Consider the following 112948-nt stretch of genomic DNA (forward strand, 5'->3'; position numbering starts at 1 on the left):
GAATATTTCATATTTCAATATTTTTTGGAGATGGAAAGAATTTATTTGGAATAGTTTGGCTTCAAATCTTACCTGATGGCAACATGAAAATATTTTTTGTGATATGTCTGTTTGTTGAAATTTAGTGAGATATGTTTATAAGTAAAATTTGAATTACTACATAATAATTTGTTATATGTTGGTTCATGAAAAAGTCCTTGTTATTGTTTCATGATAAAATAATCAGATTGATTCTGTGTCTTTTCTAAAAACTAAATCTACTTACAGTTCATTTTGTTCTGTTAACTTTCCAAGTCATGATTCTTTGTCTCTGAACTTAGTCCAGACTTTTAGTTGTTCTGTAACTAGCTAAGTTTAGAAATCCAGTTCTCCCATTATTTACTGTTTTAGACTTGCTTCCAGGAAATCCAGTATCCTTGAGGGATGTGGGTAGACACCAGGGAATTTGATCTAGTATATTTATACCACAAAAGCTATCTTTCAAGGATATCTAGTTTGTTATCCAAAGAAGTCTTGCCTATGCTCTCTAACCTTGAAGGTGATTCAAACAATAAACATTTCTTTGGCACAGGAAAGCAAGATGGAATTGTTGCTAATTCTTCATTTCCAATTTCCAGTCAATCATATTGTCCCCCTCACTTCAGGTCTTTAACCAGTCATATTGATTTTGCCTTTCATCAAGCTGATCTCTTTTAATCAGTCATGCTTTTCTTGATCCAATAATGTTATTTATCCCATAATCAATTGAATTGTCTTCCCTATCTACCAATCTCTGTACTATTAAAATCTATATTAAGTCTGATGAGCCCTGCCTTGGGGTCTTTGGTAGTTGAGTGAGTCCATTGACCCATTTTTTTTTTGGGAATATTATTAGCCTAACCAATTTACAGTCTCTCAATTTAATTTCAAATTAACAGCTTGCAACGCATGAAGGGATTGAAGGAGGGAGAATAGTCTCTGAGATAGCTCTCCAGAGAATAACCCTAAGAGCTCACTGGCATAATTTGCCACCTGAGACTTTTTCCATAAAAGACTATAACCAGGGACCTGACCCTCCCAGTCTCAATTTCTTCTAAAGGTAGACACCTATTTTGGGGAAAACTTACAATTTTATTTCTCTATATTTGTCTTGGAGTTGATTTAATTATTTCCCTTTGGCTTGGTATTTGTTTATGCCCAGTATGTTAATTGGATAGAATTTTGTTTGTGGTAATAAAGTATATATTTATCATATAAGTATTTTGGGGTTTTGATGATGTCACACAAAAAATTTTTAAAATGTGAGTTTGGAGCACTTAAATTGTATTGTTACATCTCTCTTTTTGGAAAATTATAGAGAATTTTTATAACACTATTGAGAGTTTTTGTTTCTTCTTCTGAAAACTGCCTATTCTGACCATTTATCAGTTGAGGAATGGATATTATTTTTATTAATTTGACTCAGTTCTCTATATATTTGAGAAATGAGGTTTTTATCAGAAAAATGTTATAATTCCATACCCTTCTTCCCAGTTTTTTCTTTCCTTCTAATTTTGACTGCCTTAGATTTGTTCAGGCAAAAAATTTTCAATTTCATGTAATCTAAATTATCAATTTTACCTCACATAATCCACTTTATCTCTTGTTTGGTCCCTTTATACATAGATCTGTCAAGTAATTTATTCTATGCTCCCCTAAGTTGCTTATGGTAGCATCCTTTATATTTAAATTCCAATCATGGATCCATTTTGACCCTATCTTGGTACATGAAATATTGGTCTATGGCTAGTTTCTGCCAGACTGCCTTCAGTTTTCCCAGTATTGTGTGTTATATACCTCAATATATTGAAAATATCTAATTTTTTTCCCTGCTCAACTATTTTATTTTTTAGCCAGGATAAAGTTTTGATGAATACTGAATAGTTTGAAATCTGGTTCTTAACCAATTTCCTTCACATGTTTTTTCATTGAGTCCTTTGAGATTCTTGACTTTTTAAAAAAAAGTTCATTATTTATTTATTTTTTAAAAGTCTTTCTTCTTAAATCTTAAAATTTAAATTTTGAGTTCCAAATTCATTTCCTTCTTTTCATGTTCTCTCCATCCATTGAGAAGAAAAGCAATATGATATTATTTATACATGTGAAACCATGAAAACCATTTCCATATTAGTTATACTTTTTAAAAGCTAGAAAAATAAAGAAAATTACATTTTAATTTGCACTCAGGGTTATTCGATTCTCTTTCAAAAGGTATGCACAGTTTTATAACCCTTGGGCATAGTTCTAAATTGGACTAATTCACTACTCCATGATCAATTCATTTTCCCTTTATCTCTTCCAGTATTAGTCATTTCTGATAATTATGAGATGCCTCATAATTGTTTTAATTTGCCTTTCATTAATCAAGAATGGGCATCTGGGTGGTGCTTGTGTACTGGACCTATGATCCTGGGCAAATCACTTAACCATTTTTTTTTAGTTTTTTGCAAGACAAATGGGGTTAAGTGGCTTGCCCAAGGCTACACAGCTAGGTAATTATTAAGTGTCTGAGGCCGGATTTGAACCCAGGTACTCCTGACTCCAAGGCCAGAGCTTTATCCACTAAGACACCTAGCCGCCTCCACTTAACTTTTTTTGCTTCAGTTCCTTATCTGTAAAATGAACTGGAGAAGGAAATGGCAAACTACTACCATACTACCCAAAATAAGGTCATGAAGAGTCAAGAACAATGAAAATAATAGAATGACAACAACATTAAGTAGTTATAGTCTTGATTTCTTCTCTTAAAAACTCCTGTTTGCCAATTAGGGAATGGTTCTTATTTTTATAAACTCGATTAGATCTATACTCATTCTGTATTTGAGAAATGATATCTCTATCAGTTACTTGCTGCAGTAATTTTAGATATGACTTCATTGTCTATATTGTCTTTTAGCATAATACAGTTTCTTGGATTATCTGTTTTAATTAGGTTTGATTTTCCTTTGGCTTTTTTCTGAGATCATTATTGCTACCTCTGCCTTTTTCACTTTTACTGAAGTAGATTCTGCTTCAGTCCTTTTTTTTTAGGTTTTTGCAAGGCAAATGGGGTTAAGTGGCTTGCCCAAGGCCACACAGCTAGACAATTAACTAAGTGTCTGAGACCAGATTTGAACCCAAGTACTCCTGATTCCAGGGCTGGTGCTTTATCCCCTGTGCCACCTAGCCACCCCTGCTTCAGTCGTTTTGTTTTAACCCTGTGTGTGTCATTCTATTTCAAATGTGTCTCTTGCAAACAACATAATGTTGACTTTTGGTTTCTAATCCATTCTGCTATCTGCTTTCATTTCATGAGTAAACTCACTCCATTCATAATCACAGTTATAATTATTGTGTGTTTCCTTCCATCCCATTTTCTTCTATTTCTTCCTCTCTCTATTTTTATCTTATTCCTTAAAAGTCTATTTTGCTTCTAACCACTGTCTCCCTTAATAGCTCCTCCCTTTTATTTTTGCTTCCTCGACTTTCTCTTATTCTCTTCCCCTTCTATTTCCTCATTGAGTAAGTTAAATTTTTATATACAACTGAGTATTTATACACAGTCATCTGACAACATTTGTGGTTTCACATTTGTGGTTTTATTTATTTGTGTGTTGGTCATTGATAATTAAATGGAAATTTCTGGATATTTGCAGCATATCATAGAAAATTGCAGACATACATATGTAAAGAAAACTAAAAATAATTTAGAAAGGCATAAATGCAGAAATTATATTATTAATCTATTTTATCATTTGTCATAAATATACATACAAAATTTATTACAGTTAAATTTTGTTAAGTTTTAATGTGCTAAAAAAATATGGAACACATATTATTTATGGGAATTCCTCCTCGTCCTACCATTTAGACTTAATCATGTGATTTTTCTCCCACAGTGATCATTATATCTTGCCCTTTTTGAAGAAGGAAATACATGAAACAGTTACTGCAACTACATTGGTGTGAAGACTCTGCATATTGCTCAAGATACTAATCTCTCTCCAATGGAGAAATTACTTTTTTTTGGGGGGGGATGTGCTGCTTTACTTGTTTTGTATGTTAAATTGATATGATCAGAATTATTAAAATAAAGCTTTAGGATGATATCTAGAGTTATTCCATTTTTTCATATTCAGAGGGATCCTGTGAATGTCAAGCGGATAATTGGGTATTCTTTCTTCTTTGAATGAATTATGATGAGAGTTATGTTTAGGCATTGCTCATGACTTTCCCCTCATTCCCCCCCAATATTGTAAAGTTCTTACTTGTACTTCTCTTTTATGTGAGAAAATTTCCTTATTCTATTCTCCATTCCCTCTTCCCTTAGTGCATCCCTCTTTCTCAACTCTTCATTTTTTATTTTTTAGGTTTTTGCAAGGCAAATGGGGTTAAGTGGCTTGCCCAAGGCCACACAGCTAGGTCATTATTAAGTGTCTGAAACCGGATTTGAACCCAGGTACTCCTGACTCCAGGGCCGCTGTTTTATCCACTACGCCACTTAGCCGCCCCCTTCATTTTTTTTGAGATCATTCCAACATAATCAACTCCCACTCATGCTCTCTTATCCATGTAAATGCCTTTTAACTACCTTAATATAAAGTTATTAGGAGTTACATGTGTCATTTTCCCATGGAGGGATGTATTCATTCATTCTTTTATTTTTCAGGCTCGTGTTTGAATGTCAGGTTTTTCTATTCAGCTCTGGTCTTTTCATCAGGAATATATTAAATTCTTATATTTCATTAAAAATCTAATTTTCTCATTGAAGGATTACACTTAGTTGGATAGATCTTTACTTGGTATCACAGACTTCTTCTGGTTATCTCTTAAATTTTCTTAGACCAGAAAAATGTCTCAACCCAACTTTGTTTTGCTCAGTTTCTCCAAAATTTCCTTTGATTTAAAGTTGTTTGGAGGAATACTACTGGAAGAGTTTAGGTGGGTATCTAGTCCAATATACCATCTTGACTTGGGCCATCAAGAGTCATCCAGACTTATCTTTTCTGGTACTCTGGGGATTGATATAGAGGATAACAGGGATTGACATTAGAGGAAAATAAAGAGATATTAATGATCTATGTCCAGTATTGTTCTAAACAGTATTTGCAGTAACTTTTAAGTTGTTACAACAAAACCTGAACTTTTAAGGTCCTTTGCAATCAAGGCCTTTCCTATCTTTTAAACTTTCTTACACTTTTCTACCTTCCCCTTCCATATATATTCAGTGATTTAGGCCTTCATGTTGTTCCTTGAACAAGGCATTCCATCTCCTGACCCTGTACATTTTCACTGATTGTCTTCCTTACTTGGAACTCTCTCCTACCTAAACTCTACCTCTTAGCTTCCTTTAAATCCCAGATAAAATTCTACCCTCTGCCAGTAACCTTTCTAGGTCCTCTGGAATTATAGGTCATGGGGTGAGCTAAGGCAGAGCAAACCTCATCTTTGATCACCAAATCCCTCACAAACTGGTCATGGGTATATAGGCACAGGTACATGCTTATTGTATGTACATGTCCACTTTGAGAGGGATTTTACAATCAGAGATGAGGCATAGCTCTGCCTCCTCTGCCTCACATCACTGCATATCCACCATTAGACTATAAACTCCTCAAGAATGTGAACTTTTTTTTAAAGCTTTCTTAATATCCCCTATTTAGAACAGTGCCTGACTCATAGGCAGTTAATGTTTATTTCCTTGACTTGATTTGTTGTTGAGTTTGCACAAATCCATGATATAATCTAGCAATAGAGATTGGAATGGGTTGAAACTTGCACTATGAATTACACAAATACTCCCCCAAAGTCATAATGAACCTCAAAGTGGCAAAGTATATCTATATCAGAATCACAACTCTTTTTTTCTCCAAATCTTTTTCCTCTGAAAATAAGCTCAAGGTGCTACCTCTGTGATACCTTCTTTTCTTAACCAAGTGATCACTTCTTTTGATCTTTTATTTTATTTGACCTCTTTGATGCTCTTATCCATGTTTTAACCCTATAATTACTTTTGTTCATTTCTCTTTCCTCTCTTTAGAATGTAGGCTATTTGTGGGCCTGGAATATGTTGCTTTTCATTTGTGTCTTCCTAAGATAAACATATGTATGAAAAGATTAAAGACTTATGATTTTATTGTTGTGGGAACTCTGTTTTTCAAAGAGTTCAACTTTTTAAATCACTTAGTCATAGAAAATTGCCTGAGTCTGAGAAAGGGTTGAGTAAATGAATTGCTTATGGTCAAGAGTTAATTTTATCAGATATAATACAATTCTTCATAACTCTACTTCCAGAATTTGATGCCATGCTTCCTTTCATGTATCACTCAGTGAAGAATAAATGTTTGTCAAATTCATGAGCAGAGCCATAATGATTTTAAAATTCTCAGATCTCTTCTAAGGATAAACTATAGACCACTGAAATGTATTGATTTCTTTTAATGAAATTTCAAACATACTGTCCAGAGGAAAATCTCCTTTAGCATAATAATAGCATAAGGTAAATGCTACCATTATTTGGTAGTCTATATGTGGTCCTTCAAATCATAGACATATATAATATGTACATCCAAGTCTACAATAAATGGTGTATTCATATAACATCTGACTACAAATAAATGGATCAGCAGAAAGATAAATATATGCATAAAGATACTGACACCTATAGCTGCCCCCAAATCTATAGGGCCTTGGTTACCTGGCGAGATATCAATTTGCTTCTAGCAATCGGCCTTTTTATATCCAAGTTTTCATTTTCTTTTTTTTCAGGAAAACTTTCCTTTGATTTTCTATCATCAGTCTGTATTTGGGTACTCTCTGGCTGTCTCAATGATGAGCAAGTGGAAGACTCTTGTAGAAGGTCTAGGGTGCTCTTATTGGACCTGCTATGCTGCAAAAGACAGAGGATCCCTAGGGGAAAAAATGGTCAAATGAGAAAATTGAAGGGAAAAGCATATAGTAATAGCAACAGCATGGAAAAAGGAATTAGATTTTTTCCTGTTTCTATCCTGGTGGCAGGATGTTGTTTGATAAGCCACAGGGATGAGATAGTTGGAAGACAGCTTTAGAGATGGATAGGAACTCATATTTCATGTAGTCCATTTTATAGATTTTATTTTTCTACAGTATAATGAGTTCTAGAGAGATTAAGTTAAAAGTTGTAGAACATAGGCAGTAAGCCTAAATAAGAAGAATCTAGATTCTCTAATTCCATTGTTAAAATTCTTTATATTTTGACATCCCAGTGTCTAAGCAGACAAAGGTTATACAATGTTGACAGAGCTCATGATCTTAAATATCCTAAGCCCCTTTGGATGATAAATTCCAGAAAATTGGTAATGAAATGAAGAGGAGGAAGAGCCCTAAAGAGAGTGACACATTTTAAATTAGTGCAACATAACTAAAGTCAGGTACATTTTGAAATTGAAAATATCTCTCTTGCATTTAGGATGCTTACTGTAGGAGGAAAGAATACTAGAAAAAAGTATGAGAGGGTGTTTACTATACACTCATATTTCCTCCTTAGCACTGTCCTGATACTATCCTTGATACTACCTTTATCCCTTCACTTTTTCTCTAAATACCTTTATTCTTTTCTTCTTGAATAACATTCCTCACAGTGATGTCTTTCTTAGATATATGTGTCACAGGGGAGGGGAAGCTGTGAAGGGCAATAGGGGAAGAGAAAGAGATGGATATTCATAGGAGTTATTAACCAAGAATCGACATAATTCAAAATCCTAGACCTCAACCACAGCCCCTGGGGATGCTATACCTAGAGATGAATTTAGGTGAATTTCAGTAATTTAAGATGAAAGACTGTCTTATGTTCCCCAACTCCCCTCCCTTCAAAGGCTTTGGGAACACTCACCACAGACTAAATATAAGAAGATAATTACATATGCTGAATGAAAGATCCAGTTGACTTTGATATTACGGCTGCTCGTACGGAAAACTTCTTTCAGTCTTTTTTTGTACAATATGATTGCAGTGAACATAGAGCTACCTGCTGTCCAGACAGAAAGAGGAAAAAAAATCTCTCCTGGAGGACTTGAACACCACAATCAAGTCTTCTCTTTTCTTTTCTTTCTTTCTTTCTTTCTTTCTTTCTTTCTTTCTTTCTTTCTTTCTTTCTTTCTTTCTTGGCAAGGCAATGGGGTTAAGTGACTTGCCCAAGGTCACACAGATAATTATTAAGTTCCTGAGGCTGGATTTGAACTCAGGTCCTTCTGACTCCAGGGCTGGTGCCCTATTCACTGTGCCACCTATTTGCCCCCTCCCCCACAATCAAGTCTTAACTAAAGAAGAGACATTTCATTCAATGCCTAGAATGCTCTAGGATTCATCTGATAACTAATAATATGGTAGACGTCCCAGAAATTAGATCTATGCACTAATGATAAAGGTGTATAGTACGTAATTGATAAAATGATAATGATATAAATTTTATTAACAATATGGGGAAAGGGAAGCAGGTGGATACCTGTAAAGAAGCTGATAAGGGAAAAGATGAGGTAGCGGCCTTTGAATGGAGGAATCATATTAGTATAGTCCATCCCCAAGATAAAGGACAGGATGACAGAAAGAAAGATAATCATAGCCATCAGGTCCCAGAAAACTATTCTCTTCTTGTCTGTGGGGAAACAGAGATTTAATTGATATCATTAGAAATATTTCTTCCAGTTCTAGTCTTACCTGGGATTCATTTACTTTTTGGTGGAGATGGGAAAAGGGAAAGGGAAGAAACAAGAAATGGAACAGAAGAAATAAGAAGAGGTAAACAGAGTCATAGAACTTCACTGAATGGAAGCAAAATTAATTGGAAAACACTTTATTCTTTCCTCTTCCTAGAGCCCACTTCAAGTATAATACCCACCTTGTACAATATCACTAGACTTAAACCGATTTGACCTAATATCACTGACTCTGTCACAGTTCTCAATCTATCTCCTTCCATTTGTTCCATTCTATATCACTCTAGACCAGTGACTTCCACTGAATTCTGTCTTTTCCTGAAATAACATAAGTCAAGTTTCTTTTTTGTTGTTTATGCAAAAAAGTTATTTATTTTTTATTTGAAATTTTTTACCCTAGCTAAATATAAAAACAAGTTTCAATATTTACTTCCAAAATCTTGAGTTTCACATTCTCTCCTTTTCTCCCACCCCATTCCCCCAATTGAGAAAGAAAATTACTTGATGTAGGTTAAAAATGTATCCCATGAAACACATTAATAGTCATGCTGTAAAAGTAAACATAATACCTCCCCCACTAAGAAAGAGAAACTTCAAGAAAAATAAGGTGAGGAAAAAAAGTGTGCTTCAGTCTGTATTCAGACATCATCAACTTTATCATAAGTCCATCAGAGAAATTACTTCAATATTTTTTCCTCAGTTGTTCTTGCTAGCTGTATATCCCTTCATTCTATTCCCCTACACCATTTACTTTATTCTCTGTCTCTTTCCTTTCACCCTACCCCTCTTCAAAAGAATGTTGTATCTGACTATCCTCTCCCATGATCTTCCCTCTCTTCTTTCACCTACCCCTGCCCCCCACCCTTTTTCTCCTGATGTCTCCTTTCTCCCATCTCTTTCTTCTCTTATTTTCCTCTAGGGTAAGATAGATTTCTGTACCAAACTGAATATTACATAAGTCAAGTTTCATAAAAGTCCCAACATTTGATTGATTCTGAAAGAAGAAAAGTGCAGACTAAGGAAGCTATAGACCAGGTGGTAAGAAAATTGAGCTACCCAAGAAGGCAAAGTCCAAAGTTGGTTTCCCTGCCTCCTCCCTCCATAGATTATTTCTGACCTGTTGGGTTAATAATGATATAATTTGAATGGATTTCAGTTATCCAAGGGCTGCTGGAAATTAGTTGCTCTTCTGGTGCCACATTCAGTGTAACCCATTTCTTATGGACTAATCCCAATATCATCAACATTAGTGCTAAGCAGGAGATGGACATACTCATGGTCTTCATGGTAGTCAATTATAATGCAGTTTGTATATCACTGGACATGGAAAGAGTAAGGAGGAAGATGGAGTTTTTGTCCTCAGCAAGTTTCTACCTATCCCAAGTCAAGATTAACCTTGAAACCAGAAATGTATGTTCTTTCACCTAATGTCTTACACCTCAAACTGTCCCTCCCTCTGTGAACTAGCTGATTTTAACATCAGTAGCTGAAGATAAATGAGATTTCTGGGTGGCAGTGGTAGGATATGGGAAGGATGATCAAGCTAACGAGACTACTCTAATTCTTGACAATCCCATCATTGACCCTGTCTGGTGGAGATTTCCAACTGCCATGGAACCATCTTCTGATCTGACCCTTGACCCTTGAGCCTTGTGTAAGGGAAGGAATCTGGAGAGACAGAACAGAGAGAGAGAGGGAGATATAGAAACGGAGGGGTCATTTATTCAATTATGATTCATTATGTACAAAGGATGGTGCTAGGTTCTTGGAAAGACAAAAGATTAAGATAGTCCCTAATTGTGGAGAACAAAAACTATAATGGAACAATAATCTGTCCAACAAATGGTAGGTAATAACAATACAATAAAAATGAAGGCTAAAAATTTAGAGATATAAGAGGGATGTGAAGTTTTATGTGAGATATAAGAATGGAAAGATCTTTTATCATTAAGGAGCATACAAAGTGAAGAATGAAGGAAGGTTTTTTTTTATCATTATTCAGGATTGTGTTGGCCTCCAGGTTTTGGGCCAGCTTTGGGAAGATAGAGACTCAAGGAAGTCAGTGGAAGGGAAGGAAAAAAAGTGGATTCATAAGCTGGTGATTAAGGATATGAGATATCATATATATTACCAGCACATAGTCAGCACCAAGGCAAGCTGAAGTGTCCAGTTGTAGACACTGTGGTATTGGGCAAGTTTCTTAAATACTTTCTGCCTCAGTTTTTTCAAATATAAAATGGAATAATATCTTCTTTTATTTAAGGTTGTTGTGAGACTAAAATGAGATAGTTTTTGTAATGTATACACCTTAATAAATGCTTGTTTCCTTCCTTCCATGGCAATACTTTTTTTCCCATTAAATATTTTATTTATTTATTTTTCCAACTACATGCAATGGTCATTTTCAATAATAAATTTTGTCAAGGTTTTGAGTTTTATATTTTTCTCTCCCTTCCTCTGACAGAAAAAAATCATACTAAATACAGATAATATTAATCATGTTGTAAAAGAAGAATCAAATTCAAATGGGAAAACATTAGAGAGAAAAAAAGACATAATACCTAAGACAACTTTTAAAAATTGAAGATAATAAAGTTTGGTCTACATTTAGACCATCTCTGGATTTGGATGGCATTTTCTACCACAAATCCTTTAGAATTGTTTTTGATTATTATACTGCTGAAATGTTCAAGATCATCATAGTTGATCATCACCCTATGTTGCTGATAGTGTGGGTAATGTTTTTCTAGTTCTGCTCACTTCACTCTGCATCAATTCATGTAAGTCTTTCCAGGCTATTCTAAAGTCCTGTCCTTCATGATTTCTTATAGAGCAACAGTGTTCCATCACATTCATATTCCAAATTTTGTTCAATCATTCCCCAATTGATAGGCATCCCCTCAATTTCCAGTTCTTTGCCACTATGAAAACAGTTGCTCTAAATATTTTTGTACATGTGGGTTTTTTACCCATTTTTATGATTTCTTTGGTTTTCAGACCTAGTAGTGGTATTACTAGATCAAAGGGTATGCAGTTTATTGCCCTTTGCGCATAATAGCAAATTGCTCTTCAGAAAGGTTGGATCAGTTCAGAACTTCACTAACAATGCATTAATGTCCCAGTTTTCTCACATCCACTTCAACATTGATCATTTTCCTTTTTAGCCATATTGACCTATCTGATAAGTGTGAGGTGATAGCCCAGAGTTGTTTTAATTTGCATTTCTCTAATCAGTAAGGATTTAGAGCAATTTTTCATATGACTATGGATAGCTTTTATTTCCTCATCTGCAAATTGTCTTTCCAAATCATTTGATTGTGGAATGGCTTGTTTTTTTTTTTAAATTTTACTCAGTTCTCTATATATTTTAGAAATGAGTCCTTTGTCAGAAACACTATTTGTAAAAATTGTTTCCCAATTTACTACATTTCTGTTGATCTTGATTATAGTGGTTTTATTTGTGCAAAAGTCTTTTAATTTAATGCAATCAAAGTTATCCAGTTTGTTTTTAATGATGTTTTCCATCTCTCTTCCTTGGACATAAACTGCTTCCTTTTCCATTGATCTGACAGGTAAACTATTCTTTGTACTCCTAGTTTGCCTATAATATTGTCTTTTATGTCTAACTCCTGTACCCATTTTTTTTAGGTTTTTGCAAGGCAAATGGGGTTGAGTGGCTTGCCCAAGGCCACACAGATAGGTAATTATTAAGTGTCTGAGACCAGATTTGAACCCAGGTACTCCTGACTCCAGGGCTGGTGCTTTATCCACTGTGCCACCTAGCCACCCCCCATTCAATGCTTTTTCAGAGATCTATAATTTCTAGTTTAGCTAACACTCTATTCACCTCCTTAACTTCTTTCTTGTTTATTTTATGAGTAGATTTGTTTAATACTGAGAGAGGGAGTTTGAGATCCCTACTAGTATTATTTTGCTGTTTATGTCTTCCTGTAACTCATTTAGCTTCTCCTCTAGGGATTAGGATGTTATACTGCTTGGTGAATACATGTTTAGTATTGTTCAGTTGAAACATAATATATTCTGCTCCAGTCTTGTACCTTTACTCTATATGTTTCTCTTTGGTTCTTGTAAGAAGCATATTGCAGGATTCTGATTGGGAACTGGAGTTCATACTTGAGTTTACTGGCATGTTTAAGGACAACTTGTACAGAACAACGCCATACATCATATCTTGCGGTAGAACCTTGCATACAGCATATAGTGAGTGAACTGGTAGTGTGAATGCTTTATACAAGTCTCTTAGAGTTCTCAAGGTGGGAGAGGAAAGAGTATGACCCTGGATTGGAGAGAGGATGCTGCAGAACTACTCTTCCTATATTTTCCCAGTAACATTCATTTTTGAAAACTGATGGTTAAATTAACAGAAGAATGCTAATGACTGCCTTAATCAATGGGGAGATACTAACTTACCAACCAGTAAGTAATAATTTATAATGGGGTAAATACACCAGAATGTGTATTTTTTTTAACCCAATAACATTAGAAATGCATCCTTATAACCCTTTAGGTTTATCCCTAGAACGTTGAGGGGGCAATATAGTCAATGACCTTCAGGGAACACACCTCAATAGTGTACCAGTTGGGGTAATACTCTTGATGACCTACACTAGCATACTCAAATGTAGTAATCATTTTATTCTGGTCATAGTGACCTTGGAGGGGAAATTTCTCAAGATGTATCTCAAATACAGCTTTATGAGAAAATTCTGCTTACATTTGTCCATCATTCTTTTTCATAAGAATTTACAAACAAATTTCTACTCTAATGTAGTTAGTGCTGTCTTTGGCAAACATCCTTCTCCATTTGGTAAGTAAGTCAGATGTTTGTTGACTTGAGTATTATATGACTTAAGAGACACTTTTGGTCTCCTTGTTATGACAATCAATGTACATTCATTAAATTTCAGGATAAAATACTGTAGTCAGTATCAATGTAATTTCTGTGATCCTTTCTCCATTTTGGTTTATGCTGATTGCATCAAGTCCCAGAACATTTCAGAGTCCTTTGGAAGAGAGTTATAATCAATCAAATGAGTTTGGTTCATCTATCCAACCAGAAAAAATACTTAAATGGAAGAAGACTTTTACTGTCTGGATTTCAATATGCATTTGAATGGACACAGTGTATAACTGTCTGTTAGGGTTTATATGAGGGTAAGACAGAAAAGTTGAACACAAGGAGAAGCATGGGTGGAATTTTCTTTGGGAAATTGCAGAGTTCCATCCCTCAGGTCAATCTTCCTATGAAAACAGAAGACTATCTTTCAACACTAATATTCTTTAATTTTTTTCAATATGCTATGAGGCATGGAATATAATGACCTCTAAAGGATTAAAAACAAACCAGAGAGAAATTAAGATGCATATGGGGGGCATGAGTGGGCTAAAATATATATGAAAGTGCTGAAGAAAAGCAATAAATAACATTATTGAGGAACTATATGAATATCAGGAGAAACTAAGAGAGATATCAAGCATGTTGGGTGGATTTCCATTGGCAAGAAGGAAGATATGAATCAGCGTTGCACAGGTTAATTAGGAATGGATAAGTTGTAATCTTCATTGTTCATGGGAGCTTCTGAACTGATGAAATCATAAAATTTTTTTGTTGTTGGTATTCTTTTTTTTTTTGCAAGGCAAATGGGGTTAAATGGCTTGCCCAAGGCCACACAGGTAATTATTAAGTGTCTGAGGCCAAATTTGAACTCAGGTACTCCTGATTCCAGGGCTGGTGCTCTATCCATTGTGCAACCTAGCTGCCCCTGTTGTCGGTATTCTTGTTGTTCAATTATTTCCATTGTGCCTGACTCTTTGTGACCCCTTTTGGGATGATGTTGGCAAAGATGCTAGAGCTGTTTGTCATTTCCTTCTCTAGCTCATTTTTACATTTGAGTTATCTTTGTCATTTTGATGTATATGGGGTAGAACTTTAGAGTTGTTTGCATATCTCTAATTATTATTGATTTGGAACACTTTCCCCATATCGTTATTCATCCTTGTGTTTGTTTATTTGAGAACTACCTGCTCATTTCACTTGACAACTTATCTAATGGGGAAATGACTCTAATTCTTATATTTTTGTATTAATTTTATTATACCTTGGATATGATAATTGCATTAAAGAAATTAACTTTGATATTTTCCTAATTGATTGTGAAAGTTAATGAGGCAGATTGTATTAAATAGGCCACATAGGTTAAAATTTGGATAAGATATTAAGTTTTCTATGAATCTCTTCATATGGAGATTCTATGTACTCAAAGCTACTTATAAAGACTTGCCTGGGGGTTCTTAAATTTCACTCTTACAGTGACTTTGACTGCTTGTACCATATCTTGCACATTTATCTAAGTTGCTTCTTGTTTTTCCATGTTAATAGTAAGTTGACAATCATTTTATTAAATGCCTACTATGTGCCAAACATTATGCTTAGCACCTAAGAAGTAAAAGATCATATTTGCTCTTAAGGAGCTCATAGTATAATGGGGGGAAAACGTGAAAACATCTATGTCAAAACAGGATAAAAGATAAACTGGAGATAATCAACAGAAGAAAGACACTAGCATTTGGAAAGATTAGGAAAAACTTCTTGAAGAAGGTAGAGTTTTAACTGTGATTTATAGGAAGCTGTTTATTGATGAACTCACTCTATGAATGGTGACTATAAAGAAAAACTGAGAGTCAAAGTAATTGTTTGGAAGAAATTTAATGCAGAGAATAGGATCATATTAATGTAGCATAATTTCTTAGGTAATAGGGAAGTATTTCTTTATCCAGTAAAATTAAATATGTAGTAGTAAAAGTTTTATTTTAGTATTTTGTCAATTTTCATTAATTAGCTATTGCATTTTCAATGATGAGAAAACAGGCAGTGAATCAAGCATACCAAAGCTGCATTGGGAGGGGCCATAAATCAACATATTGTGGAGTGGGAGACTATATAAGAGGAAGATTTCCTTGAAGAATTTGTAAATTACCTTGTATGTCAAGGGAGACCTGGTACAATAGAAAGATGGAGAGGTCAACTTTATGAGGGTGTCTTTCATCAGGAGGACTAAGGAAGACAGTTCTCTGTAGATGTCCATGATACCTAGATTGGGAACCTGGCTAACAATTACCCAGGTATTAGAGTAGATGTAGCATGCTGTACTTCCTGCTAACCCACATGGACGGTTTGGTGAACCTATGCTACAGGCTGATATACAATAGGGGAGTTCTGGCTCAAATTAAAACATGTACAGATACTCTGTGACTTAGCCTTGACCACTTGGGTGAAAAAAGGACCTTTAAATTTGCCACTGAACCTGAACCAAGTGGGCTCCAATTGGGGAACTTGCACTCTCTCTGACATGGTGGTGATTGAAGGAAGAGCTGCTGAGGGCCTCTGAGTGGGAGATGGGGTCTTGGTCTTTGTGTTTCTTTTCCTAGACCATTATATCGCCATGAGTATATTTTTGTTTCTTCTGTCTCTCTTGTTGTTCATTCTTTTATTTTACTCTTAGGTGATTGAGAGAATGAATTATGAATTACTGTATATTAGACTACACATTTGCAAATTTCAAAACTTACTAGTTGGAACTCAAATTAGATGGAAGAATTACCTGGAATAAGAGGCCCAAGAATGGATTAACTAGCAGTTTAATCTTGTGGACTGACTGGCTTCAATCATTTTATTGATGTTCAGTTGTTTCTGACTCTTTGTGATCCCATCTAGGGTTTCTTAGCAGAAATACTAAAGTGGTTTGCCATTTCCTTCTCTGGCTTATTTTACAGATAAAGAAATTGAGGCAAACGGAGTCAAATGACTTATCCAGGATAACAAAGCTAGATTTGAATTCAGGAAGACTGTCCAGAATCAAGTATTACATTTTTCTAATTATTATTGACTTGGTTAATGTTCTTTAATATGACTGTTGATAGCATATGTTTCTTCATTTGAGAACTACCCATTCATATTATTCAACCACCTATTTATTGGAAATGGCTCTTAATTAATCTAGTTTGTTTCAATTTTAATATTAAACTTGGAGATTCCTGTCTATCATCTATACTGTATTTGGAAGTGAATAGGCAAGAAGAATATTTGTACTGACTATTTAAATCTGAGTCCACTCTCCCCCAAGAATGAAATGGTAGAGAGGAGACTTTTTCAATTTAGGGGAATGCTTGTACTTCTTTCTATATCTCTCAGTAAATGTTTCTTTGATAAACCTAATTGATATTAATTGTTTATGGAAAATATTGAGAAGATAGTAAAAATATACCAGGAAGCTAATAATAAGTGGTGAGATGCTGTTAGAGAAATCACTGGTTTATTGATATGAGGAGGAAAATACTGAATTGGGACTGGAAGCAGTAGTGACAGCCACTCAGGGATACACATAGAACAGTGAGTTGAGATGGAGCAATAACTGATCTCTGGAAATCCTACCAGTTCCTGGAAATGGAGGTGGAAGAGTAACCTAAGAGCCTTGCTATATAACTGTTACTCAGGGACATGTGGGATTAGAAATAGATATAAAAGCCTGTATCATTCAGTTTCTACTGGAAGACTCACAGTGAAAGAAACATTGCTTCTTGAAGCAACATATCACACTATGTATTAGTTCTAATTGCTAAGGAGTTTTCCCTTACATTGAACTCAACTCTATCTCTGTGGAACTTTCATCTGTTGCTCCACTTTTTGCCCATTTGGGTTAAGCAGAATAAGACAATGTCTTCTACAGAAGATAACCAGGTAGAAACTGGGACTCATTCCACAAGTCTTCTAAGTATCTGTAATTCCTTCAACTTTTGTCTGATTGTTTTAGGTAAATGTTTTGCTGTTTTAGCTTATTAATTTATCAATTTCATTTGATAATTTCCTCCCATTCCTTAGTATAATCCTTTGAGTCCTGCTAACAAAAGACAGGAAAGTGAAACAATACATTGGACATATATGAAATAATTTGGTTTCTTCTGCCTCTAATCTACTCTATCTCTGCAGAAAGGAAAGAGGCATGCTCCATTGTTAGCTTTCAGAAATTCTAATTCACCAGTTGTTGATTATGTTATACATTACTGTATATATTATGTAAATTGTTCTCTTGGTTCTACTTACTTCCAGTTCATTTGAGTTCATATAAATTTTCATGTGTGTCTCCTAATTCTTCATACTTATCATTTCTTACAATGTAATAACATTTTGTTTTGTTGTAGTTGTTGAGACCATACTATCTATGGGATTTTCTTGTCAAAGAGACTGGAGTGGTTTGCCATTTTCTTCTCCAGTGGTTAGAAGTTAAATGACTTGTTCAAGGTCACACAAATAATAAATGTCTGATATCAGTCAGGTCTTTCTGACTCTAGGCCCAGTGATATATCAACCAAGGCATGTAGATGCCTCCAATATTCCATTACATTTTGCAGTTGATGGATAAGCAATATTTCTATTTTTGGTAATACAAAGATTGTTTGTACACACATAAATACACAATCACAAAGATGTTCAGGTTCATTGTGAGATTAGAAGTAGCTATGAAAACCTGAATAGTTTCTCTTATGGGTCCTTGTTTTGGACAAACACTCTACAATACAGACTATCTCTGAATAAAATAATTTGAGAATTGAAAAGAAGAGACTAATATATATTTGACTACATAGTCTCTAAGATATATGTGTTTGTGTGTGTGTGTCTGTGCACATGTGTGTGTGTTTGTGTGTGTGTGTGTGTGTGTGTGTGAGAGAGAGAGAGAGAGAGAGAGAGAGAAGGAGAGAGAGAGAGAGAGAGAGAGAGAGAGAGAGAGAGAGAGAGAGAGAGAGAGAGAGAGAGAGAGAGAGAGAGAGAGAGAGAGAGAGAGAGAGAGAGAGTCTTTTAAAAAGGAAAATTCCAAGTGACATCTAGAATGGCTGGACAGATACTTCACCAATTATGCATTCATATATCTTCATTCTCTCCACCCATAACTGAAAATTTACATTTTTTGTCATTTTTATCAGTTTGTTGAGTTTGAGGAGAAATCTCAGGGTTTTTAAAAAATATTTTTATTTTTAGTGATTTGGAGTTACTTGTTGGTATGGTTCATATGGTTAACATATGATTGTTAATAGTTTGCATTTTTTTTAAGGTTTTTGCAAGGCAAATAGGGTTAAGAATAGTTTGCAATTCTTTTGAGAAGAATCTGCTTATTTCATAGTCTGTAATCTCTTGACTTGAAAAATGAGATTTTATATATTGTTTTATTCTCTCTCTCTCTCTCTCTCTCTCTCTCTCTCTCTCTCTCTCTCTCTCTGTCTGTCTCTGCCTGTCTCTCTTTTTGTCTCTCTCTCTTACTCTTTCTCTCTCTCTCTGACTTAGAAAGAAGCTTGGAAGGCAAAAGCATGAGTATGTGCTATGGAGGTGTAGGCATTGTGGTTGACAGCAATTACTAATCCCACTGAATTGACTTAATGTATAATCTATTTTGAAACAAGTATGTCAGTCAAAACAATTACACATATTGGTCATGTGTGAAAGGGTGTGTTTTTTGCTTCTTTTTTCCCTGAGGCTAATAGGATCAGAGAGTCTCTCTCTGTCTCCATTCCCTAATTGGAAATTCCAAAGGATAATCCAGAAGGACCTTAGGAAAGGACTATTTTTGTTTTTCCCAGAAGAACTTTCACAGCTCATTACAGTCTACTTTCCCCCCCTGATATTTTATTTCTCTATAGTTTTTTTTGGTCAAGGCAATGGGGTTAAGTGACTTGCCCATGGTCACACAGCTAGGCAATTATTAAGTGAATCAGATTTGAACTCAGGTCCTCCTGACTACAGGTTTGGGGCTCTGTGCCACCCAGCTGTCTCCTTTCTCTATGGTTTTTGCATTCCTCTTATAAACTTTAGCCTCAATCATCTGTTTGAGTGAGTTTCTGTTACATTAACTTCAGTGCTCAGTAAAGAAATGAAATCAGGAATTACTAGCAGAATTTAAAGAAAAAATTAATGAGGTAGTAGAAGGAACATTGTATTTGACTTAGAAGAAACCTATTCTTTGAGATTTGCTGACCATATATGACCTCTCAGAATCTTAGTTTTGTTCTGCTACATTATTTGCCATGAGTGACATAACTTATTTAAAGAGTTTTATAAATCTTAAATTTCTATGCCCATGTCAGACATTATTTTATTCTTTCTCCTGATTGAATTTCTATTTCTATTCTATATGATCATTTATTGTAATTATTTATTATATTTAAAAACCTATGAGAACCTCCTTCTGATAGAGTATATATAGTAAACAAACTTAAGTCAAGGGAACAAAGATAAGGAAAGAGTGACTATACAATGCCACTTATGCCTTAAAGGTGTGTTTTGCTGGGTGTGCATGTGAATGTATGTTTATATGCATGGTTGTATATATGTTTGTATGTAAACTTTTATAGCTTTTATAGCTTAGAACTGTACTGAGACTTTTGGAATACCTATATTACAAATACACACAAACACACATGTATGTATATATGTTTGTGTGTCTCTACATACACATGGAAGTGTGTGGACTTTTAGCTACTTAATTTAATTACAATTTGCTTTCTAGAATGGTAGTATTCATTCACAATTTCTTTAGCTAGAAAAATGTCTTTTTCCCACCATTCTAACAGGTACTATTCCCACCTTTTGTCAATTTTGACAATTTTCTGGGTATGAAGTAGAACCTCAATTTGTTTTGATTTAAACTTTTATTTTTATTACCTGAGATCTGGAAAATTAATTCATACGACTTTATTTATTTATTTATTTTGTAATTCATATGATTGTTAAAAGTGTGACATTTTCCTTTTGAGAACTGTTTGTTCATATCCTCTGATCACTTATTTATTATAGAAAGTCTTTTTGATTAGGTCAGATATGTATATACATACATATATATATGTATGTATACCAAACACTTTTTAGAGATATTAAATATAAAGATTTTTCTCAGTTGACTGCTCCATCATCAATTCAATGATTTTTGATTGTGGAAAAACTTTTCAACATAAGGTAATCAAAATTATCTATTTTATTTCTTGTAATTGCCCCTCTTCCTTGTTTGATTAAGAATTAATCTCATACTGTTAGTTGTGAAAAGTATGTAATCTACTTCTCTTTTAGTTTTTTACAGTATGATCTTTAATATAAGATTGTATATCCATTTTACATTTATTTGTGTAATATGGTATAAGATGTTTGTCTTAGTCTAATTGCTTCCAGATGGCCTTTTAGTTTTTCCAGCAGTTCTTGTCAGATAGGGAATTTATTCCTAGGTAATTTGTGTTTTCTGATTATTTATTTGGTAGGTTTTTTTAATAGGTTGAACTCTAAAATCATTTCTAGTTCTAGATAATGATGCATGACTCTCAATTCCCTCTATAATCATTACCATTTGTAACTGGTCAGCTTCCTCTTTTCCTCTGATTTTAGTCCTGTTTTTGCTATACATGAATTACCTTCTCATCATCTTGAACTTCTCAGTTCCTCCCTGCCTTCTATTCTGGACTGGCTTGATGCCAAGTCTTGAAATGCCCTGGTTCATTTTGAAGACAGGAATGGTCCTGTGGGGAAGGATGAAGAGACAAAAACTTAGTACATCACTTTGAAAGAAACAGATCAGGGATACATTTTCCAGTCTACACATAACAGCCTCAATTATCTGCTCTAATGGAGGAGGAAAATGCCATAGATAAATCAAGTCATTTCTATTTGACTTAGAATTCATTATATGATTCATGTTCTCCCCATTACACTTACCCTCCTAATATGTTTTGCGAAGGCAAATAGTATATTCTCTAAACCCATAGAAAATTGATTGGGAAGGGAGAGAGAGAGAGATTGGTGATGACAGAATTCTGGGCTGGCCAGCCTGAGAATGAAAAATTACTGCTTTGTTCTCTAAGGTAGTCTTGTTCTTTTCAAACAGGTCACTGTGGGGAATATACCCATTCCATTGATGCCTCAAAGGTCAAACATCTTTGAAACTCCTTTTTTATATAGTTGCCTTAATTAAGAGTTCATTTGCTCTTCTTCTTCCTCTCCCACCATGAGTATTCTTTAGGAATTCATTTATATTCTCCAAATATGCCTGAAATTATTTAAGAAGGAATTCATTTGGTTAAACAACTTATGAAAGACTAGCTATCTTTCTGGTCATTGACCTATGAATTCATTAATTTTTTTGCAACAAAATAGGTTTCTGATACCTAAGTCAGAAAGAACAAAGACAAAGAAAGAAAACTATAGACAATTTTATTAATGAATATTGATGTAAATTTTAAACTAAAATACTAATAAAGAGATTACAGAATTATATCATAAAAATCATACACTATGACTAGATGGGATCTATACCAGAAATTCTAGACTAGTTCAGTATTAGGAAAACAGAATTATTAATCATATCAATAACAAAACCAACAGAAATTATATGATTATTTCCATAGATGCAGAAAAAGCTTTTGACAAAATATAGCACTCATTCCTATTAAAAACAATAGAGATCTTAGGAATGGATGAAACTTTCTTTAAAATGATAAGTAATATCTATCTAAAACCATCAGCAAGCTTTATCTGTAATGGAGATGTTAAAAGCCTTCCCAATAAGATGAGGAATGAAACAAAGGATGCCCATTATTACCACAATTATTCACTACTGTGCTAGAAATGTTAACTTAAGCAATAAAAGGATAAAAAGAAATGGAAGGAATTAGAATAGGAAATGAAAAAACTATTACTCTTTGCAGATGATTTGATGGTATGCTTAGAGGACCATAGAAAATCAATTAAAATAATAGTTGAAACAAAAATTTTTAGCAAAGTTGCAGGATATAGAATAAACCCAAATAAATCAAGAGTATTTATATACATTATCAACAAAGCTCAGCAAGAAGAGATAGAAAGAAAAATTCCATTAATGCATCTCTAGACAATATAAAATAATGCTAAAACAAACCCAAGGACTTTATGAACACAATTATAAAACATTTTTTATACAAGTTAGATCTATAAAATGAGAAAAATAATAATTGCTCATGATAATATAATAAAAATGATGATTCTACTTCATATGTTTTTCAGGGACATACCAATGGAACTATGAAAAATTATTTTATAGAGTTAGAAAAAATAGTAAAATTCGTCTGGAAAAACAAAAGGTCAAGATAATCAAGGGAATTAATGAAAAAATGCAAAGGAAGGTAGTCTAGCCATACCAGATCAAAAACTGAATCAAAAGTATTTGGTAAGTAATTAAGGAATTCAGTGGGGGATCAGCAGAATAGATTAAGTAGAGAATACACAAAAATAAATGACAATAGTAATCTAATCTTTGATAAATGTAAAAATCTAAACTTTTGGGAAAAAATCTATTTGACAAAACAAATGCTCTAAATCAATATTGATTTGTAAAATGCAAATTAAAACAACTCACAAGTGCTACCTTATGCCCATCAGACTGTTTAACATGAAAGAAAAGCAAAATGACAAATTCTGGATGGGATGTGGAGGAATTGAAACACTAATGTACTGTCAAAGTCATGAACTCATCCAACAATTCTGGAGAACAAATTTTACAGCAAGTTTCTCTAATGAAAGTCTCATTTCTTAAACATATAGAGAACAGAATCAAATTTTATAAGAATTTGAGTTATTCCCCAATTGATAAATGGCCAAAGGATATGATCAGGCAGTTTTCAGAACAAAGCTTTCCAAAGTCAACAAAGTAGAAGAGCAGTTCCTTGAAATGCTGGGCTCATCTAAGTAATTTCCTCTTTCATTATGCTAGGTTCAATCCATAGACAGTTTGGTTCTCTTTGAGTACAAAGTACAATAACCATTTTAATAGATTCTGTATATCATATTGATGAAGCAGAGAACCTACAGAATATGGTGACTAATATGGCAAGAATGTCATCTTCATGTCATCATGTCATCATCATGTCATCATCATATCATCGTTAAGTCATCATCATGCTGTAATGAGTATAACCAGCAAAAGGTACTTCTTTTCAGTTGTCTGATACTATACCTATATCTTCTTTCTAATTGTGCATGTGCTCTTCCTAAGTTGAAAGGGCAGTTTGAGAAAACTCAAGTTCTCAGAGAGCCAGTAATTTGTGTTCTCAACTCTATGCACTCCTTTGTGAGTTGGTGGTAGTATGTGAGATCTATATGGTAGGCTATCTAACCCAACCTGTTGGCAGAACTAGAATATAAATAACATTAATAATAGTTTTCTAAGTCAATTTGTAACCCTTTAGGATCCTTCTGTATTATTTAGAGGTCCTTGCTTCTATTTGTTTGATATCAATTTTATAAAAGATTTTGAATATCAAAAAAATAGTTTGTATTTTATTGATATTGAGAATTTCTGTAGGCAAGGAGGTGACAGGATGATGGATGAGTTTTCATCTCCTTAGTTTAAAGGTGTGGTCTGTGTGGATTTATCCAGTTTTGTTTCAACCCTTGGCCCTTTGTGTTGTATTTAAAAAGACTTAATTTCATAAGCACAACATATACTGAGTCAATCAGACAAGTATGTTTCCATTTGAGTATTTTCTTTAAACACACCTTTAGAAACATAGAATTAAAAACATATAGGTTAAAACAACTACCGCATGAGTTGCAGGCTTATATCTTCTTTCAAATGCAGGTAGCCTTTACTGTAAGATAATAAACTTTGAATTGAAAGACAACTTAGAAATCTAGTTCAGTCTATTCATTTTATAGATACCAGACCTAGAAAGGTTAGGCAACTTGCCAAATATCACACAGATAGAAAACAGTTAATTTTGGATTCAAATTCAATTTTTCTGACACCAAAATTTTCATTCTTTCCATTGCATTCCCAATCTAAGATTTCACAGATACAGTTCAATTAGAACTCAAGCTTTCATTCTCTTAGAAGGAATGAATGAAAGTTTCAATCAGTTAATGAAAAAAGCATTTATTAAACACTTACCATCCCAGTTAAATGCTGAAAATTAGAGATACTACCTCTCATGAAGGATGTACATCTAATGGGGCAGACAATTGATAGGGGAGTGGCCAGAGTAGAGTGTTTTGATAGTGGAAATCATAGTTGTGACAAATGGAGTCAAAGGGTGTGGATGCACATGCCATTTTTAAAGCAATGACTTTGTTGATTTAATTTTGGTTGCAAAGCTGGAAGGGGTTGGGTTGGGGGAGAATCAGGGACAAGGGAATACCAAGAAGGGGGCTAAATATGAAGCATGCTTGAAATTGGAAAAATATGTTGGGAAAATATCACAGGGTTAGATTTTCAAGACTAAGAGGGAGAAGTATCTTAGCATGAAGCTGCAACAAGGTAGATGGCAAGGTCCAGGGATCTATAGAGTAAGTAGCAGGTAGAATGGATGGCTAGGAGAGGACTGGAATGAAATATGAAGCACAAGTGGGTGTTTTCCATTCACTCCCAATTATCCTCTATTTACTTTTTTACTTATGATCTTTTCCTGACCAATTTCCAGTCCAATGAGGAACCTATTCTCTGGGGATCTGATTCCTCTTATGGTTGTCTTTCCTTGGCCATTGCTCTGCTGATATATGAGAGAACCCTGCTTCCATTCATTACCCACTCTCCAGAGGAAGTAATCTACCTGATAATATACAGTAATCTACAGATGGTCTGTGGATTACTAACAAATTTTCACTTACTGTTCATCCATAGGGTAGACAAGTATAGGCTCATGCATGTAAAGGGAAACTCTTAAGCTATCATTCCTCTCTCCATTTTGAACCACTCCTCAAATGTCTATCTAGATGCATATTAAGCTATTTCTTCTTCATTTATTCTATCTACTTCCTCAAAGAATGGATCTTGTTTACAATACCCAACCTAGAAATTGGTTTTCATCGAGTTAACTAATGACTCATGAGCTAGGGCTGATGATACATCAGGATTCATTAAAGAATTCATAAAGAATTAAAGAAACTAGGCCTATCTTAGCTTGAAGAAGGAAAAACTCAAGGGCACATGATTTCTGTCTTCAAGTTGGAACAATATTGTAGAGCACCCTGAATATGAATAGGAGTTTGTAATTTAATTTAATGCTGAAAAAGATCAAAATTGATATTTTTATAATATAATTGATTTTATGCAGTTTTAATTTAATAATTGTGTCTGTGTCTCTAAAGGTATCTTGCTAAAGTTGAAATTGGGAATTTATCATTCTCTTTATATTAATTTAAAGGTATAATTAAAAGAAAAACTTTGAACTATCATCTTAGCTTTTGAAGTTGATCTAGTATATTTCCACAAGGTGTCCTTAAATAAACTTGTACAAGTAAGGGGGGGTTATTTCCCTAAAAATAACCCTTCTAGGTCTCAGCAGGTCTGTTAAGTTGGGTCCACTAACAAGGTCTGCAAGATATGGATGGGGTCCATGAAACAATGGGTCCCATTAAATGGGTCCCCTTGAGTGCCTGAGAGGAGTGGTTACTAGTCTCACTTGGGCACTGGTCTACTTTCTTTAAAATAACCAATAATGAGGAGCAGTTGGATGATACAGAGAATAGAGTACTGGCCCTGAGTTCAGTTCAGATTCAGACTCTTACTAGCTATGTGACCCTGGGCAGGTCACTTAATCTCAATTGCCCCCCCCCATGTTGTTTTCATCTCTGTGATAATATCTTCCCTGTAACTAATTTCATGGTCTTTCCCTACCTATCATGTTCTGAATCTCCACCCCCAAATTTATTGAGTCTAGTAGCTTACTTTGTGGTCTTTGATCATTGAGATAGGCCATTAAACCAATTTATTGCTTACTGTTAGCCTAACTAATAAACTGATAATTCTCAGACTATTATCTCTCAGTTTACCTTATTTATCAAAAATAACATTGGCAATAGTTATGGAAAGAAGATGACCAAGGTGGAGGATGAAGTATGTCTGGGATCCAATAAATATAATGGTCCTTTGTGGTACATTACCAGTAAGAACAGACCAGATTCTAGAATGGAAATTCCAGAGCTAAAAGGATTAAGTGTCCCTTAAGGGACCATTTGAACTGTTTGATGAAGTATAATGTGAATGAAAGATTATCTTGGTTCTACTTGGCCTTAGAGAATGGCCAGAAGGATCAATACATGTAAAAATGCAGAATTATAGATCTAAATTTGAAGTAAGGAAAAACTCATAAAGAAGTTTTAAGTATTTATTCTATAATAGAATGAAAACAGTAGACTGTGAAGGGAGAAAAGATGCATCATTCATGGAAACATTTTGTGTGACTAAAATGACAGCCTTGTTCTTTCCTCTGGGAGGGGCTTTCTGGTCAACTCTAAGAGAACTGCAGATAAGATGAGAATACTAACAGGTTAGCAAAGAGGGCCCTGACAAACTTTCCTTGTATGACAGAACAGTATATTTTATTCACTTAAATTCACAGAGAATGCTTCTAAGTGATTATATACACTAAGTGGGCTTGGTGTTCTAATAACATTCTTTTTCTTTCAGTTTGGCTGTTCACTTTATTTGACCTCTAGTCTTTGGACCACTGATTGGAGAAATACTCCACATGGTCTATAGGAACCCAACCTGAGGGTTTCCTCAAAGCAGTTTCTTATCATTGGAGGTCTCTTAGTGGAAGCTGGGTTGCCACTTATTATGGGTGGCTAATTGTACAGATTCCCAGTCCATTAAAGATAGCAATAGATAGCTTCTGAGAACCCCTAAAATTCTGATATTCTGTGATTCAGAGGATAACCAACTTTGGGAGAATTGCCTTGATAACTAGTTCTTCTTCCTCTCTCCAAAAAAAATGAATTTACCTATTCTGAGAGATACAGATTGATCAGAGGTGGCCAGATTCTCAGACTCTAGCTAGAACACCAACTCTTTCCATCTGTAGGAGGAGAGGTCACTTTTACCCCAAACTTAAAAACAGATCAAAAGGAAACAAAGCACCCATGAAGAAGTAGAGCTGATTTTCCATGTGTAGGTCTAAAACCTATTTGAGAAAGCTTATATGTACTACAATTTCCTCAGGCTGACCTTGGAAGTAGAAACATTAATGCTCAAAGCATGCCTGTGCAAATCACTGAACTGTCCCAATGGGTACAATTAAAAGTTTTTCTCCTCAACATTAGGCAGAGGATCATGGAACAATCATTTTTCTAATTCAGGATTTTTCTCCCTCAGGAGTCTGACCAGGTCCTCTTGTGGGATTTAAACCATAATTCTAAAGCTTAATATACTAAACCAAAGTTGGGACCTCTGTTAATTAGGCTAGGGGTTTCCATAAATATTCCCAAGTCAGTTTGCCCATTTCTGCAAATTCTTGGACACTCAACTTTTCCAGTCCATACATATAGTCTTGGGTCTTTGAGGGGTAAAGCTGAGCCTTCTCTTTATGTTGACTTGCTTTCTCCCATTAATACCCAACAAAACCTTTTTTAATTGGGTTCCAGGAAGTATGCCCTTAGTGTTGCCACTATGATCTAGCTCAGGGTCCCATTTAATAGGGGAAATTCCCCAGAGATGGGTAGGGGCTTGAGTGAAGAATTGTGCCCTCATCCCAATTTGTATCCAGGTGAGATCAAATCAAAATGAATGAAAAGATCAGCCTTTAAAATAGATGAACAATCCAAAAGTACACCCTGAGGAAATATGTGTGTGGGGTGGGAAGGGCAATCCAGTCACTTTGCCTTGACAGGATGGGAATTTGGGTACAGTAAATTGGAATTATTTGAGTGTAAGGAAAGCTCATCACAGAAAGTTCCCATTATAATAGGGGATTATGCTTCAAAGATTAGCCAGTATTGATGTCTATTTCCCAGATTACTTTCACCAAATTACTTTTTGCCTTAATTTTGCCATCTATTTTTTTCAGATATTCACAGCATGTCAGTGGTGGAAACTGTATGATATTTTTTGCTCATCTGGCAATGTGGTTCAGTTACCTTCATTTTGTATACATTACATACATCCATATTGGTTTAGATAGGGCTAATAGTAAATTACTAATTTTCTTATGTACCTTGAAGGAGGAATTCATGCTATGAATATCTACAAATTATTTTTACTGCAGTCATATTAATGGTGGGGAATAGCAACATGGAGAATTTGACTTGGGAATGCTAAAGTCATCTTTTAGTCTTTTAAGTTATATTTTGCTCATAATATTAAACGTAGTTTGTATTTCCAGAACTGACCTCTATCTGGGTAGTGGATATCCCATGGGACCCTAGCACTGGATAGGATAGCAGAAATTGTTTTGGGGGTAAATAATTTGCTACATGTAACCTAAAATCAATATAAGAATATAGAAATAGGAGAAAGGTATTCAGTAGGAATTTATCAAATGACAATCACTTTGCTATGCAGTTGAGATCTAAAGATATTAGAGAGTTCATGCTTTCAAGGGGCTCACCTTCTAATTGAGGGAGAGATCAACTGAAAAGAGGATGGAAGGAAAAGTTCGATGATCCTTAGAGCATAAATGAGAGGTAGGAAAGTCAGTAGGCTGCATTCATGGTTGCACAGTGTTCAGAACTTAGTTTAAAGTTTAAAAGTCCTGCGGTTTCATCAATGTACATAGGGCTTCCTGCATCAACATTGATTATAATATTTCTGCACCTTATTAGATGGTTTTGTGAGTTGGTGATGAGCACCCATTTTGATCTGGTGGTCAGCATTTTGGAAGTTAGAGGAATAGGCAAGTATGGGATACAAGAGTCAGGTTATTTTTGATGGATTGTAGAGCAGCAGTTCTCTAGAACTGACAACAAACAGAAAGCCATGAATCATAGGATCATTGATCCTCAAAAAGGAACTGAAAGAGACTTCAGATGCTAACTAGTCTATTTTGTAGCTAGCCCATGAAAGATAAACTTGACTCAGATCACAAAGGAAATGAGCATATAAAGAAGAATTTGAACCCAGAATTTCTGACAATAAAACCAGTGCTCTTTTTGCCAGCAATGGACACAAACCAGAAGAGCCCATAGGAGTTAGATGTTATGGGTTCAATTCTGTTTGCCACTTATTTTCTGAGTGACTCAAGTCAAGTAATAATCTATACCTCAATTTCCCAATCTGTAAAATAAGAAGGTTAGACTGTTTTCTAAGGTCCCTTCTGAAACAAAATCCATAACCATTTGACCTACATATTCTGACTCAAGTCAAATGTTTTTATATTAACATGGGGAGGGAAAGGAAAGTGGGATAGTAGCATTGTATGGGGAAGACTTTCTCTTACCTTTACAAATAAAAATTTGCTTAGTCTAGATTCTATAAATTTTAATCAATAGGTTTTTCTTTTTCTTACCTAGTGTGAATCATGGAATCTGAAAACAAAAACAATATCTAATCCCAGACTAGATGGCACTATGTCATCTCTGGCTTTGCTCATTTTCAAAGGAGGTTGTCTCATTGAAAAAAAAATGCTTGGGAAAATCATTGTTTTACAAAAACACAGCTGGCTCTTGGGAGATGAAAAACACCTTAGGGACCAACTGACTCAGTATTTATAGACCTAAAATACCCAAACAAAAAATGGAACTCATGAGCTCACTGTGGTGTGTCTCAGGAAGATGATACTGTGGTGAAGTAGGTGTTGAGGCATTATGGATAAGATAGGATTCCAAGAACAAATGCTTTTGCTTCTTGATGAAGAGGATGTGAGATTGTTGAGTGACTGAAAAAAAAGACAGTAGAGGAGAGATTTCTATTGCCACACCAGGGTAGAAGAAGGTGAGTTTTCTAGTTATGATGTTCAGATTTCTCAGTTCTTAGATTATATAAATCAATTTTGTATATCTTCTTACTCATAATTAATAATAATAATAAATAGTACAAAATAATAATAATGATAGGTTTGCATATTGTTTTAAAGTTACAAATGTTTTACATGCATTTTCTTTGTTTCTCACAACTTTTTTATTCCTGACAATTTTCTGCCTAGGACTTTCCATTGAATTTTGATCATAAGTTATCTATTTTGGGTAGTGATAGTGATGATAGTGATGATGGTGGTGATGCTGGTGGTAGTTAAGACCGATGACTTTATTTGTGTCAAAATTCTTGAGTGTCCAAGACACAACCTTTTCCAGGTTGCACAGTAAATGTGTCTCAGACTTTATTCCAATTCCTTTCTGACAGGACCTCTACTCAGTATCTTCACTAACCTATTTATAATGGTTGTCTGTAACAAAGAAGAGACAAGAAAGGGGTGGGGGTAGGGGTGGGAAGCCATTCAGCAAAGCTAATCAATCCATCAACTGTGTCTAATAGCATATGCAATAATACAGATTCATTCCTCCCCTGTCCCCTCAACCCTGCAAAAAAAGGGGGTAAGATACATTTTCTCATTTCTTCTTTTGGACTGAGCTTGTACATGATAAATACACAATATACAATTGAAGGGTTTTTATTTATATCAATAGGTATATATACAAAATACTAGGAACAAGGTGATGTGCTAGGGGCTGTGAATATAACCATCACCTCCTCCTTCTCTCTTTCCTCCCAAACTCCCCAAAATTCTGTCCTTCCCTCAGGAAGCTCATTTTAAAAAGGGAGAGTCATAATTATGCATAATATAAGATGCAATAAGGACATAAGAGAAATTCCAACACTGTTTTCTTGGGAAGAGGGCTAGACCTGGAGTCAAAAGGACTGAATTCAAGTCCTCTCTCTGACAATTACTGGTTCTATGAAATAGGCAAATCACTTAGCATCACTAAGCCTCAGTTGTCTTATATGTAAAATGAGCCTATTAATACCTGCACATCACTAGACTTCTGTGAGACTCAAATGAGATAATGCATGCAAAACACTTTGCAAACCTCAAATCATCAATTATCAATATTAGATTACTATCATTATTTCTGAATTAATTTATATTGTATCCTTCCCTCTATTACACAATAGAGTGAAACCTGAAGAAAATATGAATTTCTTGGCCCTCCAGGTAGAGAAGGACCTGTACTAAGATGATTGGACAGATATCAACAGGACTGATAGAACTTGTAAATGGATAAAGTTAACTTCTCTTTCTCCTCTATATGAGGTTGTCTATTTGGGTGTAGCTGATATTCTGGTCAAACTTTATCTGGCATCAAGGTAACTTTTATCAATCCAAGTTAGCACTCCCCTGAATTATTGCAATATTCTCTATAATGATAGACTAGGGTACCTACTTGCTCTGTCTACCCTACTGGAGGTCTTGGTCATTCTTTTTTTTTTTTTTTTTTTGTTTGCTTTTTAGATTTCTCAAGGTAATGGGGTTAAGTGGCTTGCCCAAGGCCACACGCCTAGGTAATTATTAAATGTCTGAGGCCGAATTTGAACTCAGGTACTCCTGACTCCAAGGTTGGTGCTCTAACCACCGTGCCACCTAGCTGCCCCTTGGTCATTCTTTCTTGAAGACAGTAATCCCATGGGTACCACCCCTTCCACCTCTCATGTTTTTGCTTACTTATAAGGAGCTGTAAGACCCAGATAGTAACACATTCTTAAGCCAGTTCCTTGGGATTGATAAAGGTTACTTTGGTACCCAGAGTTTAGAGCTCACTGTGTCAGTGGATTGAGAAAGGAAGGTCTTTAAAAGTTATCTTTGACTGCTAGACTTGATTAATATTTAAGCTCACTTGTTCTCACTTATCTTCTGGCAAAGGAATTTCTAGCCTAGTATAAGAGGAATAGAGGAAATTATGAAATGGAGATAAGAAGGTTTTTCTGTGCCCCTAAAATCACATTAAACAGGAAGTCCCCCCATTTCTTTTTAAAATTTAATTAAAGGTTTTAGTGAACAAAAAATCTATTTTCTCTATTCTTCACCTTCTTTCCCTTGCATTAAAAAAAACTAACAAAACCCATATGAAGTGAAGCAAAACAAATTCCTGCATTAGTAATGTCCAGAAAAACTCATTCTGCAATGTCTGTCAAGATGTGGGTGGCCTGCTTCATCTTTGAGCATCTGAAATCATGGTTGGTCTTTAGGTTGACAGAGTTCTTAATTCTTACAAGTCTAATAGTCATTACAATGTTGTTGTAGTGTATAAATTGTTCCTTTTTTCTAACTTTATTCAGCATTTAAGGTATTCCAGGTGTCTTTGAAAGTGTCCCCTTCCTCATTTTTTATAGTATAATAGTATCCTATTTCATTCATCTACCATAATTTGCTCAGTCATTCACTTCATAGTCACTAGTTACCTTTCTAGTTCTTTGTTAGCATAAAAGAGTTGCTATAAATAATTTTATATCTATAAGACTCTTTTCTCACTTTTTAATGTCTTTAAAGAATGAAATTTCAGAGTTGCTTTAATTTTTATTTCTGTAATTAATAATGTTTTAGGGAATTTTTACATGGCTATTGTTAACTGAAATTTTGTTCTAAACTGCTTGTTCATTTCCCTTTAATAATTATCCATTAGAAAATGACTTTTATTCCTATATATTTCAATTATTTCCTTATGGATCATGGCTAGAGAATTTTATGAGAGAAACTTACTTGCAAAGAATTTTTTCTCCTAATTACTTGTGTCTTTTCTAATTTTAATTTCATTGGTTTTATTTATGCAAAACCTTTAAAATTTTATTTAACTAAAACTGTCCATTTTATCTTCTTTGATTCTTTTGTTCAGTTATGAAATCTTTCCCTATTCATTGTTCTGAAAGATAATTTCTTATTCTAATTTGTTCATGTTAGCAAATATGTCCATCACGTATCTATTTAAAGCCTCTGTTGGTAAGCAAATTATTTCTCTTCTTTGATTCTAAGGCATTTTAATTTATAGTAAATAAAATCATTAAGCATGGGACAAGGATGTGGTGAAGGAGTGGCAGGATCAGGAGAGTTCAGGGATAAGAGTTTCCCAGTCATTTTTACCTTTCTTTGAGGAAAGGGAACCAAGAAGAAGGGGAAGAGTTGTATACCTCTCTAATGTGATTCTTTCTTCTCATTCCCACAGGTCCCGTCATAGGAAATGGGAAGAGGAAATCAATCTGAAGTGACCATATTTATTCTTTCAGGACTAACAGATGAACCGGAACTTCAGCTGCCCCTTTTTGTCATCTTCTTGGGCATCTATGTAGTCACTGTAGTGGGAAACCTAGGCATGATCATACTGATTAGACTTAGTTCTCATCTCCATACCCCTATGTATTATTTCCTTAGTAGTTTGTCTGCTTTAGATGTCTGTTATTCCTCTGTCATAACCCCCCAAATGCTAGTGGGATTCTTATTCAAAGATAAAACTATCTCCTATCCTAGGTGCATGACCCAACTCTTCTTCTTCTGCATTTTTGTTATTTCTGAGTGTTATATGCTGGCAGCAATGGCTTATGATCGCTATGTTGCCATCTGTAGTCCCCTGTTGTACAACATCATCATGTCTCCTCGAGTGTGCTCCTTGCTAGTGGTCTCTGTGTTTTCTGTGGGCTTCATTGATGCAATGATACACACAGGTTGTATATTGAGGTTGCCATTCTGTGGGTCAAATATAATCAGTCATTACTTCTGTGACATTGTTCCTCTCATCAAACTCTCCTGCTCCAGCACTGACCTAGATGAGCTCTTGATTTTCATTATTGGTGGATTCAACATGGTAGCAACCAGCTCTACAATCATAATTTCTTATGCTTTCATCCTCTCCAGTATCCTCCGCATCAATTCCAAAGAGGGCAGGTCAAAAGCCTTTAGTACTTGTAGTTCCCATCTCATGGCAGTCACTGTGTTTTATGGGTCTCTCATGTCCATGTATCTCAAACCTGCTTCCATTAGCAACTTGGCCCAGGAAAAGGTGTCCTCTGTGTTTTATACCACAGTGATTCCCATGTTGAACCCCCTGATCTACAGCCTGAGAAATAAGGATGTGAAGAATGCATTGAGGAAACTCACAGAAAGGAAAATATTCTCTTAAACTGGTATATATTTACTTCTATATTTCTTGCTAATAAAGTTTGCATGATAACTCAAATTTTATTTTTCATTTTCTTTTCTATTCAAGCTCAAGTATGCATTTTCCCCTTTTAGTCTCTAATACTTATTCAACTTGACCAGAAGAATGCCTACAATTATAGAGGATCAATTCTTTTTCTGTCTCTCTCCTGTTTCCGATTCCTTTGCTTCAAAGCTGACAAAATGATATCTATAAAGTGCAAGTCTGACTATGCATGACCATATTATCTCCCCCAATGAAATGCAAACTTTTAGAAAGCAAGGACTATCATTTTTTGTCTTTGTATTTCCAGTACCTAGAAGTGTTAGGCACATATAAGATGTTTATTGATTGAATGATAGATTATTTAAGAAGCTTTGATGACTCCATATTATCTTTAGGGAAAGATACAAACATTATTGAAGGTTAAAGTCCTTTAAAATCTGTTCCAACCCCTTTTTTTAGATTTAGCATAGAATGGAAATTCATAGAGATAACAGCACTAATTTTAGCATCATTGAGAATTATAGAAAGATAAAAATCATAGATATTTGATATAAAACTAGTTGCATCCAGTAGACTTCCATTGCCCCCCAATTTCTCCTAAAAATTGATGTTACTTTTTTAAACATAACTCAGTTGCCAGTTTACTTGATTTCTCTCTTAGTTTCCCTCTAGTTAAATATACATATATGTAAATTAACTGACATTTCATCATGCTTTACAGCCCCCTGATTTTCTCAATAAGGTAATAGTATGTCTAGAATCTTGAAACTTCATTTCTTCACACTTGCATTTCTCTAATTTTTTTAAACAAATATATATATGCATATATATATATGTATGTATGTATTTGCCTCTTTGTTACATCAAACTGTCCCCACAAGGGAGGTATGACTCTACTTTGTTGACAAATCTTAAGTCCTCAAATCTATATCATTGATCATTTTCTTTCCAAAAGCATCCCATATAAAATTATTTCCTCATAAATGTTTTTAGCAATGCATATTAAAATAAAGTTCTTTTTCTACTATTGTTAATTATCAAATTATATATAATAATGACTATAACAAAATTGAAATCCAACAGAGTTCCCACCCTCCCCCCATCAAGGCTGTCCTTGTTTTTATTGTTGTTGCTTTTATAGTTTTGTTTTAGTGGAAAGGGAAGGAAAGAATTAAGTTGTGACTTCCTTAATGCAGCTTCCTGTTAGTTTCTAGCCATATTGCTATGGCTTTCTTGTCTTAATGAAAGGACTAACTACAGGGGTTTGAGATCCTTCAAATTTGATTGACATTCTGGGATTGAGCTAGTCATCATACATTGTCCAGAATTGGAGGAAGAAGGAACAGTTTCCCTAAGCAACACTTTGGTGTATTTTTATTAAATATTCTATGTTAGGGCTAAATAAATCTCCTTTAAAAAAAACTGTTAAATGACCTATGAATGCCTCATTTCATCTCAACATTGGACCAAAATTGATTGGCTACAATACAATATCAACCTGAGTCAAGTCCATCCCCATTATGTCAGTACTTCCAACTTATTCAATTATCAAAATGAATTTCTTCTTTTACACGAAAACATTCTTGCCTTTTATGAAAAAGTCTTGGACAATGAGTGTGCTTTTGCCTTGTTTGACTTTCAAAATGACAGCTGTCTATTCCATAGATACCATTACTCACTCTTCTTCCTTAATTCAGATCTGTTTCTACCTAACACTATATAAGTACCTGCTAAGTCTTTCAACCACAGGCCATTTACTGTATATGGCCCACCTTTTTTCAAGAGTGGAGAGAAACCTCATTTGGAAATATCCTTGGAAATTATCTGCCCCACATATTTAAGATAATATGGAGAAAAGGAATGAAGAATTTAAGAGGAAGAGTTCAAGCATGAAATTATAAAGGCCTAGATTAAGGAAATAGTCTAAGACTTCCCTACCTCCCCACAAAATCCCTTTGTGTTTATTTTGAATATGTGCTTGGGTTGCATCCCCTATGGAATGTAATCTCTTTTCAGGGCAGGAACTTTTGAATTTATATCTTTGTCAGTTATCCATAATTTAGAAGAGTGCCTGACAGATAATAAAGTCTTAATTAAAGCTGATTGCTTGGTTGATTAATTTATTGATGAAAAAAGGAATTAAAATGAAATGTTAGATGTGGGATATTTTATGAAGAAGTGATAGTAGAGAACGGCTGGGAAAAAAGGAAAAAAAGGAAGTCAGTTTTGAGCCTCCCAAAGGGGGAACTTGGTTTGAAGTAGAGAAAAGTTTAGCTTTAATACATTTCAGTCATGGAAATGGGCCATTAAATTGGAAAGGAAAGGGAAGAAAAAACATGATTTTCTATTTATAATCTCTGCAGCACTGCATTACTTTACTACATCACAATTCCTCCTGGTTCCCCTATGTTCCTACCTACCAACACAGGCAGCTCTGTAAATTAGTTTGGAAGACCCAAGCTGGAAGCCTAAACTAAGTTAATTTTTAAAGTAAAAGTTGAATCATTGAGGGTCAGGAGGCTCTTGTTTAAGCCATTCAGTACAAGAATGATGGAAGGACAGGAGAAAACATCAGTAGTAGAGAAAGAAGAACTTGAAGAGTTGAAGATGCATCAGGGGATGCTTAAAAAGTTAATTTTTGTGGAAGCTATGGTATTTAGAAGTAAGCAGTTAAAAGTCTTCAGGTGGAAAAATCCAGATTGTTGGGAGAGAGAACTGATTTCTTTGGCCATGAGTTCCATTGGTGTCTACTCTGTTTTCACTTCTACCTAGATATGGAGAAAGGTGGGCCCCTCTACCCCAATCCTCCTCTTTTAATATGAACTTCTGTTACCACCTCTGGCTTGAGAAGGACAAGCTGAAGGAATATTACAATCACTGCTATATCCTGGGGACTTGGCATCAAGAATGCACTTCAATTGTATTTTTGTGAACTCTGATCTGATTAGGCAAAGTGCCTGTTGAGTTGAGTTTAGTCTATACAAGCCCTGAGATAGTTTGATGTGCTTGTCCCTTAATTATCTGCCTTAAAAAAAGAATTGCTATTCACATTAAGAACTAATACTTTAAGGGTGGTTAAAGCCTGTATTAGAGTAAACAGAAGAATTTCCCTAGATGAATAGGAATGAGGATCAATAGTCAAGTAATGAATGCAGAGAGTACAGATGCTACTGAATGAATCAATAACTTTGATGTCTACAATTTAGAGTTTTGAATTATCCTAAGTACATGAGTTTTCCTCTTTAATGTATTTCCCTGCTAATCCTGTGACCTCACTCTTCATCATATGTTTTGTTCATATATAGAGTTCATAGATGACTTGGGTTTGTATATGCATATGATATATTTTATTATTTATATTATATATTTTCATGATTTTAAAAATATAATAACCAGACACTTTCTTTTTTTGTTTTGAGAAGTAGTTTTCAAGCAGTCCAATGGTTCTTAAAGTTCTTGAATTTTTTTAAGATCATATATTTTTGATGTGAGATGAATTATATATTTTTTTCAGTCTTTGGACTTTATTTTAATATTTTTTGTTTGTTCATGGAATCATTAACTTCTGCTTGGTCCATTTTAATTTTCAAGGAATCTGGTGCTTAATGAACTATTTTTTTCTCCTTCCAATTCTTTCATCCAAAACTGTAAATTCCTTTCCAATCCTTTTTTTGTCTATTATTATAATTTTATTTATAATCTCCTTTAAAAATGCTTGGTTTATTTCTTCCAGAAATTATAATAACACTTTTTTATGTGTTGTTCATCTTTGTAGCCTTCTCCATTCCCATACCCCAGTTAAAATGATCCCTCCCTTGGCATGTTTCCCTAGACCACTTTATCTAATTTTCCCCTTGTCTCATTTTATGATCTTTTCATTACTTAGGTGAATATTATCCTTTAGAGTTTTTTGTATCTAAAGGCACTATTCTTAGGTGCAGTGCATTGCACATTCTAGTTGCTTAACATTGAATTAAAAATGTTCTAGGAAGCCTTATATGTAAAATAATGGTTCTTTAAACATCATATATATTATCTATTTTGATTTTCATAAACCCCCTAGAGATAATGGTATTATTATCATTATTTTACAGATAAGACTAAATCTAAGGTTGAGAAAGTTCAGAAACTTTCTCAAAGGCATGAATGTAATAAGGCAGGATTTGAACTCATATGTTCCTGATTTCAAGTTCAATGTTCTATTCACCCTATCACTTAGCTACCCTATAAGAGTTTTCCTATAATTCTTTTAAAGTAATTATATTAGCAGGGACTGGTAGGGATGGGACCTGTCATAACAAGATAACAATAAATATACTAATATTATCATAAGGAACCTTAAAACATATTCTTTTTTTTGGAAAGATTTTATTCACTTTGAATTTTACAATTTTCCCCCAATTTTGCTTCCCTCCCCCCACCCCCACAGAAGGCAGTCTGTTAGTCTTTAAATTGTTAAAACATATTCTTAACTTATTTCACTATTTGTCCAGGGCTCTCTTGCTGATATTGACTGAGAGCTTCTCAAAATTATCTTTATGCCACTTTTTGTCAGATATACTTTAAATGACTAAATCATTGGATAAGGATGTGAGTTATAGAAAAACCAAAAAAGCTCACCATTAGAGGAGAAAGGGCTCATAATAATAACTAACATTTTAAGGTTTGCCAAGAGATATACATTTTATCTCATTTGGTCCTCTCAGCTACCTTGTGAGGTAGGTCCTATTGATACCCCTATTTTACAAATGAGAAAACTGAGACTGAAAAGAAGTTGAGATTTTTTAAAGTTGCAATAATAAAAGGTACCAGAGACTCAACTTGAACTCAGATCTTCCTAAGTCCAGGACTATATCCTCTGTTCTACCCTGATACTTTTACAGTATGTCTAGAAATATAGAATATTAGTACTTGAAGAAACTTTAGAGAGTATATGGTCTACTATTCTTATTCTGAAGAGAAACTGAGGCTCACAAAGGAAGCAAGGCTAATAAATGACAGATTTATGGAAGACAGTTTATGAGTCATTTTATGGCATGCCTAAGCATATCTTTCCTTTAGGGCCATTGGAGGATACTTCAGGAGTTACTTATGTCCCCACAGGTAATACTTTCTGGTTCTAATGTTAATAATTTCTCTACAAAGGAATTATTAGCCCCAAATCCCAGAAAAAACCAATGGAAAGGTGACTTTATAAGTTTAATTCTGAATTATTTTAAGGACAATTAACTATAGGATTGTTCAAGGAAGGGAAGTTTCAATTGAGTTACCAGTAAATACTTAGTGGCTAGATTTTTTTATTGATATTTTATTTTATTTTATTCTTCCAATTATATACTATAAAATTTTTTCACTATTCATTCACTTACAGATTTATAAGTTACACATTTTTCTGCCACCCTCTCTTCCTACCCCCTGCCCCCAATAGAAAACAGACTGGTAAAAGTTACACATGTACATTTGTGTTTAACATTAGTCATTTTTTTGTATAAGGAATTAGAACTAAGGCAAAAGAAAGAAAAACATTGGATAGGAAGAAAAAAAATAAGAGTTGTTTGTGAAAGTGAACCTAGTATCCATTCAGATTCTCTGGCTTGTTTATTTTATTCCCTCTGGAGGTGGATAATGTTGTCCATCAAAGGTCTCCCAGGGTTGTCCTAGCTCTTTGAACTGCTAAGAGGAGCTGCATCCATCATGGTTAATAACCACCCCCCACAAATGTTGTTGTTAATGTGGACAATGTTCTCATGGTTCTGCTCCCTTTGCTCAGCATCAGTTCCTGTAATTCTTTCCATGCTTCTCTAAAGTCTGATCATTCATGGTTTCTTATAAAAAATGGTATTCCAGAACATTTATGTAACCTAATTTGTTCAAATGCTTCCCAATTGATGGGCATCTCCTCAATTTCCAGGTCTTTGCAACTACAAAAAGAGTTAGTATAAATGTTTTTGAACTTTTCCCATTTTTTAAAATGATTTCTTTTGGACATAAGCCTAATATTAGTATTGCTGGTCAAAGGATATGATCAGTTTTATTGCTTTTTGGGCATAGTTCCATATTGCTCTCCTGAATGGTTGGATTAGTTCACAAATCCATTGGTAGACAGACTTTTAAAAGGTTTTTTTCCCCCTTCTCATTCATTTGAAGGAAAGGGACAAGAGTACTATGGAGCTGTAAAGAAACTTGGCCAGGATTCAAGACATCTAAAGTTGAATCTTGGTCTGCCATTACCTTAGGGGAGTGACATTGGATAAATTCCTTTCCTCCTCCGTGTATCAATTTCTTCATCTTTTGAATTAAGGTATTGGAACACATGATTCTTCCCAACTCTAACAACCAATGAATCTCCTTTTTAGAACTGGGAGAGGAAATCTCATGTAAAATCTGATCAAATATTTTGCCCACAGGTGTAGAGATAAAGAGCACCAGGAGTCAGGAGAATTCAACTTCATGAGTTTAAATCTAGCCTTAGACACTTAACACTTTAGCTATGTGACCTTGAGCAAGTCACTTAACTCCATTACTTTGCAAAAAAAGTTATCTAGTGAAGGACCCTCATTTTATAGATGAAAAGTATAAGACTCATAGATCTCTGGTGTTGTGACTTTATGAAGATCACAGAAGTCATAATCATTAGAGCTGTACTTGAACTCATCCCTCATAACTCCTAGTTCAGGGGAGTTCACTAACTTTCCAAGACATATAAATTCAATTAATTTGGGTCTAGAATTACTATAAGAAACCTCATAGATTTAGTTTAACCTTTTGTCTAACTTATTTAGTGCAACCTTTCATTGTGCAGAGAAGGAAACTGATGGGGAGAGTGATTAAATAAAAGTGGGATTTGAACTCATATTCCAAGATCAAGTTCATGAATTTCTTCTCTAAGATGCCTTCCAATGCTAACATTCTATGATGCCTAAACTCATTTGGAACTCTGAGAGATCTAGGTCTCATACAAATTCTGTTACAGGTGGGGAAATTGAAGCACAGAAAGATTACTTGCCAATCCTACAGATAAGCAAGGAATATTGTGTCAATGAGTCCCCAGTCATAGTTTGGGGGCATTTAAACATGTAGGTAATTGGACTAGTTAGGATGTTCCAGACCAGTGGTTTTTCCCACCTCAGGGAAATGGGTGTCCCTAGACAATTTAGTGTTTTCGTTGCTCTGTAAATTATATCACCAAGAAAGTTAGTAAGAGAGCCAGAACTAGAATTCTGGTCTTCTGACTTCCTGTTCATCATTTTATCCATTAAAACATACCTTTGTGAGACTCTGACATGAGAGGTGGTGTGCATAGAGAATAGGGCTGGAATTCATGTTAGAAGTGACCTACTTGGGTTGCAAGGCTGCTTCTGATATTTACTTATTACCTAAACCTGGGTAAGTCCCATAACATCTCTGAAACTCAGTTTCCTTTTCTGTAAAATGAGGACAATAATCCCTATAACTTCTACCAGATTAGTTTGTGTTGAGGCTGAAACAAGGAATATAAAATGGTTTGCAAATTTTAAGGTACCAAATAAGTGTCAGCTATTATTTTCTTTGACCCTAAACTGAAAGTGGGATATCTTATGCTAGGAAATCAGTGCTAGGAAACAACCGCCAGTTTGTCTTCCAGAATGCATTGCTTCCAAGCCTCAACACCTGTTTCCTAACAGGCATTGATTGCAATCTATAGTGTTTGTGCCAAGCTTGATTCCTTTATGGGGCAAAGATGTTCATTTTGAGAGTATCTACTATGCAGCCCCAGTCAAATAGCTGGACCCCTCTGGGTTCTATGAACATGGGCTAGAAGATCAGACACCAATCTAGAACTTCCAGGAAGCCCCAAGGCAAAAAAAAGACCTTAACCACAATGAGAGATCTATGATTGTATGGTGAACTTCTGACAATATTTGTATCATCCAAAAAGAATTGAAGATCATACTATGTAAGGATTGATTGAAATAACTGGGAGATGGTAATGGAGATGATAGATGCTTTAAGTTTTTAATAATAATTGTTAATATATGCATATCACTTTAGGCATCTATAAACATTTGATATCTCCTTTGATACTCATAACAATCTTGTGGGATAGATACTGTTATGACATGGTTATAGATGAGGGAACTGAGGCTAAAATAAAAGATTAAGTGACTCACTCATTCAAGATCACTCAGTTAATGAGGATGGATGCAAACTTGTCTTTCTGACTGACCCCAGTTGCCAATATTTGATGTTCTTGTGGAAAAGGAACCAGATTTATCCTAATCATTCCCCAAATGGCAAGTTCTAGGAAAAAACAGTGGAAATTACAGAGAAGCTGAATTTGGGTCTTTTACACTTAGAATGGGAATCTCAAGAGGCAGAGGGCTCTCCGACACTGAAGGCATTCAAGACTATGTAGAATTTTTTGGAATTTCAGAGGGAATTTTTTTTAATCAGCTGTAATTTATATAAGAGGAGGTCCCTTGCAGCTATGAGGGTCTGTGATTCTGACCCTGAGATGTTGAAGATGGTGAATTTGATGAGGGAGGAACTGAGGGCAAATAAATCATAGAATTTCTTATGGGCTAAATGGTAACAATAATGATAATAGTTATTATCACAGTAGTAAAAATAGCTCATATTTATATTATGTAATATTTTATAACTTATAATTTCCTCTGTAAAAGTAAGGTAGGTAATAGATTATCAGCACCATTATACAGAAGGGAAAACTGAAGCGCAGAGAGGTAAAGCAGCTTGCTACAGTCACATTCTCAGTGAATGACAGAACCAGGAATCAAAGGCAGATCTTTCTACTAGTGTTCTTTTCAGTACAAATCTAGAATTTTGTGCTGATGAGGATTCAGGTCATTTTAATGGAATAAAGTGTCATCAGGACTCCTCAGAAAACTGGAGATTAGGATGAGCAACAAGTACTTTCCAGGTAAGCTTCCCTTCCAACCCAGGTTTAACCCCCACCCCGTATTTTTTTTATTCTTCCTTTATTTCATCTTTTTTGTCTGACTATAAAATATAGAATGGGGGATTTGGAATTAGGAAGATTTCTCTATTCTGTTTATGACCCTTAACAGCTGTGTGACATAGGCAAATCACTTAATCTCTGAGTCTATTTCTCCAACTGTAAAAATAGAGATTTGACCTACTTAGCAGACTTGTGAGGCTCATATAAAATAATAAAATCAGATTGCCATTTTTAAACTTTAAACACTAGTATAGATGCCTATTATTATTGTTATGACACACAACGACAGTGTAGTAATAATTTCTTTGATATTTATTCAACTGCTTCAGGTAATGCACCTAGCTGGTGTTTTGGAGGAACACTACCATCAGGAAAGGTAGGGTTTTTTGAATAGAAAAAATAAATTTATTTTGACTTGGGATATCTGGCATCCCAAAGGGTCAATCCAGGGCAATGGAGAAAATATGGTCAACATAAGGACAGAAATCTGAAATCAGGGTTGGAAAGGAAAATGGGAGGGGTGGACAGGAATGAGAAGGGTTTTTTTTTTTTTACCACATGCAAAACAACTGAAAATAAAGGAACAAAGAGAGTTAACTACATTAGACATCTGCAAAGTGAGCAGAAATATACTGTACTGATACAAGTTTAGGTATGTGATGTTCAGCATAATAAAATTTAAAATATGATTTTTAAAAGAATATGCTTTTGAATAGTTTGCCACAGTTTTTCTTCCATTTGATGCCATTTAAATATGCTTACTGTCTAGTAATGAGAGGTCCCCAGATACCTTTAGGGAATTAATAGTATGTAAATTAGCATTGCTGGGTAAACCTGGATGAGAAAAGGATAGGGAAAGGGGATCAGTTTCTGTCATAAGTGTGGTGATAGAGCATATGACTACCTAAATAATTCTATTCATAGAGTCCTAGGAACCTTCCTCCCCCCCACATCCTTCTAGTTTTCCCCCTATATGGTTTCTCGGTGATTCCTGAAATTTCTTGAGATGAGTTGCTGTGGGAGAGAGGGGCTGAGGGGAGGGGGATATGACTTTGGAATAACCTTTGAATCCCGCATACTTACATGTATAGTGAAAAAAAAATTTAGCACAGGCTCATATATTTAGGACTCTCTGATTTAGATCATCTGACCCACCCCTTCTCATTTTATAGATGAAGAATGAGGTCCAGAAAGGTTAAATGATTTGCTGGATATCACATTGTTAGTAAATAGTGAAACCCTGGTTCTTTGACATCAAGTCCATTTTCCATTGTACTGTGATGTCTTGCTTAAAATATATACTAGCTTACCTGGGCAGAGTTTCTCTGAGACTCAGTTCCTCCACTGTAACATGGGTACAATGGAACTTGATCTATAGACAGCAAAGATTAGCAATTAGAAAAGCTCACAGGTAGCCTTCATTTGGATGCTGTATACATAAGCCTTCCTACTTTTAGAGAAGATGGGAACCAAAAGGAGTCTGATATTTGTCTAACTCCCTCATTTAGAAGTGACTTGACTAATATCACAAAGTTAGATAGGACAGAAGCTCAAACTCAGGTCTTCTGGTTTCAAGTCCTTAGCTTTTTCTAATATATCTAGTTTTGAAAGGCAAATTCTCCAAGGCAGGATATAACAAATTAAATCATTCACAGTCCTTTGCACAGCAGTGTGGGCGAGTTTATTACAATTTTGAAAATGTTTAGAAGTGAATTAGGGAAGATAGGAGAGATGGTAAGTTACTAGAAGTTGGGTTGGAAGAAGGGGAGAGAGAAGTTGCCATTAAGGTAAAAAAAATAAGTGAAGGAAACATTGGAAAGGACTAAGATAGAGGAGAAAATGCATCAGAGAAACTTCATCCAATCAGCATTTTGCCAAGGTCTAGTCTTATATATGGGAATGAATGAAGTGTCTGATGGTGGAGCAAGATGGAGGTAAAAATTATTTCGAAACAAGAATTCTCTTTCCACTTTTCCTTGGAATTGATTAAAGGGACTAAGTCTTCTTCATCTTTGTGTACTATCCTAATGTATCTAATATGTGGAATTGAGTTTTATGGCCATAAAAAATAGTTCTCCCTCTCTTTCTTGTTCTCCTTCCCTCATATAAAGTATATTAAGATACTTGAAGCATCTAGAGCTAGAAGAGGCCTTACATTTCATCAGGGCCAACCCCTTCCTTTTATAGATAAGGAAACAAATGTAAAGAATGTTGTAATTTGCCCAACAATTCAAGGAAAACAGATTCAGAATTGACTTTTGAAGCCAGGGCTTGGCAAGTAAAAGCCAATGCTGGTTCCTCTGAGCCCTGGCTCCCTTAGCCTAGCTGGAAAGTCTTCATAGGCTTCATCAGCAATAAGAACACTATGACCTGACCTTAGGCATGTTTTTTCTTACTTGCCCATTCCCAGAAGCACTGGGAGTGGCAGGTGGGAAGGATGATGGCAGAGATAAAACTGGGGAATTCTTTCTTTGCTTGGAATGTCCTCCCCATTCTTTTCCAATTATGTAACATAGAGGAAGTGAGAGATGAGAAAAGAGAAGGGAAGAGAATTATAGAGGGGAGGAGAGAAGGTGAAATGCCTTAGAAATCAATGTTGTGAAAAGTTAATCAAATTCTGCCTTGTTATAGGAAGCAGAGTGTCAGGAAGGAGGTGAACTGCTAGTTCTGTTGTATGCTGCCCTACTTGGACCATCAATGGGCTATTGTGTTGAGTTTTAGGTGCCACCTTTTAGGAAAATTATTTGTATGCTGGAGTGATCCAGAGAAGGACAACTTGAATGGTGAGGCACTTAAACTCTTTCCTTTTGAAGCTTTGCTGAAATAATTAAGGATACATAGCAAGGGGATCATGATATAGGGGGTAGTGTGTTGATTTGGGGTCAGGAAAACTTATCTTTGTGATTTCAAATCTGGTCTCATACTCTGTGTGTATGATTTTGGGCAAGTCATTAACTGTTTGTCTCAGTCTCCTCATCTGTAAAATGAACTGAAGAAGGAAATGGCAACCCCACTCTAGTATCCTTGCCAAGAAAACCCCAAATGGAGTCATGAAAAGTTGAACATGACTGAAATGACTGAACAACAAGACAAGGAGATGACAATCTATAATGATGGTGGTGGTGAAGGTGTGTGTGTGTGTGTGTGTGTGTGTGTGTGTGTGTGTGTGTGTGTATCATAATAATGTCTTTAAATATTTGGTGGACTGTCACATGCAAGAAACTTGTTCTACTTGGCTCTGGAGAAGAAAGGAAGGAAGGAGAAAAGGAGCAATACTGGGTCAATAGAAGAATAAGAGAAAAATATAACAGGTCAAGAGGGCAGAATTTGGAGTAAGAAATGCAAGTTGTGAAGAAGCACTTCTTGGTTCCATTTGGGAAAAATTTCTTAGCAATTAGTTTTGTTCAAAAGTGGAAAGACTTTCTCTGGTATTCTGGTGTTCAGTTGATGACTTCATTTGGAATCTAGATAATCCCTTGTTGGAGATGTTGGGGGTTGGGGGTGGGATGGAGATATTCCTTCAGGTGTAGTTTAGATCAGACAAGTTTTCTGAGATTTTGGGAGTGATTTTGAGCCAAGAAAAGAGTCTGGAACTATAGAATCATTATAAATGGGCCAGAAAGAAAGAAAAGAAGGAAACGGAAATGCTAATTGAGATAATATCATATTTACTATCTACCAGAATAGAGAACTGGCCCTGGAGTCAGGAGGTTCTGAGTTCAAATCTAACCTCAGACACTTGACACTAGCTATGTGACCTTGGACAAGTCATTTAATCCTGATTGTTTCACATCCAGGGTCATCTCCAGCACTGGACCGAGATATCTCTGGAGGTACCCACCTCAGTCAAAGCCAGTTCTCCTGCATTTCATAGTATTATCTCCCTGATGTCATGGTCTCCTTTGACAACAAAGAACCATCAACAACAGCTTTCCTTCTACCAATCTGGGCCAGAACATTAATAATTTTCTTAGGTAGTAATTGGTGATGGTGGTGCTTTTTTTTCATAGAACCCATTTATGGAACCTAATGTCTGTTTCCATCAGGAAATCTTTCTGACTGAGCATAGGATGGCAGATGTAGACCTTGAAAACTTCAACTAATCTAGTCCCCTCATTTTTTAGGTAAGGAAACCTTGACCTAGAATCCATTACTCATTTAATATTTATTAAGCATATATAATTCCAGACATTGTGCTAGGCACAAGAAAGATTAATTGACTTGCAGAGGTTAACACAGGAAGTAAGGAGTAGGATTTAAATTATGGACTTTTTACTCCAGACCTAGTGTTCTTTCTATTGTACTAAAGTTGCCAAATGAGGAAAAATCCCTTGTCTAAATATCTCAATTACTTGACTAAATATCTTAAGATACCCACATCTAGTTAAATTAATTTCAGTTTATCATGTACAGAGAATATTATAGTCTTATGGGGATTATATTAGATTAGAAGTCAGAAAATTTGAATTTTAATCCTGATTCTGTCATTCAATAGGGGATAATATTTATACTAGCTACTTCACAGGAATATTAGGAAGACCTGAGGAACTAATTAGTTAAAGGAGATTTGTACCTAGATAGTTATAAAAATGTGAGCTTTTTATGATGTAGATATAGTTTTATTTTAAAGATAAATTGGCAGATACTTACTTACAATAACTTTGGGAAAAAAGTAGCCCTATGCTGGAAATGTTAGTGTAAAGAGAAAAGAAGGAAAGAGGAAAAGAGCAACAGGTCAGTGAAGGAGTAAGAGGTAAGTATAATAGAGCTATAGTTGAAAATAAAAGCAGCAGAGGTCATGGATCTGGGAATGATGTAAGATAAAAGAAATGGAGCATAGGAGAAGTATTACAGATTGGAGAAAGGCATATCTCCAATTTTTCAAAAATGGGAAAAGAAGATATGGGCAAATGCAATTGACTTCCATTCCTATTAATATTCTAGAATGAATTACTAAAAATTTGATTAAAGAGCATCTAGAAAATAAAATGATGATCTCAAAAAGTCAGGATCTTTTTATTAAGAAAAAGTCTTTCTAAGTAAATACTATAGTTTTTCTGAGAAATTAAACTGGTAGATGAGGAGAATGTTTAATATGAAGTTTGCAAAATTGTAGTAAACTATTTAAAATGCTATTATTTTGGAAAAGAAGGCAAACTATAAGCTAGATAGCAATAAAATTAGATATATTTACAATTGATGACTGATTAAACCCCAAAAAGTAATTATCAATGATTCACTGTTAGATTAGAAGTTGTTGTATAGTAGAGTTCTTAGGAAATCTAAGTTTGATCCTATGCTATTTAATATTTCTATTAATAATTTGCTTTAAGAAAAAAATGAAATGCAAAACAAATTTGCAAATGACTGACCCCAAACCAAGAAGAATAGTTAACTCATCTGCATGAAAGTGTCAAGATTCAAAGAGATTTTGACAGAATAAGACTTGACTGAATTTAATGAGAAGATTTTTAATAGGGATAAAGGTTAAATCTCATATTTTGGTTCAAAAATTGATTTTACAAGTACAGAATCTGAGAGGTATATATAATTACTAGTTTATCTAAAAATGATTTTAGGATTTGAATGTATCTAGAGCTTGATATAAATTACCTTTATGTATGATAGGCAAAAATCATAAGTGATATTGGGCTATGTTAAGGGAAAAAATTTCTAGGAATAAGGTGTAACTGGTGAATTTTCCCCTTTAAAATATATAGAATTATGGAATAATTGGTTGCAAAGTCACTTTTCCCATGAATACCAAGAAAACCTTTTTTAATCAGAACAAATTAACCATTGTAAAACATATGTCTAGTCTTTAAAAAATTACAAATTGGAATGTAAAAATATCAACTTAAGAAATGTAGCTTGCCTGCTTTTCTTCTAAATTCCTTCAAGATAGATTGGAAGGGGACATATCCCCATGCAGCCTGAGGGTCTTTAACATAACCAATAAGGGACTATTTTTTATGTAGGTTTAGGTGATTAGAAAGTTTAAGATGAGATTGCAAACTTAGCCTGGGTGAAGCTAACTCCATCCAAAGTGAGACAATAGACAAAAGTTAGAATGTAAACTTCTTGAGTACAAAGACAATTCTTTGTATCCTGAATACCAACCTGGCATATGGTATGTATTAAATAAAATTTTATTGAATTGATTTGGATTGGAAAAAATGAAAATATGAACTTGTTTGCAAAAGATCTTGAATTTTTTGTGGAATCAATATGAGTCAATAATGTGTTGTGACAGTGAAAATCAATTGATCAACTAATCAATAAACATTTATTAAGTGCCAACTGCACTGGCACTGTATTAAGGCAAAAGGCAGTTCTTGTTCTCAAGGGGTTCACAGTTTAATAATGGAAACAAGCAAACAAATTTGAACAAATAAGCCATATGTATTATAAATAGGAAATAATTTTGAGAGGGAAAGTACTAGAACTGAAAGACTTGGGAAGACTTCTTGTAAGAAATGGGATTTTAGTTGGAACTTAAAGGAAGCCAGGGAAGACAGTGGATATAGTTAAGGAGAGGGAGTATCCAGCATGATGGACAACCAGAGAAAATGCCCAGAGCCAGGGATGGAATATCTTATTTGTAGAACAGCTGGGAGACCAGCTTCATTGCCTACTGCCATCCTGAGTTGCATTAAAAGAGCCCAATAAATAGCACTCTGATCAACATTGCTATATTCTGCCCCATTCTGACCAAACCTAGAAGATCACATTTACTTCTGGTTGCCATATTTTAGCAAAGACATTGATAAGCTGGAGAGAATTCAGAGAAAGGGCTACCATGAATGAAAGTCAAGAGCCTTGCTCTCATGTCACCTAAGGACTCTTTTGGGGAGTGTTGGGAATATTTAGCCTAAAGAAGAGAATGCCAAGGGGAAAGGGAGGAGTAGATACAAAGTTCTCTCAAATATTTGAACAGTTGTCACCTAAAAGAATCATTAGACACTGCTCTATTTCATTCTAGAGGGCAGAATTAGGCAGAGGTAGAAACTGTGAGGAGGCAGATTTAAACTTGGAAACCAAAAACTGCTCCCAATCATTCAAGTTATGTGATTGGGCTGCCTTGGGAAGTAATGAGCTCTCATGTCCTAGAGGTCTTCAAGCAAAGGCTGGCTGACCACTTCTTATGTTGTCCAGGAGGCTTTTGTTCAATTAAGGGAGGGGCCCAAGTTGGCCTCAGAGACCTCCTCCAGCTCTACAGCTCAGTTTGAACTCTGGATGTGGATTTGGGTGATACCATTGGGAATTCAGGCTCTACTCTATTAGGGGTAATTATTAGGTTTTTAAATTTCTCTCTGCTTCAATTTCCATATGCAATAGGGAACATAAAAAATACAATTTATCTTAGGGATCCAGTTAAATCCAGTAAAATATTTTGAGGATTATAAGTCATTTTATAAATATGGTTTGTCATTGCTCTTTTTTCTCTAAGACTACCTGACCTGTAGTTCCTTTGTGGAACCAAATAGCTGGAAAAAAGGAATATAGGGTAGGGAAAAGTAGGCTTCCATGATTCATTCAGAGTTCTTCAGAAGGACTGGGTCTATGACTTAGAAAAGCACCAAACTTTGGGAGGCAGCTAGCTGACTGGGGTCAGGGTAATTCTCTGGATAAATAGATGTTTTGGGGTTTTGGTTAGCAGGGGATCACTGTTTAACATATAAGGGAGCAAACCAGCTTATCAGCCTTTTACTTAATCTAAAACACAGGATAAATTTGCGGGATAATTCCCCTTAATTTGGGAAAAGGGACAAACTGTGATTCAACTTGGTTTTGCCTTACTTTCTCACTGATTAAAATTACCTTTTAAAGAAAAAAAATGAAAACATAAGCAAATCTTGCCCTTAATATGTTTCCTTCATGTCTCTATCCATTGCAATTCTCTTTCTTTGAGATCAAGTTTGGCTATGTCTCCTACTTCAATCCTCACTGATTCCCCTCCGGCTGATCTCATGATCTTCAGATTTTTCTAGAGCAATTTATCTAGATATTTCCACTACTCATCACATTCAATGTTGTATCGTACCTATTTAGAATGTAACCTCTTAGAATATAACCTCACTAAGGTCAGGTGACCTGGACTGTAGCAATAGTCTTTTCATTTGTCTTCCTGCCTTAACTCTTTCCCTACTCAAATCAAAAGTGATTTTCCTAAAGTTGAGCTCTATGTCACTCTCCTACTTATTAAGTCTAGTTGCTTTTTGGGGATAGTCTTGGGTCAAATATTAATTGTTCTGTTTGGTAGTTACAACCCTTCATCACCTGGTTCCAATCTCCCTTTCCAATTTTATTTGCACATTTTCCTCTTTATGGATCCTATGGTTTAGCCTGACTGGCCTTCTTAGTGATCCTTATACCCTATATTCCTTTTTTTTTCTGTCTCCAACTTCCAGAAATTCTGCATGTGTATTGTGTGTGTGTGTGTGTGTGTGTGTGTGTGTGTGTGTGTGTGTGTGCATATGTGTATATTTGGTTCTCCCATTTCTTTAATATACCTCCTCTTCTTTGGCTCTTAGAATTCTGAATTTCCTTTACAACTAAACTCATTACCTGAAGCTTTCCTGACATCTTCCCATCTCCAGTTTCTGCTACTTCTCTCCCTTTCCCACTTTTTTTGTGTGTGTGTATGCATAGATAAAGCTATAGACATATATTTTACCTATAGATATGCCATGTTATTTTCCCTGGTTAGATTACAAGCTTCTACTTCTAAATTTTGTTTATTTTTTTATTACATTTTAAGTTCGATTTGACTTCCTCTCTCCCTCCCCACACTAGTGAAGGTCACCATTGACACAGATATGTGTATACACACACAGACACATGCACACACACACACTTCCTTGCACATGTATGTAAAATCACACACAATTTCTCACTTCTTTCTCTGTAGGTAGATAGCATTTTCCTTCATAGGTCCTCTGTAGTAGATTTGCATTTTTGTAATATTCAAAATAACTTAATCATTCACAGTTTGCCTTCAAACAATATTGCTTTTACAATGTTCTTTCTCTTTATTTCACTTTTCATTATTTCATATAAGTTTTTCCATGATTTTCTAAAATCAAACAACTCCCTTTCTTTTTAAATGTTTAAATTTTAATTTGTGGAATAAAAACTATTTCTATAACAGTAAAATAATAAGATGATTGCAATGAAACTGTAAATAATATACATATATATATATTTACACATTCATATGTAAAATTCTATGCATACGTCTATATATTTTTTCTCTGGATGCAGATAGTGTTTTTATATGTCCTTTACAGTTTATTTGGTTATTTATAATAGTCAAAAGGACTTTTTTGTTCAAAATTGTTCTTAAAACAGTATTACTGTTACTATATAAAATTTTTTCTTCATTTGCCCATTTGTCTTTTCATTATTTCTTGCAAGACTTTCCATATTTTTCTAAAATCAAGTATCTCATTATTTCTCACAGCACAGTACTATTCTATCACAATCATACTCACTTGTTTGGCCATTACTCAATTGATTAGTAACTATGCAATTTCCATTTTTTTGCCACCAACAAGGAGAGTTACTATATTTATTTTGGAATATATAGATTCTTTTTCTTTTTTTCCTGATCACCTTGAGAAACAGATCTAAGAGTGGTACTATTGGATCAAAAAGCATACATGGGTTTATAACTCTCTGGGTTTAATTCCAAATTGCTCTACAGAAGCTCATTCCCCAGCTGTATATGTCTCAATTTTTCCACATATCTTTCAACATGTCATTTTCCCATTCTATAATTTTAGTCAATCTGATTGATGTGAGTTAATAACTCAAAGTTGTTTTAATTTACATTTGTCTAATCAATAATGATTTAGAACATTTGTTTTTCAAGACTATATTTAGTTTGATTTCTTCATTAAATATCTGCCTGTTCAACCTTTTATCAACTGCGGAATGATTTGTGTTCTTATGAATTTGAGTTCTCTATATATTTTAGATATGAGATCTTTATTTGAGAAATTCTCCATAAATCTATTTCTCCCCAATCCATTCTTCTACCTTCCTTTTAATCTTGGTTATATTGGTTTTATGTATATAAAACCTTTTTAATTTAATGAATTAAAAATTATTCATTTTGTGTCACACAATGTTCTCTGTTTATTCACAAATTCTTCTGTCTATGAATCTGATAGGTAATATGTTCCACATTCTAATTTTCTAATATCTCACTTTAGAGCAAGATCATGTATTCATTTTGACATTATAACGGTAAACAGTGTGAGATATTAATTTATTCCCAATTTCTTATCAAACTGCTTTCCCAGTTTTCCCAACAATTTTTTTCTTTTCACCAAATAGTGTATTCTTACCTCCAAAGCTTTCATTTTTCAAACATAAGGTGACTTTTCTAATATCCACCTTTCTATTCCTTATCCTGTAACAAATAGTTTTTGATAATTACTGTTGTATAATTTATATAAGATCTGATACTCTTTTATATTTTTTCCTCATTAAATCCTTTGATATTCTCTACCATTTGATCTTCCAAATAAATTTTACTATTATTTTTACTAGCTCAATAAAACACTTTTTTTTTTTGGTAACTTAAGTGAGAAGGCATTGAATAAGTAGATTAGCTGGAATTGTAATTTCCATTGACTCTGCCCTCCCATGAATAATTGATATTTACCCAATTATTTAAATCTGATTTTTTTTTGTATAAAAAGTATTACAATTATGTTCTTGTAGTTTCTGGGTTAATCTTGGTGGGCATACTCCCAGGAATTTTTTACATTCTACAGTTATTTAAAATGGAGTATTTCTTAATATCTCTTTTAACTGGGCTTTATTGGTAATACATAGAACTACTGATGATTTATGTGGGTTTGTTTTATACTCTACTCTACTAAAATTATTGTTTCAACTAACTTTTTAGATGAATCTCTAGGATTTTCCAAGTATATCATTATTCCATTTGTGAAAAGAGCCAGATTTATAAACTCATTGCTCGTTTTTATTCCTTCAATTTCTTTTTCTTCTCTTATTCCTTTTGCTAGCATTTCTAATACAATATTAAATAATCTTGGTGATAATGGAAATATTTTGGAAAAGGATTTCTTTTTCTTAGGTCAAATTTTACATTTAGTTCTGGACTTTTCTTCACATATACCTGAAAGTCTTTTTTTTTCCCCCATGCAGGATTATGCTTAACTTTTCTGGGTAAGTTATTCTTGGCCGTACTTCCAGCTCTTTTGTTCTTTATATTATGAATTATAAATCATGTGCTATCCTGACTGAAGCTCCATAGTATTTAAATTATTCTTTCCTCTTCTAGTTGCTTGTATTTGCTTCTTCATCTGGGAGCTTTAAACATCTATAATGAGTTTTCATCTTGGAATAGTTTTCAACCGATGATTGTTCAATTTTTTTTTTTCAATTTCTATTTTATACTCTAGTTCTAAAACTTCAGGGCAATTTCCCTTAATGATATCTTGAAATATCTAGAATGGCTAGACTCTTTATTTCTATAATAACTTTCATAAAACAATTTTTATATTGTCTTTCCTTAATCTCATTGATTCTCCAGATCAGTTGCTTTTCTAATGAGATGTTCTATGTTCTTTCCTCTCTTTTCATTCTTTTGATTTTGTTTTTTTTATTTCTTGATATAATATGATATCATTAACTTCCTCTAGTCCAGTTCTGATTTTCATGGAATTATTTTATTCTGTTAATTTTTGAATCTCTTTTTCCAATTAGTTGATTCCCCCCCAATTTTCTTGCATTGATTTACTTTTTTCCTATTTTCCCCTCAATTTCTTTCATTTGATTTTAAAATACTTTTAAAAGCTATTTTTAAAACTCATTTTGGACAGATGATGAGCTTCTTGGGACAAAAAGCACTGTATTTTTTGCTTGTTTGTTGTTTTGTTTTTTGTTTGTTTCATTTTTACTTCTAGTGTCTGGCATAGTGCTTGGTACATAACTAGTATTTAATAGATGCAAGTTTGTTGATAGATTATTTTTCATATTTGTGTCTTGGCACCTCACACAGTTTCCTGTAATAGTGATTTATTGGAATTTTGTTGAATTGAGTTGAATTATTAATTAATGAAATAATTATACCATTTCTTGAAATAGATGTCCAAGAAGCAGCATGGTATAATGGATAAGTAAATGAGGAAGAAAGACATAGCTTCAAGTCCTATCTTGACACATACTGACATCAGAGATAAATCTCCAAATCTCTCAGTAACCTCAGAAATTTTCTAAGACTGCAGTTGTAGAATAGTTGCTAATTAATCTGCAATGGTAGAGTGAATTTTTTCTTCAGAACTTACTATAATAATAAATTACAGGCATAGATTTGTTGTTTTTCTTTTTTTTTTTCCTTTAGGTTTTTGTAAGGCAAATGGGGTTAAGTGTCTTCCCCAAAGCCACATAGCTAGGTAATTATTAAATGTCTGAGGCTGGATTTGAACTCAGATACTCCTGACTCCAGGGCCCGTGCTCTATCCACTGTGCTACCTAGCTGCCTCTCTTCTTTTGTTTTTAAGGCATAAGTCATTCCCCTAGTCAATTTTAACAAAATTTGCTAAGACCCAACTGTGGTCATTCTCTTTTTTTCTCTCTTCTCTCTATGATCTAATCAGTTCTTATGGTTTCAGTGATCATCTTTACACAGATATCTTTAGCTTGTGTTTGTCTTTTTTTTTAAACTGCATCAACAGTTGCCCATTGAACATTTCAAATTGGATATCTGTAGGCATTTAAAAATCAATATCTCCAAAAAATTCATTATCTTTTCTATTAAATACAACTTTCTTCTGAATGTCCATTCTGTTAAAGGCTTCTTCATCCTTTCAGATATCCAGGTTCATGTATTCAGAGTTATTCTCCACTTTTGACTCTAGACCCCTTGGCATTAGAGGCAGCTAAGGGGAGCAGTGAATAAAAAGAGTGCTGAGTCTGAATTCAGGAAAATCTGAGTTCAAATACAAACTCCATATGCTTGCTAGCTGTGTGACCCTGGAAAAGTCATTGAAACTCTATTTGCCTAAGTTTCTTTATCTGTAAAATGGAGATGATAATAGGATGAGGATCAAATGAAATAACAATTGTAACAACAAATCCTGTAATGAGGATGAAATGAAATAATTGTAAAATGTTATGACATAATATTATAGAAATTTGTTGTTGTTCAGTCATTTTTGTTGTTTCCAACTATTCATGACCCCATTTGGGTTTTTTCTTGAAAATATACTGAGCACATTTGCCACATCCTTCTCCAGTTCATGGCAGAGATACTGGAGTGGTTGCCACTTTCTTCTCCAGTTCATTTTGCAGATGAGGAAAATGAGGCAAATAGGGTGAGTTGACTTGACCTGAATCACACAGCTTATAAGTGTCTGAGATTGGATTTGAATTCATGTCTTCTGACTCCAGACCTTGTCCTCTATCCACTGTGCCACCCAGTTACCCTTAATATAAATGCCCTTAATCTAAATATTATTATGATATTAAATTATTTGCAAAACTTTGTTGACTCCATCTCCACAACCTCTTCATATATTCCTTTATTTCCATTCATGCAGTCATTACTACAATTTTGATCTCATTATCTTTTGACTAGACCATGGCAAAAGCTTCTTTGTTGTTCTCCCAGCCCCATGGTCTCTGCTTTTGAGAAACTTCTAAGTTGGTGGCAAGAATAAAAAAATAAGTTCAAAAAATTATTATACAAAGCAAATGTGATATCTTTTATAAAAGTTAAAACAAAGTTCTCTGCAAGGAATTATTTTACTGATTAAGGGAAAGCTATTTGTAGTCATTGTCATTCAGGTTTAATCTCAAAATATTGAGAGGATTTTTACATTAGAAAGTGAATGGAGGGGCGGCTAGGTGACACAGTGGATAGAGCCTTGGAGTCAGGAGTACCTGGGTTCAAATCCAGCCTCAGACACTTAATAATTATCTAGCTGTGTGGCCTTGGGCAAGCCACTTAACCCTATTGCCTTGCAAAAAAAACTAAAAAAAAGTGAATGGATAGAGCTTTCCATGTGAAGGGAATTGCATAAGCAAAGGTACGGAGGTAAGAAATTGCTGTATTTGACATAATGTTTGATTAACAAATAATGGATCTATTCTCAATTTATCTTCATCAAAACTATTATTTAAATCAAAGAACTGTTACTGATTTAAGAGATTTCATTTGTCTTTCCTTCCTCCTTCCTTCTTTTTTTTCTTTAGACCCCTACAATTGATCAATTAACCAGTCTTTAAGATAGCAGAATCTTTTTCTTTTTTATAAGAAAATCAGTTGTATTCATTTATCTCTAAAATAGATTCTGACAGATTTCATTTTTCATCAGTTTTTTAGTTTTAAAATTTTACCCCAACTACATGCAAAAGCAAGTCTCAATTTTTACTTCCAAAACTTTGAGTTCCAAATTCTCTCCCTTCCTCCCCCCCACTTCCCCCCACCATTGAACAAGTCAGTTACTTGATGTAGTTTAAAAATGGGTGTTCATGAAACACATTATTACAATAGTCAGGTTGTAAAAGTAAACATAATCCTCCCCCCCACCAAAGAAAGAGAAACCTCGAGAAAAATAAAATGGAGAAAAATAAATGAGTGTGCTTTGGTCTGTACTTAGACATCATCATCTCTTTCTTTGTGGTGGATGACATTATCAGAAGTCCATCAGAGAAAGTGCTTCAATATTTTTTCCCACAGTTCCTATTACTAGCTGTATTTCCCTTTAAACCAAAATCCCCCACCCCCATTTATTCTATTCTCTCTCTCCTTTAACCTGTCCCTCCTCAAAAGTGTGTTGTATTTGTTTACCTCTCTCATGATCTTCCCTCTCTTCTATCACCTACATCCCTCCTTTCCTTCTCCTATTTTCCTTGAGTAAGATAGTTTTCTATACGCAATTGAGTGAATTTGCTATCTCCTCTCTGAGCCACTTCCAATGAGAGTAAAGACTCACCCACTCCCCCCTCATCTCCCCCACCTTCCACTCCATTGCAAAAGATTTATCTTATCTCTTTTATGAGAAATAGCTTGTCCCATTCTACCTCTCCTTTCCCTATCTCCCAGTACATTTCTTTTTTGCCCATTAACTCTATATTTTTAATGTATTATACTTTCATTTGGCTCCCTCCTGAGTTATTAGTATTATCTTCCCATGCAGAAATATAAACAGCTCAGCATCATTAAATCCCTCTCATAATTTGTACATCCTGTCTACTCTCTCTATGTTTCACCTAGAGTCCTGTACTTGAAGATCAAACTTTCTGTTCAGCTTTGATCTTTTTATGAGGAAAGTTTGAAAGTTCCTTCTGTCATTTAATATCCATCATTTTTCCATGAAAGAATATATTCAGTTTTGCTGAGTAGTTGATTCTTGGTGGCAATCTAAATTCTTTTGCCTTCTGGAATAACATATTACAAGACCTATGAGCCCTTGATGTAGAAGCTGTTAAATCTTGTGTTATCCTGATTGTAGCTCCATGATATTTGAATTATTTCTTTCTGGCTGTTTGTAATATTTTATCCTTAACTTGGTAGTTCTGAAATTTGGCTATAATACTCATGAGAGTTTTTATTTTAGAATTTCTTTCAGGAGGTAATTAGTGGATTCTTTCAATTCCTGGATTACAAGTGAAATTTAGGCTTTTTTTTTTGTTCATGATTTTCAGATAGTCAATAATTTCAAATCCTCTCTCCTGGATCTGTTTTTCTGGTCAGTTGTTTTTCCAGTGAGACAGTTCACAATTTTTCCACAGTTTTTCATACTTTTGGTTGTATTCTATTATTTCTTGATTTCTCACAAAGTCATCAGATTCCCTTAGTTTCATTCTAAATTTTATGGAATTATTTTCTTCAGAGAGCTTTTGTATCTCCTTTTCTATCTGATCAATTCCCCTTTTTTAAGACAGTCTTCTCATTTTGGACTTCTTTTTCTCTTTGACCCAAACTGCTGACTTGGTTTTCATGTTTTTCCTATGTCACTCCCATTTCTCTTCCCAGTTTTTCCTCTACCCGCTTTACTTGATTTTCAAAATCTTTTTTTAACTCTTCCATAGCCTGAGACCAATGCATATTTTTCTTGGAGCCTTTGAATACAGAAGCTTTGACTTTGTTATCTTCTGATCCTCCATAGGATCTCCTGCTCTCCTGACCTGTGCTATGGTCTATAGATAACCACAAGCACTCCCCTCTGCCCTGCTCTACTATGGCAGTAAAACTTTTTTTTCTAAGACTGGAGCCCAGACTTCAACTTGGATCTGAGTATGGGCAAAGCCACAGTCCTGTCTCAGAGATGAAGAGAGACCTCTGCAGTCTCCCCTCCCCCTTACCATCACTGGGCTGAGCACTCTGGAAGTAGCTACTGACTGTTCCCTGCTTGATGGCTCCCCAGACCTGCTCCTGTTTCTAGAGGCCAGGGCTATGCTGAGGCTTACATTGGACTGGGCCCTGGCTCTCTCTGGTGGCAGAGATTTTTTGCTGAGCTTCCCAATTGTCCTTGACAATCCCTGGCCTTGCGAGGTCTGGAAACTGCCACTGCTTCCATGGACCTGGGCAGCCCCAGAGGCCCAGGTGCCCTGTGGACTGTCTCTCTGCTGTGCTGTGGCCCTTTCTAACCCTTTCCTGAAGATTTTTCAGGTTGTTTTTGCCTGGAAAATTGTTTCACTCAATCTTTTTGTGGGTTCTGTCACTTTAGAATTTGGTTAGAGTCATTATCTGAAGGTATTCGAAGTGTTCTGGGGAGAGATTGTGGGAGTTCCTGCCTCCTATCCTGAATCTTTTTTCAATGTTGGGAGGGGAGTAGAATGAACAGTAGTATTTGTGACCCTTGGGAGCTCTGACCACTGCCTTAACACAACCTTTAACTTCCTCTTAGTCAATCTGTTTCTTGGACTTGAGCTATTGTTCCATTTCTGTCCACTTCCACATACTTGGGTGGCCTAGGCTGTCATGATTTTTTTGCTGCTGCTGGGTTAGATATTCAATTTACTCAACCAGTTAGCAGGACAGAGATCATAGGATCATAGAATTATCAATTAAGAGCTGGAAAGAATAAAATAAAATAAAACAATTAAAAAGGAGGCAACTGGGTGATGCAGTGGATAGAGCACAGACACTGGAGACAAGAGGACTTCAGTTCAAATCCAGCCTTAGGCACTTAATAGTTATCTAGCTGCATGATCTTGGGCAAGTCATGTAACCCCATTGCCTTACAAAAATAAAATAAAATAAAGAGTTGAAAGGAGTTTCCAATCTTTCTAGTTCAATGTCTTTTTAAATTGAAACAACAACAACAACTGAGTTCTAAGGAAATTAAGTGACTTGCCCAAGTTCACAAAAGTAATAAATGTTAGAGATGGTTTTGGACCTACATCCTCTGACTCCAGAGGCAGTACTTTTCCCATCGTGCTTCCCTATGTTATCTTGGTTCATCATTAAAAAAAAAAACCCTGGAAATTAGGCAACAGTTCAAAAATAACCAAATCTAGGGGTTCCTGACCTTTTTTTAGTGCCATGAACCCCTTAAGCAATCTTTTGAAACCAACGAATTACCCAGAGTGCTTTTTAATTCATAAAAAGTGTGTAGGATTATAAAATAAACCAGTTGTATTGAAATGTAATAATCAAAATATCTAAGCAAGTGAATTTCATAGACACTGAGTTAGGAACTCCTAGCCTAGTTTAACTCCATCATCTTACTAAGGCCAGGAAAAGGAGAGTGGTGTAGTTTAAACTAGAATCTCTGTCAAAGAAAGAGGAGGAAACAGTTTCTATTTGATCTTGAAGAGATATTCTAGAATTTATTACCCCCAAAATTGAGTGGTGAGTAAGCTCAGTGACTTGGAGAAACCAGTGAGGAATTGTTGCAAGCTCTATAAGAGGGTTTGCTGCCTCCTAAATTGTTATCTAAAGCCTGCCTTTGCCCTATACAGACCATGCTTAGCCACCTGAATTAAAGTTCCCTGAAACAGTGTTTGGCCATGTATGTATGAAATCCAAGTGTTCTTATTATGTCATGGTCATAGAAAATTGATTATTCCTTATGTAAAACCTTTATAATCATGCCCATGCTCTCTATGCATCAACAGGAATGAATTTGATGTCCCTGATGTTTTGATTGTACTTGATTTGTTCATGTGTTCAGAACAGCACAGAACAAGTGAAAATTATTCCAGTTATGTATTTTTTCAATTCAGTCTTAGAACTAAGTTACTAACTTTTGTAACCTCAAATTTAACTGAGCTTTGTATAATTCTTAATAATTAATTGTTAATAAATAATTGTTCTTTGCATATGTTTTCACTTAGAATTTTCTTTGGGAATGTTAGACTTTAACTTTATTTTAGTTTACCTTTTGGGAATATTTCATTACCTTTCAGCAAGCAAACAAAGCTCCAAAGATATTTGAACTTAAAACATTTTTTACAAGGCATGTAAGAGGAGAGAGATGGCAGAGAGACAGCAGAGAGTGTATATTAATCACTTATTATTTGCCAAAAGGAACTCCTCCCACATTGAGAGCTCCTTCCCCTTTAATTTGGAATACAAAAACTTGACAAAAAAAATATCATCAGGTTATAAAGTCCTGGAAGTTTTGGTGTAGTATTATTGCTGTGGGTCCATGGGACAGTTTCATATCAACTTCCTCGTGTCCTTAACCTTGGGTTTGTACTCACTTTATATCATCATAAACATTCTTTAATCTCTCTCCAGAAGTTTCTTTTTGTTTATTTCTATTGATGTGGCCTCTTTTAGATCTCTCAGCTTGTTTAATAGCATTTTTGATTTCTCAACATGAAGTCAGTCATAGACTCCATCCACTAAACTCACTATAATTTTCCAGAATCTGTTTTACTCATCTTGGTGGTTTCTCTTCCCAAGTACTTTTTGCTCAGTTCTTTTTGGGGATGTACTCTGAATCCATTTCATTCTGGGAAAAGTGAGTATTTTCATAGAGAACTCAAATTCTCTTTTAGTCATAGCAGTAAACAGTTTATATCCAAGCCCTCTTGGTGTGAAGAGAAACCAGCTCCCCCGCCCACAGAACAATGAGTTTGACAGTCAACTATTAGTAGAGATGGCATCATTGCTAATATTAATGCTTAGCAAGACCCTTAGAGTCAGCATCACTGACAGTTTTGCACATTTCTCCAACAGGTTCACCTCCAGAGCTATTTCAGGCAGATGAATCCAGTCAATCATACTTAGGTGACAGGATTTCTACTCTTGGGTCTTTCCCAGGCATGGGAACTCCGGATTTTCTTCTTTATGGTGTTTCTCACTGTGTACTTTTTGACAGTCATGGGGAACCTATTCATTGTGGCCATCGTGTCCTCTGACCCCCACCTGCACACAACCATGTACTTTCTCCTGGCCAATCTCTCCTTTCTTGACTTCTGCTACTCTTCTATCACTTCCCCTCGGATGTTGGCTGACCTACTCTCTGGAAACCCAACAATTTCCTTTGGGGGTTGCCTCACACAGCTCTTTTTTTTCCACTTTGTTGGAGGCATCAAAATCTTTCTACTTACAGTCATGGCATATGACCGCTATGTGGCCATCTCCCAGCCCCTGCGCTACCCACTCATTATGAATCAGGGAGTTTGTGGGCTCTTTATGGCAGGTTCCTGGGTGGGGGGCTTTATCCACTCAATAGTTCAAGTTGCCCTGACTGTCCAACTCCCATTTTGTGGGCCCAACAAATTAGACAATTTCTACTGTGATGTGCCCCAGCTGATTAAACTGGCCTGCACAGACACTTTTGCTCTGGAGTTGCTAATGGTCTCCAACAATGGCCTGGTCACTCTGATGTGTTTCCTGGTACTACTGGGATCCTACACAGCTCTTCTAATTATGCTTCGGAGCCACTCTCGGGAGGGCAGGAGTAAAGCATTGTCTACTTGTGCCTCCCACATTGCAGTGGTGACCCTGATCTTCGTTCCTTGTATCTATATCTATGCCCGACCCTTTCAGGCCTTCCCTATGGACAAGGCAGTCTCTGTCCTGTACACCATGGTCACCCCTATGCTCAATCCTGCCATCTACACCCTGAGAAACAAGGAAGTGATTGAAGCCATGAAGAAACTCTGGAGGCGACAGAAATTCCCATGGAGGAAACAGGAACAATAAACAAGTGATATTTAGTGGGAAGATGTATATGACAATCAAACAGTGTCTGCTAGATGTTTTTTTTTAAATAGAAAAAGCCTATGAAGTAGCTGAAGTAGATTGGTCATTGTTTCTCTACTATGCATGCAATCCTTCATCTTCAGACATGTGAACAAATCCAATAATATCTGATATGAACTTATAGACAGGATAGAACTTAGATTTATTGGGCAAGAGACACCAGCCCTGCAAGGATGAGATGTAAGGTCTAAGATCTATCCCTTACCCCCTTTATACCTTCCACTTCTTCAAATATTTTGAGATTCAATTCCTTGATGCCATTAAAATTATATCTATGAGCCCCATCTTTATGTATGTGTATGTGCATGTGTTCTATTCTAGTTATTTTTCCTATTTTTGTGTGTGTATGTGCAATTTTCTCTGCCTAACAAAGTATATCTTGACCTATAATATTAAAATCTAAATTCATTGTCTCTTCTGTCCTTATTAATGAAAATTTTTATTATAAAAATTTTAACATGTTTTTCATCTCTTCTTCTTCTGTGAGAGTAGCTGGAACAGTGTATTAAGAGCTATATCTGTAGTAAGTAAGTTCAAATCTAGCCTGAGACCTCTATTAGCTGTATGATCTTAGGCAAGTCACTTTATCTCTGTCTTGATCTCTTCTACATAAAATTGTACCTACCTCACAGGGTTGTTGTGAACATTAAAAGAGATATTTGTAAAGTGCTTAGCACAGTCCCTGGTCCCTAAAAGAGTTTAATAAAAACTTGTTCCTTTCTCTCCCTTCACCTTTTTGTTCTTAATTACTTTGAAGATGATTTAACTTCACTAGAACTGTCTTCTATAAACTCATTTAATGAGATAGTTTTCCACTTAGACTTAGTCCTTAGTCTTTCACAATTCTCCTTTATAAGATTAAAGAAATGAATTACATATGAAATATTTATCAGGTTACTATGAACTTAGTTTGTGATCCAGTATGATTGTTTTGATATTATATATGCACATACATTCAAATACACATAGTTTCACATATATAAAAATATAAATTCACAACCAAATATAGTCACATATGCATTTACAAAAATCTGCAATTGCTTATAAGACAAACTAGTGTTAATTAGTAGAAATTGCTTGTAAGGAAAACCCAGTTGGCTAACAGAAAACTGTTAACCAATCTCTTCTTGCTATAGTTGAGAAAAATAGAACATCTTCCTAATCTTTACCCTAAATTTATCATAATTTTTTTCCACTACAGTTTTGGTGCAATGACTGGGAAATCCAAAGCATACATTAGGTGAAGAAAAGTTGCCTGCGACATTTGGATTCCCCTCCATTTTTTTGTAACAGGTTAGTAAGAACTTTTATTTCTATTTTTTATATTCTCTTCTATTCTGACTGATTCTAAGTGAAATTCTGAGGAGAAAAATCTATTTAACATACTTAGTGAAGCACCCATACTGCTCCTACGTTTCGATTACAGAAATGCTTGTCTGAATTATTTGTCCCCAGGAGTATATTATACCTCTTTAGAACTCTGGCAGCTTTTTCAGACTTTTTGTTTGATTGCTTCTGAAGTTAATGGACAATAAAAAGACTGCAGTTTCTTTTTAAGAGAATTAAATTATGACTCTATAACAAATAAGGTGAGATCTTTTGAATGTAATTCTTCCTGACAATGTATCTGAATCTACTGTGGATAGTGAGATATTTGCAATGTAACCCAAGTTCAAAAGAAACCCAGTTAAGGAAAGAGTTTTCATGTTTTATTGTTTTCTAAAGCAATTATATTTAATGTGATTAACTGCCAGAAACTACAAGCAATTTAATTAACCCTTACATCATATTTTAGAAATAAGATTTGAGTTTTCTTTCCCTAAAATGACTAATGTATGCTTCATAAGTGAAATTTTTAATTTTGTTTTAAAGTTTTGACTGCTATGTATAAAATACTTAAAGTATAACTTTGAAATTGGAGAATGAACAACTTCAGAGTTAAATTAGTCTAGGCCTGGCCTTCCCAAATGTAAATTCAATCTAATCAATCCAATAAACATTCATAAAACACCTGCCATGTAACAGGCACTGTGTTAAATGTTGAGAATTCAATTAATAAAAAGACAGTTCTTGCCTTCAAGAAAATTGCAGTTTAATAGAGGAATACAATACACAAAAGTACATTAAAATGTAATTATAAAAATGAATGAAATAGAAAATCTTGATATTTGAAAATATGATTCTTATATTAAAGAAGAGAATTTTTCTTGTTCAATTGGTATTTCAGCCATATCTGACTTTTCTATGACCTCATTTGTTTGTCTGGTTTTTATTTTTTGGCAAAGATACTGGAGTGACTTGCCATTTCCTTCTCCAGTTCATCTTACAGATTAGGAAATGGGAGAAATCATGTGTAAGTAACTTGTCCTGGTTCATATAAGTGTCTGAGACTAGATTTGAATAATCTTCCTGATTTTAGACCTGGTACACATTCACTATACCACCTAGATACTGTCTAAGTTTAATGTCCTTAATTCTATATTTCTCTAATTATAAGTCTGAATATTAACCTCTGCTCTCCTCAAGGTCTATGTCATTCCAGCTATATATCCGAAGGCCTGTCTTTTAAAGCAGCCCATTTCCCCTGATTGCATTTGCAAGTTTCATGGCAAGTTTCAATCAATCTAAATACCACCGTGAGGAAATTGGAGACTGGTCTGGTTATCTCAGAATAGGAGACAATCGTCCTCCTTCTAACTAAATTCTTATCAGTTTTCTGAGAGTAGAACAGACCTTGTCGACAGATCAGAGAAATCATAAGTCAAATGAGTGACACTTTTATGTACTAATGTGTAACCTGATTGCTTAGCCACCAACTATTTTTTTGTCTCATCTTTTCTATATAAATATGACTCCAAAACTTTATTGACAGTTGAATAATGCCATCCACCTATAGGTTTTGGTTAAGGTCCTGGAGAACAAAATTTCATGGATAAATAAACTTTTTGTTATTTCATATTTAGTCCAAGAAAATTTAATAGGGTTAACACTACCAAGTAATAGGATTGGATAATATTGAATCTTATGAATATATAATATCCCCTTATTAATTTATATTCAGTCCATAGAAAGTAAAAATTTAAAAGCAGACAACAGAAGAGTCAAGTACAAGAACTTCTAGTTTCGAAAAGTTTACAATTTTTAGCCTAATGAATTTTTCAGCTCAAGTTTTAGCGGTTTTGTTTGTTATTGCCTGGATTGATTTCTGTTTGAAAATGACGAAAGTCAGTGATAGAATTTTTTGTGAGGACAAAAGTTCTTCATGAATTTTAAGCTGAGAAAATAACTGAAATCAGAAATACTCATTTATTTTCATGTAAATTGAGAGGTCCTCTAAACTATAGAAAATTCAACTTAGTTTTAAAGATTAAGACTAAAGTTTATTTCATTCAGACCCTAAATCAACTTCATTTTTGCATTTATAATTAGATATTGATATCCTGTTAATAAGAAGAAAGTACCTGGAAAAACAATGTAGTCTATTAGAACCTGAAATATTTAGAATATAACAAAACCATAATAAACTATTTACACAATGCCAAAATTGTCATACCTACCCCCTATACCTAATATACAATCATGAAAAATTGATAAAAATAATGAATTAGTTCACCACTTTTGCTCCTTTGTGGATCTTAAGTTTTTTAGTGATTTTGAATATTAACAACTTCTGTTCTCAGGTCAAAAATCTCTACTTCTGATCCATCGAGCAGGGAGATTCTGAAAACCTGATGGAAGAGACTTTGCTATGTGTAAAGATCAAGGTCTACAACTTGGGATTCAGAGATCCCCCTGGAGGACTTTTGTGCTTCTAAAGGATGATACCAAAAATTGAAGAATAGAGTGATTTTGCTGCTAATTTCTTCACTGCCCAAAAGCACCATGTGGATTATACAACTTCTGTAGTAAAAGGCCATTTTTGTTCATCTCAACAAGAATCTTCCTAGTCTTGGGGTGACCCCAAAATTTTCTAACTAAAATACTATAATACCATTGGGCTTTTTTGTGAGTACTGAGTTTTACTTTTGTTCTTCATACTAGAATATATTATGATAGAGAGATGGAATATTACTTAAGAACAAAAGGTAATTTAAGAATCTTAGGGAGGAAAATTAGCTTGAATTTTTAAGAAAGATTTTGTATGAATTTTATAGGCACAAAATATAGATAATTTAATGATTACCATTTATTTTTTATTTTTGTAAGGCAATGGGGTTAAGTGACTTGTCCAAGGTCACACGGCTAAGTAAGTATTAAGTGTCTGAGACCATATTGGAATTTATATTCTTCTGACTACAGAGTCAGTTGCTCTATTTACTGCACCACCTAGCTATCCCCAATGAGTACCATTTAATAAGTTACAATTGTGAATGTGCTGATATTCATATTCTCTTCAAAGATAATTGTATTCTACCTTAACTGTAAGCAATGAAACTCAATTGTGTGAGATGACATCTTTTGTAGATCTAGACTTGTCCACTTTGTTACCTGTGTTCTTACTTTGGTGTTGGTAAAAATGATTTTTGTTTATCTAACAGCAATTTGCCATGCATGGAAATATGACATCAGCTGCCTGCAGGGAATATTACCTAGCATCATCAAATGTTTTATGGACTACAATGTTTAGACCCCTACCTGAAAGAACAACTGAATGTTCTCACAGCTATTTATGTCTTCCAGTTTTAGGTCCCTGTAATCATTGACTGCCTGAGTTTTAATGATACTGTATATCTTTGAATCTATGATGATGGGTTAATCAGGATGGAAAATATTTCTTGTAAGAGTAAGAATTAATTGTTTTCTAAATTGCCAAATTTCTAAATGTGGCAGGGCAGGCAGTACATGAAATAGGTTATAGGGTAACATCGACCTGAACAAACTTTTGGACCTCCTTTTGTCACATTCTTCCCTTTGAGTCTAGGGAAGTAGCCTTGGAACATTTCATAGATCTAAGAATTCCAGTGTAAGAACATAAGAAACCTTGAATGGATATTAAACTCTTCTCTATAACCACAATAAGCTCTGAGACTGAGACTATATCAATCATGTTCAAAGCAAAATCTGAAGTTCAGGCCAGGAACTAGCCTTGGTACCAATGTTCTTTGTATGTGTGCATTGCTGCTTGTTCAGGAGAAAATTTCAGTCATTTGCAATCATTCTCCTGCCAATGGTCTGATTGTATAGTATGCTCATGTAAATTGTTTAATGTTCTGTAAATCTATGCAGGATTAAGAATTTCTCACTCTTTTGCTATTATTCTCAAAACCAGTCAAGAAATTCTCCTCTAAGTCTCTTCAATTCACATGTTATTATGTTTTTAAGTGAAGGGACTATGGCAGACAGAAAATCCAGTAGACCCTCTACCTAAATAATTGGGACTAAAGGTTGCCATTGGGGGGATATAATTTGAACAAAGTATATGAACCTCTGCAAATTCAAACCACTGAGTTAAGACTTTCATAATATATTCTTATTATAATCTTGTCACAAAGATACATAAGACTGTAAGACAGTACAAATCTTTAAGAATTGTGTACATTTTCCTTATCAATCTTTATATTAAACATTACTTATTTGTTTTGAAGTCAGTGTTTGTGAGTCAATGTAACTTCCCCTGATTTTTATTTTTTATTTTTGTTGCTTGATGATATATATATATATGTATGTATGTATGTATGTATATATATTTAGCTTATAAAAAACCAGTATAAATTATTGGAAATTGCTAGGTGGTGAGTGTAGCCACTTGGATTTGCAACTAGTTAACCAATTGCCTTTAGGGTAGTTTGTTTATTTTCAGGAGAAGGGAGACATAGATTTATTATTCTATTAGTATGTAGTTGATTTGAAAGGGGTATATTTATTTAAAACAGGGACTCTTTTTTTTGTTTGCCACTAAAATGGAAGACAAGCTCAGAAAAGACCATTGTTAAATTTTCCATCGTTAAATTTATTTATTAAAGAAATCATAGCTACAAATCACATCTTGGTTTATTGTTTCATTGACTGTCTAGACTTTAGAAAGCATTGATCAAATGGATTAAACTTATTAATGTATATGAAAGCATTTTTTATGAGAATCAGATTATTAAATATTTACCAGTACATTCCTTTACTGCTCACTAAACATTTCTTGAGTTCATGAAGAGTGTGGTAGAAGGCTCAAGGAATGAAGAATAGTTTCCTAGTTTCTCTGATAAAATACTTTTGAGAATGACAGATCTCTAGATATGTCACAGAATGAGAGTTTTTATATTGCAGAATAGACCTTACTTATTTTTAAAATAAAGACACTCATGCTTAGAGAAGGAAGATGACTTGCCTTAGATCATAAAGCAACTAATTGAGACTCAACTCCAGGTCTTCTGTTTAAGTTCAGAGCTCTTTTCATTATATTATTCTATAATTCTTCCAGTTTAAAGATGACTCTGTGATACTGTTTGCTATCTTTGTGTATATGTGGTGGATGAAAACATTCCTATATTATCAGCGGTCTTTATCATAACATATTCATGTGGACCCTTGTTTGACTTCTAAAGTTACAAATTATCTGACCACAAATATATTCTCTTGTCCTCTATTCTTGTTCTCACAATTTAGTGCTCATGAGTTTGTGGCAACTCATGGCATCATATAAGGCCTGTTTCACTTTGTCATTTCGGAGGCTAAAGATGAATGGATTAAGAAGTGGAGAGATAATGCAATTCAGGGCAGAGACCCCCTTATTAAGGAGCATGGACTGGGCTTCTGATGTGCGGATATAAAGGAAGATGGAGCTTCCATAGAACATGACCACGACAGTGAGGTGTGATGCGCAGGTAGAAAAGGCTTTCTTTCTATCAGAAGCTTTTGGGGTATGAAATACAGTGGCAAGAATAAAAGCATAGGAACTAGTAGTCAATGTCAGTGAGCCCAGTAACAATGCTGTGGAAAGCAGAAAAGCCACCAACTCAAGAAGTTGGGTATCCCCACAGGAGAGCCCCATAAGTGGCCAGCTATCACAGAAGAAATGATCAATGCCATTTGGGCCACAAAATGGTAGTTTAGCCATAAGAATAGTGGGGCAAAGTGTCCAGAGAACTCCACCAAGCCAGGATGCCAACACTAGTCGGACACAGATGGGGCCACTCATCAACGTCTCATAGTGTAATGGACGACATATGGCAAGATAGCGGTCCAGGGACATGACAGCTAAGAGGAAGAAGTCAGTAGTGCCCAAGAGGAAATAAAAGTAGGACTGTGTGATACAGCCAGAAAAAGAGATAGTATAGTCTTTAGTGAGGATACTGGCTAGCATCTTAGGAACTACAACAGAAACCAGCATCAGCTCCAACATGGACAGATTTCTCAGGAAGAAATACATCTGGGTGTGCAGACGCTGGTCAGACCAACTAAGCACGATGATGACCAAGTTTCCCATGACTGTCACCACATATGTCACTAGAAGCCCCAGAAACATCATAATCTGTAGGGTCCAGCTCTTAGGGAAACCCAGCAGGACAAATTCTGTTACCTGGGTCCAGTTCTCTGTCTTCATCTTCAGCTACCTGCAGTGAAGAAGGATATGGGAAATGAGCTGACATTTTGTGACATGTGCTTATTCAACCTGCTATTAACAAATATTTAACCAAATATATTGGTTTAAGTCTTTGATTCATGATACTTCAAACCTAGTACTTTTGCAAATAACTTTTGGGGAACTTTTTGATTAAAAGTAAACAGAATATGGGTAAAGTAACTTTATATATCTTCCCTAAATTTTCTATAATAATTGATAGAAAACAAACCTGTTCTTTTACATCAAGCCAAACCCACAGTTAAAGCAACCACTATCATAACTTTAGGTTAAAGTCTTATCTTATTCTCAGAGTTATTGTTGATTCCTCCTTTTTCCTTCTATATTGAATCAGTTGCCAAAAAAGCAAGAAAAATAAAGAAGTGAAAAAAATTATGCTTCAATCTGCATTCAGACTTCATCAGTCTTTCTCTGAAGGTGAATAGCATTTCCCATCATAATCCTTTAGGAAATAGCTTGGATTAATTTATTGTTGAGAAGAGTTGGGTAATTTGTATTGATCAGCATATACTATTCTTCATCATATAATATTCTTCTGGTTCTTGCTTTGTATTAGCTCATATAAACTTACCCAGGTTTTTTCTGAAACCATTCTGCTTATTATTTCTTAAAGCACAATAGAATTTTATTACCATTATACAAGACAACTTTCTCAGCCATTGCTCCATTGATAGGTTTTTCTTCTATTTTCTATTCTTTGTTACCTCAAAAAAGCTATTATAAATATTTCTGTATATATATATATATATATATATATATATATATATATATATATATATATGTTTTTTTTTTCCTTAGATCTCTTTTGGTTATGGACCTAGTAGTGGCATTGCTGGATCAAATAGAATTCAGTTTTGTGCTCTTTTGGTTGTGGTTCCAAATTGTTCTCTAGAATGGTTAGACCAGTTTACAATTTTAACAACAGTGCATTAGTGTCCTAATTTTTCCGCATCCCCTCCAACATTTGTTATTTTCTTTTTCTGCCATATGAGCCAATCATATGAGGTGTGAGATAGTGCCTCAGAGTTTTTTAATTTATCAATTAAAATTTTTTTAATCAAATTGTGATTTAGAATATTTTTTATGTGATGATAGATAATTTTGATTTTTTTTCCTGAAAAAAAAAACCTTTTCATGTCCTTTCACCATTTATCAGCTGGGGATTAACTTGAATACTTATAAACTTGACTAAAGTTTTCTATATATCTGAAAAATAAGGCTTTATCAGAGAACTTGCTTTCAATTTCTCTGCTTCACCCTCTCCCCATTTCATGCTTTCCTTCTAATCTTGGCCACATTGGTTTTGTTTATAGAAAATCTTCTTAATTTAAATGTAATCAAAATTGTTCATTTTACATCCCATACTGCTAATTATTATTTGCTCATAAATTTGCCATACTTCCCTAATTTGCTCATTATATGACCCTTTATGTCTAAACCACATACTCATTTTGATCTTATCTTGGTCTATGATATGAGATGTTGGCCTAAACTTCATTTCTACCAAAGTACTTTCTAGCTTTCCCAGCAATTTTTTTTGTCAAAAAATGAGTTGTCCCAAAAGATTGAATCCTGGGGTTTACCAGCTAGATAACTCACAGATAGAGTACTGGACCTGGAGTCAGGAAGACTAGGTTCAAATCTGGCCTTAGACATATTCTAGTTGTGTGACCCTAGGCAAAGGCACTTAACCTCTGTTTGACTTAATTTACTAGAGAAGAAAAAATGGCTATTCACACCAGGATCTTTGCCAAGAAATTCCCATAAACAATACTAATATACTATGCTTCACAAAGGATGGAACGTGACTGAAAAAATGAACAATAACAAGATTACTATGGTCATTTACTCCTGTGTATTATATGTCTTATGTATTTCACTGATTAACCACTCATTTCTTAGTTAATACTAGATTGCTTTAAAGATTACTGCTTTGTTATACAAGTGTGAGATCTGATACTTCACATTTCTTTTTATTGATTTCTTTGATATTTTTGACCTCTTCTAAATGAATTAAATTTTAATTTTTTCTAGCTTTATAAAACTTTTTTGATAGTTTGAGTAAGTACATTAATTTAGGTAGAAATGTCATTTCTGTTATGTTGGCTTAGTATACCCATGAGCAATGAATATATCTTCCATTTTTTTATTTTTTAAATTTATTTATATTTATTTGCTTATTTGTTGTTTTTTTGCAAGGTGATGAGATTAAATGACTTGCCCAAGGTCATATAGTTGGGTAATTATTAAGTATGTCTGAGACCAGATTTAAACTCAGGTCCTCCTGATTCTAGGGCTAGTGCTCCATCCATTATACCACCTAGCTGCCCCTCTCCCATTGTTTAGATTTGACTTTATGTGAAAAGTATTTTGTAGTTGTTTTTATGTAATTCCTAGGTTTATCTTGGTAGGTAGACTCTTAAATATTTTATATTTTCTAATGTTATTTTAAATGGAATTTCTCTTTCAGCTCTTCTTGCTGGACTTTGTTGGTAATACATAGAAATGCTGATGATTTAAGTGAATTTTTTATATCCTGCAACTTTGTTGAAGTTAATTGCTTCAACTATATTTTTTAGTTTATTTCTAAGTATACCATCATATTGTCTACAAAGATAGTTTTGATTCTGCATTGCCTATTCCAATTCAATTTATTTTTCTTGTCTTATTGCTATAGTTCACATTTGAAGTAAAATATTGAATAATGATAATAATAATAATAATAATGACATGCTTGTTTTACCATTTATCTTATTGGGAAAGTTTTTAGTTCATTCCCATTATGCTTGCTGATGGTTTTAGATAGATACTATATCATTTTAAAGAAAGAAGTCATTTATTCCTACATTTTTTAATATTTTAATAAAAAAGAATGTATTTTGACAAATGCTCTTTTTCTGAATCTATTAAGATAATTATAGGATTTTTGTTTTATTCTTATTTATATCACAAATGATATAGATAGTTTTTCTCATGTTGAACCAGCCAGTATTTATTCTTGGAATAAATCCCACTTAAGTCATAGTGTATGATTTTGCGATATATTGTTAAAATGTCTTTGATGTTCTTTTATTTCAAATTTTGCATCAAAATTCTTTAGGGACATTGGTCTATAGTTTTCTTTCTTTGCTTTTTCTCTTCTTGGTTTAGGTATTAGAACCATATCAATCGTGTCATAAAAGAAACTTGGTAGGATTCTTTTGCCTATTTTCCCAAATAGTTTATGTTATATTGGAACTAATAGATCTTTAAATGTTTTGTAGCATTTAGTTGTAGGTCCATCTGGTCTTGAGTTAATTTTTTCTTATGGAGCTCATTTATGTTTTTTTTTTAATTTCTTTTTCTAATATAAGATTATTTAAATATCCTACTTTTTCTTGTGTTAATCTAGGTAATTTACATTTTTGTAATTATTTATACATTTCAAATAGGCTTAGATTTGTTAGCATGATACTGATCAAAAAAAGCTCCCTATAATTGTTATAATTTAATCTTTATTGGTAGGGCTATTTACCCTTTTCAATTATGATACTGGTAGGTTGAGTTTCTTTCTTTTTTAAAAAATCAAAATAAAGGATGTCTTATCAATTTTATTTTTCATAAAACCGGTTCCTGGTTTTATTTATTACTTCAATGCTTTTTTACATTTAATTTTATTGATTTCTCCTTTCATTGACAGGATTTACAATTTGGTGTTTAATTGGAAATTTTAAATTTATTCTAGTTTTTCAGTTGCATGCCCAATCCATTGATCTATTCTTTTTCTATTTTACTGATATAAGTTCCCCTTCAATACTTCTTTGGTTGCATTCCACAAATTTTGATATGTTTTCTCATTCTCTTTAATGACTTTATTTACTGTTTCTAAGATGTGTTTTTTGATTCATTAATTATTTAATGGATTAGATCATTCAGTTTACAACTATTATTCTATGTTTCAATGATCCTTATTCAATGTAATTTTTATTGCATTATGGTCTGAAAAGGATGTACTTAACATTTCTGCTTAATATTAGATTTTGAGTTTTTTATGATCTAATACATGGTCAATTTTTATATTTGTGCCATGTGCCACTGAATAAAAGGTATATTCCTTTCAAATTCCATTCAATTTTCTCCCGAGGTCTATGATATTAAACTTTTCTAAAATTTTATTCTTTATGCTTTCTAATCCATTCTGCAAGAGCTTCTGTTTTATAGGTGAATTCATCTTATTCATATCCATAGTTATGAATACTAATTGTTTATTTTTCTCCATCCTATTTTTCTCCTCTTCACTCTTCTTTCTTTTTACTTCATTGCTTCTCAAAATCTGTTTTGCTTATGACCACTGCCTCCCTTAATCTACATTCCTTTATTGCACCCCTCCCTCCCTTCTCTTATCATCTTCCTCTCCTATTTCCCTGTTGGATAAGCTATATATAAACTTCTATACCATTGAGTCTATATGTTATTTGCTCTTTGAACCAATTCCAATGAGAGTGATTTTCAAATGTTATTCCATTTTCCTTTCTACTGCAAAAAGTTATTCCTTTTATACTTCTTTTGTGAGAGATAATGTCCATTCTCTTTGTCTCTTCCTTTTCTCCCAATGCATCTCTCTCTTTTTTACTCCATTTTTCCTTAGTTTTTGCAAGGCAATGGGGTTAAGTGGCTTGCCCAAGGCCACAGAGCTAGGTAATTATTGTCTGAGGCTGGATTTGAACTCAGGTCCTCCTGACTCCAGGGCTGGTGCTCTATCCACTGTGCCACCTAGCTGCCCCCTACTCCTTCATTTAAAAAAATTATACCATCATAGTTAACTCATACTTGTGTCCTCTTTCTATGTATACTCCTTCTAACTGTCTTTTTAAATTTTTAGGAATGTAAAGAGTTAATCTTATTAAGACCCCTATGATTCCTCTTTCATGTTTACCTTTTTATGCTTTGCTTGAGTCTTATGTTTATATGTCAAATAGTCTATTCAGTTCTAATCTTTTTCATGAAAATCTTGAAAATCTATTTCATTAGATGCTCTTTTTTCTCTCTTGAAGGATTATGTCAGTTTTACTGAGTAGATGATTCTTATTTGTAATTCTAACTGCATTGCTTCTGGAATATATTCTAAATCATCTGCTTTTTTAACATGAAAACTACAGATTTTATGTGATTCTGATTGTGATTCCATGATATTTGATTTCTTTCTTCCTGACTGAAGTATTTTGTCTTTGTCTTGAAAGCTCTGAAATTTGACTATAATATTCCTTTCTTTTTTTCAGTTTTTGTTTTGGGATCTCTTATAGGAGATGATTCTTCAGTTCTTTTAGTTTCTATTTTCCCTCTGATTCTGGGATGTTGGAACAGTTTTCTTTGATAATTTTTTGAAATGTGATATATAGGCTCTTTCTTTGATCATGACTTACAAGTAATCTAGTAATTCTTAATTTCTCCTTGATCTATTTTTCAGGTCAGTTGTTGTTCCAATAAAATACTTTGATTTTCTTCCATTTTTCATTGTTTTGACTTTGTTTTATTATTTCTTGATGTCTCAATGTCATTATCTTTACTTGGACGACTCCAATTTTTGGAAGTCATTTTCTTCAGTGAATTTGTGTATATCTTTTTCCATTTGGTCAATTTTTGCTTTTTAAGTAGCTCTTCTCTTCATTGGATTTTTGTACTTTCTTCTATCATTTGGCAAATTCTATTTTTAAGGTGTTATTTTCTTTAATATTTTTTGTGCCTTTTAACTAAGCTGTTGGCTCTCTCTTTTATAACTTTCTTCCATCACTCTTTTTACCTTCTCCAATTTTTCCTCTACCTTTTTATTTGAGTTTTATAAATATTTTGAGCTCTTTGAAGAATACTTGTTGAGGTTTTATCCAATTCAAATTTTTTTCTTTGAGGCTTTGCCTATACCTCTTTTGACACTGTTGTCTTTTTTGGCTTTTGTCTTGACCATTTCTGTCACCATAGTAGCTTTTCATGATCAGGTTTTTTTTTCTTTTTTGCTCATTTTTAAGCTTAATTCTTGAATTTTACCTTTATGATAAAGTTAAGCTTTGCTTCCTGCATGGAAGCAGGACTGTCCTGTTTCAGATTTTTCATGCTGTTGTTTTTAGAGACAATTTTGGGAGTCTTAAGTTTTTGGTGTTTTCAAAATGGTAAAATTTGATGAGAGGTGTGATAGCTGCTCTCCTGACCTGTGCTCTGGTCTTTACCCAGGCAGGGACCTTGCTCCCTCCTAGCTACAACTGCTTATACTCCTCTTGGTCCTGGAATTGTAGCTAGGTTCCCTGTTCTTCTGAAGTTGCAAGCACTAGTACTGCTTTTACTTTTCTTTCTCTTTCTTTTTTCCTTCTTTATTTTCTTTCTCTTCCTTCTTTACCTTCTACCATCTTTATTTCCTCTTTCCTTCCACGCTCCCTTGTGAGCAATCACAAGCACTCTGTTCTGTAACTGTCATGAGTCCCCGCTCTCTTGAGGTCACAAGTACTAGTGCTACTCTTCACTTCTGCAAGTCAGAACTGCTTCTAGTGAATGCAACAGCAAACCTAGTTCCAGATAATGGTGTCTTGTAATCTTTCTTACCAGTTGCCTGATCCCCTTACTGTCTTTGGATTGAAGATTTTTGAAGTTTCTGTTGCTGTTGTCTACAAGACCTGCTGCAGGTGTTGCCACTGTGCTCTGGACCAATGTCTCCTATCAACTTCTTCAATTATCTTAGACTGGAAAATGTTTGCTGGCTCTGCTACTCCAGAATTCAATTTGAGGCATTATTTTAAAGTTGTGTGGAGGGAGATGAACCAATTCAGTTGAATTACTGCTGGTACTCCACTACTCTGGCTCTGGTCCCTCTATTTAGGCTTTTAAATTGATCTCCATGTTTTTATTTTCTCCCTTATATATTTCAATATTGCTCCTCAATTAATATTCTTAAGATATGGTTGCTAATCATATGACTCCTCTGATCAAAAATCTTTAGTGCCCTTCTATTATCTCTAGATAAATTATAAATTCCTTCATATGTCATTTGAAATTTTTCATAAGCTGGCTTTTTCTCCTGACATTTCAAATCAGTCTCCTTTGCCTACACTATATTATGTTTACACTGGGCTACTATCTGAATTCAAACTCAATATTTCAGCTCATATCTTTGAATCTTTTCATAGAGTCCCCAAACATTCAACTTGCTCCCTTCTCACTTCTGCCTCTGAGAATCTCTGGCATCCTTCAAGGCTCAAGGTTTTTCTGATCCTCCTAGGTATTAATATTTTCTGATTCCTCAAATTATCAAGTATTTATTTATTGGTTTGCTATTTTAGTAATCTTGTAAATGGCCTCTTTGCAAGCAATATCTCTCTTCTCCAATTCACTTTCCATGTAGCTGGCAACCTGATATTACTAAAGTACACATCTAACCATGTCACTCATTTGTTCAAGAAGGTGCAGTGGCTCCCAGATGCTTCTATGATAGAATACAAATGTAGATGTTTAACATTCAAAGTCTGTCTCAAACTAGTTTTAGGCTTTCTTTATAGGCTGATCACATATTCCCTTCTATCTTTGTACCAGTCAAACTCTTCTTGCAACTAGCATTTTCTGATGTTTTCATTATTTTTCATCATTCCTGCTCTTGGAACCACTTAGCTCTCTTGAAAGCACAACTCAAGTGCAACTTTCTCAATAAACTTTTTCCTGATTTCCCTAGTGGTTAATGCTTCTTATCCCCCCTCTTGAAAAGCCTAACCCTACTATGGATTTATTTTTTTCTATGTACTTCTAATCATTCTCTCTCTCTCTCTCTCTCTCTCTCTCTCTCTCTCTCTCTCTCTCCTCTCTCCCCCTCCCTCCCTCCTTCCCTCCCTACTTTTCATTAGTTAATTTGCTTACATTTATTTTGGTGAATTCCTCAAGTAGAATATATTTTCCTTTAGAGCAGAATTTTCCCTTCAGAAACTAGCATATATATATATTTTGTACACAATAGGCTATTAATAATTATTTATAGCATATTATATATTAATAGTATAACTATTAATGACACAATAGCTATTTATTCAATAAATTAAAAGTATAGTGTTTAGTTAAGGGCATCCCATTTAGGAAGACTTTATCAGAGTGTATCCAAAGAATGACAAATAGGATGCAAACAATACCATACAGGAGTCAGGAAAAGACCTGAGATTGAATAACTAACTCAGAGAAGGGAAAGTTTATGAAGGGACAATTTTCAAATATTTGAATTGCTATCACATAGGAGAGGGATTAAACTCATTTGGCAATAAACCCACAGACAAGAGCTAGGAACAATGAGTGACAATTTCAGAGAAGAAGATATAGGTATGATACAGAGCAAAACAAACAAATAAGGGGCGGCTAGGTGGCGTAGTGGATAAAACACCGGCCTTGGAGTCAGGAGTACCTGGGTTCAAATCCGGTCTCAGACACTTAATAATAATTACCTAGCTGTGTGGCCTTGGCCAAGGTACTTAACCCCATTTGCCTTGCAAAAAAAAAACACCTAAAAAAACCCCCAAACAAATAAGCAAAAAAGTAATGACTCTTCCCTACTTCTAGAGGAGTACTTTCTCTTTCATTAAAAATGCTCTGGTAGAAAAGTATGACCACTTAAGGATGTATCTCATGTTGTTGTTCAGGTAGGACTAAGAAGAGAACACCTCGTGTATAGAGCCTGGAGGCAGGAAGAGTCATCTTCATGAGTTCAAATCCAGCCTCAGGCACTCATTAGCTATGTGACCCTGGGCAAGTCACTTAACCCTGCTTGTCTCAATATTCTCTTCTATAAAATGAACTGGAAAAGAAATTAATAAATCACTTCAGAATATCTTCCTAGAAAACCAACAAAAAAGGTCATGAAATGTCAGTAAATCATTGAAAGAACTGAACAACAAGAGATCTAAGAAGCCTCTTAAGGCTTCCCTCCAGTTTTGAGATATTGCAATACACTAGTTATCAAGACACTGTTTTCATAGTCATTAGGTTCTACCACTAATTCATTGACTGACCTTAATTACATCTTAATGGACCTCAATTTCTTTATTTATTACCTAAGGCAACTAGAGTAGAAAATTACCAAGGTCTCTAACATTCTAGACTTCTGCAATTGAATAACATGTATATCACTGGAACATTTATGAAATATTTATCAGTGGAGAAGAGGACAAAAAAGAGACCCCCATGTAGTGGAACCAGTATAGGACTCTAACTAGAGACAATTAGCTTCAGATCATGGAGGCTTTAAATGGTGGGTGGGATTGCAAAGAAAATTAGAGAAAATTCATATTACAATTTTTCCAAGGTCTGACCCTCAGGCTACATACACTCTTTCTTCTTTGGCTTTTATTTCACTTCTTTCTCTTGGTTCTCTTCCTTCCATCTGACCAGTTCTTTGCTGTATTTTCATTCGTATCTCATCCACTAAGTAGCATCCCACTTGGCTTCTTCCTAGATCCTCTTTTTTCATTACACTCTTTCCTGGGTAATCTGGTCAGTTTGCAAAGACTTACCTATCACCTCTATGCAAATGATTCACAATCTGTTCTTTCTTCCCTAATCTACCTCACATATTCCTAATTACCTGATGACAAGGCAATATGGATATCCTCTAGTTATCTCAACCATAATACTTTCTAAACACAACTTATCATTTCTTAGTAAATTCATTCTGCCTCAAAATTCCTTTTTTTTTCTATTTGAACATCCTTTTCATTCAAGCAGTTTCATAAAATTGTAATTATATTTTATTATTTTATCTTTGCCTCCCCTACTCCCAAATTTGTTACTTATTAAGACTTATTGTTTCCATTTCTACAATATCTGGACAATTTATCCCCTTCTCTCCAATGACCTCATTCAGGTCCTCATCATCTGTGACTGAAGTTTTGCATAGCTTCTTAATTGGTTTCCCTGCTTCCAGTATCTCCCAACTCCAATTTATCTTCTACAAAACTATCAAATAGGTATCCCTAAGACACAGATCTATTCATGTCACACCTCTGCTTAAAAATATTAAGTGTATACAATGTAGAAATTCTCAGGCTCTATTAATATGTCTCTGTTTTTGTGCTTTATTCTCCCAACTCCCTAGCAAAATTATTGTCTGGAACTGAAAGTAGCCTTACATACCATACCATCTTTTTCAAACATGCTTGCTTCAGAGATTAAGGTAAACACAGTTCAGAGACATTGACTGACTTGCTCAAAGTCACACAGGTATCAGGTCTGGGATTTAAACAATTCCAATGACAGAAATGCCAGTGCTTTTTTCCACTACACAATAGATTCTGAAGCCTAGCACATGGGAGTCTTTTGTTAAATGTTTGGTTCAACTGAACACACACACACACACACACACACACACACACACACACACACGCGCACACACGCACACACCCAAAACTATAGAGGCAGGTGGTGGCACAATGGATAGAGAACCAGCCCTGGAGTCAGGAGGACCTGAGTTCAAATATGGCCTCAGACACTTAATAATTACCTAGCTGTGTGGCCTTGGGCAAATCATTTAACCCCATTGCCTTGCAAAAAAAAGGAAAAGGAAACCAAAATTATAACCTAGCTTTGAGTGCTGGCTCTGGCACTTACTGTCTTTGTGCCTGTGAACAAATTGTTGAAGCTCCTTAAGCTTCAATTTCCATGTGTCTAAACAAGAGATAATAATATTTTCATTTCTTGTGGCACAGGGTCATTATGAGGAAAGCCTTTGTCACTTTGCTAAGTGGTTCAGTGGTCAGAGCACTAGCTCTGGAGCTGGGAAGACCTGAGTTCAAATTGAACCTCAAACACTTACTAGTTGTGTGACCCTTGCCAAGTCACTTAACTTCTGCTTCAGTTTCTTCAACTATAAAATGTGAATAATAATAGCATCTTGTTTCATGAGTAATTATGAAGATCAAATTTATAAAGTACAATGCCTACCACATAATATGAACTTCATAAATGCTAGTAATATAAAAAATAACATTATAAAAGGCTCTCATAAATCTTAGCTATTATTGTATTATTTTCTGGCATTATATGGATAGAGTGGATAGAGCATTGGATAGAGCATTTACCTTGGAGTCAGGAGGAGAGGAGTTTGAACCTAGTCGCAGACTCTTTCCACTTACTAGGTGTGTGACCTCGGGCAAGTTACTTAACCCAGATTGCCTTGCTTACAGGGTCATCTCCAGTCATCCTTATTCATATCTGGACATTGGACCCAGATGACTCTAGAAGAGAAAGTAAGACTGGTGATTTAGTATAGTCCCTCACTCAGATCCAGTTTCTGTGCTTTGACATGGCTCACTTCTCTGATGTTGTGGTCTTCTTAGAGAATGAAGGACTAATATCAGGGAACCATAATAACAGTGATGCTCTTTTGCACACTGGAAGCTAGCATAATGGAGAGAGCCTTGTAGGAAGAAGCAGGAGACCCAGGTTTTAACTCTAGAGCTGTCATTCGTTACTATTATCTTCAGGCACATTATCTCTATTATGTAATTAGACATAAGCGTACAGATTCAGGAGAAAGAATTATAATAGTGGTCTAATAATGGATAACTCCTCTCCAGAGAGAGTTAACCTGAGACAGGGGAGAATTGAGGCCTATGAAAGGATCAAGATTTGGCAATCTTAGAGGCTTCCTGTAAACTGACTACACTAGGGAGAAGCTGGAACAGGTAAGCAGTCCTAAACAGTTCAAGGATTATAAGGAGCTGAGAAAGCCAAGGACAATTCAGGGCAAGTTTCCTATTCTTCCTTTCTCCTCCTCTCTTAATCTTCAGTAAATATCACCCAGAAGACCAGAGAAGCAAAACCTTCAAATCCCTGAGGACCCACTAAGAATTCTATCATTTATTTTTACTATACCTTTAAGTGATTATGGCTACTGATCATACCAAGAACTAGTACTTTTTCTTTTTTTGAAAATTAATTTTATTTTTAATTTATGGAATTAAAACAAACATTTCCATAACAAAGTATAATAAAAAAAGAATGTTACCCATGAATCAGCAAATCTATTTTTGATCCTTTTTAAATATACATCAAAGTTTTCATGTAAATTTCACTTTTTTCTTTTCACTTTCACCTAGACAGGGTGATCATTAGCTACAAATAGGTATACATCTATATGTATTAATATATATGTAAAATTATTCTATACACAAAGCTATTTATAAGTTCTTTCTCTTGGTGCTGATAGCTTTTCTTCACATATTCTTTGGGAAGTCATAATACTTTCTCAAGTCACAAGGGAAGGATTACTTGTTCTCCCAGATTAGACAGACCCCCAGTGCCTCTCTTTTTTGTCAAAAAGTTCTGTAGCATCTCTTCAGCTTAATGAAGAACAAAATTCATTGAGCTGCCTCTTGACTAAATTTTTATTGACTCTTTCCAGTATGCTTTCAGATCATCATATAAGATGACTCCTATTTGTAATGCTCATTTAGACCATGCACCTCTATGTGTGTTTGTGTGTGTGTGTGTGTGTGTGTGTGTGTGTGTGTGTGTGTGTATGTGTGTGTATGGTGTATGTGTGAGTGTGTGACCTTCTTCAGAATCAGAGACTACTAGACCTTGAAGGAAGTGGCTTTCTTCTGGAGTTGGAAGGGACCTCAGATGCCTTATAGTTTACCCCTTTATTTTACATATGAAAAAACTAAAACCTTGGAACATTAAAGGAGTTTCTCAAAGTCATAGGTTATAGGCTTCAGAAGTGAGATTTGAAATCTGCTTCCAGAGGCAGTGCATTTTCCCCTTCATCATTCTGATCCCTAGGATCATGGAAATCACCAAGATGAAATCCTCTATTTTATACAAGAGGAAAATGGAGGTTCAAAGAGGTTAATAAACTACTTCAAGTCCTCACAGTGATAGTTTATGATAGCCATGAAAATAGAAATTAGTTCTCCTGACTTCTACCCAATAGTTTCTTCACTAACACCTAGGATCTCAAATTGGCTAGTGAGAACCTATTGTGAAAATTTCAGTGTGAATATTTACACCTTACAAATTTTTTTTGATGATTACTAGACTTAAGAAAGTGATGGAAAAATATTAATAATGCAGATTTAGTTTAAAGGTGTGGCATATATACATTACCTCTCCAGTTAATAACTGGTCTGGAAATAGACATCAGCACATTACTGCTAAAAATTCACTTTCCCATCTACTACAGGAAGGTGGTTGTTCCATCACCAATCTACTTCAATACTCCTCACTACACACACACACACACACACACACACACACACACACACACACACACATGAATCATTTTCTCCCAGAAATTGTAATAATCATTCAATTTCACCTGGAGGGAGAAATATGGAAACTTGATCCAGTCTTGGATTATAAAATGCCACAAGACTCCTGCAGAGTCTCCAGACAAACTCTTCATGACTGTCAGGTATAATGACTAAGTCTTTGGTATTCCCTGCTTGGTTGACCTCAATAATTAGAGAATGGGAATGAGAAATTCCCACTCACCAAAAATTATGTGATTCTGAAGCTAGAAAAATCACATTAAAAACCTATTATATTTGAAGAAATTGAGACCCATAGAGGGAAAGTGACTTACTCAAGCTAACACAAGAAGATAATGTTAGAACCAAGAAAAGAAGTCAGGTCTCCTTGACTCTCATTTCAGTGTTGCTTTTTTATTTTCCCCATTGCACCATATTGCTGAGTTGGCACTTTGCAAAGAAAAATACCATACCTATTTGATCTTTATGACTCAGAATTCTATTAAAGTTTGACCAACATCTAAACCAGGACTGAGAAGAAAGATTAAGTCTGAAAAGTCATATGGATCATCAAGTTTTTTCACTTACCTAAAACAGTGTCTCATTCCCCTGGGATTCTTCCCATGGCCATTTTAGAGGTTTCAACATCAAAGGATGCAGATAACTCCATTACTCTGAATAGAGTACTCCAATCTAAAAAAGGACTTCTCTTTCCAAATAACATGAAGCATAGCAACATCTATGAAAGCAGAAGTCCAAATTTTCCAAACTTTGTACTATTAATTCATTCCCCATTCAATCAATTAAAATTTACTTTATTTTTTGTATTTTTGACTTGGAATCCCTAAAGTATCTTGACCCATATTCATTAAACATGAGCAATATAATTAATCTCTTGAGAACAAAGGGTGAATATTGTCTGTGACTTTGGTGTTACTCTAACTGCTTCCTTTGTGACCCAAAGCCAAAGTTATTCTGTGAGTTCTGTTTGTATATTCTGATCTCTAAAATTTGGGTCTTTGCATTCCCACTGGCAGTGACAAAACAAAGCAGAGGTAGTAGGTGGAGGAGAAAAGATAACTTGTCTACTAAGGTTTATAAACATCCCAGACTATATACACTTATGTAGTTCATAAGCCTCTGTCATCACCAAGGCAAAGAAGATAGAGTCAGTCCATTTTCTCACATATTTCTTAGGTTACATGATTTTCTTTATCAATTTGAAGGTAAATATAAACACAAAATTGACATTAGATAATCTGAGTACACATTTATAACTATAACAAGAAATTTTTATTCCTGGGAAAAAAGAAAGGAAGGGATTAGGGAATGGTAGCATGCTCACCTGGATTGTGGTTGCTGAGAAGAGGCACACCTTAGGATACCTTTAATTTTCTATATATATTAAAGAATTGGCTACTTCTATAAATGTGGGGAGGGGATTTTGGATGTGACCATTGGAGCAAGAAAGCATGCTCCATATTGTATTGTTGGTGAATTTTAAATTTTGGCACCCATTGATAAAACATCAGATTTCTTGTCTGTTCTGTAAACACACACACATATTAGGGGAAGGGATAGAGTATTAATATAGTGTTATTTTCACCAGAATTTACTCTTCTAGGTACAGTTCTAATGAGAAGGGTTTGAGTCCTAGGGAAGAAGAAATTGATAGTAGGAAAGATTAGGAGAGATACTTTTAGGTGAAGTTTGCCTTTGATTGCCTCCTAGTATCCCTTTACATATTTGTCCACATGATCTTCAGGCTATGTATTTGCTGTCCAGAGTATCCCATATGGATTATCTTGCCCAGATCTTCCTTCCTTGAAATGCCTTCTTCTCAGAATTCCTTTATTCTTCCTCTTTTCTTTTCTCTTTCTTTCCTTTTGTCTCTCATTACAATTCAGTGTTCCTTGTGTCAGATTGGTATAAATAGGAAAGTAATCTGATAAAACAATTTCACATTAAGGTGTGACTGATGCTATGATGACTGACCTGTTCATGATTATTATTTCACTGTTTAAGGAGAATACTTATTCAGTGAAGCATCTTACTTGTAGAACATCAGATTGTGTAGCTAAGAGAAAAATGTCAGTTTTCCAGGCAATTATTTTTAAGGGGCAGTGTTCCCTTAAAATCATAGAACCTGAGCAAATGACTGCTCTCTGAATTGGACAAGGTCAGCTGTTCTGGATCTCTAATCATTACATGCTAAGTCAATATTGTCTCTAAAGTGGTAAGGGAAACCAGCTTATAGAATGGGAATAAAACCAGTAAAAAGCCTTGAGTCAGCCTCACCATAAGTCTCTGGAATAATTACTTGTTGTTTATTATTAAAGTAAAAATTATTATTTAAAAATATTTTATTTATTTTTCCAACCACAAGCAGTAGCAGTTTTCAACAATATTTTTTGCAAGGTTTTGACTTTCTCATTTTCCTGCTTCCCCCTTCCCTTTCCCCTCTCCCTGATAGAAAGCAATCTAATATAGGTTATACATGTATAACTATGATAAACATAAATCCATATTAATCATTTTGTAAAAGAAGAATCAAATCAAAATGGGAAAAAACATAATACCTCAGACAACTTTTAAAAATTGAGGACAGTAAGCTTTGGTTTGTATTTTGTCTCCATATCTCTGGATGTGGATAGTTTTTTCCCATCACAAGTCTTTTAGAATTTTCTTTGATTATTTTACTGCGGAAATGAACAAATCCATCACAGTTGATCATCACCTAATATTGCTGTTGGTGTATACCATGTTCTGGATTCTGTTCACTTCACTCAGTAGCAGTTCATGCAAATCTCAAGCTATTCTGTATCATAATTTCTTATAGAACAATATTTTTCTATCACATTCTTATAATTTGATCAGTCATGCCTCAATTGATGGGCATTCCCTTAATTTTCAGTTCTTGGCCACTACAGAAAAGGTTGCTATAAATATTTTTTTCAAATAGTCTTACTTGTACTTTGTAATTCACAAGTAAAGAAGAATAAGACTCTCTTCACCCAAATACTTCAGAGCACAGTATCTCCATTTACAATGTTCTCTGTCTCTTTGTCATAAGCTACTCCCCTTTTTTACTCTTGTTTGTGATCTCTTTGGGATACAGACCTAGTAATGGTATTGCTGGATTTAAGGTAGTTTTACTTCCTTTTGGACATAATTTCAAATTGCTCTCTAAATTGGAGTCCACAATTCCAAGAATATTTTAGTGTCCCAGTTTTCCCACATCCTCTCCAACAATAACCATTTTCCTTTTTAGTCATATTGACCAATCTGATAGGTATAACATAATACTTAAGTTATTTTAATTTTCATTTCTCTAATCAATAATGATTTAGAACATTTTTCATATGACTGTAAATAACTTTAATTTCTTCATCTGGGAAATTGCCTTTTCATGTCCTTTGACCATTTATCAATTGGGGAATGACTTGTATTCTTATAAATTTGATTGAATTCTCTTTTTCAGGATATTTTACAACTAGTTGTAAAGTTTGTTTCCCAACTTACTGCTTTCCTTTTAATCTTTTTTTTAGGTTTTTTTTTTTTGGCACGACAACTGACAATGACTTGTCACATAGCTAGGTAATTAGTCTCTGAGGCCAGATTTGAACTTAGGTTCTTCTGACTCCAGGGCTGGTGCTCTATTCACTGCTCCACCTAGATGCTCCTTTCCTTTTAATCTTGGTTGCATTGGTTTTATTTGTGAGAAAGCTTTTCTATTTGATGTAATCAAAATTATTCATTTGATATTTTATAATGTTCTCTGTCTCTTCTTTGTCATAAGCTACTCTTCTTTCCATAGAACTGAACAAGTAGACTATTTCTTGTTATCCTAATTGGCTTATGGTATCACCTTTTATATTTAAATCTTGTACCCATTTCAACTTTATAGAGATATAGAGATGGTTGTATCTTTTGTACAATTTGATAGTCCATTTATATAAACCTTGAACATAAAAGAGCGCAAACACACACACACACTCACATGCATTTTGGGATTAATATTATAGAACAACAGTCACATCTAAATTATTTCCTTGGCCACTTTCCTGAAGGACTGAAATATCCTTAATATCAGGGTTAGTATTTGGATTTGAATTCAGGTCTCTTATCTCTAAGTTCACCTTTTTTTTTTTTTGCATTACTCCATTTGTGTCTATGCAAATAGTCTCTCATCTACTTTGTAGATTCACAAGTAAAGAAGAATAAAACTCTCTTATAATCAAATGCTTTAGAGCACAGTATTTGAAAATAGTCTGATTTTGACAGCATAATTTTAGATTATTAATCCTATCCATTCAATCCAATTTAATAAACCATTATTAAGTGCCTATGATGTGCCTGGGCAAGGTGATGGTGATAAAACTAAAAAAAAAAGATAACCCCTTTTGTTCAAGAGCCTTCAACCAAGATGAGAATAAACATAAAGGAAGAATGAAAGCATGGGCATGGGGAGAAGCAAAATACCAGGGGGCACCTGCATCAGGATATTTTGTTCTATTTAGTTGAAAGCAATCAGAGTAGAAGATGCAAAGTAGAGTGCTATCATTTATCTTACTTCTTTGAAATCTATTTTTCCGAAATTCTGCATACTTACTATTTATTCCTAGTTTCTTTCTCATATTATGTATATTGTTCTATTTGGCTCTAATGAGGTGGAATGGTTATTTCTCATGAGCAAATAGTTCCTAGAATGGAACACAGTACTACAGAAATGGTCTGATGACCACAGACTACAGTGAAGCTGTCTTTCTGGATACTATGCTTTTTCTAGATTAGCATTAACTTTTTTGATTATCTAACTATATAGTTTATTGTGTTTTTTCTTACAGCTACTAAAATGTCAAGATCTTTTTCATAGTAACATTTTTCCTAGCTACACTTCCTAAACTTTTTCAGAATCAGAGACTATTTCTATTGGAAAGAGTTCAGTCACCATCTAGTTTAACCCTTAACTGAGTGAGAATCTTCTTTATGCTATAAGTAGTTATCTACACTATTATTGAAGACTTGGATTCAAGGAAAATCTACATTCTCCAGGCGACTTTCACTTCATTTTTAATAACACTAAATGTTAGAAATTAGATCATGTATATATTTACCACTTTGTTACTTCTCTTCAATGTTCATAGTTTTGTCTATTAGAGATAAATAGAAGAAGTCTAATTCTTCTATCAGGGGCTAGATCTTCAAATATTAGAAGATGCCTATTGAATCTATTTGAAGCCATTATTTTCCAAGCTAAATGTTCTCAGTTCCTTCAGTGAATTCTTAAAGAGTAAGGTTCTTTCACATCTTACTTGTGTTTCTTTAGGCACACTTCAGTTTTTTTCAATGTCCTTCCTAATATGTGGTTCATAAAATAGAAAATAATTTTCTGTATATGGTTTAATCAGATTAGATAGCAGAGGATGATACTGTTCCTGCCCTAGTTGAAGTCCTTTTTTTCCTTAAAATATAGCCTAAGATTAATTTCTCCATCTTTAGCTATCACATCACAATATTGATTCAGGAGGAGCATCAAATCCTCCATAGTACCCGATAACTTTCAGACAAAGGACATTTTTGATAGGCCTCCCTTTGTTTTACTGATGAGTTTAATTTTTACAAAACAGTCTGTCTTTGCATTCATTTTTATTAATTTCAAAACATTTGAGATGCTAGAAATTCTTTGGATCTTGATTTAATCATGCAACTTATTTACTATCCTCCACAGGTTTGTATCATTTGAAAATCTGACAAACATGCTATTTATGCTTTCTTACAAGACAATGATAAAATGTTGACCAGTTCAGGGCCATTAACAGATTTCTGGGACATGTTGCTAGAAACTTTACTCCAAGTTTCTCATCAACTCACTGTTTTTCATTCAATTGTACAATCTCCACTCCCTGAGATACTCAGTTTCCTCACAAAATCACATCTTGTTAAATATTTAATGCTGGTCACATTATCATTGTGCCTTGCATATTCCTCTTTACACACTCCTCTTTTATTTTGAATTCCAAATTATCTTTCTCCAGCTTCTCACCCACCCACCTATTGAGAAGGAAGAAAGATGATACCCATTATATATGTGAAACATGTTAAACCACATTTCCCTATTAGTCATTTTGCAAAAAAGCAAGAAAAATAAAATAGGAAGAAAAACATTTCAATCTGCACTCAGTTCTTTAATTCTCTCTCTGGAAATAGATAGCATCTTGCATTATAAGTTTTATGAAATTGTTTGGGAACATTTTATTAATCTAAGCAGCTTAGCCTTTCACAATTCATTATTATTACAATATCGCTCTTCTTCCAGTTTTGCTCATTGTACTTTAAATCAGTTCATATAAGTCTTCCCATATTTATTCCTTTTTAAAGAGCTAAATCCATTTCATAACTATATTCTTTTCATGAGTCACACATCACTTAATCCCAGTGACCATATCTATGATGTAAAATTCACCTCCATTTTTCAGGAGCACTAGTTTACATAATTATATATACTATGTACATCTTTGTACAGATATCCTGAGCATATTATTTTTATTGCTGTCATATTTCTTTGATATCAGATACTTTTAATTATTGTTTCTTTACATGTTTCTTTACACCATTATTACCCTCTAATATTATAGCAAAAACTTTACTAGAATATGTGGGAAATTACTTTTTTTTCATTCATCAATTTCATTTTTTGAACTAACTTCTAATTGACTTCTTACTTAATTTTCTTCATCTATCTTCTTTAAGTTTTAAAAGGGTTTCAGAATTCTTGGCAGCAAGAATCAAACACCAAACTCCAAAGAACACTATGAAATCTATGATTGTTACTCAATCACTATTTCAAAAACATTCAATTAATAACTATTGAGCACCAATTATTATGCTAAGTGCTGAGAATGATATCCAAGATAAATGACATCTTTTTTCTTCAAAAATCTACATCTAGTAACAGAGAAAAATACATTTATACAGCAACTATCATGCAGAAAAGAACAGAAGAAAGTGCCAAGTGAGGTCTGGTAAAGGAAATGAAATTTATTACATGAAAAATCAAGGACATCTTTATGAAGAAAGTATCTTTTGAGTTGAGTGTTGAAAGAGGGGGGACAATTCTAACATATAGGGTGAAATGTATTCCAGGTATAGAAAATAAAGTATGAAAAATATAGAGGAAAGAAATTTTGAAAAATCTAAATTTTCTAGTTGTCTTGTGCTATCTATGATGAAGTTTGGACCTCTCTTGACCCCTCCTAATTTCTCAGATTCTTGTGTGCTAAATTAATTATATCCCCAAGAAATATGAAACTATATTCTTTGAGAAATTTTAGGCTTTGGATAAGGAGAGGTGGAAAAACACATATTACAACAAAATAAGCATTGATGGTTGTATATATCCATGAACTTAACGAAACTTAAACTACTTAATTTTCTAATATAAGGGCAGAGACAAAGACAATTCTTTGTATCCTGAGTATCAACCAAAGGACCTGGCACATAAATATGCACTCAACAAAATCTTATTGAATTGGTTTGGATTGAAAAAGCAAAAATATGGACTTACCTTTGCAAAAGATTTTAGATTTTTTGGTGGAATTAACATGTCAATGCAATAATTTATTTTGATAGTCAAAATCAATTGATCAATCAATCAATAAACACATGTATGGTTACTCTGTACTGACACTATCTTAAGGCAAAAGGTTATTCTTGCTCTCAAGTTCACTGTTTAGTGGTGGAGACAACAAGCAAATAAATATGTACAACAAGTCATAGGCCATAGAAATAGGAAATCATTACAAGAGGTAAAGGCACTAGAACTGAAAGACTTGGGAAGACTTCTTGTAAGAGAAGGGATTTTAGTTGCAGGGCATACAGTGGATCTGGTTGAGGAGTGTTCCAGCATGGTGGATAGCCAGAGAAAATTCCTAGAGCAAAAGATGGAATATATTATTTGTAGAACAGTTAGGAGACCAGCTTCACTGGCTAGTATCATCTTGAATTACATTAAAAGAGCACAATATTTAGCTCTCTGATCAATTTTGCTATATATTGCCCCATTCAGACCATACCTAGAATATCATATTTACTTCTGGTTGCCACATTTTAGAAAGGACATTCTTAAGCTGGAGAGAATCCAGAGAAGGGCTACCATGAAGATCAAGGGCCTTGCTATCATGCCACCTGAAGACTAATTGTAAGTGATGGGAATATTTAGACTAAAGAAGAGAATGATAAGGGTGAGAGGAGGAGTGTATATAAAAACCTCTCAAATATTTGAACAGTTTTCACTTAAAAAGAGAATTAGACACTACTCTGCTTCATTCCAAGCAGCTGAATTAGTAGCAATAGGTAGACTTGTGAGGAGTAAGATTTAAGCCTGGCCATCAGAAACTATTCCTAATCATTCAATCATTAATCATTCAAATTATGTGAAAATAGATAGGACTGTCATGGGAAGTAGTGAGTTTTCATGTCCAAGAGGTCTTCAGGCAAAGGTTGGCTTACCATTTTTTATGTTGTCCAGGAGGCTTTTGTTCAGTTAAGGGTGGGGCCCAAGTTGGCCTCAGAGACCTCCTCCAGCTCTGAGTCTGTTTCTCTAAAGCTCTGTATGAACTCTGGATGTGAATTGGGGTGATATCATTGGAAATTCAGATTCTATTCTCTATTGGGGGTAACTACTAGGTTTTCAAACCTCTCTCTGCATCAATTTCCATATCCAATATTAAACATAAAAATACAATATATCTTAGGGATTCAGTGAAATCATGGATATAAATTACTTTGTAGACTATAAATCAATATATAAATATTGTTGTTCTTTTCCTCTAAGACTACCTGACCTGTAGTTCCTTTGTGGAACCAAACAATTGGAAATACTTGGGGGGGAAAATCGTGTGACTTAGAAAAGCTCCAAACTTCAGGACGCATCTGACATTTTGGGGATGGTGTATATTTCTGGATGAATCGATAATCCTTGGTTTTGATTAGCAGAGGATCACACTTAAGGGAACAAACCTGTTCTATCAGTCTTACTTTTACTTAACCTGCTTCACAGGGTAAATTTGCAGGATAATTCTCCTTAATTGGGAACAGGTTCAGACTGTGGCTCAACTAAGCCCAGACCTTGTTTGGCAGTTACAGCCTTTCATGACCTGGCTCCAACCTACCTTTCCAATATATACTATGGTTCAGACTAATTGGCCTTCTTAGCATTTGTCATACACAAAACTTCTTTCTTCTTTCTCCAGCTTCCAGAAATGGGTGTGTCTGTTTGTGTGTTGTGTGTGTGTGTGTGTATGTAGTCCTCCCATTTCTTTAATACACCCTCTCCTCATCTTTGTCTCTTAGAAATCTGCGTTTCCTTTACAACTAAACTTCTATCTGAAGTTTTCCTCCTCTGTTCCAATTCCTGCTTCTTCTTGCCCTTTCATACTTACTTTGTGTGTGTATGTACAGATATAGATAGATAGTTTGACTAAGTATGTTCATGTTGTCTTCCCTGGTTAGATTATAAACTTCTTTTTAAAATTTTACTTATTGTATATTACATTTTAAATTTCAAATTGTCTTTCTCTCTCTCCCTCGCCACCCCATTTTGACACAGATATGTGTAGACACACAGAACACACGTATGTAAAAATCAAACTATATATAAAATTGATTTATCACTTCTTTCTCTGCAGGTAAGTAGCATCTTCCTTCATAGGTTTTTGTAGTTGATTTGAGGATTTAAAATACTCAAAGTAACCTAGTTATTCATAGTTGTTCTTTGAATAATATTGCTGTTACTGTATATAATGTTCTCTTAGCTCTGCTCATTTCACTTTTCATTATTTCATGTCTTTTTATTTTTTCTAAAATTAATGCACTCATATTTCTACTTAAAATTTATATTATTTTTTATTTATGGAAAAATATATAATACATTGTAATAAATATATATTTTCTATAAAAGTATAATAAAAAGATGATTACATATGAAATTGTGCATCTATTAGGTAAAATTTGCTATTCTTTTTAAATATATAATAAGGTTGTGATGTAAATTTCTTTTTTCTTTTCTTTCCTTCTCCCTCACCTTCTTCTCCACCCAATATAGTGATCATTACACACAAATATTCACATACACACATATTTACATGTAAAATTCTATTCTCTTTTTATGTTCTTTCCCTGGATGCAGATAGTGTTTTTCTTTGCATGTTCTTTGTAGTTTGAGTATTTATAATAATCTAAATGACTTATTTGCTCAATTGTTCTTAAAACACTATTGTTACTATATACAACTCCCTTTTGGATCTGCTTATTTCACTTTTCATTATTTCTTGCAAGTCTTTCCATATTTTTCTAAAATCAACCAGCTCATCATTTCTTAAAGCACAGTAGTATTTGATTATAATCACATTCACAACTTATTTAGCCATTCTCATTTGATGGGTATCCAGGCAATTTCCAGTTCTTTGCCACCACAAAGAGAGTTGCTATATATATTTTGGAATATATAGATTTTTTTTTCTTTTTTCCCTGACCACCTTGGAAACAGTTAATAGAGGTATTGCTGAGTCAAAAGGCATACACGGTTTTATAAGTCTTTGGTTATAATTCCAGATTTCTCTACAACAGGATTGAATCAGTTCATAGTTTCACTAATAGTGAATTTGTCCCAGTTTATCCACATATCCTTCACCATTTATCATTTGCCATTTCTATAATTTTAGTCAATCTGACGTAAAAACTCAAAATTGCTTTAATTTGCATTTTCTGATCAATAATGATTTAGAACAGTTATTTTACAAGAGTATAGCTTTGATTTCTTCATTGAAAAACTACCTGTTCATATCCTTTGAGCATTTATCAATTGAGGAATTATATCTCGTATTCTTACAAATTTGACAAATTTCTTTCTACATTTTAGATATGAGAAATTTATCTGAGAAACTGTCTATAAATCTGTCTATCCCTCCCCCCCTGATTTTCTGCTTTTCTTTTTATCTTGACTACATTGGTTTTATGTGAACAAAACTTTTAAAATTAACTATATCCAAAATTATCCATTTTGTATCTCACAATATTCTCTATCTCTTGTTTATTCATCAGTTCTTCTCTTATTTATGAATCTGATAAGTAATATGTTCCCTGTTTTAATTTTCTAATATTTTCCTTTATCACTAGGTCATGTATCCCTTTTGACATTATCTTGGTAAATACCCAATTTCTTATTATCTCTTCTAGTAGGATTTTTGTTGGTAATATATAGAAATACTGATGATATGTGGATTTACTTTATAACTTGCCACTCTGCTAAAATTGTTAATTGTTTCAACTAAATTTTTAAATGAATTTCTAGGATTTTCCAAGCATATTTTTATGTCATCTGTGAAAAGAGCTAGTTTTATAAACTAATTGCGTATTCTTACCTTCAATTTCTTTTTTTCTCTTATTGCTTTTGCTACCACTTCTAATAAAATATTGAATAATTTTGGTAATAATGGGGAACTTTACTGGGAAAGTTCTTTAATAATAACTTATATTTCTTTTGATGCTTGTGGGTCAGATTTTCCATTCAGTAGTGGGTTTTTCTTCATAAACACCTGAAAGTCCTTTAATTAATTAAATATCCCCCCCCCATCACACTCAACTTTGATAGATGTTATTCTTGGTTGCATACCCATCACCCATATCTTTTGCTCCTTGCATTATAATGTTCATATCCTTTCAGTCTTTTCATATAGATACTGCTAAATTGTGTTAGCCTAACTGTAGCTCCATAGAATTTATTTATTTTTTTATTTTTAAATTTTATTTTTTATTCTCATTTTTTACAAATTTTTTTACAATAATAAAATATTCTTGTTTAAGAGTAAACGAAATACCCCCTCTCCCCATGAATATAGACTTGCTTGAGCGATAAAGTAAAGGGGAGAGAAAAAAATTAAAATAAAAAAGTAGTAATAATTGTAGGTATGGCCAGGTGGCACAATGGACGAAGCACCAGTCCTGGAGCCACAAGCACTCGAGCCCACATCCAGCCCCGTAGACCCAACAATCACACAGCCGTGTGACATGCAAGCCACCTGATCCCCAATGCCCTGCAAAAACCAAAAAGAAGAAAAAAAAAAGACCCCAAATAAAATAAAATAGTAATAATAGTAGGGGTGGCTGGGTGGCAGACAGAGAATTGGCCCTTGAGCCAGGAGCACCCGGGTCAAAATCCGGCCCCAGACACCCAAAGATCATCCTGCTATGTGGCCCTAGGCAGGCCACCCAGCCCCATTTGCCCTGCACCCTCCCCCAAATAATAATAATAAAAAATGTGCTTCAGTCTTTGTTCCAACACCAATAACTCTGTCATGGGTGGATCACATTCTTTATGATAAGTCCATCACAAAAGTTACTTCCATATTTTTCCACCGTTGCCATTGCTGAGTGCAACTCCCTCCTTTCTTATTTCTCCACTACCATGTACTATATTTTCTCTGTCCTTTCACTGACTCTGCTGTAGGGTAGCTGAGTGGCGCAGCAGACAGATCCCTGGTCCTGGGGCCAAGAGGCCCTGAGCCCCCATACCACCCCTTAGGCCCAGAATCCACCTGGCCTTATGGTCCTGGACAGGCCTTCCAATCCCAGCCCCTTGCAAGAAGTAAAAAAAGAAAATGTGTTATATCTGACCACTCTCCCCCCATGATCCATCCTCTCCTCCTTTATTCACATCCCCACCCCTTCCCCCTACTCCCCCTTCCTTCTTACTCCAGATGCCTATACCCCATTGAGTATATATGCTGTTTCCTCTCCTAGCCACCTCTGATGAGAGCAAGATTTCCTCATTCCTCCTTGCCTCTCCCCTTCCATATCATTGCAATAGCTCATTGTAATAAAGAAAAATCTTATTATATGAAATATCTTGGCCTATTCCCCCTCTCCTTTTTCCTTTCTCCCATTACATTTCCCTTTTTTTCTATTGACTCCATTTTTACAAAATATCTTATCTTCGAATTCAGCTTTCTCCTGTGCTTCAACTATAAAAGCTCCTTCTACCTGCTCTATTAGCCAAGAAGGTTCATATGAGTATTATTAGTGTCATTTTTCTATGCAGGAATACATGGAGTTCATCATCATTAAGTCCTTCATATTTTCCCCCTCTCCTCCAATCTCCATGCTTCACCTGAGTCCTGTATCTGAAGATCAAACCTGTTCAGCTCTGGCCATTCCAAAAGGAATATTTGAAATTCCCCTGGTTCATTGAAAGTCCATCTTTTTCCCCGGAAGAGGACATTCAGCCTTGCTGGGTAGTTCATTCTTGGCTGTATTCTAAGCTCTTTTGCCTTCTGGTATATTATATTCCAGCCCTATGAACTTCCAATGTAGTTGCTGTTAAGTCCTGTGTGATCCTGACTGCAGCTCCATGATATTTGAACTGTGTCCTTCTGGCTGCTTGTAATATTTTCTCTTTGACTTGGGAGTTCTGGAACTTGGCTATAATATTCCTATGGGTTGGTTTTTTGGGATCTCTTTCTCTGGGGGATTGGTGGATTCTCTCCATTTCTATTTTGCCCTCTGCTTCTAGAATATCAGGGCAATTTTCCTGCAGTAATTCTTTGAAAATGATGTCAAGGCTCTTTTCCTGCTCATGACTTTCAGGTATTCCAATAATTGTTAAATTATCTTTCCTAAGTCTGTTTTCCATATCAGTTGTTTTATTTTCAATGAGATATTTCACATTTTCTTCTAATTTTTCATTTTTTTGGTTTTGAAGTATTGATTCCTGATTTCTGGTAAATTCATCAATCTCACTGAATTCTATTCTTTGTCTGAAGGATTTGTTCTCCTCAGAGAGTTTTATCTCTTTTTTCCATCTGGCCAATTTTGTTTTTTAAAGCATTCTTCTCCTCAATAACTTTTTGAACTGTTTTATCCATTTGACCTAAGCTGGTTTTTAGCATGCTATTTTCTTCAGCATTTTTTTTGGATTTCCTTGACTAAGCTGCTGACTTCATTTTCATGTTTTTCCTGCATCTCTCTCCTTTCTTTTCCCAGTTTTTCTTCCACTCCCTCATTTGATTTTCAAAGTCTTTTTTGAGCTCTGTCATAGCCTGATCCAAGTTTCTGTTTTTCTGGGAGTCTTTAGATGCAGGAGCTTGTGTTTCCTCATCTTCAGACTGAGTATATTGATCCTTCTTGGGATCATAGATAATGTATTTCTCAATGGTGTTCCTCTTTTTTCTCTGCTTGCTCATTTTTCCAGCCTAAGCCTATTTTTGGGTTGCTTCCTGAGCTTTTGGGGCACTCCCACAAGGGTCTCAGTGTGTAAGGCTCTGTCTTCCCTCCGGGTCTGTGAATGACCATATGCACCCCCCTCTGCCATGGGGCTGAGGTGGAGGGGGCCCTGCTGTTCTATGGGGGGGGGGGGGGCTAGACTGCGATCAGTATCTGAATGTGGTCAGAGCCCCAGAGTCCTGTTCCAGGGGCAGAGGACAGAGCTCTGCAGTCTCTCTTTACTCCCCTCCCTAAGCTCAATTGACTCATGCCCTGGAGGCTCCTGCTTACTGGCTTCACCTGCTTCTGTTCCTGGATTTGAGCTGGGAAAGACCACTCAGCTGGCTGTGTGCCCTGAGGGCTGGGCTCCATGTACTCACTCTGGCAGAGGTCCCCCTCTGTTCCCCCACTTTGTGCTCGGTGCTCCCTGGGGTGTAGCTCAGGAGACTCCCTTGCTGCTGTGAGCTGGGGCTCCCAATGCCCTGGTGCTGCCTCCAGGAGGCTGAAGTTCTTTCGCTCTGGTAGGCTGCCCCTCTGGTGGCTGTTCCTCTGACCGGGGGAGCAGAGCCTTTCTGCTCTTTTCCAGGTTACCTTGAGTAGGAGAACTGCCTCTCTGGGTCCCTTTGTGGGTTCTGTCTCTCGAAAGTTTAGTTAGAGTTCTTAGTTTAGAAGTTTTATCAGAGAGGGCCTAAGAGTAGATCCTTTCTTGTCGCCATCTTGGCTCTGCCACTCCATAAAATTTAAATTGTTCTTTTTCCTCCCTTCTAGTTGCGGGTAGTATTTTCTCCCTGATCTGGGAGCTTCAAAACAGCCAAAATGAGTTTTCATCTTGGAATCATTTTCAGCTGATGATTTTTTTTTTCAATTTCTACTTTACCCTCTAGTTCTAAAACTTAGGGGCAATTTTCTTTAACAATTTCTTTAACAAGATTGACTAGACTAGTTTTTTCAGTAAAACTTTCACATTGTCAAACAATTGTTATATTGTCTCTGCTTAATCTGTTCTCCAGTTCAGTTGTTTTTCTAATGAGATGCTTCACATTCTTTTCTGTTTTCATTCTTTTAATATTGTTTTATTATTCCTTGGTGTCATATGGTGTCATTAACTTTCTTTAGCAGAGATTTTTATGTAGTTATTTTATTATGTTAGTTTTTGGATCTCTTTTTTCTAGTTGGTTGAGTTTTTTCATAATTTTCTTGAATCTTTGCATTGCTTTTACTTTTTTTCCTGTTTTTCCTCAAGTTCTTTTATTTGATTTTTTTTTAGGTTTTTGCAAAGCAAATGGGGTTAAGTGGCTTGCCCAAGGCCACACAACTAGGTAATTATTAAGTGTCTGAGACCAGATTTGAACCCAAGTACTTCTGACTCCAGGGCCTGTGCTTTATCCACTGTGCCACCTAGCTGCCCCTTTTATTTGATTTTTAAAAACCATTTAAAACTATTTTTAAAAGTATTTTTGGATAGATGAGAAGTTTCTTGAGGCCAAAAATGCTGCTTTTTTATTATTGTTTTGGTTTTTTTTTACTATTCTCAAGAGCCTGGCACAGTGTTTGTTATATAATTAGCATTTAATAAATGCATGTCTGTTGATCGATTATTTTTCATATTTGGGTCCTGCCAACCTTACACAGTTTTTTGCAATAGTAGGTATTTATGTTGAATTGAATTGAATTATCAGTTTTATGAAACTACACTATTCCTTCAAATAGATGCCCAAGAAGCAACATAGTATGTGGATAAATAAATGTGTAAGGAAGACATGGTTTCAAGTCCTACTTGCCACATATTATCTGACATCATAAATAAATCTCAGTACTCCTAGAAATTTTCTAAGACTGTAGTTGCAGAATAGTTCTTAATCTACACTGGGAGAATGCTTTTTTGTCTTTGGAACTTACTTTAATAAGGAAATCACAGGTATACATTGTTGTTTGTTGTTTTTTATTTTTAAGTCATCCCCCTAGTCAATTTTAACAAACATTTGCTGAAGTCCAACTGTGGTCCTTCTCTTTTTTCCCCCTCTCTTCTCTCAATGATCTCATGGCTTCAGTGATGATTCTTACACAGATGAATCTCAGATCTCTCTATCCAGTGTTGATCTTTTTCCTTAGCTGCATCAACAATTGCCTATTGAACATTTCCAATTGGCTATCTGTAGGCATTTAAAAATCAATATCTCTCAAAGAGAATTCATTATCTTTTCTATTAAACACAACTTTCTTCTGAATGTCCATTCTGTTGAAGGCATCATCATCCTTTCAGATATCCATATCTTCAGAGTTATTCTCCACATTTGATTCTCCTTGACTCCTTACATTAGAGGCATCCAATGGGCACAATGTATATAAAGAGTGCTGGGACTGGAATCAGGAAAACCTGAGTTCAAATCCAGTCTCCAGAAATTTGCTAGCTGTGTGACCCTGGGCAAGTCATTGAAATTCTGTTTGCCTTACTTTCCTTATCTTTAAAATCGAGATGATAATAGTACCTCCTATTATGAGGATCAAATGAAATAATAATTGTAAAGCACTTCACATAGGATCTGGCACATAGTAAGTATCACATAAATTTATTGTTATTGTTCAGTCACTTTTGTTGTGTCTAATGCTTCATTCTTGAAAAACATGCTGAAGTGGTTTGCCATATCCTTCTCCAGTTCATGGCAAAGATATTGGAAGGGTTTGTCATTTCTTTCTCCAGATGAAGAAACAAAGATAAAAAGGTTGAAATGACTTGCCCAGGGTCACACAGCTTATAAATGTCCTGGGCTGGATTTGAACTCAGGTCATCCCATTTCAGTAATAGTTCATTATCCATTGTGTTGCCTAGATGCCCTTAATATAAATAACCCTAATCTAAATGCTATTATTTTATTAAATTATTTGCAAAATTTAGTTGACTCCACTTCCACAATCTCTTTCATTTATCTCTTTCTCTCTATTCATGCAGTTATTACCCCAATTTAGGTCTTGTTCTTTTTTGTGTAAATTATTGAAATAGCATCTTCATTGTTCTCCTAGTCCTGAAGTTTCTTTCCTCTTAAATCCATCCTCCATGTAATTTCTAAATGGCAATTCCTAAAGCATATACCTATCCACAACAGGCCCCTGATTTATTAAGTCCAGGGGCTCTCTGACCCATTTAGGATCAAAGACAAACACTCTGGCATTTAAAAAGCTCTCTACTTCTCACATTGACATGCTCTATATAGCCAAACTATCCTTATTTTATCATCTCTTATCTCTAGGTTCCCAGTTCCTGCAAGACTCTCCTGATCTCTGCCTTTAGTATCTCCAGCTTCCTTTAAGTTTCATCTCAAGTGCTCTTTGGCTTCCATTGTCTCTTTTTCAAATTACCCTGTATTTATCTTTTATGTGCTTCCATAAAATTATATATTTATACTTAAGTTTATCTAAGTTTATATTTAAGTATTCTTCTTACCTATTTATAAATGTTTTTATATGTTTTTCCAGCGCAAATTCCTTGAGAATAAGGGACAGTTTTGTTTTTGTAGTACCATTTTCTAGCATAGTACTGAGCATTTAATGTGTTTATCAACTGATTGAAGGACAAAATAGTATGCAAGGAGCAGATGACATAGAAAAGATACATAATCCATGGTCTTTGCTTTTGAGAAGCTTCTAAGTTGCTGGCAAGAATAAAAAATAAGTACAAATAATTATAATGTAAAGCGATCATGTTATCTACTTTTATATAAGGTAAAACAAAGTTCTTTGCCAGGAAGGAAAGGCTTGATTAAGGGAGTGGAAATCAGGGAAGGCTGTTTGTAGTTGTTGCCATTCAGTGTTCATTTCAGAGGATTGCCAGGATTTGTTCATAAGAAGGTGAATGGATAGGGTTTACCATGTGAAGGTACTATGAGCAAAGATATGGAGGTAAGAAATTGTTGTACTTAAAATATTGTTTAATGTACAAAAAAGGGATCTATTCTCAATTTGTCTAAATCAAATTCATTATGTAAATCAAAGAACTGTTACTGAACTGAGATTCCCTCCTTCCTCCTGCCTTCCTTTCCTCCCTCCCTTCTTCCTTCCTAGCAGCAGGGAAAACAGGTTTCACATATATATATATATATATATATATATATATATATATATATATATATATATATATATGTATGTATGTATATTTATAGAGCCAAGCCCTCTTGGTTTGAGGAACAACCAGCTCTCCTGCTTGCTGAACATTGAGTTTGACCATCAAATATTAGTAGAGATAGCAGCATAATTGCTAATATTAATGCTTAGCAAGACCCCAGGGAATCCTCTGCATGAAATTAGAGTCAGAATCACTGACAGTTTTGCATATTTCCCCTCCAGAACTTCATCAAGTAGATGAATCCAGTCAGTCATACTCAGGGAACAGAATTTCTACTCTTGGGTTTGTCCCAGGCATGGGAGTTCCAGATTTTCTTCTTTATGGGGTTTTTCACTTGTATTTTTTGACAATCATGAGAAAACCTATTCATTGTGGCCATCGTGTCCTCTGACCCCCACCTGCACACAGCCATGTACTTTCTCCAGGCCAATCTCTCCTTTCTAGACTTCTGCTACTCTTCTATCACTTCCCTCAGATGTTGGCTGACCTACTCTCTCACAACCAAACCATTTCCTTTTGGGTTTGCCTCACACAGCTCTTTTTTTCCAACTTCACAATCTTTCTACTTACAGTCATGGCATATGACCACTATGTTGCATCTCCCAGTCACTGTACTACCCACTCATTATGAATCAGGGAGTTTGTGGGCTCTTTATGGCAGGTTCCTGGGTGGGGGGCTTTATCCACTTAATAGTTCAAGTTGCCCTGACTGTCCAACTTCCATTTTGTGGGCCCAACAAATTAGCCAGTTTCTAATGTGTTATGTCCTAGCTGATCAAACCTGCCTGCACAGACACTCAATGGCCTGGTCACTCTGGTGTGCTTTCTGGTACTACTGGGATTTTATTCAGCTCTTCTTATTATGCTTCAGTCATTCCCATGAGGGCAGGAGCATGGTCCACCTGTGCCTCCTACATTGCAGTGGTGACCCTGATCTTTGTTCTTTGTATCTACATCTATGTCCAACCCTTTTGGACCTTCCTTATGGACATGGCAGTCTCTGATCTGTGCACCATGGTCACCCCTATGCTAAATCCTGACATCTACACCCTGAGAACCAAGGAAGTGATTGAAGCCTTGAAGAAACTATGGAGGCAACACAAATTCCCATGGAGGAAACAAGAGCAATAAACAAATGACCTTTAATGGAAGGTATATATGATAATCAGACAGTGTGAGCTAGATGTTTTTGAGGCTGAAAAAGCCTATGAAATAGTTTAATTGGAATGCTTATTGTTTTTCTACTACTCATGTGATCCTTCATCTTCAGACATGTGAAAACAAACCCAGTAATATCTGATATGAACTTTTAGACAGGGTAGAACTTAGATTTATGGGCAAGGGACACCAGCCCTGGATTTAAGGGAGATGGGTTTTTTGTTCATCATTGCCATCTTGACCTATATCTCAATAAGGATTGGAAAGGTATAATAATAATAATAATAATAATAATAATAATAATAATAATAATAATAATAATAATTTCTGAGATCCAGTTCCTGTCATTTTTTGATACCTTCCGTTTCTTCAGATATTTTGAGTTTCGATTTCTTGATATCTTTAAAATTATATCCATGGGCCTACATATTCAGTGTGTCTCTCTGTGTATGTGTATTTGTTCTATTCTAGTTATTTTTCTTACCTTTTGTGTACATGTTTGAGAGTGTGGGTGTTTTCTCTTCCTAAAGAAATACATCTTAGTCTGTAATATTAAAATCCAAATGCAGCATCCCTTTTGTCCTGTGAGTGAAAAGAATTTATTATAAAAATCTGAACATGCTTTTCATTCCTTTTTTTTTTCCTTCCTCTGAGACAGCTATGTGGTACAGTGTATTAAGTGCTGGATCTGGAATTAGGAAGTTCAAATCTAGTCTTAGACACCAATCAGCTGTTTGACTTTGGACAAGTCACTTCACCTCTGTCTGCCTTGATCTCTTCTACCATAAAATAGTCCCTACCTCACATATTATGAGCATCAAATGAGATCAAATGAAATATTTGTAAAGTGCTTAGCAGAGTCCTTGGTACCTAGTAGAGCTTAATAAATGATTGTTCCTTTTTTACCTCTTATCCTTTTTGTTCTTAATAACCCACAAGATGCTTTAGCTTCACTGGGACTCTTGGCAGTTTTTTATAATTTTCTTTTTCCTTCTACAATCTTTCATTTTAATGAGACAATATTCCTTAGTCTTCCACCATTATTTCCATAAGATTCAAGAAATTGATTACATTCTAAATATTTATCATCTTTATTTATCATATATCATTTATCAAACTGGAAACCAACCCATATCTAATAACTGTATTATGAAATGGTTACCATGAACTTGGTTTGGGATTCAGTCTGGTTGTTTTGCTATTATTTATGTTTGTACATATAAACGCACATTTATATTCACATAAATATATTTGTATATGTATATACTGAAATCTGCAATTACTTATAAGGTAAGCCAATGTAAATTAGTGGAAATTGTTTGTAAGGAAAACCCAGTTAGATAACAGAAAACTGTCAGCCAATTTCTCCCCACTATAGCTTAAAATTAAAATAAAACTTCTTCCTGATCTTTACCCTAAATTTATCATAATTTTTTCCTGTGACAAAAATCCATTAAACAAAGAAAAGTTGTGTACTGTACTCTTTTCTGAGTCATTTGGATTCCCATTTTATTTTTTTTAAAACAGTTCAGTAAGAACTTTTATTTCTATTTTTCTGTATTTTCTTCTCTTCTGAGTGGAATGCTGTAGAGACAAATCTATTTAATAAACTTCACAAAGCACCCATAATGCTCCTAAGCTTAGAGTACAGAAGCATCTGACCGAATTATTTATATTATCCTTCCCTAAGAGTATATATGGGGCCAGCTAGGTGGCACAGTGGATGGAGCACTGCTCTTGGAATCAGGACAGGAGTTCGAGCTCTTCCTCAGATGGTTGACACTTAACTAGCTGTGTGACCTTGAGCAAGTCACTTCACCCTGATTGCCTCGCATCCTTGGTCTGATTCAGATTTGACCACTGGATCCAGATGGCTCTGGAGGAGAAAGTGAGGTTGGTGACTTAACACAGCATCCCCTCACTCAAGTTCAATTCATTTCCTTATAATGCCATCACCTCCCTGATGTCATGATCTTTGAAAATGAAGAACAAACATCACAAAAGGGGTGGCTAGGTGGCGCAGTGGATTGAGTTCCTGTCCTCAAAAATAAGTCACAGTTTAATGGAGGGAGGCAGCACACAAAGGCACATTAAAAATGTAATTGTAAAAATGAATGAAACAGACAATCATGTTATTTGAAAATATGATTCCTATATTATCTGAGCGGGATATTGTTCATGTTTAGTCAGTTTTCAATCTTGTCTGACTATCTGTGAAGTTTTTTTTTGAAGAGTCTGGAATGGTTTGCCATTTTCTTCTCCAGCTCATTCTACAGATGAGGAAATGGGGGAAATAATGTGTAAGTAGCTTACTCAGGGTCATAAAGTAATTGTTTGAAACTAGATTTGAACTCACAAAAATGCGTCTTCCTGATTCCAGACCTGGAATATAATACGGTTGGATGATACAGAATCTTAAGAGTATATAATAGGCTCTTCTTAATTTATACTCAATCCATTGGAAATTAATATTTACAAGCAGACACCAGAAGTACCAATCACAGGAACCTCTAGTTTTGAAAAGAAGATAATTTTTAGACATTAATTTTCAACCCCAATTTTATTGATTTAATTTGTTTATTTTTGGAGTGATTTCTGTTTGAAACTGAAAGTCTGTGAAAGTTTTTTTCTGTGAGGATAGAGGTTATTTAAGAATTTCATGTTAAGAAAAAATTGAAATCAGAAATGTCCATTTATTTTCATGAAAATTGAGAGGTCTTCTAACTATAGCAAATACAATTTGGTTTTAAGGATTAAGACTGATTTTGTGCTTGGAAGCTCTTCCTTTTTTGAACTTTCTCTATGCTGAAATCTAAACATGTTTGATGCCATTCCCTACATGCTTAAAAGATAGAAAGAGGATCATAATAAAGAAGTTTATAACTAGAGTTTATTTCATTTGGATCCTTTTTCACGTTTGCATTTATCAGTAGACATCGATATCCTGATAATAATAAGAAAAGTGCCTGGAAAAACAATGTAGTCCATTAGAACTAGAAATATTGAGAAGGCAACTAAACTATAATTAACTATTTACACAATGCCAAAATTGTCCTAACTGCCCCAAATACCAAACATGCAATCTTGAGAAATTGGCAAAAATAATAAACTAGCCCACCAGTTTTGCTCTTTTGTGTATCCTAGGTTTTTGAGATGTTTTAAGATAGTGATGTTGAGTATTATGGCAAGAATTTCTATTTTTGATCCTTCAAACAGAGAGACCTTCTGAAAACCTGTTGAAAGAGACTTCACTATATATAAACATGAAGGTCTACAACCTTGGACCCACAGATTCTACTAAAAGATTTTTGTGCTGCTAAAAGATGATACCAAAACTGAAGAACAGAGTGGTATTGCTGATAATTTCTCTGCTGCCTAGAAGCACCATGTGTATTATACAATTTCTTTGTTGAAATGTCATTTTTGTTCATCTCAACAAGAAACTTTCTGGTCCTGCATAACTCCATAATTTTCTAGCTAAAATGCTATAATACCATTGTACTTTTTCTGATGATTTGATTTTTACTCTTGGTCTTCATGCTAAAATATATTCGGAAAGAGAGATGGAATGTCATTTAAGAACAAAAGGTGAGGGGCAGCTAGATGGTGTTGTGGATATAGCACCAGCCCTGGAGTCAGGAGGACCTGAGTTCAAATCCATCCTCAGACATATAATAATTGCCTAGCTGTGTGACCTTAGACAAGTCACTTAACCCTATTGCCTTAAATAAGTAAAAAAAAATTAAAAATAGAACAAAAGGTGATATAAGAATCTTAGGGAAAGTTTGCTCAAAGTTTTTAGAAGGATTTTGTATGACTTTAATGGGTACAAAAGATGGATAATTTAATGATTGCCATTCAATAAATTACAATTGTGAATGTGCTGATATTTATGTTCACTTCAAAGATTCAATAGTATTCTGCCTTAATTGTGAGTATTGAAACTTAACTGTATGAGATGACATCTCTTGTTGGCCTAAGCTTTACTACTTTTTGCCTATGGTCTTATTTTGAGTCCTGGAAGCAGAAGAACCTGAGTTCAAATCCAGACTCAGACATTTAATAATTACTTAATTGTGTGACTTTGGTCAAGTTGTGTAACTTCATTGCGTTGCAAAAACCAGGAAAAAAAGAGAGAAAAAATATATCTTTCCTCTTTAGAATTGTGACAGTTTCTTCAGACTTTCAGTGTGATTACTTCCAAAAGTAATGGACTATAAAAAAAGACTCCAAATTCTCTTAAAGAGAGTAAAATCATAACTCCATATCCAATAAAGTGTAACCTTTTGGATGTGATTTTTCAAGACAATTGGATGCATTTTATCTGAATATCTGATGGACAGTTAAATTGGTAATTAAAACTTTGGATAATGGCAATGAACCCTGAGTGCAATAGAAGCCCAGAGTATGGATAGAGTATTCATGCTTAATTGTTCTCTAAAGCAACTATATTTAATGTGGTTGACTGCCCTAGTTTAGTTAACCACTATATCATCTTTTAGAACAAGATTTGAGCTGATCTTTTCTTAAAGTGTCCAAGCTGTATTTTCATGTGTGAAAATTTTTATTTTTTTAAAGTTTTGATTCCTGTGCATAAAAATACTTAGGGTAGAACTTTGAAATTGGATAATGAACAGCTTCAAAAATCACATTAGTCTATGCCTGGCCATTCCAAATGTAAATTCAATACAATAAATTCAATAAATATTTATTAAGTCCCTACCATATACCATGTGTTTTTTGTTGAGAATACAATTAATAAAAATAGACAGTTCCTGCCCTCAAAAATAAGTCACAGTTTAATGGAGGGAGGCAGCACACAAAGGCACATTAAAAATGTAATTGTAAAAATGAATGAAACAGACAATCATGTTATTTGAAAATATGATTCCTATATTATCTGAGCGGGATATTGTTCATGTTTAGTCAGTTTTCAATCTTGTCTGACTATCTGTGAAGTTTTTTTTTGAAGAGTCTGGAATGGTTTGCCATTTTCTTCTCCAGCTCATTCTACAGATGAGGAAATGGGGGAAATCATGTGTAAGTAGCTTACTCAGGGTCATAAAGTAATTGTTTGAAACTAGATTTGAACTCACAAAAATGCGTCTTCCTGATTCCAGACCTGGAATATAATACGGTTGGATGATACAGAATCTTAAGAGTATATAATAGGCTCTTCTTAATTTATACTCAATCCATTGGAAATTAATATTTACAAGCAGACACCAGAAGTACCAATCACAGGAACCTCTAGTTTTGAAAAGAAGATAATTTTTAGACATTAATTTTCAACCCCAATTTTATTGATTTAATTTGTTTATTTTTGGAGTGATTTCTGTTTGAAACTGAAAGTCTGTGAAAGTTTTTTTCTGTGAGGATAGAGGTTATTTAAGAATTTCATGTTAAGAAAAAATTGAAATCAGAAATGTCCATTTATTTTCATGAAAATTGAGAGGTCTTCTAACTATAGCAAATACAATTTGGTTTTAAGGATTAAGACTGATTTTGTGCTTGGAAGCTCTTCCTTTTTTGAACTTTCTCTATGCTAAAATCTAAACATGTTTGATGCCATTCCCTACATGCTTAAAAGATAGAAAGAGGATCATAATAAAGAAGTTTATAACTAGAGTTTATTTCATTTAGATCCTTTTTCACGTTTGCATTTATCAGTAGACATTGATATCCTGATAATAATAAGAAAAGTGCCTGGAAAAACAATGTAGTCCATTAGAACTAGAAATATTGAGAAGGCAACTAAACTATAATTAACTATTTACACAATGCCAAAATTGTCCTAACTGCCCCAAATACCAAACATGCAATCTTGAGAAATTGGTAAAAATAATAAACTAGCCCACCAGTTTTGCTCTTTTGTGTATCCTAGGTTTTTGAGATGTTTTAAGATAGTGATGTTGAGTATTATGGCAAGAATTCCTATTTTTGATCCTTCAAACAGAGAGACCTTCTGAAAATCTGTTGAAAGAGACTTCACTATATATAAACATGAAGGTCTACAACCTTGGACCCACAGATTCTACTAAAAGATTTTTGTGCTTCTAAAAGATGATACCAAAACTGAAGAACAGAGTGGTTTTGCTGATAATTTCTCTGCTGCCTAGAAGCACCATGTGTATTATACAATTTCTTTGTTGAAATGTCATTTTTGTCATCTCAATAAGAAACTTTCTGGTCATGCATAACTCCATAATTTTCTAGCTAAAATGCTATAATACCATTGTACTTTTTCTGATGATTTGATTTTTACTCTTGGTCTTCATGCTAAAATATATTCGGAAAGAGAGATGGAATGTCATTTAAGAACAAAAGGTGAGGGGCAGCTAGATGGTGTTGTGGATATAGCACCAGCCCTGGAGTCAGGAGTACCTGAGTTCAAATCCATCCTCAGACACATAACAATTGCCTAGCTGTGTGACCTTAGACAAGTCACTTAACCCTATTGCCTTAAATAAGTAAAAAAAAATTAAAAATAGAACAAAAGGTGATATAAGAATCTTAGGGAAAGTTTGCTCAAAGTTTTTAGAAGGATTTTGTATGACTTTAATGGGTACAAAAGATGGATAATTTAATGATTGCCATTCAATAAATTACAATTGTGAATGTGCTGATATTTATGTTCACTTCAAAGATTCAATAGTATTCTGCCTTAATTGTAAGTATTGAAACTTAACTGTATGAGATGACATCTCTTGTTGGCCTAAGCTTTACTACTTTTTGCCTATGGTCTTATTTTGAGGTCAGTAAAAATGGTTTATGTTGACATAATGATAACCTACCATGCATGGAGAAATGCTATCAGCTGCTCTGTTTGATAGACCAATGTACAAACTGAAACCTGGAGGGACAATTGAATGTTGTCACAACTATTTCCCACTTCCACTTTTTTGATCCTTCTAATCATTGTGTGCATTAATTTTAATGACACTGTCACTCTTTGAATTTGTGGGTTAACCAAGATGAAAAATCCTACAACAGAAGTTGTATAATGCACATGGTGCTTCTGGGGAACAGAGACATTATTTTGTAAGAGTAAGAATATCTAAGTGCTCAGGGATGTTGATAGAGGATATTAGGTCTAATAAAGCAATGTAGCAGTGTAGTCAGTTCATGAACCATGTTACAAGATTACAAAATTACAAGTCTGAACCAATTTTTTGGATCCCTCTGTCACATTCTTTCCCTAGAGTCTAGGGAAATATCATAATATCATAGATACTAAATATCTCTGTGTAAAGATATATATATATATATATATATATATATATATATATGTATATATAATTAGGAGCCTTGAATGGATATTAAACTATTATTTATTACTATAGTGGGTTTTGAGGCTGAAACTAGTTCAGAAGGGCAAAAACAAATATCTGAAGTTCAGGTCATGAATAAACTTTGTTACTAATGTTCTTAGTAAGCATAGCTTCTTGTATAGGAGAAAATTTCAGGTCAAGCTACAACCATTCTCCTGTCATTGGTCTGGCAGGATAGAGCCTCATGCTTGTTTAATATTCTGTAAACTTATGTAGCATTGTGTTTCTCACTCTTGTTATTACTCTTAAAACCATTCAAGAAGTTCTCCCCTAGACTCTTCAGTTCACAATTACTATACTTAAAACTTTAAAACAGGGAGACAGTGGTAGCCAGAAGAACCAGTAGACTCCCTACCCAAATAATTGGGGCTAAAGGGATTGGAGAGATAGAGTTTGAACCAAGTATATGATCCCCTACAAATTCAAACCACTGAGATTTTCAGAACATATGCATATTATCACCTTGTCAAAATGACAAATAAGATTAGGATGCTATAAATCTATAGCTAAGAATCATGGGCTTTAGGCTTATCACTCTTTATATTGAACATTATTTATATTGAATAACAGATTGTGATTCCCTTCATTTTTCTCTTTTTTTTGGTGGTACATTTTAAATCTTACATGTCTGAATTTTACTGTTTAGTTATTTTTCAGTTTAATTTGAATTTGTGACATTATTTGAGGTTTTCTTGGCAAAGCTACTAGAGTGACTTGCAATATCCTTCTCTAGCTCATGTTATAAATAAGGAAATTAACACAATCAGGGTTAAGTGATTTACCTAAGGCTACACATCTACTAAGTGTCTGAGGCAAGATTTGAACTCAGGAAGATAAGTTTTTCCAACTTCAGATCTTTCTATACTTTCCTCATTGTGTCACCTAGCTGATTCTATATCTCTGGTTACAGCCATACTTTTTTATGTCTTGGCTATAAAGTGGCTATATCTTCAAATAAGATGGTAGGAGGTTTGGGAAGGAACATTGTTTTTCTTCATGCAACTTGCATACTTCTATAGATTAGAAGTGATCTGTGCTCATGTTTATGACATATACAGGACCATTTTACCAAAATAATTTTGAGCTCAGTGTCTCATTTATAAGGAGAAAGGGCAGCCTATGAACTATATCTCCCAAAAGTCTGCATGTAAGTTACAGATAAAGGATAAATCAACTTTAGAAAAATGGGGTACCAAAACTTCAGGTATGGAAAGTATAAAAAGAATTAGTTGGGCATGTGTGTGTGAGAAGTATATCATAAAGACTGGATGTGAAGCTGCCAGGAGAGGGAACCAAAGATTGGTAAAGAAAGGAATTGGTTATTGGGAGAAAGATCACATGAGTAGTGACTGTCATTGAGGCTATAAGACCAGAGTGTGGCACAGGAGTCTTCTGACAAGAAAACAGGAGAGAAATAGTGTGGAGTCACCAAACGACCTGAGATAAAAAGCAGTAAAGAAAGGATAAGTTAGTGCCTTGGG

General features: G+C 34.6%; 4 protein-coding genes, 1 long non-coding RNA gene and 1 pseudogene across 8 annotated transcripts; 4 read left to right on the forward strand and 2 right to left on the reverse strand.

Moving 5' to 3' along the window:
* Positions 1-6420: 6420 nt before the first annotated feature.
* TMEM225 (transmembrane protein 225) lies at positions 6421-10306 on the reverse strand. Of its 3 annotated transcripts, none has more exons than XM_074215339.1 (4): positions 9808-10306; positions 8480-8629; positions 7868-8002; positions 6421-6906 (listed from the first exon to the last, which is right to left on the reverse strand). In XM_074215339.1, exons 1-4 carry the CDS (start codon positions 9974-9976, stop codon positions 6677-6679), a joined length of 684 nt encoding a protein of 227 aa, XP_074071440.1. In that variant the 5' UTR covers positions 9977-10306; the 3' UTR covers positions 6421-6676. The 3 variants fall into 3 exon arrangements, with proteins under 3 accessions (XP_074071440.1, XP_074071439.1, XP_074071441.1); XM_074215338.1 differs by having other exon boundaries at positions 7868-8005; XM_074215340.1 differs by having other exon boundaries at positions 6768-6906; positions 7896-8005.
* Positions 10307-10338: 32 nt separating this feature from the next.
* Positions 10339-34634, forward strand: OR8D4 (olfactory receptor family 8 subfamily D member 4). 2 transcript variants are annotated; one of them, XM_074215337.1, is made up of 3 exons: positions 10339-10535; positions 22783-22945; positions 33640-34634. In XM_074215337.1, exon 3 carries the CDS (start codon positions 33655-33657, stop codon positions 34588-34590), a length of 936 nt encoding a protein of 311 aa, XP_074071438.1. In that variant the 5' UTR covers positions 10339-10535; positions 22783-22945; positions 33640-33654; the 3' UTR covers positions 34591-34634. The 2 variants fall into 2 exon arrangements, with proteins under 2 accessions (XP_074071438.1, XP_074071437.1); XM_074215336.1 differs by lacking the exon at positions 22783-22945 and having other exon boundaries at positions 10340-10535.
* An 11509-nt stretch (positions 34635-46143) lies between these two features.
* On the forward strand, positions 46144-69232 carry LOC141522284 (uncharacterized). Its single transcript, XR_012478181.1, has 3 exons — positions 46144-46356; positions 64981-65072; positions 67460-69232. It is a non-coding gene; the product is annotated as an uncharacterized LOC141522284 (long non-coding RNA).
* On the forward strand, positions 62775-63719 carry LOC141522280 (olfactory receptor 4D5-like). The gene is given in 1 exon segment (XM_074235598.1): positions 62775-63719. A coding segment is annotated over 1 exon segment (945 nt).
* A 1136-nt stretch (positions 69233-70368) lies between the features above and the next one.
* LOC141522287 (olfactory receptor 6T1-like) lies at positions 70369-71316 on the reverse strand. The gene has a single exon (XM_074235621.1). The coding sequence runs from the start codon at positions 71314-71316 to the stop codon at positions 70369-70371; it is 948 nt and encodes a 315-aa protein (XP_074091722.1).
* Positions 71317-103214: 31898 nt separating this feature from the next.
* Positions 103215-104109, forward strand: LOC141522292 (olfactory receptor 4D5-like; annotated as a pseudogene).
* Positions 104110-112948: the final 8839 nt, after the last annotated feature.

The sequence above is a fragment of the Macrotis lagotis genome, chromosome 1 (assembly GCF_037893015.1).
Source record: "Macrotis lagotis isolate mMagLag1 chromosome 1, bilby.v1.9.chrom.fasta, whole genome shotgun sequence".
Classification (NCBI taxonomy): domain Eukaryota; kingdom Metazoa; phylum Chordata; class Mammalia; order Peramelemorphia; family Peramelidae; genus Macrotis; species Macrotis lagotis.

What these genes read in the sequence shown, in the direction of transcription:
- TMEM225 (XM_074215338.1), bottom strand. Translation starts at nt 9,976, where the DNA reads ATGAAGACCATGAGTATGTCCATCTCCTGCTTAGCACTAATGTTGATG. An exon ending in TATCATTATTAACCCAACAG is followed by an intron (nt 8,630 to 9,807) that starts GTCAGAAATAAT and finishes GTTTCCCCACAG; the next exon opens with ACAAGAAGAGAATAGTTTTC. An exon ending in CTTCTTATATTTAGTCTGTG is followed by an intron (nt 6,907 to 7,867) that starts GTGAGTGTTCCC and finishes TTTTTCCCCTAG; the next exon opens with GGATCCTCTGTCTTTTGCAG.
- OR8D4 (XM_074215337.1), top strand. Translation starts at nt 33,655, where the DNA reads ATGGGAAGAGGAAATCAATCTGAAGTGACCATATTTATTCTTTCAGGA.
- LOC141522287 (XM_074235621.1), bottom strand. Translation starts at nt 71,316, where the DNA reads ATGAAGACAGAGAACTGGACCCAGGTAACAGAATTTGTCCTGCTGGGT.